The 144,179-nt window shown below is 42.1% G+C and overlaps 4 protein-coding genes, 2 long non-coding RNA genes and 2 pseudogenes across 6 annotated transcripts; 1 reads left to right on the top strand and 7 right to left on the bottom strand.

The window, feature by feature from the left end:
- Positions 1–10,741: 10,741 nt before the first annotated feature.
- LOC116353098 (uncharacterized) lies at positions 10,742–35,741 on the bottom strand. The gene is made up of 3 exons (XR_004202462.1): positions 35,583–35,741; positions 35,294–35,447; positions 10,742–10,791 (listed from the first exon to the last, which is right to left on the bottom strand). It is a non-coding gene; the product is annotated as an uncharacterized LOC116353098 (long non-coding RNA).
- A 2,708-nt stretch (positions 35,742–38,449) lies between these two features.
- On the bottom strand, positions 38,450–64,247 carry LOC109902158 (serine/threonine-protein kinase 40-like). Its single transcript, XM_020498277.2, has 11 exons — positions 64,004–64,247; positions 59,842–59,968; positions 59,391–59,476; positions 58,363–58,506; positions 57,013–57,243; positions 56,315–56,367; positions 47,095–47,210; positions 45,067–45,211; positions 44,457–44,576; positions 44,132–44,216; positions 38,450–42,845 (listed from the first exon to the last, which is right to left on the bottom strand). Exons 2-11 carry the CDS (start codon positions 59,957–59,959, stop codon positions 42,624–42,626), a joined length of 1,320 nt encoding a protein of 439 aa, XP_020353866.1. The 5' UTR covers positions 59,960–59,968; positions 64,004–64,247; the 3' UTR covers positions 38,450–42,623.
- LOC116353097 (uncharacterized) lies at positions 51,125–55,453 on the top strand. The gene is made up of 2 exons (XR_004202461.1): positions 51,125–51,532; positions 55,070–55,453. It is a non-coding gene; the product is annotated as an uncharacterized LOC116353097 (long non-coding RNA).
- Positions 64,248–69,854: 5,607 nt separating the features above from the next.
- LOC109901762 (protein OSCP1-like) lies at positions 69,855–87,312 on the bottom strand (annotated as a pseudogene).
- Positions 87,313–87,544: 232 nt separating this feature from the next.
- On the bottom strand, positions 87,545–89,311 carry LOC109901488 (PLAC8-like protein 1). Its single transcript, XM_020497486.2, has 4 exons — positions 89,185–89,311; positions 88,440–88,580; positions 88,145–88,281; positions 87,545–87,861 (listed from the first exon to the last, which is right to left on the bottom strand). Exons 2-4 carry the CDS (start codon positions 88,549–88,551, stop codon positions 87,763–87,765), a joined length of 348 nt encoding a protein of 115 aa, XP_020353075.1. The 5' UTR covers positions 88,552–88,580; positions 89,185–89,311; the 3' UTR covers positions 87,545–87,762.
- Positions 89,312–89,719: 408 nt separating this feature from the next.
- Positions 89,720–92,396, bottom strand: LOC109901489 (28S ribosomal protein S15, mitochondrial-like). The gene is made up of 6 exons (XM_020497489.2): positions 92,290–92,396; positions 92,131–92,206; positions 91,856–91,904; positions 91,576–91,660; positions 90,517–90,708; positions 89,720–90,247 (listed from the first exon to the last, which is right to left on the bottom strand). The coding sequence occupies exons 4-6, from the start codon at positions 91,606–91,608 to the stop codon at positions 90,137–90,139; spliced, it is 336 nt and encodes a 111-aa protein (XP_020353078.1). The 5' UTR covers positions 91,609–91,660; positions 91,856–91,904; positions 92,131–92,206; positions 92,290–92,396; the 3' UTR covers positions 89,720–90,136.
- Positions 92,397–108,394: 15,998 nt separating this feature from the next.
- On the bottom strand, positions 108,395–115,127 carry LOC109901763 (granulocyte colony-stimulating factor receptor-like; annotated as a pseudogene).
- Positions 115,128–130,142: 15,015 nt separating this feature from the next.
- On the bottom strand, positions 130,143–131,448 carry LOC109901490 (uncharacterized). Its single transcript, XM_020497490.2, has 3 exons — positions 131,316–131,448; positions 131,182–131,240; positions 130,143–131,084 (listed from the first exon to the last, which is right to left on the bottom strand). The coding sequence occupies exons 1-3, from the start codon at positions 131,411–131,413 to the stop codon at positions 130,471–130,473; spliced, it is 771 nt and encodes a 256-aa protein (XP_020353079.2). The 5' UTR covers positions 131,414–131,448; the 3' UTR covers positions 130,143–130,470.
- Positions 131,449–144,179: the final 12,731 nt, after the last annotated feature.

Genomic DNA, 144,179 nt, shown 5'->3' with positions numbered 1-144,179 from the left:
AGTCAACAAATGAGGGTGCCTGGGGACATGCAGGGCCTGGGTTTACCTCCACATCACCCGCGGAACAGAGAAGGAGTAGTATGAGGGTGCGGCTAAAGGCTATCAAAACTGGTCGCCTAGAGCGTTGGGGACAGAGAATAAGAGGAGCAGGTTTCTGGGCATGGTAGAATATATTCTGGGCATAATGCGCAGACAGGGGTATGGTGGGGTGTGGGTACAGCGGAGGTAAGCCCAGGCACTGGGTGATGATGAGAGAGGTTGTATCTCTGGACATGCTGGTAGTAATGGGTGAGGTCACCGCATGTGTGGGAGGTGGGACAAAGGAGTTATCAGGGGTATGAAGAGTGGAACTAGGGGCTCCATTGTGAACTAAAACAATGATAACTAACCTGAACAACAGTATACAAGGCATATTGACATTTGATAGAGACATACAGCGAGGCATACAGTAATCACAGGTGTTGAATTGGGAAAGCTAGCTAAAACAATGGGGAGAACAAGTATTTGATACACTGCCGATTTTGCAGGTTTTCCTACTTATAAAGCATGTAGAGTTCTACAATTTTTATCATAGGTACACTTCAACTGTGAGAGACGGAATCTAAAACAAAAATACAAAAAAATCATTGTATGATTTTTAAGTAATTAATTTGCATCTATTTGCATGACATAAATATTTGATCACCTACCAACCAGTAAGAATTCCGGCTCTCACAGACCTGTTCGTTTTTCTTTAAGAATCCCTCCTGTTCTCCACTCATTACCTGTATTAACTTAACCTGTTTGAACTCGTTACCTGTATAAAATACACCTGTCCACACACTCAGACTCCAACCGCTCCACAATGGCCAAGACTAGCGAGCTGTGTAAGGACATCAGGGATAAAATTGTAGACCTGCACAAGGCTGGGATGGGCCACAGGACAATAGAAAATCAGCTTGGTGAGAAGGCAACAACTGTTGGCTCAATTATTAGAAAATGGAAGAAGTTCAAGATGATGGTCAATCACCCTTGGTCTGGGGCTCCATGCAAGATCTCACCTTGTGGGGCATCAATGATCATGAGGAAGGTGAGGGATCAGCCCAGAACTACACAGCAGGACTTGGTCAATGACCTGAAGAGAGCTGGGACCACAGTCTCAAAGAAAACCATTAGTAACACACTACGCCGTCATGGATTAAAGTCCTGCAGCGCACGCAATGTCCCCCTGCTCAAGCCAGCGCAGGTTCAGGCCCATCTGAAGTTTGCCAATGACAATCTGGATGATCCAGAGGAGGAATGGGAGAAGGTCATGTGGTCTGATCAGACAAAAATAGAGCTTTTTGGTCTGAACTCCACTCCCCGTGTTTGGAGGAAGAAGAAGGATGAGTACAACCCCAAGATCACCATCCCAACCGTGAAGCATGGAGGTGGAAACATCATTCTTTGAGGATGCTTTTCTGCAAAGGGGACAAGACGACTGCACCATATTGAGGGGAGGATGGATGGGGCCATGTATCGCGAGATCTTGGCCAACAACCTCCTTCCCTCAGTAAGAGCATTGAAGATGGGTCGTGGCTGGGTCTTCCAGCATGACAACGACCTGAAACACACAGCCTGGGCAACTAAGGAGTGGCTCCGTAAGAAGCATCTCAAGGTCCTGGAGTGGCCTAGCCAGTCTCCAGACCTGAACCCAATAGAAAATCTTTGGAGGGAGCTGAAAGTCCGTATTGCCCGGCAACAGCCCCGAAACCTGAAGGATCTGAAGAAGGTCTGTATGGAGGAGTGGGCCAAAATCCCTGCTGTGGTGTGCAAACCTGGTCAAGAACTACAGGAAACTTATGATCTCTGTAATTTTTTTATTTATTTTATTTTACCTTTATTTAACCAGGTAGGCAAGTTGAGAACAAGTTCTCATTTACAATTGCGACCTGGCCAAGATAAAGCAAAGCAGTTCGACAGATACAACGACACAGAGTTACACATGGAGTAAAACAAACATACAGTCAATAATGCAGTATAAACAAGTCTATATACAATGTGAGCAAATGAGGTGAGAAGGGAGGTAAAGGCAAAAAAGGCCATGATGGCAAAGTAAATACAATATAGCAAGTAAAATACTGGAATGGTAGTTTTGCAATGGAAGAATGTGCAAAGTAGAAATAAAAATAATGGGGTGCAAAGGAGCAAAATAAATAAATAAATAAAAATTAAATACAGTTGGGAAAGAGGTAGTTGTTTGGGCTAAATTATAGGTGGGCTATGTACAGGTGCAGTAATCTGTGAGCTGCTCTGACAGTTGGTGCTTAAAGCTAGTGAGGGAGATAAGTGTTTCCAGTTTCAGAGATTTTTGTAGTTCGTTCCAGTCATTGGCAGCAGAGAACTGGAAGGAGAGGCGGCCAAAGAAAGAATTGGTTTTGGGGGTGACTAGAGAGATATACCTGCTGGAGCGTGTGCTACAGGTGGGAGATGCTATGGTGACCAGCGAGCTGAGATAAGGGGGGACTTTACCTAGCAGGGTCTTGTAGATGACATGGAGCCAGTGGGTTTGGCGACGAGTATGAAGCGAGGGCCAGCCAACAAGAGCGTACAGGTCGCAATGGTGGGTAGTATATGGGGCTTTGGTGATAAAATGGATTGCACTGTGATAGGCTGCATCCAATTTGTTGAGTAGGGTATTGGAGGCTATTTTGCAATTGCAAATTGCAAACAAAGGTTTCTGTACCAAATATTAAGTTCTGCTTTTCTGATGTATCAAATACTTATGTCATGCAATAAAATGCAAATGAATTACTTCAAAATCATACAATATGATTATCTGGATTCTTGCTTTAGATTCCGTCTCTCATAGTTGAAGTGTACATATGATAAAAATGACAGACCTCTACATGCTTTGTAAGTAGGAAAACCTGCAAAATCGGCAGTGTATCAAATACTTGTTCTCCACACTGTATGTGAGTAACGGTTAAATGTTACTAATTCCCGCGTATTTGTTTTCTGTTTTGTAAATTTCTTCTATCCTGTTTAAGGCTGTTGTGGTGACCGTATTACCGCCACACTGCCGGTCACCAGTCATGAAGGCAGTCAAATTCCACAGGACCGTTTAGTCAATCATGAAGGCTGTCAAATTCCACATCACTGTTTAGTCATGGTAATTAGGCTTCTCCAAGCTCTGATGCTGCTGCTGGTCATTAGTAGCCTATCAAACTTGCTAACTGCCTGGTATTCAGCACTCTATTGTCCCTCTAATCACTCTGACATCAATGCAAATATATTCAAAAATCTAATCAAACACTTCATGAGAGCACATGAGTTCATGTTGCGCAACATTTCTATAGGCTATGCAATTGCGGAAGAAAACAGAGTGATGGCCGTTAATAAAAAGAGGAGGATCCCATCAGCTTTCTATAGGCTAAGGCCTAGGCCTACTATATTTATTCATCAACTTTCCTAATATTAAGCACATTGCTTAATTTACAACAGGAGTATAGCCTACCTGGCTGGCATGAAAATAAACCACGGGGAAAAGCGTCTTCCATTTGCTATTTCAGTGCTTAGATGACATGTACAGTAATTATTTCCTGCTGCCCCTGTTTCGATACAGGTGCATGACAATGGTCCATTCTAAATCAAAACAAATGTCACACATACATTATTTAGTATTTGTTAAGACAAGATTAAATCAAGAATAGTCTGATGGGTGACAATATTAGATTATCACTTGTGAATGATGCCCAGCATAAGAAACAATGCCTTTTTGTGCTCGTTGTCACACACCTCATGTAGCCTAGACCATAGGCCTATATGTTTTAATAAGGTTTGTATCACAACTGAAGTGGCCAAATAATTTCTTAAAATTAAGCACACTAATTAAGTGGTGTAAAGTCTAGCTGACATACAGTATCTAAGCAGCGTGTGAGTTTCAAGTTTGGGGGAATATCATTTTCGCCATAAAAATGCACCTTCATAATATAATCATTAAATGCATAATTGCATTTGCAGTCACTTTTGATAATGGTGGTTTCCGCTAATGGAACATTCCCGCTTATAGCCTACTACCATGTGCGCATTGATGCGAAGAAATAGCCTAATAGTTTATCAACATTTTAAGCTAAACTTGCTGATCTGTTGCGTCAGCCACATTGTTTAAAACATGTTTTTTAATAGTAGTGGTTGTATTAATTTGGGATCTAACGCATCCCACAACTGTCCCAGACGGTTTGGAATATTTATTTATCTCACAGAATAGAATAGGTTGATTTTTGTACAATGGGGAACAGTAGATTGACATAGTGCTTTTGTTGTTTGTTAGGCCTGCTCATCTTGTTAGCAGACAAAAAGTAAATGTGGACAGTTCCTCCAATATCTTCAATATGCACCTTGGAAAGACCTGATCACTTGACGTAGAGCTGTGTGAGTGAGAGACACAATCCCTCAGGGAGAAGGGCACAATGCAGCACTCTGGGCCACAAAAGGCATGGATTATGTTAGGGAGCATTACGGCCACAAAGGGGTTGCCACTGTGAAGTTTGAGGCATTATCAAGTGCTGGTCAAATTGTGAATGAGAGACTATTGGAGTGTGTTCAGCCTGCGCAAAAACACAAAGCAGTGCTCATGCCTTTTAAACAACTTTTTTCAAATCATCAATATGGAGCCTTAAAATGTACAAAAAAAATGTTTGTAGAACAACTAAGGTTACATTAATATTGCGCACGAGGCTATTCTGTGTTGAGCGGTTAACAAAGAAATTGGTACTCCTATAAGCTTATATATTCAGCTTTGTTCAAATGTATTCTTCATGCTATAAAATAATGCCACAGAATTATAAGCAAACCAAGTCTGCTAAACGAATGAGTGTAGCCCACAGCCATTTGGCATAGCCACATCAGGACCAAACATAAGCACAACTTAGAGTATGCTATTATTTTCTTCTGAAATAGACAACATATTCTTCATATCATGCTTCTTTAGACCTTTCTAAAATAAATAATGGGTTTATTGTGAAGGTGTAGGCTATATTACATGGATTTATTAGACTTTTTAAAATGGCTTGTAGGCTAGAGTATGTGGAGATACTAAATGTGTTTATGTTAATTAACGGTCAATTATCGTGAGACAGTTATTTGCTTGATAATTACCGGCTGATGAAATTTAGTGACCGCCACACCCCTAATCCTGTTTGTCATGTTTTATATACATATTTTTCTTTAAACATTGACTGTTCACTACAAAGTCTTTAAACACAATCTTTCTCCACAAGCGGATTCTCGTCTGGCCCAGTAGTCACAGTGCACAGTTCGGAAAGTTCCATATTTAACTCAATGCTACTATTTGTTTTCCGTTGCAAAACATTTGAAACATTTCCACATTATATGATTTATTTATTTTTATTTCACCTTTATTTAACCAGGTAGGCTATTTGAGAACAAGTTCTCATTTGCAACTGCGACTTGGCAAAGATAAAGCAAAGCAGTTCGACACATACAACAACACAAAGTTACACATGAAATAAATAAACATACAGTCAATAATACAGTAGGAAGTCTATATACAGTATGTGCAAATGAGGTAGGATAAGGGAGGTAGGATAAGGGAGGTAAGGCAATAAATAGGCCATGGCGGCAAAGTAATTACAATATAGCAATTAAACACTGGAATGGTAGATGTGCAGAAGATGAATGTGCAAGTAGAGATACTGGGTTGCAAAGGAGCAAGATAAATAAATAAATACAGTATGGGGATGAGGTAGTTGGATGGGCTATTTACAGATGAGCTATGTACAGGTGCAGTGATCTGTGAGCTGCTCTGACAGCTGGTGCTTAATCTTGGTGCACCGATCCCTTTAGCGGGATCATTTTCATCAACATCCGCTGAATTGTAGAGCGCCAAATTCAAATTAAATGACTCAAAATATTTCATTTGAATGAAATCACAAGTGCAATATACCAAAACACAGTTTAGCTTGTTGTTAATCCACATGGCGTGTCAGATTTCAAAAACACTTTACAATGAAAGCAAACCAAGCGTTTATGTGAGGATAGCTCTCAGTAGACAAAACATTACAAACAGCAAAGTAGATTGGTCACGAAAGTCAGAAAAGCAATAAAATTAATCGCTTACCTTTGATGATCTCCGGATGTTTGCACTCACGAGACTCCCAGTTACACAATAAATTTTTGTTTTGTTTGATAAAGATTATTTTTATATCCAAAAACATCCATTTGGTTGGCACGTTTTGTTGAGTAATCCACAGGCTCGTGCAGGTCACGACAGGCAGACGAAAGTTCCAAATAGTATCCGTAAAGTTCGTAGAAACAGTAAAATGTTTTTTATAAACATTCATCAGGTTGTTTTTACAATAATATTTCAACCGGGCGGTAGCCTTTTCAATACAAGAGAGAAAAAAAAGGTCTCGTTCCTGTGTCGCGCGCATGAACAAATCTGGGAACACCTAGCTATCCACAAACGATGTGATTATCCTCACTCATTTTTCAGAATAAAAGCCTGAAACTATGTCTAAAGACTGTTCACACCCTGTGGAAGCCATAGGGAAAGGAATCTGGTTGATATCCCTTTAAATGGAGGATAGGCTTGCAATGGAACAGAGTAGTTTCAGAAAAACAGCACTTCCTGGTTGGATTTTCCTCAGGTTTTCGCCTGCAATTTCAGTTCTGTTATACTCACAGACAATATTTTGACCGTTTTGGAAACTTTAGAGTGTTTTCTATTCTAATCTGCCAATTATATGCATATTCTAGCTTCTGGGCCTGAAAAATAGGCAGTTTACTTTGGGAACGTTTTTTATCCAAACATCAAAATACTGCCTACATGCTTCAAGAGGTTAAAGCTAGTGAGGTAGATAAGAGTCTCCAGCTTCAGTAATTTTTGCAGTTAGTTCCAGTCATTGGCAGCATAGAACTGGAAGGAAAGGCGGTCAAAGGAAGAATTGGCTTTGGGGGTGACCAATGAGATATACCTGCTGGAGCGCGTGCTACGGGTGAGTGCTGCTATGGTGACCAGTGAGCTGAGATAAGATGGGGCTTTACCTAGCAGAGACTTGTAGATGACCTGGAGCCAGTGGGTGTGACGATGAGTACAAAGAGAGGGCCAGCCAAAGAGAGCGTACAGGTCACAGTGGTGGGTAGTATATGGGGCTTTGGTGGCAAAACGGATGGCACTGTGATAGACTGCATCCAATTTGCTGAGTAGAGTGTTGGAGGCTATTTTGTAAATGACATCACCGAAGTCGAGGATCGGTAGGATGGTCAGTTTTACGAGGGTATGTTTGGCAGCATGAGTGAAGGATGCTTTGTGAAATAGGAAGCAGATTCTAGATTTAATTTTGGATTGGAGATGCTTAATACGAGTCTGGAAGGAGAGTTTACAGTTTAACCAGACACTTAGAATATGTGGACAACTACAAATACCTAAGTCAGAACCGTCCGGAGTAGTGATGCTAGACGGGCGGGCAGGTGCGGGCAGCGATCGGTTGAGAGCATGCATTTAGTTTTACTAAGAGCAGTTGGAGGCCACGGAAGGAGAGTATGGCATTGAAGCTTTCTGGAGGTTAGTTAACACAGTGTCCAAAGATGGGCCAGAGGTATACAGAATTGTGTCTTCTGTGTAGAGATGGATAAGAGAATCACCAGCAGCAAGAGCGACATCAGTGATGTATACAGATAAGAGTCGGCCCGAGAATTGAACCCTGTGGTTCCCCCATAGAGACTACCAGAGGTCCGGACAACAGGCCCTCCGATTTGACACACTGAACTCTATCAGAGAATTAGTTGGTGAACCAGGCAAGGCAATCCTTTGAAAAACCAAGGCTGTTGAGTCTGCCGATAAGAATGTGGTGATTGACAGAGTCGAAAGCCTTGGCCAGGTTGATGAATACGGCTGCAGAGTATTGTCTCTTATTGATGGCGGTTATGATATAATTTAGGACCTTGAGCGTGGCTAATGAAAACACCCCTGGTGAACCACACTGAGGGAGTAAACAATTAACTTCCACATTTTTCCTGCAGCACCACTCATTGTAGCCTACAGCTAATAATAAGCTCAAGGCCTATTCAGATCGTGTCTTTTAGTAGAAACAGTAAAACATTCCGAAATCTATGACCTGGACCATTGGTAAGTAAACATCTTCCAACCCTGTTTAGCTGGACTACTTTATGCTCTGTATACAGTATGACACATAAACACAAGTTCATAGCAGTGATTTAGATAAACATGTGAGATAAGATGACAACTGGAACATTGAACTGAACACAATTGACCATTGAAATCCGTTATCGTCAGTTTAGCCATAAATGATCATCAAAGTTAAGTCAAAGAGGCTTTGAAAACAGTCATCGTTACATTGGTCACAGACACACAGATGAAAGAGTATTAGGGTGTTGTTTCTTGGGTGTGTGACACGTGGTCACTCTGTCTGACGTACATCCTCCTTGTTAAACCTTGTGAGATGCCTCTGGGCGGCGTCCATTATACATGGCCCTTTTATATTGAACTCCATATTCTTAAGGTCTTTGACTTGTGTCATCTTGTTTACCACCATAGATATAGAATATAAGCCAGTACGTTTATCTATTTGATATTTATGTGTACCACATAAGAGTGGTCTTTTTACAGTTAACTTTAACCAATACGAAAAGTTCTACCGTGTTATCTTTCGTATTAGATGTAAAAAAAAAAAAATGGAGAATATTAAGCATAACCATGGCCAATAACATTTGTATACCAAATGTATTGTTTGAGGTTAACACAAAAAACGGCAAGCGTGGTGGTTTGGGTTTGAAAAAGCACCAGGCCTGCAAGCTGGAGCCAGTTAACTCTCCTACCCTCCCTCCCCTCCCCCCACCCCACACTGGCGACTGACCTGTGATAATGACATAGTACGTCTGTAGTCACCCCCCAACTAAAACATTATGCTCCTTTGGCCTCAGTCCAACCTCCTCCGCCCCAAACCACCTCCCTGAACTCTCCTACTCGCCACCTCTTCAACCTTGTCTCCTAGATAGCATTGACACTGCAGCTGAGAAATGGACTCCCTCAAAACTCTAGATAGATGCGTTCTTTCCCTTTTAAAAAAGAGGCTACAATGAATCTCTCAAAGGCATACTGTGTTCAACTCACAAGGGAAACAGGGAGAAAGAGGCAGAGAAGGAGACAGAGAGGCAGGGAGGGAGACAGAGAGACAGAGAGGGAGACAGAGAGGGAGACAGTGAGTCAGGGAGGGAGGGAGGGAGGGGGCCTCACATGCCTGTGTTGACCTGTGTTTTGAACTCTGGTGCCTTTAACGAACTCACATTTAACTCACTTAATTTCACAAGACAGGGACATAACAGATCATTAGCCTGGCAATAAAGAATCAAAATAGTCTAGAATCAAAATAGTACAATCTCGAACTGTTCAGACTTTACAAATGTTTTCATGAGAAGACCTATTTCCGGGTTGTCTCCTCGTCCCACAAACTCTGTTGTATGTCAGCTGTTTTCCACCGCAGAATCAAAAATGGCCGACAATGGTGGATGCAGTGGATTGAGACGCAACCCAACCAGAAGTCTCTAGCTTAAAGTCATGGATTTCGATGAATGAAACGTCAATTAATGTATTATGCTAATTTGATTCCTGCGGACATTGAACTCCATATATTGACTTTTTCTATATTCTACTAGTTAAATAATATTAGTGACATGTATACAGGGCCTATAGAAAGTTTACACCCCTTTGAACCTTTTTTTTCACATTTTGCTGTCTTAAAATTACATTTAAAAAGGGATTAAATAAAAACATATCCCATAGATCTACACAACCTTCTCCACATTTTCAAAGTCAAAGAAAGTTATAGAAAATTGTCCAAATTAAGAAAACATAATAAAACTGAAATATCATAATTGGATAAGTCATCACTCCGCTGAGTTAATACTTGGAAGTACCTTTAGCAGCCATTACAGATGTGTTATCATTTTCATTAAGATTCTACCAATTTTGCAACTCTTAGGACAACATATATTCATAGTTTTGGTCAAAATTGTTCAGGGTCAGTAAATTCGGTTGGGAATCATTGATGGATAGTCATATTCTAACTTAGTCTCCGATTTTTAAAGCAGATTTAAGTCAGGGCTGAGACTGGACCACTCGGGATCACTCAACACCACTTGGAAAGCCATTTTGGTGTGTCTTTTGCATAACAATGTGTGTAATTGTCCCACAGAAAAATAAAACCATATGCCAGGGTTAGGTTTTCAGAATACATTTTACCTGGGTTTTGCTTCTTTTATATTTATTTTGATTCTAACAAACTCCCCAGTCTCTGACAGTGACAAGCATACCCATAACATGATGCTGCCACCACAATACTTGAAAATACAAAAGGGATCAACAATATTGCATTCACTCCATATTACTGGCCTGTGTCAGGCGGTGGGTGTAGCTGGTGCATGAAGTCAGGCGCAGGAGAACAGAGATGAGTGAACAACGCACTTTACTTAATAAATAGCACAAGAAACAGTACCAATGTGCGAACAATAACGGTTGCCACAAAACACGGGTGAAAATAGCACTCGGACAAAACCAACCGGAAACGTACCGACCTGAACCATAAACAATCACACACAAAGACATGGGGGAAACAGAGGGTGAAATACATGACCAGTAATTGGGAAATGAAAACCAGGTGTGTGGGAAACAAAGACAAAACCAATGGAAAATGAAAAGTGCATCGGCGATGGCTAGAAGACAGTCGACGTTGACCGCCGAGCGCCGCCCGGACAAGGAGAGGGACCGACTTCGGCAGAAGTCGTGACAGCCTGTATGAAAAAGTGAAAAGAAAGAAACCTGTGTTACATAATCCACTCCAAATCATCCATTACGTTTGCAAAAAGGCTGTTAAGTAATACAAGCAAGACAACACAGCAAATAAATTAACTTTTTGCCATGAATTAAAAAACTACATGGTTGGGTCAATTCCAATAAAACACAGAGTGAAACCCCCTCTATTTAATGGGTTATTATGGTTATGCATGTCATTTCAGGGATTGGGGAGTTTGTCAGGATCAAAATAAATGTGAATGGAGCAAAGCTCAGGTAAAATGTTAGAGGAAAGGGGGGGATCAGTCTTCTGAAAACCAACCCTGAATTTTATTTTTCTGACATTTTAATGCCAAAGACACCAGAATGGCTTTCCAAGTGGTGTTGAGTAGGTTTGAATATGGCTGTGATGCTGTCCATCAATGATTCCCAACCAAATTGAATGAGCTTGAAAAATACCAAACATAAGGAACACCTTCCTAATATTGAGTTGAACAGCCTCAATTCATCACAGCATGAACTCAACCGGGTGTCGAAAGTGTTCCACAGGGATGCTGGTCCATGTTGACTCATATGCATCCCACAGTTGTGTCAAGTTGGCTGGATGTCCTTTGGGTGGTGGACCATTCTTGATACACACAGCAATGTTGCAGTTCTTGACACAAACCGGTGCACCTGGCACCTGCTATCATACCACGTTCAAAGGCACTTCAATCTTTTGTCTTGCCCATTCACCCTATATTCTTAATGTTTTGTATTCTCAGTGTATGTTGCCCTAAGAATTTAGAATATGTTCTATAACTTTCTTTCACTTTGAAAATGTGGAGTAGGCTGTGTAGATCTCTAGGAAAAAATGGTGGAAGTAGTGGATACAGCACCGGGCGAAGTCAACCCCCAAGCCTCCTCCTCTCAGTTGATGTCCTATACGGTATATGAGTCACCAAGTTTGAGTCCCTCTACTCTACTGCTTCCACTCAGACAGGAACCCCAGGAACGGTATGCGGGTGCCTTGTGGCACTCCGGGCTGCAATTTGGTTAACACGTAAACAAGCCTTCCTGCCAACCAAGTCAAAGCATGTTTCGGATTCCCAGTTATTCCTGGTCTATGGCAAAGAAAGAAAAAGGAGGATGTTAAAAAATATTTTTTCCAACTGTCTACTAGTACCCTGTTCAAGGCTACAGTGGGATTATGATTTAAGATCATGAGGCGTTTATACATGATAATCAATGGGTATCATTCATTCAATTGTTTAAAAAAGAATGGCTGTAAATATCAGAGTAGGACTGTGAAACCTTGCGCAATCTTTTAGTTTCGTTCACCTGGGGGCAAACGCCCTTGTTTATCAAAGGAAGATTTCCTTGCTGATAGAGCTCATTTATAACAGGGTGTCTTTTGGTCAAGGAGTTCTCACTACTAAACACGAATGGCTTATGAGGACTAAATGGCTTGGTTATGAGGAAAAATCTAAAAGCCTCAGGAAGAGAGAAGCCCTTGTTTAGCAAGGCCAATAAAAACTTTGCCAATCAAAGAGATACTTTTTCAGTAGAAATGGCCCTGTATTGTCACATTTGTGTTTTTGATTTAATACCCCACCCCAACCAATGAGCACTCCCTTGGGACAAAATCTGCCAATCAGGTGCCAGATAAATCCACATTGTCCCGTCACTAATGTGTCCATGCGCCAATAATAAACTTCCTGGAGCCCCAGCAGGTTTCAAGTCCTCACAACAATCATCCTCTCTATGAAAACACATAACCACCTCACCCGGTCCCATAGACACTGTACTGTATATACACAGACAGACAACTAGACTTACAGACTCACAGCCTGTGGAACTCTGTGAACTGTCTCACAGATGTGAGCTATAATTACAAGCTCTTAATTCTTTCTGAGCTTCTCACATCTGTTGCGGGAAAGAGATGAAGAGGTGAAATGTTAACCAAAGGCAATCATATGCATCGGATGAGGGTTGCATGAATCATAAAGGATGCCGGTTTAGACCATAGACTGTATAAAGGAATACCCCCATTGCAGATTATAAACTGTATAAAGGGATAGACCCATGCCTTGCCAAAGTCACGGAGACAAACCTCACAGGACCAGATCTGTGTTAAAATATTGTTCAAAAACTTTGAGTGTTGGCTTTAGCCTGTACCAGGTAGACGTGTTTGCACATTTGGGACATTTTTATTGGTTCCTTTGCAACAGGCAATATCAATCAAGCACAGGCAAAGTATTTTAAATTATTTTTAAAAAGTATTTGAACCCAGGTCTGGATGGATCACCACAGCCGAGGAGACAAACGATCACAACACAGCCTTCCACATAATGACATGGAAACTAACTGGCAGCAACAATTTGATTCCGATAACAAACAATCTGTTTCCAGTCATCCGCTTCCCACAGTTTAATGCCTGGACTTGTGCATAGTGTATACAGTATGAATACTGAAATAACACAGAATGTGTACTCATTCTAGCATTTATAAGATACATTAATGTAGACTTGTGTGTGTGTGTGTGTGCTGGAGGCAGTTGTTGGGGCATTTGTTGTGTGTGTGCGTGCGCGTCTGTCTATGATGACGTAGTACAGATCCATTAGCACCAGAGCTCTCCCTTTCATTAAGATGGAGCCTACATGAGCGTGCTAGAAAGGAGGAGTATGATCAGGATAATGACAGGGTGACACACATACTGATGATAACCTGGCTCTGGTCTCCATTGCCTAACAGACCAGGCCCACTGCACATTTACTGCAGTTGATCACCAGGTTCACTGCATATTATTCCCCCAGCACAGGACCCAACAAGCCCAGGCTAGGAGAGGGGAGTGAGAAGACATGCCCATCCTGATGTTCCTCAACTTTGTGTTCTGTCTGTATCTCTCACACACACTGTAGTCTACAATAGTTGTATTCCACACATCTACATGCTAGACAGACAATATGTACATTTTTCGGTGTGGTATTTCAATATTCATACTATATAAACAAGTCCAGACATTTGATATTTAACCTGAACTGTCTCCATCTCCATCCCCAAATTATTTGAAACACTCAAGCATTTTTGTTTTCTGAATCACTCAGATTCCCCCTTACTGTTCCTTTCAACTTCAGATGGCTGCTGGCTAACTCAATCCCCATGCAATCCCTCGTCACTGTGACCCTCCCCTTCCTCCCTCTGCCGGTAACTGTTGACTCAGAGTTAATTAAAATAAACAGACTGAGTTAGTGGCATCCTCCTGGGCTGGAGTCATTACTGCATGGTGGCTGCTCGGTGATTTGGCCTCCACCGGTTCAACGACCCAGGAGTGCTGCTCAAAGGACACCAGCACTAATGACAACAGGAAGCACTGCTTTTCATCACAGTCCATCCACAAGGCAAAGATTGACACTCCACATTCATCAGTGGGGTTTAGACATACGGCAAGTGCGAAAGGAGTCTGGCCTCTTAGAAATGGGTGAAGAACATATTCCAATGAGCAACATACTGTAATTCAAATGGGGTTTTAAGGCAAAAGTACTGCAAACAAAGAACCATGGGATTTAGTTACACATGGCTGTAGTAAGGATACGCAAATGTCGTATTTTCCTCTGTTTTATCTATAAACTACGATGGTGACAGTCTAAAATCCTATGGACCAATTGTCTCCTTTTTTTTTTTACATGGAGTTTAGATCAGCTTTAATATTGCAGATAGAACCTACGATCTATCAATTTAATTGTTTACATCATTATTGATCCCAATTTATATTTTCTCTAAATAGTTTTTCCCCCATACCATCCCTACCCTAATTGGACTAAACTAAAGGACAAATCTTCCACTGCTACTTACAGCTATTTCACTCACATCTTCAGTACCTGTAGTTAAATAATTATACATATATTCCTAATTTCCTCTTTCTTCAAGTGCTAGATTATCACCCACAATGGCCAATCCACCATTCATTTGGATTTTTAACTCCAACCCTCCAATGTTCACAGATCAAGAGTTCATTTGGATGTATATGACACTGGCCTGGATGTTAGAAGTGCAGCAAGACATAGACTGTTCTCTCTGCTATCACCTGGCAAGCGGTACCAGAGCACCAAGTCTGTGACCAAAAGGCTCTTGAATAGTTTATACCCCCGAACCATAAGACTGCTGAACAGTTAATCAAATGGTTACTCTGACAATTTCCATTGACCCCTTTATTATTTATTCATCTTAATTGTTTTTGCACTGACTCATAGACACACTTTACATATGCTTCTGCTACTCTGTTTATTCTATATCCTGATTGCCTGGTCACTTTTACCCCTACCCACATATACACACTGTAAAAAAAAAAAAAGGTTCCTGGAGTATCTTTTACGGGTTCTTCAAATTTGAACTGTGGGGGAACCCCTATAAGTTCTTCAAATAACTCCTTTTAATGGATACTCGAAGAACCTTTTGGGGTACTACCCCCGTCCCCTATTATTATTAATAATAATACCCATAACAATAACACAATCATTTAGCTGTCAGTGTTTATTATGATTTTAGTGGCAAAACAGAATAAAGAAATCCAAATATGAGGTAAACTTGTGAGGACAGATGCTGGGAGACGAGAAGCCAGTACAGGGAGTGAACACTTAATAAACAACGGGCACAAAACAGACCACGGACAGCGTGTGGACAGGGAAAACATAAACAACAATAATGCTGACATGGGGATGAATTAGTGGAACAGACAAATATAAAGAAGGCAATCAAAACGTGAAGGAGTACAGGTGAGTTCAATAAAGCGCTGATGCGCGTAACGAAGGGGACCGATGTGCGTAATGATAGGCAGCCTGGCGCCCTCGAGCGCCATTGAGGGGCGAGCAGACGTGACAGAGTGCAGGTGAGTCCAATGAAGCGCTGATGCGCGTAACGAAGGTCACCGGTGTGCGTAATGATGGGCAGCCTGGCGCTCTGGAGCAGGTGTGACAAAACTCCCTGCAGAGCCCCAATGGGTATATCCTCTGGCGTGTTGATGTTAATGTGTTGATGTTCTCTGTATCCATTGCCAGAATTATTTTATAGTGCATGGTGATCGAACAGGTTTCCTGTTATATTCATCACAGATGTAGGGAGGGAATCCAAAGAATAGTTATTATACAGACGTTTAACAAAACATGCACACAACAGTTTCCATTCCTTGATTTTTGTGGTAAATGTGAATTAAAAATAACTGTTTTGATCATGCTTATCATACAGAAACAGTACCTTGTCCCTAATATAGAGGCCTATGGGATTGTCATTGAAGAAGTAAAGGAGGAGGATGGTGCATGTGATCTGCATCACATACCAATAGACATACTTTTGTATTGCCTCCTCATCTGTATACCTGCAGACACAGACACCAAAGTGAGCAGTTCAGTCATCTGCACCCAATGCAGCTAGCCTTCAACATATTCCTTGCCTTGATTGACCAAACCCTCCTTCCTTGCTCCTGGCCTACCTTGCTTGTTCCACTCATCCATTTGTTTTTACGGACAGACAAGAGCAGAAGCTCTGAGCTTTCCAATCAGGCCCATTGTCTAGTCACTCACACTGTTCCTAATGCTGTTAGTCATTATGAATGTAGTTTCCAGGTGAATAAAAATTCCACCTGTTGGTTATCCTAACTCTGGCTGGATTCCAATAGGAATTACACATCACCTTGCAAGGCAGCTTAATGTAACTTGCAAAATTCAGGTAAATTTCCCAGGGTTTCCAGAAATCCCAGTTGAAAGATTCCTGGAAATCCTCCAACCAGGACTTTATTTTTTATTTTTTATTTTTTTTTACATCTGGGAATGTTGTGAAAATTACTGGAATTATGCAACCCTACTTGCAGGCCTGATGTGGCCACTGTATTAGGATAAAGATATGCCTCAAAATAAGTCCTTATGAGATATAATATGTAATGTACTGACATAAGAAGTAATTATAATGATAATATTCACTTTGGAACTCACATGGTGAAGGCCACTAACAAATTCAGTCATGGGTGGACACTCTACAATTCACTCGAAAAATAAATGATATTGGAGGAGAGGCTTTTCAAGCTGATAACTCAAATTTGGCTCCTCTACAGCACAGGTTTCAAACTCATTCCAAGGAGGGCCGAGTGTCTGTGGGTTTCCTCTCTGGATCCCTACAAATCAGCCGGGCTAGACAATCTGGACCCTCTCTTTCTAAAATTATCTGCCGAAATTGTTGCAACCCCTATTACTAGCCTGTTCAACCTCTCTGTCGTATCGTCTTAGATTTCCAAAGATTGGAAAGCTGCCGCGGTCATTCCCCTCTTCGAAGGGGGAGACACTCTAGACCCAAACTGCTATAGACCTATATATATCCTAACTTGCCTTTCTAAGGTCTTCGAAAGAGACATTACTGTGCAGCCGTATTCATCGACCTGGTCAAGGCTTTCGACTCTGTCAATCACCACAGGAGGGCCTGTTGTCCGGACCTCTGGCAGACTCTATGGGGGTGCCACAGTGTTCAATCCTCGGGCAGACTCTTCTGATGTCGCTCTTGCTGCTGGTGATTCTCTGATCCAGCTCTACGCAGACGACACCATTCTGTATACCTCTGGCCCATCTTTGGACACTGATAACTAACCTCCAGGCGAGCTTCAATGCCATACAACTCTCCTTCCGTGGCCTCCAACTGCTCTTAAATGCAAGTAAAACTAAATGCATGCTCTTCAACCAATCACTGCCCGCACCTGTCTGCCCGTCCAGCATCACTACTCTGGACTGTTCTGACTTGTGGTCAATGTGGACAACTACCAATACCTAGGTGTCTGGTTAGACTGTATACTCTCCTTCCAGACTCACATTAAGCATCCCCAATCCAAAATTAAATCTAGAATCAGCTTCTATTTTGCAACAAAGCATCCTTCACTCATGCTGCCAAACATACCCCTGTAAAACTTACCATCCTACCAATCCTTGACTTCGGCTATGTCATTTACAAAAATACAACACTCTACTCAGCAAATTGAATGCAGTCTTCACAGTGCCATCCGTTTTGTCACCAAAGCCCCATATACTACCCACCACTGCGACCTGTACGCTCTCGTTAGCTGGCCCTCGCTTCTTACTTGTAGCCATACCCACTGGCTCCAGGTCATCTACAAGTCTCTGCTAGGTAAAGCCCCGCCTTATCTCAGCTCACTGGTCACCATAGCAGCACCCACTTGTAGCACGCGCTCCAGCAGGTATATCTCACTGGTCACCCCCAAAGCCAATTCTTCCTTTGGCTGCCTTTACTTCCAGTTCTCTGCTGCCAATGACTGGAACAAACTGCAAAAATCACTGAAGCTGGAGACTCATATCTCCCTCACTAGCTTTAAGCACCAGCGGTCAGCTCCTTTGCACCCCAGTATCTCTACTGCACATTCATCTTCTGCACATCTGCCATTCCAGTGTTTAATTGCTATATTGTAATTACTTCACCACAATGGCCTATTTATTGGCTTTCTTCCCTTATCCTACCTCATTTGCACATATTGTATATAGACCTTTTCTACTGTATGTTGGTTTATTCCATGTGTAACTCTGTGTTGTTGTATGTGTCGAACTGCTTTGCTTTATCTTGGCCAGGTCACAGTTGTAAATGAGAACTTGTTCTCAACTAGCCTACCTGGTTAAATAAAGGTGAAACAAAAATAAAATAAAATCCAGGGCTTAATTGAAAGGAAAATCCACAAATCTGCAAACATTAGGCCTTCCACAGAAAGAGTTTGACACCTCTGCCCTACAGGGTCACAGTGACTCTGTAGGGCAGACTACAAAATCACTTTAAGTAACTGTACTCAGATATATTAAGTGCAACGAGCTTCCTCAAAAGTTTTGACAGCACATTGGGGTTGACAGTGCCATGTACACATCACCATCATAGCCACATCTTGTTTGAACCTTTATCATCAATGCATAGACCTCAAAGGATGCATTAATACCAAAATGACTTAATCAGTATCTCCTCTGCTCCACCCACTCATCCCTTTGTGTACAGTTAGCCCATGTGGAAGCATGGCGCCTACTCTAGAATAGTCTCTTCTTCCTGCAGGCACAGCTGAGAATAGACACTGCCTATTCATTACTGTCCATCACATTTACAAGGGATCTCCTTTCCCTCCTCTACCTGGACCCGCCTCCACTGATTACTGTCCAATAAAGGGAAAGGGGGATACCTAGTCAGTTGTCCAACTGAATGTATTCATACGGTGTCCTCATTAGGAGGGAGGGCTGCAATTTAGAGAGTTCAGAGGGTCCATGCAATGATAGTATTGGCCTTATAAGATATTAAGAGGCCTTATTCACAGCCCATGCATGTGGATATCAATTTGAGCACTTTCATCCAAAACCTGGGAATTGAAACCCATCTTTTCAACCCATTATAGAGCCTGGTGCGGCACTTTCCCCCAGGCCCAGACCATCCAGCATTCTTTGCCTAACGACAAATCACTTCATAACAGAAGTAGTACACACAGCCAACTTTTACTGAGATAGATCTCCTTGATCCCCTCCAGGGAATGCACAACTATAATTCCATAACTCAGATAGATATAGGCTTCCCTTGTGCACACAAAATACATCAACTGAGTACCAGTTCGGAGTACAGTACGTGAAGGCCATATTTTCTGCACTGTGTAGGGGTGCATGTGCGCGTGTGTGTGTGGGGGGGATTGGTTTACATTGCATTTCTCAGCTCTCTCGTGACAGTGGAATGCAAAAACACAACTCCCTAGAAGTCCAACCATCTGCTTCACTTGTAATCGGCTTGTGCCGTGTCAGAGTGTTTACAGTGAGACCGAGCAGTTTGAAAAACCTTCACTCCACCATTAATCAATTTCCACACAGGACGTATGAAGACACACACACACAGAGCACACGCACATACAGACACATGCACGCACATACACAAAGACCAATGAAGATACACACATGCGTATGTACAGTGGTGGAAAAAGTACCCAATTGTCATGCTTGAGTAAAATTAAAGATGCCTTCATAGAAAATGACCCAAGTAAAAGTGAAAGTCACCCAGTAAAATACTACTTGAGTGAAAGTCTAAAAGTATTTGGTTTTAAATATACTTAAGTATTGAATGTAAATGTATTGCTGTACTATCAAAAGTAAACGTAAAAGTATAAATCATTTCAAATTCCTTATATTAAGCAAACCAGGCGGCACTATTATCTTTTTTTTTTTCTTTACAGATTGCACAGTCCAACACTCAGACATAATTTACAAACAAACATTTGTGTTTAGTGAGTCCGCCAGATCAGAGGCAGTAGAGATGACCATGGAAGTTCCTCTTGATAAGTGTGTGAATTGGACCATTTTCCTGTCCAGCTAAGCATTCAAAGAGTACTTTTACATTATTTTCTTTAGGAATGTAGTGAAGTAAAAGTAATCAAAAATATAAATCGAAAAGTAACCGATACCCCCGAAAAACGACTTAAGTATAAATATTTTAAGTACTAATTAAGTACTTTACACCACTGCGTATGAAGACACACACACACACGCATGCTGGCAAATAGGTTATTCACCCTAACTATGCTGTGTGTTGCTTATCAGCAATGACTTCATGTTTAGGGTCAAGCCAGAGAGCTCTGCCCAGAAACATGGTGGTGTTAATAGGCACCTCTAACTGCTGTGGAGGGTCAACATACATCAGACTTTAACTGCCAATCCATATCATTTATGGCATCAGATGAAATCTAATAGTGGATAGAAATGTGAACACACATAACCTAAGATATGATTTCATAGAGTGATACATTGTAATTCATTTTTAAAAAGAACAAGAATATAAATGAATTAAATGAAGATAAAATACAAAATTGTTATTTGAGCAATTAGCATGTCACATCTATACTGACCAAAAATATCAACCCAACATGTAAAGTGATGGTCCCATGATTCATGATCAGAAATAAAAGATCCCAGAAATGTTCCATACACACACTTATTTCTCTCAAATGTGCACAATTTTGTTTACATCCTGGTTAGTGAGCATTTCTCCTTTGCCAAGATAATCCATCCACCTGACAGTTGTGGTATATCAAGAAGCAGATTAAACAGCATGACCATTACACAGGTGCACCTTGTGCTGGGGACAATAAAAGGCCACTCTAAAATGTGCAGTTTTGTCACACAACACAATGCTACAAATGTCTCAAGTTTTGAGTGAGCTTGCAACTGGCATGCTGACTGCAGGAATGTCCACCACAGCTGTTACAAGAGAATGCAATGTTCATTTCTCTACCATAAGCCACCTCAAATGTCATTTTAGAGAATTTAGCAATACTTCCAACCGGCCTCACAACCGCAGACCACGTGTAACCGCACACCAGCCCAGGACCTCCACATCAGGCTTCTTCACCTGCTGGATCGTCTGAGATTAGCCACCCGGACAGCTGATGAAACTGAGGAGAATTTCTGTCTGTAATAAAGCCCTTTTGTGTGGAAAAACTTATTCTGATTGGCTGGGCCTGGCTCCCCAGTGGGTAGGCCTAATGGCCTCCTAGGTCCTAAATTAATAAATTAATTTCAATTGACTGATTTCCTTCTATGAACTGTAACTCAGTGAAATCGCTGAAATTGTTACATATTTTTGTTCAGTATAGTTCTATCCTTCTAAAGTTATTTCAAAAGTGAGATGGAGTCTTGAGAGGGCTGTGCATGGGCTATAAAACACCTTGATTCTTTATTATTAAAGAATGCAGAGCCTCCAGGGTGCTTTGTCTGCTCTCTGCATACAGTACAATGAACCCTATGGCATTCATTCAGTCACACAATCCATGGAAATATCCTTTTGCTCCACTGGGTGAAATATAATAAACATCTCTTGTTACAGCACACGCATTCCATCCGTGCAGCTGTAGCCACCATCTACAAAGCAGGCCTGGCTTTAGTGATGCATATGTGCCTCAGTTTCACGAACAGACCTGGGTTCATATACTATTTAAAATCATTTCAAACACTTTAGCTGGGCTTGATTGAGCTTGCCTGGCCCAATGGAACCAATAGAACAGTCATGGAAAGTGCAAACCCCTTCCATCTGCCATCCAAGGCAGGTCAAAGGAAACACTTATTGACTTTGAATCGTTTTTTAACCTAGGTCTGCTCGTAGATGTTTTACCTTCCCGAAATAGCACGTAGCACAAGTCCATATGTCCCCATCACTTAAACACCATATTTCTCGAGGGTGCTATAGGGTGATATTTATATTGGATATAGATCATTAAAGGCCCAGTGCAGTCAAAAATGTGATTTCCTGTGTTTTATATATATTTCCACACAATGAGGTTGTAAAAATACCGTGAAATTGTGGAAATTATGATAATGCCATTTTAATGTAAGAGCTGTTTGAAAAGCCTGAAATTTGTCTGTTTTGCTGGAATGGAGTTTCGGCCTTACATGGTGACATCACCATTAAGTAAATTAGTTAATAGACCAACAAGAAAGAGTTCCAAAACGGCTCTGCCAACAACAACCAATTCTCAGTTTTCCCCTCCCCACTCAGACAGTCCTAGCAAAACTCTTCATTGAGAAATTGCTCTTTGCTACGAAATTTTTGAACATTTGAATTGAAAACAATCACAGTAAGGTATTTAATTGTTCCCCAGACATTTGTTGATAATGAGATAAAAATGGCTGCACTGGTCCTTTAAGTTGGACTAAACCATCAAATGGAAAATTGGATGGAAATGCCAAGATGTGATTTGAGAGTTAGTCCAGGATTAATGCTTGGTAGGTTAAGAATGTATCGTAGTACGGTGAACCTAAGCGGCAAACCAGAGTCCAAACCAAACATCACTCCCGGATTACATTTGTCTATGGAATCTTGATTCTTGATTTAAAGGCCAGCCTACAGCTTGGACACTCAATGACATGATTATATTATATTATTATGAACATTTAAAAAATAATTCAGAGTATTACAGACAGGTCACTGGTCACAGTAGCTTTTATTTCACATGTCTGAGATCAGTAAAGATGGGGATCATTCCCTGGCCAGCTAATGGTTGATTTTTTATGAGGGTGGGGACCACAAAAAATCTAAACTATTCATCAGGGGCCCAGTGGCTTGCAGATAGCTGTCAATTTATGCAAGAAATGGTGGCTTAAAAATATAATATAATATAATAATCATCGTATCGAAGTAAACTTGGATTCAATCGTTGTGTTGTCCTCCCACGACGACTCGGGGAAGCATAAAGTAGATTAGGCTACAGATTACATCAATTATTAAAGTGCACCTTTAATGAGCTTGATGCTCCTTTCCAATAAATACTGAGGATCTTAAATTCTTATTCTGGTGACATGATGATCAATGCTTGGATTCCTTTTGACAAATAAAAAATAATCTCATCATGTAGGAAAACCTACACACACTGTATCTGTTCGCTAGAGTGCATGTACCAAGACCAAAAATATAACAAATATTTGTTGACAAAACCATTAGCAGAGTTGAAAATGCAATGGAAACTCATTTCACTTGTATTTTTTATTGGGTAAATGGGAATTTAACCTGCATTATGTGCATAATGTCATCATGCACATCCTTTTATCCTCAACAAGTCAATTAGATGGAAACATCTCTGGTGGGAAAATGTGCAGATTTTTTAAATATTAAAACTTGTCAGTGATTGACATAAGAGAAACTGCTGATGCACATCCACATTTTGAAATTGCACCTTGTGTATTCTACTATTCTCAACAGTAAATTGAGACCCCACCCCCAAAAATAGTTTTATTACATTATTATTTATATATTTTTTCAGGAAAACAATGTCAGGATCTAAGCCTAGCAGCCCTCCAGTTGCCAGGTCAGATCTGGCACTGTCATTCCCGATAGTCTGGGACTGTCGGTCCCGTGTCTCCTTAATTTAAACTAAGCTTTGCTCATCCTAAAATTATCTGGCCTAGAATTTAAACAAATTAGATTGTCAGACAAACCACCAATATGTTCTGTGGAAATGAGTTCTACAGCATCCATATTTAGAAGTTGTCAGACAAAACTCTGTTTTCAAACCATTCAAAACAGTATCACTGTGTCTCAAAGGGTTTGTCACATTGAAATCATTGTTGTTCTATCTCTAACCAAAAATAAAAGTATGTAAGGTCAGACGCGTAGCCTGGAAATGTGTACATGGTGAGTTCACTCCAGGACACAGACAAAAAGAAAATGGGCTCACAAATAATTCCCTGGAAACTAAAAGCTGTTTGTTGGGGCAATAAGTAAAGCTTCAAGTCTTTCCTCCCCAGGTGGGTTTGCCTGAGTTTTATGCCAGAGCATAAACACAGCTGACACCTGCTCTGGCAGGGTCCACTGTAAACAACCTGAAAATCATCAGGGATGGATGTGCACGAACGCACACACACACACACACACACACACAGGCGTACGAAGAAACACACACACACAGACAGACCTACAAAGAAACACACACACACACAGACAGACCTACAAAGAAACACACACAAACACACACACACACACACACACACAGACAGACCTACGAAGAAACACCCACACACAGACAGACCTACGAAGAAACACCCACACACACAGACCTACGAAGAAACACACACACACACAGACAGACCTACAAAGAAACACACACACACACAGACAGACCTACAAAGAAACACACACACACACAGACAGACCTACAAAGAAACACACACACACACAGACAGACCTACAAAGAAACACACACACACACAGACAGACCTACAAAGAAACACACACACACACAGACAGACCTACAAAGAAACACACACACACACAGACAGACCTACAAAGAAACACACACACAGACAGACCTACAAAGAAACACACACACACAGACAGACCTACAAAGAAACACACACACACACAGACCTACAAAGAAACACACACACACAGACCTACAAAGAAACACACACACACACAGACCTACAACACACACACACACACAGACCTACAAAGAAACACACACACACAGACCTACAAAGAAACACACACACAGACCTACAAAGAAACACACACACACAGACCTACAAAGAAACACACACACACAGACCTACAAAGAAACACACACACAGACCTACAAAGAAACACACACAGACCTACAAAGAAACACACACACACACAGACCTACAAAGAAACACACACACACACAGACCTACAAAGAAACACACACACACACAGACCTATGAAGAAACACACACACACACAGACCTATGAAGAAACACACACACACACACACACACACACACACACACACACACACACACAGACCTACGAAGAAACACACACACACACACACACACACAGACCTACGAAGAAACACACACACACACACACACACACACAGACCTACGAAGAAACACACACACACACACACACACACACACACACACACAGACCTACGAAGAAACACACACACACACGAACAAACACACACACACACAGACCTACGAAGAAACACACACACACACACACACACACACACCTACGAAGAAACACACACACACACACCTACAAAGAAACACACACAGACCTACGAAGAAACACACACACACACAGACCTACGAAGAAACATACACACACCTACGAAGAAACACACACACACACACAGGTATGCTCCACCCTCTTGCAGTAAACCACAGTGCCTCGTTCTCCTCCCCTCTCTCTCCTGCAGAGCCTTCCACGTCATCCATTGTGTGCAGGCCTACTGTGCTGCAATGTTTATCAGCTGGTGTGGATGGACCAGGTGTTTTGAATGAGGGTGTCTACGTAACTTCACGTAATGAGCACACATACACACACCTCAGTGATGGAGGACAGAGGTGACCATGTGGATGATGGAGGGTGATTGGTGGAGGAGCCTAATAAATAACAGAAGCACCCTGCTCTGCCTTTAAAGCTCCATTTTACAATAGAGTTCTCATTTTTCAACAAAAGCACTACAGCACAAAATACAATCTCGCCCCAGTGCCAAGATATCCAAAGCATTTCCACAGACGGAAGATAGATATACTGCCCAGGCGTACAGGCTTATTTTATTACCGTTTGGAGAGATGTGAAGCGCCTCAAATCCTAGGTTTGAGTTTCTTTCATGTGCAGAACTTCAGTCTGTCCTGAGCCCTGTACTTGCATTTCTTCAGGGAATGTGTTAACTAATCGTTTTGCGTACATGGCTAGGCTTACACCATTCTTTGGTTGATCAAATGTCTGATTCGGGTTTTAATTCAGTTCAATCACATTCAAATCAAACAGAGAAAAAACCCATTGGGTTTCATGTTTGCTGAAGCTGAAATACCCTCTTTGGTAGCTGAATTCAATTAACGCAGGAAGATATGTTATTGGCGTAATATTCTGGGCTTTTGACCGAAACAGTTAATTTCTCCTTGTTATTTCAGTGTTTCTTAACATGGAACAGTCTGCGACTGCGTCACCACCCAGAGAAAGTATGAAGTTATGACCTTTCCACCACGTTTTTCAAATGCAAACAAATTATAGACTGTCAGGAATTCAAAAGCGACAGCCTAAAAAAAACTCTATGTAAATTAAAACTCTACTGCTCTTATAATGTCTAAATCAAACTCCAAGGTTTTTATTTTCCAAATCTGACAAAGGTCCGTGGCACACCACCCATGTACTGTGATATACTGCTATCAGGAAGTTGGATCACTTTGCAACTCCTCATTGGATATAGACTGAACATTTACAAATTAATGATCTAAATTAAAACTATTTGGGATTGTATTTGAAAGATTTCATATATATTTCCATAGTTAGACCCTAGGTTATGTGGAAAGCTATGATATATAGAATATAAATGGTATAGTGCCGTTCAGTTCAGCAAAGTAAGACAGCACATATTTTACACTACAGAGACACCATCCTTTACACACGCCTGGAATGAACCCATAAACACACTTCTTTACTTTGGCTAGAGAGGTGATGACACTGTCGAGGAGGCATCCCAGCTAGCAATGAGTAATCGGCCCAGAAGCGCCCCTCTTCCGGGGGGCATGAACTGAATCGACCTGGAATCGGGTGTCAGACTCGGCCCGGAATCAAAATGAATGACTGCCCAGAATCCGCCGAAGTACATCGGGCCATTTCCGTCTACCGGAATTCTTCCGACTTTGCCGGCATCTTACCAGAATCTCCCCAGAAGCGGCCACATGCAAATGTAAATAAATGTAGACAAAATTAGCCGAAATAAGTCATTTTAAATATTACTACTATACATGTTATTACATACAAATTCTACCCATCCACAAAGAAAACATTTTGTGTCAGAGGAAACACCGTACACCTGGTGACCGGTCCGGGTGCATGCGCCTGGCTCGCCACAGGAGTCGCTACAGCGCAATGAGACAAGGACATCCCGGGCGGCCAAACCCTCCCCTAACAATTGTGCGTCGCCTCATGGGTCTCCCAGTCGCGGCCGGCACGTGTCTCAAACCAGCATCTGTAGCAACACAGTTTGCACTACGATGCAGTGTCTTAGACCGCTGTGCCACTCGGGAAGCTCCATCCAAAGTTTTTAATGCTTATCAATTGCCTTGCACAAAGTATCAAAATACAAAAATACTACACACCACTCTTAAATAATTTAAATTAAATGTTAATTGTATTTTTTGATCACAGAAACAAATAATGAAATATGAATGATATAAAGCAGCCTGTGTAATCATCTGCCAGAGTCTAGTAGCCTCAATCGGCCCGAGCCCCAAGTAATATATTTGGGCCAGAAACGCTCACCGGAATCGGCCCAAGCTCAATCCCCGCATCCTAGCCATAAGTAATACTGCCGAAGGCAGCCCAGCCTCGGGCCACATGACTTCAGTCGAGTCTGACTCTCAGCCAGAATCGGCCCAGATCCACTGTGGTAGCTGTTGTAATGATTTCGCCCAGACCGAGCCCCTTCTCCTCAGCCAAATCTTTAAAATGATTGACAGCGACGGCTTGACCTCATAACAGGCCATATACTGCACCAGGTGACCCCCACAACACTGTCTGGATAGTAGTTATTCCAGCCACAGAGCTCCATTGGTTGTTCTTCCCTCACTCCCCTGGTTCTCTCCTCAAAATAAATAAATAAAACAATAATGCTGTTTAAAAAGTAACATATTTTGGAGATTTCGTTTTCATTTAACCTGGAGTGAGTGAGAAAAAGGCAATTCTTGAACATGGGGTGAGACTTTCTCCCTAATTTGTAAATAAAGCCAGTTTGTTATTAGAATGATTTATTTCTGGAGAAACCTAACTTGATTATTTAGCAGACATCACTTGCTTATATTCAGTCAACACATACAGTTGAAATCAGAAGTTTACATACACTTAGGTTGGAGTTATTAAAACTCGTTTTTAAACCACTCCACAAATGTCTTGTTAACAAACTATAGTTTTGGCAACAAGGTTAGGACATCTACTTCGTGCTTGACAAGTAATTTTTCCAACAATTGGTTACAGACAGATTATTTCACTCCAGTGGGTCAGAAGTTTACATACACTAAGTTGACTGTGCCTTTAAACAGCATGGATAATTCCAGAAAATGGCATGGCTTTAGAAGCTTCTGATAGGCTAATTGACATCATTTGAGTCAATTGGAGGTGTACCTGTAGATGTATTTCAAGGCCTACCTTCAAACTCAGTGCCTCTTTGCTTGACATCATGGGAAAATCAAAAGAAATCAGCCAAGACCTCAGAAACAAAAGTGTAAACCTGGTTCTTCCTTGGGAGAAATTTCCAAACGCCTGAAGGTACCATGTTCATCTGTACAAACAATAGTACGCAAGTATAAATACCATGAGACCACGCAGCCGTCATACCGCTCAGGAAGGAGACGCATTCCTGTCTCCTAGAAATGAACGTACTTTGGTGCAAAAAGTGCAAATCAATCCCAGAACAACAGCAAAGGACCTTGTGAAGATGCTGGAGGAAACAGGTACAAAAGTATCTATATCCACAGTAAAACAAGTCCTATATCGACACAACCTGAAAGACCGCTCAGCAAGGAAGAAGCCGCTGCTACAAAACCGCCATAAAAAAGCCAGACTACAGTTTGCAACTTCACATAGGGACAAAGATGGTCATTTTTGTAGAAATGTCCTCTGGTCTGATTAAACAAAAATATAATTGTTTGGCCATAATGACCATCGTTATGTTGGGAGGAAAAAGGGTGAGGCTTGCAAGCCGAAGAACAGCATCACAACCGTTATGCACAGGGTGGCAGCATCATGTTGTGGGGGTGCTTTGCTGCAGGAGGGACTGGTGCACTTCACAAAATAGATGGCAACATGAGGAAGGACAATATATCCACATAATTTAGGCAACATCTCAAAACTTCAGTCAGGAAGTTAAAGCTTGGTCGCAAATGGGTTTTCCAAACGGACAATGACCCCAGGCATACTTCCAAAGTTGTGGCAAAATGGCTCAAGGACAACAAAGTCAAGGTATTGGAGTGGCCTATAGAAAATGTGTGGGCAGAACTGAAAAAGCGTGTGTGAGCAAGAGGCCTACAAACCTGACTCAATTATACCAGCTCTGTCAGGAGGATGGGCCAAAATTCACCCAACTTATTGTGGAAAGCTTGTGGAAGGCTATCCGAAACATTTGATCCAAGTTAAACAATTTAAAGGCAATGCTACCAAATACTAATTGAGTGTATGTAAACTTCTGACCCACTGGGAACATAATGAAAGAAATAAAAGCTGAAATGGATCATTCTACTCCTAATCTGACATTTCACATTGTTAAAATGAAGTAGTGATCCTAACTGACACAAGACAGGGACTCTTACCTAGGATTAAATGTCAGGAATTGTGAAAAACTGAGTTTAAATGTATTGGGCTAAGGTGTATGTAAACTTTCGACTTCAACTGTAATCTTAAGAATATCATTCAACATTTTAGTTTCTCCATGCTTGTCTGAGAGCAGCACGAAACGGAGCTGAAATAGACATCCACGGCGGGAAGGCTATATACTGCATAACGTTTTTTAATTTCATTTTCTTTAAACGACAGTGAGCGATTAAAGGCCAAAATAATAATTTATAAAGGCCAAAATATAGCCCTGCTAATAGCCATGATGATGCTGTACAATGTGATCTGTGTTTGAAAGAGTACTTTCCAGTAAGCAACAATTTGTTTGCCTTCATTAGACAACTTTGTTCCAATATTTTTTGTAATTCTAGTGATAATTATTCCCATAGTAATTCATTATGGATCCATAACTAAATCAACATCTGCATTTTGAAAGAGTATTTTTATCATTATTTTATTAACGAAAGCATAAAGATGCTGATGAAGAAATGCAGTAGTGTACTGTATATGCTTTTATATTAGGATAATAAAGCACTTTGAAGATAAGCCACCTGCATTTGTTTATTAGGCTACTGTGCAGTCTGACAAGTAAACATAGCCTACAATACATACTGTAGTAAACATGGGAAAGTGTAGAATTCTTTACATAAGGGAGAGCAGGCCATGTCCAGACTTTCTCGGTGACCTCAAGTACCCTCAATAATGGCTGTACTAGAGAATGCGGGCACGCGGGAGACCAGGGTTCAATTCCCTGATGGGCGTAAGGAGTAGGCTGTCCTTGAAAATAAGAATTTGCTCTTAACTGACTTGCCTAGTTAAATAAAGGTTACACTAAGAGCATAGTATTTCTACACCCTAATTTTTTTTATTCTAGTCTAACCAATACCCAAACGGAGATGAAATTAAAACAAAAAAATCTCATTGATTTATCAAGACCAGTCCCCATGCTTGTTTCAGAGCAGGGCAAAACGGTGCTAAAATAGTTGTAGGCTATTGCTTCTAACTTCAATATGCTCTTTAAATAAATATGACCTACACCACATTACTCAACACTAGTGAGACTCATGTTGACTACGGTAGGCCTACAGTATAATCGAAAAATATGACGTGACTCTGTCAATAATTACATAGAGGATATTTCTGTAATTTAGTGATATTTATTCCCATAGTAATTATTTATAGATCCATAACTAAATAAACATCGGCATTTTGAAAAGAGAATTTGCGTCATAAAAAAAAAAAATGAAAGCATAAAGATGCCATTATTAGTTACTTTGAAACTAAAACAAAGTGCAGACTGGCACTAAGAACAGAACAGCGGGAACGTTTCCCGAGTCAGCTCCATTATTAGTGCAATCCCCTTTAAATATTTTGGAGATTTATTTTTCAAATAATGTAAAATGAGCGAGAAAAAGGCCATTATTGAACATGGGGTAAGACATCGTTACTATTTTGTAAATAAAGCCAGTTTGTTATTTAGAATGATTTATGTTTTTAGAGGAAGAAAAATCAAAACCCTACAGTCATCGCATGTGTCTCCCAGTCGAGGACGGCACTGGCCAGCACTGAACCAGGATCTGTAGCAACACAGCTTGTGGTGTCTCAGACCATTGCACCACTCAGGCACTGTACAACAACACTGGGTCGGGAGAGGCCTACAGTACTACAGTAAGAGCAAAATAATCATAAAATAAAATAAGAAAAACCTTAGTGTAACAACAGTTTTAGTAAGTAATACTGAAGTCGTGCACAATTATCAGTTTCTATTTAGGTTTATGTCACCCATTCATTGTCAGTTAGAGACACAGTAGGACTCAAAAGCATAATCAGTGCTCTAACTCCCCCCTTGTGCTGGTCTGGAGCAAAGAAGTGGTGACGCAGGGTACCGTACTAAACCACAAATGACCTCTAAGTCCCACGGCATGAGCTTGCAAAGGAGGAACCACTGTAGGTTGATGTATGGTAAATATGTAACTTATTAATAGTCACATTATGTAAGCCAACTGAGTTGCAGTAAAATGTACCTCCCAAAACCATACACATACGCAGCCAGCCGGCCACACACACTAACTCACGTACACAGTCCTGTGCCAAGCTCATCCTATTCTTTAATGAGAGCTAAAGTGGTGGGCTTTAACAGATTAAGCTGGGCTCTGAAGTTTGGGGGCTTTAATTAGAGACTATTTACTGCATGTTACAGGGAGATGTGCTCCTACCACCTTCCACCCACACCAAAGCCTCCTTTTGAAGGGGCAGATTGAGACAGAGGAAGTCCAAGGGCTATTTCCCATCACTAGACAGAGGGGAAGGAAAGAAGGTTGGTTTAAGAGCAGGAGTGGAATTAGGGGGGGGGGGGGGGGGGGGGGGGTTGGAATCCCTCCATGAAACTCCCAAAGCAACATCCTAGGAAAAACACTTTTTATATGTCGTATAACTCTGTCCGTCCAACTCCACCCCTGGTTATGTTTGTACCGACACCATCATCCACAGCCCTGGAAAGCCTCAACAGCACGGTTGGAAAATCCATGCACCTTCAGTTTTCTGCTGCTAATGATATATGTTCATCCCAGTGAAAGTAATAAAGCAACGTATATACTTAAAAGTAAATCACGTGTGATATGAGTCGCCATTCCCCTTTTGTTTCTTAGTCACCGAAGGTGAGAAGGTAACACGGTAGGCTAAGCTACTGTGTGAGCCGCATGCGCCTCAAAGTGCTCAATCTATTCAACAGACCCATATCAGAATTTCCTTAAATTTGGTGCCTGTAAATTAGGTTCATGTGAATAGAACTGTTCTACGACAGAGTATGAAAGTGAAAAGTATGAGCCCCAAGACAAAAAGAGCACTTGCATAAAATAACTAAATAAAAAGGTGTTAAATCTGTTTTAGCAGTCAATTGTTTCAGGCTTTCTGTTGAACAAGCCCAGTACCATTCACGTCAAGCAATGTACAGCCATCACCAAAACAAGACTGGACCAAGCGTAGGCAACCATTGAAGTCATCATTCAAAATGTTGAAGCTCGGCAACATCATGAAAACATCACATATTTCACTGGCGAACGAGGTGAATGTACAGTAATTGAATTGTCCGTGTCATCTAATTTGTGAGCAAGAAGTGAGAGGTTGAGGGAGTATGCTTCTACACATCATTAGGAAGGGAAAGTGTGGAAAGAAAGACAGCCGAGTCTCTTTCCCGCAGCATTCCCAATGCTCCTGGCTGGAACCAAAGTGAAGCACAGCCCGATGTTTCCTCATTCCCTGGGAGCAGTGTGTGTGTGTGTGTGTGTGTGTGTGTGCTGACGGTGTGAATGGGGCCAGCTGTTAGAGTCGTAATCACTGAGTGTACTGAGGCCTTTTCTGAAGCGTCCCAAGACATTCCCCACATTTGGTTGTAGCTAGACCTCTGTGGGATAGGTGAGGGCGTGTGTGTGTGTGTACATGTGACCGTGTGTAAGTATGTGTGTGTGCCTATATCCATTAAGTTGTGCTGCACTTGGGTCTATCATCCAGCGAGACCGCTAGAGTATTTGAGTAAGAGTGATATTGACTAAATGGCACCAAAAAAAAAAAATCTGATGTGATACGATCATATTTCAACATTTGGTATTTGGAAAACATCAACGACCCATTTGTTCAAAACACTTATTTAATGTTCACTTTCTATCGGCTTGGGTGTCTAATTCCAAATGAAAACTCAAGCAAAGTTATTTTCAACTAATACATATTTCAAGTCATCACAAAATGTGCCTCAGTTTGAATTCAGCATAGGGTTAAATATGTGAGTGGGTACAGGTAACTATCCATGAACGTGTGTTTGTAATAAGAAAAGTAGATTTGAATGGTGCTTGCATTTGTGAGGCTTCATACATAACATTACAGTTGGGAACCATCGCCCTGGCTTCCTGTAAGGGCAAGGATAGACATTCCTGAAGTTGAACAGAAAACTTGGTCATATTCAGTAGGCACCGAATAGGATAAAAACAGACCCAAACAGGGAGGGCCCTACCTGAACTTGTCTAATAAAAAACACTTGTTATCGTTTCCCGTTGCATAGCGTTTTGCTACGGTATGCCCCAATAAACACGACCCAGTATGGTAGGAGGAGCAAAAGTGAGACAAGACACCAACGTTATGTAGTACAGTTGTGGATATTAAAAAGGTTCCTTTTCAAAATGTCTGTTGCAGCAACGGTCCATTGTTACTGTGACAAACTCTCTTGCTGGGTGACGCCAAGCAGCAACTTCATCAGCGAACATCTAGCAATAACCTATGCAGTGAAATAAATTTCTGAACTGCAGTGTAGGTTAACTTTAGCATGCCCACACCTGTATGATTAACTTCACCAGTCCTAAGACATACTATTAGTAAAAGTGTAAACACCAACAAAACACCACTCCACAAATGTACACATGAACATGCATACTCTTGTACGTGTTTTGTGCACACATTGCTTGCATGTTCGCACAGGGACACAAACACGCATTTGCACACACCGGCAGGCAGCCAGAGCGTGTGCCCACACAGCCACACACCCCTCCTTGTTCAGCTTGTGGTGGGCCGGTATCCTGCGTTGACAGCGCGGACAAGGACTCCCATTGAAAAGTTCCCTCTTCTCCTCCTCCCCTGGCAGATGTTCACAGTTAGCGGGCAGTTTGACAATGACAGATACGCTCACACGCCATTTTAGATATCCCAAATACCCTGTGACATGGCATGGGCAGAGGGAGAGAGGCAAAGAAGGAAGATAAACCATGCATACCACACATGCTAAATGGATGGGATCGTCTTGTGTGACTCAGTTGGTGGCGCTAGCAATGTTAAGGGTTCAATTCCCACAGGGATCACATAGACATACTAAAAACGTATGCACTCACTAAGTGGCACGTATTAAGTTACCTTACATTGCTGTATGCAGAAATCGACAAGTGAATTGACATCTTTGAATCTCTATGGTACAGAGGAGTGACCGGTAGAATGCACGAGTTACGAAAAATCTACACCCCATCAGAGGACTCTAAATAAAACACGTCTCTTTATTGCCCAAATTCCAATCCTCTCTGGCACAGTGACCAGACTCGATGCGCCATTCTTTGAAGAATCAAACATGTTGTTTATCCTAATTCCTAGAGCGGGCCCAGTTCAGTTGGCTCATCTCTCACCCCAGAGAGTTATGTAAAGAAGTACATTTCTCCACGTGGAGCAGAGTGGAGTCCAGAGAGAAATATGAAAGGAAAGGACATCCATCCCCCATTGCCCTGCAACATGTCAAACACGAACACTGTGTGCCTGTGCTGCACAAAACGGGATGAGAAAGAATCATTAATGCCCACTCCAAACAGACAAGAACAAGTGCCAAGTTGGCCAAAATACAGGGCCGCTGCAATAGCTACACTGCAGTGCGAGAGAGTGAGCGAGAAACAGACAGAAAAATACAAAAGGGAAAGAGAGAGCGCGAGCGCAGGAGGGGGCAGCTGAAAGCAATCATCTGTCCTGGGAAGAGGCCGTTACTGATGTGTTTCAGATGATGATGATGATGACTTAGTGGTTATGTTGCAGGTACACCATGTGTAGGTTTAGTAAAAATTGCCTCTAAAATCCCTAGAGTTCATGAGGGCACACAAAAACAAAACGCTGCAACGGAAAACGAGCATGTTCAAACAGTACCTTGCCGCATCACTCCGTTTCGGACCATTTTCCTTCATTTCGTGCCAGGAATCACAACCCTGGTCTCAGTCAGAGGTGGGTGGGTGGGTGGTGGGGATGATGCTGGACTCATGTGTCAGGAAGAGAAGATCAGCCTGTGATTGGACATGAGCGGCTAAAACAGATCGGAAATTTGGATTGATTACACTCGATATTCTCCTATTTAAATCGTTGTTGTATCACATTACGTCAATTACACAGTTATTGAGACAGTCAGTTGTAATCAGGGGTGGAATAGGTAAAAACTCACTCTAGATACAGACCATGTAAAATCCTAGGAATTCACCTTCAAAACCATTGCCTGACAACTCAAACGGAATTCTTCCTCTGCTCTGTTTGCTACACACTTCATTCGGAGACTGTCATTGTTGAAGTCGTTTGTGGTGACATCAAAATGAGGGGTGTTGTACAAAACAAAGTCATCAGCGATTGGATCATCTCTAACCAGAGTATCAAAGCCAAAATGTTGAATTTTCAAAACGCTGCTTTACCCACGTATGTTCTGGCTCTTACCGAACCCATTGATTTCATGGATCAATCAGAATAGTTCAAATATTCTGTTTGCGTTCTAGAAATCGGTGGGGAGGTACTCAGATCCAAACTCATTGTGGAGAAGGAACTAGCGTGGTGTGATCGGAGCAAGGAGTTTGGGGAGCCAGGCAATAAAATAAAAAAACTTTTACATGTCATGTTTACTTGTCTTGTGCAGAACAAGTCTTCCACTGAGAGCAGTGATGTGTGGTGAACACTGGCCTATGCAGTTGTCTTCATTCATTTCGATTGGACACTCCCCAGATCTACATCCCATAACTGACTCCAATGCCACAAAGTATTTATTTTAGCTGGCACCAGCTTTACAAATGTGTCGAAAGTCAGTAACCATCGTTGGATTTGTCTGTCCCCTTTAATGTGGGGACAGAAATAAGCCCTTGTGGTTTGGATGAGAGACCCAGCTGGATTTATAGGTCCTATTTAATGTGGAATTCAGAACACCATTAGTGGTATCAACTTCAGCAATGATGACTTGATCTGTGTCCATCCATCTAGGTCTGATTAAATCAACAGGAAGATGTCATTCTGTGGCTATAAACTGCATCACTAAACAAATAAAAACTCATTCGTACATAGTCACTCACTCACCGCAGTGACTGTACAACTAAACTCCCCTGTGGACAATGAATCCTTCAGTTTATTGCATCTTAATCCAGTCTTAGATCTTTGGGTTTATTTCCTGTATTTACTAGAGTGAGGCAACAAAAAAATGACAGAAATATATGAAACTAGAGGGATAGTTGTTTGAACAAATGAAGGGCAGGAATCATTTCTCCAAGTGTTTTCCCTGGCCGCTCACATGGAAACCTTATGCACATCCTGAACGAAGAAGAGATGCCTCGAGCAGCAACAGAACCTCCGCAACACAAAGTAGATGCTCAGAGGAAAGTCATCAAAACACTGACGATGAGATGAGTGGGTGACACACAGGACACATCAAAACTGGGATGTAAAACGGAAGAAAAACGTCCTGAAACAGGTTGGGACTACCTGAATCTGTCCAATAACACTTGTTTTCGTTTTCAACGGTTTGCTCTAATCAATAGGACCCTGTAGTCAGTTAAGTCAATCATTCTAATCTAAACTACCTGACTGTTGATTTCCAACCTTGGACACTGAAGTGTTTACAATAGACTTCAACATGATCAGTTGTGGCATCTTTAAGACTCCGCAAAATGAGATCATCTTTGTTGATGTTGGAGTGGCATGAAAGCCAAACCCTTATGAGCTAAATCAGGACATGACAATGGCGAAGCTAAAGCGTAATGCCTTTTGTTCGGGAGCCTGCCAGAGAATGCATCAGCCCAACAGGATCGACAGCTGAAACGCAACCACTTCAATTGAAACGCATCTGCATAGTGAAACATAACAAATTAATTACTAAAATGGAGGGATAAAAGATCTTCATACAACAAATATGGCTGCACCCTCAGAATGTCCGCTTGAACGGGGACGTCCATTCTAGTAATTCTATTAATATGGTTGGCAGCTCGGAGCTATTGAGCCGACCCTCGTGGAGACCCCCCTTCTCCCCCAGCTAAGGAAAAAAGGGTGGGGTACAGCCAAGCCTCCAGTGGCCAAGGCCCAGCCAACCATGACATACTCTAGTTTTAGGGGTCTCTGAGGGATGGGCAAGGCTCTGTAGCGTGTCAAACCCCTCGTCCGTCCACACATACATTGTGCCGTTGCTGAGAGACTGCTAGGTCACGGAGTGATGAGAGGTTTGGCAGGAGCCTCGCATCACAGGAGCCTTAGGTGACCTCTGTTTCAAATCCCTCGGACCTCAGAGCAAGTTGAAAGCAAAGCAGCCTCATGGCGGAGTTCTTGTACATACAGGAACTAAAAAACATAAGCTATCCAATCAGTGTAATAATAATTTACTTTAGTAAAAATCGTGTCACTACTTTAGTAAAAATCTTTTGTCACTGGAGCCTTTGGCCACAGCTTGCGGCCTCTCAGAGAGACCAGCTCAGCCGCAGCTATAAACAAAGATAAAAATAAGGCCCATCCATAACTCTAAATTATCTCACCGGAATCCATGTTACAGGACCGATCAGGAGCTTGTGTGCATTAGCAAATGCAAAGACGTGTAAAGAAATGGAATCCCTCCCTAGGATGTGTGTTTAAAGGGCTGAGGTGAGGCAGCGGAGAAGGGGCACATAACCACGGTGCAGGGGGGCCAGCAGGGGCCTTCCTGTTGGAGCAAATCTACCTTGGCCCATGGTCCAAAACTCCCTCAGAGAGAAAAGACACTGTTTCAACTGCGTATTACACACACACACACACACCTCTCTGCAGGGAGTCGATACACATTCTGTAACGGCATGAGACAGACTGAAGAGTAATAACTACAGGAAGATAACCATTCCTTTCCATTTTGTGAACTGAATACATAGGGTTTCATTGACGATTTAGGATTATCATTACTACACAATATCTGGTGTTCTTGGTTATAGATAGAGCAAATGCATTTCTATTCTTTGAGAAAGTACTCCACCTACTGGCAATGACAGGAAGTATTGTCAACATTCAATGTTTCACATGAAATAAAATGGTAGGAATAGCTTACTTTTCCATATCAAAGTTTATTGCCGACATGCATGTAGAGATTTGATGAAGTACAAAAATATGTCTTTTATACAAACTTTTTTTCCATCTCTGTACAATTAGCCAGGTTTTTGTATTAGATGCTCATATCCAACAAAGCAGCTTACAACAAATCCTGCTGGTTTTCAACCATTTTTTACCATCACATCATACACCATCTATTTTCCAGTTGTAATATTCAGCAAATCAAATACATCGTTAAACTGACAGATTTTTCCCATATTTTTGAATTATAGTAAAAATGAAAACTTAAGATGAATGTTCATTAAATGAAAAATCGGTTGTATTATGAAAAACATTAGGTTTTTCTGTAAGACTCAAATTCCCAATTCTTCCTGGTTGGTTGATTTCAGGCAATTATAATTGTGGGACCACCTTGCAAGTAAAAAATAAAAATCATGCAAAATCACATTTTACAAAGAGCTCAAGATCATGCTTCGTATGGTGCTTTCAGTCCACAGAACATCTATGAAGGGGACAACTTTCATAGACAAATGGGACAAGTCCAACAGCCAAATGTGAACACTATCTTGATAATGCTTCAGATAATACATTACTATCAAGGGTCTTACCTAATAAACCTGCATATTTATATCCAATAGTGGGTTATGGTCACCCTCAAGTAAGACGGGGTCACAAATTTGCCTTCAACTTCAGCAAGGGCTGTGGAGTTCACAAAATACCCCTTTCTCATGAACTACTGACACACTATCAACTACAATACTGCTTTTATACCCAAAATTCACATTGAGGTGGGAAAAAAGCTAACATCACAAAATCTCATTACATGTATTTATTTATTTTTCTCAAAAGGTGGTGGCTAGCATTGCCTCTAATGCATGTCTATATAGAATTTGTGTTGAAGCGGGGCTGTTCAAGAGTGTGCAACGTTACAAAACGTTCAGATGAAGATATGATTTCCTGTCATGTTGAATTTGGACTCATGTCAGTTCTATTCAACACATTTTTATCTGCAACATATCACCTTACTGAATGTACCCCTGATCAGAGCTGGTATCGTTCCACTAGATGGACGCTCTACTGGTGTTGTCCCTGTAATGATGGTATTATATTTACATACTGACCAAAAGTCTGGTATGGGGCGATAAACAGTTGGCCTGGTCCCAGAACTGTTTGTGCTGGTCATTGTCAAGGAAACAGGAGTTGGCAAGTCTGCACAAACAGAACTGGGATCCGGGTAATAAACAGATCACTACCATAAATCATCATAATGCACGATTATTTGTGTAAAAAATAGAACTATGCAGAGTCAGTCTCATTATTAGTGTAGCTTAAATCGACCACGAGTGTGTGGCAATGGTAAAAGAAAATATAAAAAGAGATCTTTAATGAACATGGCTGATAGAGAGAAAAAACTGCAATGGCAGCTCAAGTTTGAATGTTTGGAGAAACAAATGAAACCAGAACACTTCTTGCTTAAAGCTAAAAATGGAAAATAGATTTGATGCCTGAAAATGGACAGTGAATAAATAACAAAATTAACGTACATGAAATTGAGGAAAAAGACAATATACAATGAAAAGGACATAACTGACTCAAGTTTCTACTCGCGATCAATTTGGATATAAATAGGGTGAAGGTCTAAGCAATGCGAATACCCATAAAGATGGGCAAGCTTATGTGAACAGATGACTAATATTGTTCACGAGTTAGTAGCTTAGCAACATTGGCAGCTATTTGACAAACTTTGCTAACAAATGACAACATTGCCATCTGTCTAAAGTAAATTTGCCGACATAATGGCAAACATTTTTCGTACTAAATATCTTCCTACTTTTGCAATGTCGTCGTATTTCAAGGACACTAGTGTACTTTAGACGAGTGTACTGCAGAATGATTGGATTGATCACGACGTTTGGCACCACTACGGCACCGCCAGCAGAGGGAGGCTTGAGAATGTGCATAACGCGACAGACAACCTCACGGTTGAGTTTCTCTATGAAATATTACACTATTCAATTACCACTATCAACACCATAGTAAGTCTTTCATGCTCAGCTACTACAATATAACTTACAAGAGCTAAAAGGGAGAGCTACTATGATCATCACGGTTTTGTTTGATTTTAAACTTGGCTACGCACTAGAGCATTCATGACTAAGACCGGGGCAAAATGAGGGATGCCCATCTTTCATAGCGGACACATGCAGTCCAGCCAGTCTTTAAAAAAAGCCTGTATGTTCTCAGTGTGTGCGAGCAACTGAGGCAGGCAAGATAAACAGATTGGGAAGGATGGTTAGTTTAAGGATCTGCACTGACTCACTAGGCTCCAATAACGTGGCTCTAGTCGGCACCTACCACTGAAAAGGCCCTGGCTTAGTCTCATACACCCCTGGCCCAAATCACACTTATCTACACAATGACAATCATTGGCATTGCCGGTCACTCAAATTCATGCCCAATAACTGTCTCACAATGATGATGTCACAGGATAAAACGGAAGTTGAATACCTGGAAGTTGTTCAGTGGTGAACGAGGGGGAGGTATCATTTCCTTGGCTAACAATCAGTTAAGACGCGCCATGATTTCAAAAATGATAGTGTCCACGTCGTGATTATTAATCCAAAGATGCCAATTAGAAGAGCAATAACGGGAGAGGATCAACATTAAACATCTAATAAACGTCGCCCCATCCAGCTCTTCCAGGTACTTGACACTTAAATGCAAAAAAAAAAATAGGGGTGAGAGCGAAAGCAAGAAAACAATATAATCTGCTAGACTTAGACAGAAGTAGTCGATTTGGCCACCCTTTGATAGTTAGCATTTTCAATGTAGAATAGATAGAAGGTTAAAATGCTACTTATTAGTCATAAGGGAAAAAGCTTATTCATATTCCACATTCCAAACCATTATGCACCAAAACATAGTAATGCTTTCTGTCTACGGTGACAACACTACCCCGACAATTCCTTGTTTTCCGAGAATGGTGGACATGGTTTAAAATGCACACAAAAAAATCAAAGTAAAGATTGAGAGAGGTAGATTTGAAGTCTTCAGCTTAGAGACGGGACTAGTCCAGATAATTTTGGTTATGAGGAAACTAAAGAGAGTGAATTACATCCATGATCAAGTGATCTTAGTTTGGAGAGTTGAGGAGAGGGAGGTTAGAGGAAGGTTGCTACATGGTTCTTCTGGCCCTGTATTGCTCAGGGTTTTCAAGAATAAATGGGGGTAGGTAGGAGGGCGATGGCCAGGTCTCAGCAGAGAGAAACATATGGGGGGGGCATTTCCATGGCCAAACACACACGCGTCTGGTATCCCCCTGGCCTGTACGAGTCCATATGTGCCCATAGCTGGCTGGCTGAGTCCATATGTGCTCATAGCTGGCTGGCTGAGTCCATATGTGCCCATAGCTGGCTGGCTGAGTCCATATGTGCCCATAGCTGGCTGGCTGGCTGAGTCCATATGTGCCCATAGCTGGCTGGCTGGCTGAGTCCATATGTGCCCATAGCTGGCTGGCTGGCTGAGTCCATATGTGCCCATAGCTGGCTGGCTGGCTGAGTCCATATGTGCCCATAGCTGGCTGGCTGGCTGAGTCCATATGTGCCCATAGCTGGCTGGCTGGCTGAGTCCATATGTGCCCATAGCTGGCTGGCTGAGTCCATATGTGCCCATAGCTGGCTGGCTGGCTGAGTCCATATGTGCCCATAGCTGGCTGGCTGGCTGAGTCCATATGTGCCCATAGCTGGCTGGCTGGCTGAGTCCATATGTGCCCATAGCTGGCTGGCTGAGTCCATATGTGCCCATAGCTGGCTGGCTGGCTGAGTCCATATGTGCCCATAGCTGGCTGGCTGAGGGGTGGGTTCAGTGGGAGCCTTTGGTTGAGATCTTCAGATTCTCCAGCCATGTCATTCCTGTGCACACCACCGACACCCAGACTTGAAGTGTGAAAACTATGAGAGGTTGTCAGGTGAGTGATCAGTTCTGCCCCCCCCCCCCCCCATCATCTGTTCCCACTCCACCTGCCTAACTCTCCACAGCTAGGGATCCCTCTACCCAAGGGAGGGTCGGGCTAAGCTCACATAGATACTAGTTTCAGGGTACCTTCCCGACCCAACCATTGTCCCCAACCCCACTTGTCCCCCAGAGGGCAAGGTGATGGGTGAAGGGGCTACTTCCGGAGGAAGCGTTGGGCCAGGATGGCTGCGTCCAGAGGGCTGACGGGTGTGGCATCGTGGCCCAGGCGCCGCACGGGCGGGATGGCGCTGAACTGGCGCTTGACGAGGAAACTGGCCTTGGCCTCGTGAATAGTGTTCTTCTCCTCGGCCAGCAGCAGCTGCTGGCGCATGTAGTTCTCAAACTCGTACTGTGACGACTCCTCCGTCATTTTCACCTGGGATAGAGAGACAAATGCTTATTAGTTACACACTGGGTCGTGTTCATCAAGGCAGTGGTTTTCAAAACTCTTCAGTGACCCCCGGACATTTTACAATTTTGTTATTGATTAGTTTAATCAGGTGTACTAGATCTGGTATAGCTCAAACACATGTAATGGCTGGGTGTCCCTGAGGAGAGGTTTGAAAACCCCTGCATTAGAGGACATGGAAAATGTCTTAAGACATTCCAACAGGTTGGACCAGGTCTACCAAGTCCAGGTAGTCCCTTCCCAGTTTGTTGTCTTCTGTTTGGTGCCCACTGAACACAACCCTGCTGTTACACAGAGATACTGTGACACAATAAACAAAAAGTTAGAGAGCCTGGATAATGATCAAGAGATCAGCATCCTTGTCAAAACAGAGCTGATTAACTTACGCCACCATTCTCATCGACGGGGCTGTAGTGGAGCAGGTTGAGAACTTCCAGTTCCTTGGTGTCCATGTCACCAACAAACTAATTTGGCCCTCTATACCAGGCGGTGTCAGAGGAAGGCCCTAAATTGTCAGACTCCAGCCACCCTAGTCATAGACGGTTCTCTCTGCTACCGCAAGGCAAGCGGTACCGGAGCACTAAGTCTAGGTCCAAGAGGCTTCTAAACATCACCTACCCCCAAGCCATAAGATTTCTTTATTAGAAGATCTAATAAAATAACCCAGACTATTACGCTGCGGCTACTCTGTTATTATCTATGCATAGTCACTTTAACTCTACCTACATGTACATATTACCTCAACTAACCGGTGTCCCCGCACATTGACTCTGCAACGGTGCCAACTGTATATAGCCTCGCTATTGTTATTTTACAACTGCCCTTTTAATTATTTGTTACTTTTATTTATTATTATATATATATATATTTTTTTTAAATGTCTGCATTGTTGGTTAGGACTTGTAAGCATTTCACTGTAAGGTCTATACCTGCTGTATTCAGCACGTGTGACAAATACAATTTGATTGTGATTTGTAAATACAGCTTTATGACTGAGAATGTTTGTCAAGCCAGACTTGTACACACTTTTGTATTTCTTACAACACCTTTAGATTTAAAAAGACTGGATTCAAATGTGATGAAAGTGCTTGCCTCATGGGGGCACTGTGAGAACAAACACCAGTCAGTAAGGGAGGAGCATTTGGCTCTGTTCCCCAGAAGGCTTTGGGTGAGCTGAAGTTCTGAGGATTAGCCATGCACTCATGCTAAAGGCTGAAGGAGGGTCAGGGGGTTGTTGACCACAGGGATCTCACCTCCTGGAGATGCTCTGGGTGGCTGACCTGGTCATCGATGTCCGGTACAACCTGAAGAGGACCGGTCAAAGAGGATATCGACTGCCTACAAAGCACACACACAAAAGACAGTTTATCGACACAGCAAGGGTTGACCGGTGATTCTACTGTGCAGCGTTTAAATTAACCTATTACGCTATGTTTCACCAAGTTAAACATCTTGATGGCATTATAGATGATATTCTCACACCAGATGAGAGTATATTGTTAAGCACTTTTTCAACCACAAACCACTACTGCAAATATTTACAGTTCTCTCCCTGTCCACCAGGAGGCTGTGACTCACCATGAGGCAATAATGCCGCTGAGAGACTCCAGGACCTCGGCAGCGGTCAGCCTCTGCTGGGGGTCTAGCACCAGCAGCTTCCGTATAAGACCCACAGTGTTCTCCGACACACGCCCGTCCCTGAGGGGAGAGGGAGGAAAAGGAAGAAAGAGAGAGGGAGAAAGGGGGAAGGGTTATATTTATGGCCTTCAGTACCAGAAGGAGAAACGGTTGAATAATACATAGGAGGAACCAACAAAAGCATGGTCCTCTGTAGCTCAGTTGGTATAGCATAGCGTTTTCAACACCAGGATAGTGGGTTCCATTTCCCAGGACCAACTGTACGTAAAAATGTCACTTTGGATAAAAGCATCTGCTAAATGGCATATATTACCATTAGTTCAGAACCTCTACGCAAGTCTTCCAAAGTCCTTGAGTAGACCAACTGTCAAAAGCATCATTGTAGAGTCTTCCAATTCACACCAACGCAGTATAAAAAGGGCCTTGAGCAATGCCTGTGTGGCGCTATATGTAGCACGCAACACTGTATGGGGGTGCATGGAACAATATGTGGTTTTGTATGGGATGTGGTACTTCATTGGTGGGTGGGTGGGGTTGTATGTTGACCTACTCTGGGATGGAGTACTCTGCAGCCTTGATCTTGCGGAATAGCTCCTGAGGTATGCTGTCGTAGAAGGGGAACTGGCCGTAGAGCATGGTGAACAGTACCACGCCAAGGGCCCACATGTCACTGGGCTTTCCGTGGTATGGCCGGCCTGCAAAGGAAGACGTTGGATTCATTTCAAATGTTTCACGAGTTCGGTCTCTTTTCAATTGGCGACAGCCTACATGAGATTACTGTTCTGAACAACAAATTGCGCAAGTTTTTATTTGTCAAACGGCAGCCAAGCATCGACAATATTGACGTGAGAATAAGACCCTTGATATTTATTGGAAAGGAGCATCAAGCACATTATGCACTTTCACCATCCTGTGAAGTTAATCATTTATTTCTTCTGTAGCCTAATAAACTGCATGCTTTTGCGTGCAGTCATTGTGGGAAGTCAGTGGGACCAAACAACAACAATTATATTAATGAGCATAAAAGCATTTCAACCAGCATTTCTCACAATTTTTTTTTATTGTATTTTTTGTTTTGTCAACAATTGGAAAGTTGACCGTTTCCATCAGGCCTGTTATCAGACAAAGTGTCACATGTTCTCACATAAAAAGTTTGGATGGAAACCTGGTTAATGTTTGACGTTTTGCAACTGAGAAAATGACACTTCCTTAAAAACATGTTTTGCATATAGGCTTACATATCATGTAACAGTATGGTGCATGTACATACATGCACCAGTACAATCACACTCAAATCTTAATTCAACCACAAACATCGTTTGTTGTTACTCCTCAACCCACTGTCCTCTAAAACCATACGTAATACCCAGAATATCTCATTATAAACCATGTAACGAATGATTAACCAATGGAACACAAGCAGAAGACCATGTGACTACCACTCTCCAACTGCAGGTCTAGGCTTATCTTTCCAAAAAAATTCCCAACCACATCTGGCAATACCATACCGCCATTATGCTTAAACCTATGAAACAGTAAAAGCATGATGAGTCAGAAGCCAGTGATGGTAAGGGAGGAGCAATGAGCATGGTGCTCTGCTTTAAGAGCAGAGGCAAGTGTTGTTATAAAGAGGTGGCGGCAGTTGCTTCCCTCCCTCCGCCCATGGGGCAATAAAGGTAATGCAGTTGACACACACACAGGGGGGAGGGCTTTGGAGTAGTTTCCCTCTCGGTGAGTCATCAGTGTGACTCACTAGGAGGTCAGTTTCATTGTTCTGTTTTCAACTTGTCAATGTTCCGCTCATATATGCCGAGGTATTGTGTTTTAAATGGAGAGAGGGGAAGCAAACACCAGACAAATCTGCTCTTTTCACACATTTCCCGCCAATTGTGTCTAGACCGAAGGGCTGAGAATAACTTTTCAAATGGTTAGAACCTCAGTGTATGCATGACGTTCCTGCACAAACTACCGAGTGATGGAATATTGTGTGCCGTCTCTGCTGCAAGCGATTAAACTAAATAGCTAAATGTAGCACAGTAACATGTTTACAATAAAAACCAAACAAATCAACACATACCATAATACATGGCTTATCACGAGAGAACATCATGCAACAGATGATCAAGTCAATAAATGAAAAAGAGCCATGAGATACTTTCAGCCACTGTCTGCCTGCACTAAATGTTCCAAATTTGCAAAATAGGCGGCGTTGCCTAATAACCGGAAAAACCAACAGTGGACTGCCAAACATTACGCAAGCCTCCTGACTGACTCGCAGATTCCCAGCTCGACCCAGATTAAACTAAACTGACCCTTATTTTCAACAGAACAGTAAAATATAACAGGAGCTTATCAGTCAAACCACATTACAAAAATAACATGTGAATTACCCTTGGAAATCAATAGGCCTACATGATTTCCATCCTCTTGTTACATAAAGTAAGCATGGAGATGTGGAAGTTTCAATTGAACTGTTATGCGATTGTGTTTGGCATCAGTCAGTAGCATTCGTGACAGACTTAGAGAACTTCCTTCTCCTTCACATGCCATCTGTGTGTTTGTGTGTGTGTCCTCTCACCACTCAGTACGTCAGGACTGATGTAGGCTGGACTTCCTCGCTGGTCCTTCAGCAGGTCGTCCTCACTCACCAGGTGCTTGCCCAGGCAGAAGTTGGTGATGGTAATCCGATGAGTTCTAGGGTACAGAGACACCAACACACAGTAGGGTCATATTCAGTAGATTAATTAAACTGAGCAAAAGACCAAAATGCAGCACAGTATGCCCTAATGCAGGTATTCCCAAACAGGTGTACAAGTACCCGCAATGCCGTCAAGGGCACGCCAAATAAAAATGAGATTCATTTTATGTTTTGGTATAACAAATAAATTAAATTCTCTTCACATTTTCAAACAGTCCATTTAAACATTCAAACAGCCTGAATAGCCTCATTTCACTGTCCAAAATAAAACCATCTAGTGTTCAGCGAAATAACAATGTCAAACACATGTAGTCTAGTCAAATAATTAACATCCAATCACATTAAACAGTCACTTTCTCGCGGGAATTCCACTAACTGTCCGTATGTAGTCAAAACGTAGCTGCTGTTCATTCCGTTTGCGCCAAAATTTATAAAACGGCAACAAAAAAAAAGATTTATGGCCCGCGTCTACCACCAGCTCTAATGGTAGTACTGCTACTACAAGCAGTATTACACCTGTCGACGACAAGTTGTTCTGCTTCCATGAGCACATCCAATGCTAGCATCAGTAATTCTACATTTGTTGTTAGCCCAGCTGGCATGGACACCGACAGTTGCGAATCTGATTTAGCCGAGCTGCATCAATTCCTCCACCGAACAGACAGGGACGTTGGACCATTAAAGAGGCGCAAATATGATAACTACATTGGTTTGGGGTTTCACTTATCTTGGGAGTAGTGCCCTTCCTCAGCCACAGTGTGACTGTACAGTATACGCAAAAGTACTCACAACACGAAACATTCACTCGTGCGCAGACATTTAGAAAAAAAAACACCATTTGAAAATTCTCAGCCCTCACTAGCATGAAAACTAAACAGGCACAGACTGTGGAAAATGATTTAAGACAGACTCTCTCCAAAAACCCAATATTGCAGTTATGTGCATCCTTTCAAGCACACCCTTCTCATTAACCTGTGGAGAGTCATTCACAATTTGATGAACAAATAAGGTTTTATATGCAAGATGGCTAAATAAAAAGCTAAATTATATTATTTGTGCCCTGGTCCTATAAAGAGCTCTGTGTCACTTCCCACGAGCCGGGTTGTGACAAAAACTCACTCATTATGTTTAATAAATGTATTGTATTGTGTGTGCGTGTGGCAGGCTTACAATGACGACAAAAAACATTTGAGAGTGCGCTGACCATGGTGCTAGAGGGGGTACGCAGCTGGAGGTTGAATGTTTGAAGGGGTAGAGGACTATAACAAGTTTGGGAACCACCGCCCTAATATGACCCAGGAAACTCCACTTCACTTCCTGATTGTTAAAGTTTGCCTCATCACACAAAAAAATAAGTGTTTGGTAGGCCTGGGAGACAAAGGGTGCTTCATGAAATAATTAAAACAGATGCTGGCTGACGTGGGAGGCATAGTTCACTCACTGCTTAATTTGACCATCACAGTTCTGACCATAGCATTATGGACTCTTTTGCATCATCTTAAAAGAAACCTAAGGAAGTTTAAAAGAAACAAGACAATACGATCACCACCACCAGTTGAAGGGACAACTCCAAACCAGGAGGACAGTGATAACTCCAGACAGTCTGGCGCTCAAGCACTGTTGCTAGGGACATCATATTGGTTTCTGTGGAAACATCATAGGCCTATCAGATGTTTGCATGAGTCATCGTAGATAAAACTGTTTGTGTGTGTGTGTGTGTGGGGGGGGGGGGGGGGGGGGGTTTAATGGTAGGCCTTCATACAGTATCTCTGTCCTTTCCAGAACATGGAGAGAAAGAGGACATTTTAAAAAGGCTACACTGACAAACATGTGAGTCAACCTGTGGTTTGGGATAATTATCTCGATGACTAATCCTGCATGCCATTGGGTTGACGAATGTGTATGCAAAGCACATAAGGAAAAGTGCAAACACTGGCTTAAGTCCACCCACACACGCAAGCACGCACAAGCTACACAATCACAACTGCAATTTAGCACCATGGTCTACTCAAGATCATGGTCTCACCCACATCCCGTTTCTCCAAGGACCGAGGTCAATGCAGCTTCTCCTATTCTCTCTCACTTGCACACTGTATGCAGTTCACATTCTGCTCACACAGACAGAAGGCCACATTTGGGCTAAGGTTAATTGCTGTGAAGAAAATGGCACATTGTAAAAACATTTTTGAAGAGGAAACCTTTGTCTACAGTCTACCATCTGAGGCTGTTCAAAATGATTTGTGAAAATCAGCCGTCTATAATAAATTCACAATGACCGGAGGTGACGCTTGAAGGGCTCTCGATAAAAAGCTACTTTATGAAGGGGGCCTTTCTTTTGCCTGCATGCATCACCTCCATGAATGAGATAGCGTGTTCGCCTCGTGAGAGGGACCCTTAGGACTGGAGGGACCAAAAGAACCACACCGTCTCCACTTTCTGGTCATGTGATCCCAGGAGACAGGAAACCAGAAACCTCCACATCCCCAGTGACTCCCCCCCCATCCTGCCCAAAATAACTTGACTGATGGGAAAGGGGTTGAATATGGCATCCGCTGGCTCCACATGAAGCTCCGCAAATTGCACAAAAAAATTAACTACAAATAAAAATAAGTTCAGCAGCAGTATCCCTCAATTGAAGCATATTTGGGATTTAATTTTCAGAAAAACAGAACAGTTATGAGGTCAAGGACTTCTCTCAAACATTGGAGATTTACCTGTGCATGACTTTTGTCCCATCAAACACAATTTACATTATAAAAAAGTGAACTTCGCTTTCCAGTTTTAAACAGATGGACTTCGAAAATCTACTAAAAGATGTTCCTATTTTTGTAATGTTGCTTTTTTACTTATTTGTGAACCCGGCACCATCAACCAAACCCTTTTAAAAATGTGATTTGCGAAGTTTATTTCCAGCATAAGCAAACTCCTGACAATGATACAGCACACTGAGCTTTGCAAGACGGGGAGAGGTTGGTGGAGGGAAGAAGATTGTACAGGTGTGTAAACTGATCTTCAGCACAGTCAGTGGGAATATATGCAGAGATGTTGATGTCACCGTCAAGTGTCAGCTGTCTGACTGCATGCTGACAAACAAGCACTATTCGCAACTCAGTCTAAAGACTGTGCAGAGAGGGGAGAGAGAGAGCGGGGATGACCTGACAAGTGCAGCCTCTAAATTCTAGTTTGCAATCAACCAAACATCTTACAAGCCTAAAGTACACCCGCAATGTAACAGTTAATTTAAAAATTACTAGCCTACAAAACACCAGCTGGCAAGATGCAATAACAGCCTCATTCCACCCATTTCAAGCAGATGAATTACCTGAACTGCATTTCCTGATGGAAACAGGAAATGCAGGTACATTAAATGTTGGCATGCAATTTGTTTGTTCTTTTTTGTGTCTAAAATTAATTATGCGAGAAATGGCAGCTTTTACACACAAATATTTATATGATAGTAATCATATCGATGTAAACTTGGATTCACATGATGATAAGCTATGTTGTGTCGTCCTACCACTAGGACTGGGGAAAGCATGGCGTTTATTAGGCAACAGCTGAAATAAGTTATTAACTTCACAGGGTGGTAAAAGTGCACAGTGATCTAAGATCAAATACGGGGTGCTTACATTTGTCCTGTTTCACACATGTACAAGTGTCTGGTGTAAAATGGTTTGTTGCATATCCCAAATCTGGGTGAGGCCTTCCTCCATACGTCTCTATCCATCCAGCCCCCATACTGTATGCATGCACACTCAGCGAGGACACGTGAAACACGTAGAGCAAAGGCGAAAGACAAAAAAGGAAGACAATGACAAGGAATGGAAGAAAGGAATCATGAAAAAACTGAAAAAGGAGTAACGAGCAGAGTGTGTGAGAAAAAAAGGCTTCTGACAGAGGGAGGGAAAGTAAATAGAGGGCTGGGTGTGTGTGTGTGTGTGAGAGTGAGTGAAAGACGTGTGTGTCCATGGTGAGTCAGCCCTGCGCTATGGAGGGCCTTTGGCAGGCCTCTCCTTTTGTCTCCAGCTGGGACAGTGTTCCACTCGTTTGCTCCGTTCAGCAGCCTCACCGGCCAGAACAAAACACTTTGTTTCATCACCACTACGGCTGCCGAATGGTGCTCACTAGGGATACACGATTAATATAAAATAAACATCCACATCGCAAGAGGCTGCGATATCATTCTAGATTCACTATAGATGGGTTAGCTGACAACGAAAACGATGTGCACGCCTCCATAGTGCAGAAGTCAGCGTGTTGTTGAAATTCTGGATGGCCAGATTGCTAGAAAGAATAAGAAACGGCCATGTGGGGAATCGTAAGTGGCTTGTTTCATCTTATTGATACAATGTCTTGTTTTGGAGGTGTTTTGACTGATTTCATGTTAATGCTAATATGGTAAAAAAAATATATATAATCACTAGCTAGCTAACCAATAACTAACAATGTATTTGAGAGACAATTGCTCATGGTGCAAATGTTAATACACAGATGAAATATAGCTTACATGTTGTCATTCCTAAGCCAACCCCTTCTATTCCCCCCTCCATAGTTGCACACGCCTTTATTTTGTTGCTAAACAACCAACCAATCTATTCATTCATTGACTGAACAGAAAGCTCAACAGATTTGTCCAAACATGAACGATGTAGCTATTCACTTATATAAAAATCCACATTTTCTATTATTCGTGTAACTTGCTCTCTGCAAAACAAGTTTGTTGGTCTTACCAAGCTGTTGAATTTAGGTAACTCCACTGAGATAAGGCAAATCTTGCTAGCAAACTTTTGCTCTAATACAGCTTGGTACCAGTGGGAGTAGATCAGCATTGGTTGTACAACAGCTTGTTCTTAAAATCAGAGAGGAAAATAATGAATATTAAATTATTTGTGAATGTACCGATTTAAATCTTATTAGAGTCCCATGGGAAACCCTGACCAACACTTTGGTTCCTACTGTCATACCAACTCCTCCCCTTTGCCCATTAGTTGTCATACCAAACAAAACTGCATTCCAAGTGCCCACTGTATTCCAACCACATAAATAGAATGGTCATTCTAAATTGTGTGATGCCAACAGCAGAGCCAAGTGTTTTGATCTATACAGCTAAAATAAAATGGTACAATAATTGCACTTCGATTTTTTTTACAGGGCTCACCATTACAGACACAGGCCGGCTCAGTTCCCAGTGTGTACAGCAGTGTTTCCCAGTCCTGGTCCTGAGGATCCAAAGGGTTGACCACTTTTGTTTTGGCTTAATTCAACAAATCAAGCCTTAAATTGACCCGGATTGGGATGCACTGCTGCACAGTATGGTCGTGTGTAATGGGGGGGAGAAAGAGAAGGAATTGAGGTAGTAAACACTTCCTTGCAGTGGCTAATATGATTTTAGGTGATGTATGGGCACTAGTATTTAGATATGAATGTATATGCATGAATGAAACCCATTCAGACCCATGAATAATTCTCAATTGTTTAAGTCTACACATAGACATACTATGAGCACATGGAGCCAAGAGGAATTGAAAAAGCCTGCACTCTGTTGATCAGTAACAAAACTGTCACTAGCATACTCCTACATTTTCATGGGCTCAGATAAAGATAACAGGTAAAAACAAGAAAAACAATCAAAAGAAAAAAAAGAAACGTGTCTTTAAAAACATACAACAACAAAAATAAAGAAATCCAGCAGGGTTTTGAGAGGCTCTGGGTGCACAATAAGGCTGGGATTTGACAGGGACCTCACAATACGATATTTATGTATTGCGTTTCAATACTGCGATTTTGTGATTCAATGCTCCAAACATATCTGCTACAGAGGGACAAGCGAGAGGATGAGGAAACAAGTTCTGATCAGCCATGGAAATAAGTGCTGAAAACAAATAGTCTCCCTATTCACAAAAAGGATAACTAGCTATGAAGGAAAAATGATTCCCTTTTGGTGCAGGTACAGCAAACTACAAGAAAACAATATTGCGAAGGTCAAAATGATACAATACCGTCAAATAATATTTTGATATGGAAAGGGGGGTTCAACTGAAATGTGTCTTCGATATGCAACTATTGATTTGTTCCCAGATCACTAGTGCACAACCCCCCACCGTCCTCACTAGCATGCACTCCGTTCACACACACACTCCGTGCATATGTGCCCCGATCACACGAGGCATTCAAAAGTTAAAAAAAATATCTTCTACATGCATTTTTGTTGTTGCAGAAATGCCTTTTTGAAAATGTGAACTTTCTTAATAAGAAACTTGTACGTAACCTGTAAATATATATAAAATGTGAAATCACGAAGCGGTTTCGCCCTGGAGAAAATACAGAATATTGCCTAGCCATGATTGGTTGAGATAAAGGGTGTGGGTCATTCCCAAGAAAGAGCAATTCTGTCACTCGAGGCTTCCCTGTCACATGGCACGTCCTCTCTGCTACCGCAGATATTTGTAAACTCCTTTGGAATAACTCATTTTTCTTCAATGACATGCAAAGTGTAGCTACAGCTTTAAATAACAGAGTGGTCCTGAATACAGCTGCTGGTCTCGACACAGCTCTTTCTTATGTGGCAAAAGCAGTCTGCTTTAAAACAGAGTGGGAAGGATATATTTTTTTTTATGTCTGTCATGAATCATATTCTAACAGTTAAGAGCTTACAGTTAAAACCAAGAGTTAGTCTCAACTGTATAAAAAAAAAGTTATTTACATTGTTAGCTAGCTAGACAGTTGCACACAGGTAACACAATAGGAGGCTAGCTAGCTGAGATGGCCAGTTGCATTCTGCAGTTAGTCGATTGCTGATGTGCAAAGCCATGACGATAATATGCATGTAAGTTTATTATGTTTAACTAGCTAGCTACCGAAAATAGCCACTGTTGTGCGAATGCTAATCGACTAGCAAGCTAATCAAACCCCAAGTTAACACATTAAATGGCTAACTAGCTATCTACACATGTTCAACTAGCTTAATTACTAGCCTCGTTTAGAATTCGAGGGTGAAATAGTTACTCGTCTCTAACGTGTAGGCTCAGCATTCCAGAACAGTCCCATTAAAAAGTCAGAATGATGAACAAACTTTATTTCAACTTACTTTACTGGCTGTCCACCGATGTTGTCCTTATGTCAGGTAATTTGATGCAAAATATCCACAGGGAAGTGTTATCAAACCAACCTTTAGTACGCCGTCTGTATTTCCAGTTGTTATTTTCAAAACCGATGCAATTCGCACATGAAACACAAACCCCAAACACATCCAGCTGATTGTGAGGGAACGTGTCAAGAGGACAACATTCCGGGTTACATTTGGTTATTGTTTACATAGTGTATCGCGTCAAGAGAAAATGCAAGTGACAGAAACTACCGGCACAGCAAAAAGTCAGGTAAACATCACTATCCTGCAGATACACCATCTCCACCTCCTATCAACAGCATACACAACCGGTAAAAGTGTAAATATAATTTCATTCAACATTCTGGCTTGTAGAGAATATTGCATTGTTTTTTGGGGCGACTTCAGTCAGACAAAAAAAATACGTGGAGTAACCATGGTAAGTCTGTTTAGGCAAGATGAATACCATATACATCTAGCCTACTGCTAATTGTCTTGTAATGTCTGCAATGCCATTGTTTGGCTGGAAGCCGGTTGTGTGTGTCCAGGGCATTTTAGTAACAAGCAATAGTTTTTTTTTTTACCTATTGTTCTGGAATTTGTCTTTCAGCAGTGTAAGGAGAGGAACAAGCAGCACTTCAGGTATTTTTCTTTGTACTTGAGCTTATTGCTTGGGGTTCAAAGAATGTTATTGCTGGTATGCAAGGTTTTAATGCCTCATCTATTTGTGTCTGCCTTTCTCCTTTACAGCTTAAAATTGTCTGGAGCCTGGTGTTGTGGCCACGGAGCTTTCACTCTGATGGAACTAGGTTGCCGCTGCTGCGCAACAATGATGTCCTTCCTCCCAGAGATGAGCAAGCATCCCCAGGACTGGACACAACCAGGCAAAACATATTTTTGAGAAGATCAGGACTTTTGCAATGAAAAGGCCAGACAATTACACGTCCTGCTCCAAAGAGCAAGAGAGAAATATGTTCAGTTTGTTCATAACTTGAAAAAAAGTCACTCAAACAATGTCATGATAAAAGCCTAGATACTGTTTTACCTAAGCCCTTGTGTTAAGTTCTCTAATTTTAGGCTACTACCTTTAGCACTTGGAAGTTAATAAAGTATTTTAATCTTGAAATATTTTCAGTCGCGTGTTGACGTGAATTCTTGGTTGGGTCTTAAGGCTTTAACGGGTGTAAAACAAAGCAGCACCGTAGTTCAATGTAAAAGTTTTTTTTAAATTACAACAATAGGCAATTTAATACTGTTAATGGTTTGCCTAATCAGGAAACTTGGTGAGATAATGTACAGAGAATTCATTTGGCAATTCGGTGAAAGTGTTCCTTTTCTAAATATACGTTTTTCCAAGGATTAATGTGGAGCACGTGAAAAATGGCAGCTAAATGTTTGAATGCCCTTCTAAACGGGATATGTTTATTTCTCCAACTACAGTGTATGATGTACCATTTTGAATCCCATAGTCTGTACTTTTATTCAATGTAAAACACAACCTCAAATTTTGGAACATAAGACCGAAAGGGCGGGGGGGGGGGGGTTGGTAAGGGGGCTTTATGGATAAGGAGCTGGCTGCATTCTGCAGGGCTTATCAGATCCCGGCAGCACAACACTGTGACCTGATGTGCACTCGAGCCAGAGTTCCAACCATGTGCGGTTCCATCCCCCCTCTCTTCCAGAGAGAACAAAGTAAGAGGGCACGTTCTTCGTACCCTCTTTTTCCTCGCCAGGTTCCCATCACTGCCTTCCAAAACCCGACCACAGGGAATGAGTCACTGACTCGTACGTGAGGGGGGGGGGGGGGAGAGAAAATGTAGAGAGCAAGAGAAAGAAAGAGGGGTGAAGGGGGACTGGGCTGGGATATCTCGCTCTTCCTTGAGGCTGCGAGGACTTGACCCTGCTCGGGTTGAAGGCCAGTTGCACACTGGATACACACTGGATGGGGCATCTCTCATATTTGGTTCAACCATGCAAGCGTGACTGAGTGCTTACCGTTTGTTCAGCACCATGTTTCCAAGCTTCAGGTCTCGGTGCACAATGTTTTTCTGCAGGGCGAAAGAGGTAGAGACGGATCAGATATGTCACTATCAGACTGCTGTTGAATGAAGCACTGGTACAAAAGCAACTCAAGTCAATGATGTTACTGCTCTATAGGAGCGGTTTAGCTTGGATGATGACTCATCGGAGGGGCTACATAACAAAAATGTAACAACATTTTGACTTGTCTGAACATGCCCAAGACTTAAGTTGGAGACCGTAAAGAAAACACACTTACATAATACATCTTTCAAAAACAAATTGTCAAAGCTATGCATCATCTTGGCTCTCGATGACTATACAGTCAAGTCAGTGGCCAATTACTTGATCATGAAGGTCAGCCTGTGAAGGCAATAGGCACTGACCAGATAATCTGATCTACAAATCATTAAACTTCCAAAACAACTGGCCATCAGATAATGAAAAGTCTGGGAAATCTGCAAAGTACATAGCAGACTGAACCCTAGTCAAGGAGCAGATGGAACGTTCAAAACAGTTACATTGTAGTCGGACTGAGTTGAATCACTGATCTACAAATCCCCTCACATTCCAAATAATTAGGCATACGCATTGTGATCATGATTAGCGATTCTGCATCTTCCTCAAACTGATCCCCTCAAACGTGCTGTACGTGTTTTGTTGGTCGGTCTCACCTTGTGCAGGGCCTCCACCACACGCACCACGTCGTAGAAGATGACGATGGCCTCGCGCTCGCTCAGCCGCTTCTCCTTGATGACGTAGTGCTGCAGGTTGATGAGGTCCGCAGTCTTGTCGCTGAAGTCGTGCGCACAGAGGCAGTCCAGCACTAGGCAGATCCGCTTCTTCAGTCGGCGCACCTTGCCATTGTTGGCCTCCGGGTCCTCCACAATCTCGTACGCCCGGTCCTAAAGTGGACAGGGAAGAGAGCGGGTTGGTTAGGGTGATTAGAGAGCAGACTGTATCCTTTAGCTGTGCGTGTTACAATCTGTTGATATGGGTAGTGTTCAGTAAGCACAAAACAAAAAGCCACGAAACAGAATAAAATGTTGTCCAATAAAACATTGGTTTTCTATTGCAAAACATTTTGCTACGGTGTGCCATGAACAATACAACTCTGAGGCATCTCTTTAGAAGCATGTAAGAATTAATATGGATTCTGACAAAAGACATGACAATTGAACCGCATCCAAATCGTATGCGTCATAAGCCATCACCTCTTCCATTGCCGAGTGAAATTCCACTCTGGCTACAATCAGCTATGAGAGCGAGAACAGTGGAGGAGATGACAGGGCTCAGTGATGTGTACAACCATCCCATCTCCAATGTGAATAGAACACAGTCTGGGGGGGGGGGGGGGGGGGGGGTGAAAAACAAAGGTCATTCTTCTCTATTCACCTCAGAGCGAACCACTGTCCCCGTCCCCAATGGTATTGGTTTGTCCAGATTTAGATAGAAAGCCTTTAGAGGCCCAGCTGAGACAAATCATTATTAACTGGTCCGCTTGGAGGCGGAACTATAATAAACCAATCAATACCGTTGTTGAAGCCTTGAATGAATCACGCCGCATCCTCACGGCTCAATGTAGCTATTTTAGGAAGAGCGTGTCGAGGAGGAATAGGGTTGTGAAAGAGAGGCGACAGATGGAACAATAACAAAGTTAAAGATATGGGAAGGGCGGGAGGGCTGAGTCACTGTGAGAGTGGATGGCTGGGAAAGTGAATGCTAGGGGGAAAAAAAGGTGCTTCAATATCTCTACAGAAGTATCTCTAAGCTCCACTGGACTTGGATCGTGCAGTGCGGTTGGTAGGGAGGGGGTGTGACTAGAATGTTTTTCCGTGAAGGGGTGTCTTTGGGTCGTTGGTAGAAAACTATGCAAGTCTCTCATCAGAAAGAATAATGTACAATCACAGTAATTCAGTACAGGTCTGTGAAGTTCTCAACATTGAAAGACATTACAATTGGCTGCAGCACCAAGCGATGTACCTGAAAGTCTGTGGTGCACCAAGTAAACTCTTGCTATTTACCTGGAACAGGCCATGGTGGTGCACCACTCCATCCTGGTTATGGAGCAGCGAGAGGAGGGAGTACTCTGTGTGCAGCAGCATCTTCCCCTGCCTCTCCTCCTGGGTCTCCCCGGTCGCGTCTCCCCGCTCCTCCAGCGTCAGGATCTACAACAGAAAGCAGCAGCAAGGTCGTGTTCATTAGGAACTAAAAGGAAGAAAACTGACTGAAACAGGGAGGGCCTGCCTAGATTTGTCCAATAAGAAACACTTGGTTTTTGGTTTCCCATTGCAAAACATCTTACTACTGTGTCCCCTAATGAATTTGACCCCGAGGTCACGAGCACAGACGCTCTGGGACTGTGGAGAAATCCCTGAACAATGAACCACATGAAGTCGTCACCCCACAACAATGCCTAAAGAAGTACCATAACAGCTGACCCCAGCAGCTGATCTAGGCCTTGGGAAAGAACTTAGGAAGAGGGGGTTGAGAGCCAGAGGGGACAAAACAGGCCTGCATATTTGGCACATCAAATCAAATTTTATTTGTCACATGTGCCGAATACAACAGGTGTTCCACCTTACAGTGAAACTCTTACTAACAAGCCCTTAAACAATGCAGTTAAGAAAACCTTTTAAAAAATAATTAAGTATTTACTAAAATAAACGAGTGTTTTTTCATGCTGGTTTCATTTTATCCAGCGCAAAAACACGTCCCTACATACTACGGTCAACACACTCAGGAGGCAGGCCACTTTTTCACTCCTCCTCCTAAAACACCTTGTGTGTAAAACAGATTATTGGATTGCCCCAATAAACAAATTGCCTCTACAGTTTGTCTTCCGCCCAAGCACGAGCAGGCTGCTGCACTCAAATAGGGCCGTAAAGAAATAACTGAACACTAACAAAGATGTCTGTTTAGGAAGGTCAAAGTTTCAAAAGGCTATTGGGACACTGTAGCTAACTAGCTATTGTTTGAAGACACTAACTCATCTCCATCAAACAGTGAAAATAAATCATTCAAAAGAAACAGTCTGAGTGTGTCCACTCACCTTTAGCTGGTAGAAGTCATCCGTCCCATCCTTCCTGGCCAGACACTGCACTATGCTTGGCACGGGCGAGTTCCCCAAACGAGGCCCTGTAAGGAAGAAGTGGCAACAGCTGCATCACCAAAAGGTAAGGAGTGTGTGTGTGGTGCAAACCATTAGGAGTCATGCAAACTTCAACCCCCTTAACATAACGTTATTTTACACGTCATCTAGCAGACAGCAGGAGAACTTATGCTAACGTTTAACAAAGTTAAGTTTACATTTTCTGAAAAGATTGAAGAAACAGCAACTTTGTTTAATAGATTGAGCCATCTACCCAATGTTAAAAATTCTTCACATTCTTGCCTCAAGCTAACTGAATCCCCCCCCCACCTCTTTCCTAATTTCCTGCGCACACAGTTGTAAGAGGCCAACCGTTCCCCTTTTCTGCCCCTGCGTAAACCCCATCTCTTACCCAGGACAAAGGGACCTGCCCTCTTGGCGTTGCTTCCAGCTATTCCAGGACAGAGGAGCTTGCTGGCCCTGCCTGAGGTCTCTCCGGCCCCCCTCTCCAATGAGCGCCGCTTAGACATGCTGGAGCTCTGCAGGAAGAACACAGAGACAAAAAGCTAATCAGATAACATCAGATCAAGGTAGGCACATTAAGTGGTGTTGGGACAGAAATGTGACCATAGGGAAGCAAAACTCTCAAACTGATACGGTCTTGATGTTCTTCCAGGCCACTAGAAAAAAATACATCTTGAGTTGCATAATTCCGACACTAAGACTCTGACCAAAATGTGTCATACAGTAGAAAATACATTAGTTCTCAATCATCCCTGAAACTGCATGACTATACCTGGGTCTCTCCAGAAGTTCTCTATTGACTTGGCTAATGCAGCAGACGGTCTTGTGGTATGAGAGAGGAGGGTTTAATCCCGCCCAACCACGTTAGAAAACCGCTCCCACAAGTTTACTAACACAGTGTGAATGGCTAGCCATTATAGGTTCATTCAGATGTCGTCTCTGGTGAGAGAGATGGCACCTCAGCTGTAAATCCTCACAATGTGGCAAGCAAACAAAACATCCATGTACTGACATTGAATGACAAATGCCTCTGCAAAATGCAGTAGGATTACTGCAACATCAAATCCAGCAAGGGTGGAATTCTGGTGAAATGCTAAAGATGGCAAAACATGCAATGGGGCTAGGCTGAACGCTATTTTGCGCATACATGCTTTTTCATTTTATCCTTTGCAATTACTTTCTGAAAATCTTGCTGCAGCTCTTTCACACAGGCGGTGTGAAAGGAAGGCACGGAAAATTGTTAGACTCCAGCCACCCAAGCTATAGATTGTTCTCTCTGCTTCCACACAGCAAGTGGTACCGGTGCATCAAGTCTGACACCAAAAGGATCCTGAACAGCTTCTATACCCAAGCCATAAGACTGCTAAATAGCTAACAGAATGGCTACGAGGACTGACTGGGTTAACCCTTTTATTTTTGCACTGTCTATACACACACACACACACACACTCACAGGACTCTCCAACATACATATTTATACTGACACCACACACACATGCACTCAGCATTTATGCTGCTGCTACTCTGTTACTGATATATCCTGATCGGAACAGACTCTATATAGCTTCTCTCTATGACATTTTTAGTACTACATTGATAACTGCATTGTTGGTTTGGAGCTTGCAAGAAAGGCATTTCACTATACTAGTGCACGTGACATTAAAACTTGAAACTTAATCTGCGCTGGTTTGCGGTTCTCTAAATCTGTGGCCTAGGCTATGTGGTGAGTTATAACCATTGACAGTAAAGGATACGACTTCCTCTCAGAAGACAGTTTCCCATAAAAGGTTGGGCTCATGGCTTTTTTCATGACAGAAAAATAAATACCAACCCTACCATTTCCGATAAGGAACTGAAGGCACATGCCAGGGGAACCTGTGTGTGACACATCGTGACATCTATTTACAGTAACATACCTACCTCTATAGGACCCACGGTATTCTATCTTTGAGAGGCATTTGCTCTTTTGCTGCCTGTTGATAATGAGTTCCTAAGTGATGAAACGCACTCTGTTTCCCATAACAGGAAAGTAATGCTCAGAACCAACTTGGGGGGGGGGGGGGGTTATCACTCCGTTCAGTCACCCCAGGGTTATTATAGAGTAGGTTTTGTCAAAAACGCTAAAATGTCAGAGGAATGACACCAATAAGAGTGCAAACTGACACATGTCCTAGAGTGTAAAAAGGAGGCATCGTTTCAGAGTGAAAACAATGTGCGACTTCCTGTAGTGAAACTGCAGCACAAAGGTGATAGGTCAATGTGTCTAAAGACAGGATTGTGGGGACAGTAGATCTTTAGTGGACACATGCCAGTACAAGTTCAATCCGACTACAGATGTTCCAGACGGAGAAGATTCGGTCTGATAAAAGTGGGAGCATAGAGGGCAATAACAATTCATTTGAATTACCTGCATGAGTAGACATTGGAAACTGACACACACCCAAAAAACTCAATGCATTACTGGCAACACTAGTCAAAATGCTCACACATTAGCCAACACAGCGAAGCCACGGAAAACAAGGCATCTTTCCATTTTGAAACTGTTCCACCATGGGCCACAGTTTGGCTCCGGTGAGGACAGGACAGTTTGCAGCAGTCAAAGTGGGCCTACACAAATTCTCACTTCTATGAGGATTTTTTTCAGATACCAAAGAGCAGACTGTGTCGTAATCATGTCTTTCACCATATCAACCAGTCATCAATCACCCAGGGAGGCTTAAGAACAGTGCTTTTCATGACTCCCAGTCACATGTGCAACTGTAGGAGAGCAGCATATTCTATCAATCAACATACCATTTATTTACACGAGTCGGCTAAACTAAATGTTAGCCATTGCAATTTGCAAAGATGGAATGGTACACAGGGTATGCTGCTAAAATGACTGTCCAACCAGAACTATTATTAACTGAATCAGAGCCGACAGGTTGTGATGTGCATTTCTACAAGAGCACTGTACTGCCCTAAAACCATTTGACAAAACAATTACCTTACTGTAACGCATGCACCTTAGGCTTGCCTGAAATGGGCAGCTCACTACATGACTTCAAATTAGTTTGGCATTTGAAGAATGTAAGCCAACTACCAATAGTTCAAGAACCAAAAAGGTCAAACCACCCGAGGAAAGCACAATGCATTGGCAAGAATAACTTCAGCGCAATGGCAAGCTAAGATGCAGTTTTATCTGATGCTGACTGTACTGAGAGAGAGTAGGAACATAGCCTACTGAATCATATCAGACACAAGGCACCAGAGAGAATCTCCCACGCTGAACATGCGCTCTTTAAATAGCTAGAGAGAGCACACACGGCCACCATAGATGACTGGAGATCCACTCACGTCCTATTATAGCAGCATGAATCAAGCATTTCACACCGTGCTCTGTTGCAAAACAAAATAATTAGCTAAAGCACTAGCTAAAGGAGCCGTCTCTAAATACATCTAATAGAACCAAATATCAGTTTTTACAAGTTCATACCTGGAACCTAGGCTATATTCTGATAAATAATTGAAAAATAATAGTCCAAGCTATCACAATGTTGTCAGAGGAGATGATTCATACAAATCACGTGTGGTCGATATTGAACAAAGGATTTCTTGACTTGAGGTTGCACAAGTCAATCACCCTCTATATCGGAGATCATGATAAATATACCTAGCTAGCTCGTAATGGGCATGTTGATGTACCTGGATGAAACCTCAACTGCCTTCTGCGCTCTTATGGTTACCTACCATAATGCAGCTGGCTGCCTATTGCTACATTTTGAATGCACTTGGCCATACAAGGTCACCAAAAAATAACTAGGGACATAGGAACGACGACAGCATGTTGCAAGGGGGTGTCAGTTGCAACATTGTATCAGGCGATCATTTGAAACGAATGAAAAGGAGCACGCATCGCAGGGATGCAATCCCCCAAGTGTAGTGTACACGACCCCCTTTTGACTCCTACAACGGACACGAGTGGCAACAATCACCATTTGCCCACAAGCCATTGAGTCATCCTGATCTTGTGTCATGACATGAGTAAAATCTAACTAGGTACCATTTATAGTACCGACTGACCGACAACCCACGAGCGTTTACAAACGAACCCCACGCCCGAACGCAATGTTGTAGCAAAATAAGTTCTCAAACGAATACAAATGAGTAAAACACAGCGCATATACAGTGCATGGGAACAGTGGTTATGTTAATTACAAAATAATGTACGATACTCGGCGTCAGCGAAACTATGTTAGGTAGCCTAACTAACGTTAGCTAAATCTGCTAAATTCCATTCGGCACGAGCAACCCAAAGCTAGCCCGAATTACAACAATGCACACCGTTCACACATCGGAACGACCCCAATGACAAATGTGCATGTATGTGTGTTAATTAATATTTTCGGTTTTCAATTTACCCATTGTCTGCTAAACAAAATACACATTGTGCAGAACGGGGAGTCCATTTAAACAAAGTACATGCTAGCTACTACTAACGTTACTACCGCTAGAGCAAGCTCGTTCGCCACCTCGCTCACTCAGGTCTTTTTTTTTCTTTAACAACTTACCTCGAGCTGAAAACGCCGAGGAAAGTCTGCGTTGTAATGCTACAGCATGGACATTTCTTTAAAAGTATTTGTTCGGTGCATACGCAGTTTGTTGCCCCCAACCAAAGGAGACCGTATATGGAGGGTTGATATCGCGCAATGTTTGTTTTAGCCACTATTACCGAAATGACCACTCGGGAACAGCTTCCATTCGTCAGCTTTCTGATCGCATCTTTCCATAGCAGCGCCACCTGACAACGGATATGACGCAAATTGCATGACTGACAGACTTGCCCGGCCAATAAAAATTAAAACATAATTTGATTTAGTAGTGTTGTCTAGCAGATGCAGCTGATTGATTGAGCGTCTGATGAAATGTGTTTGATAATATTACTAGGAATGACATGACGTAGAGCAGTGGTTCAGTGTTCAAGTATGTGTCAAATTCAAATTCGATATAGTTTAAAAATGCACACATGGTTTCACAACTTTGTTTTACACAAATGAAAAAGTAAATTGTGAGCTAGGAGGCAAATATTGTATCCATTCATAACTAATCAGTGGCAACAAAAAAGCCCAGCATTTACACTCCATTCACATGCTGTGATATCTTGGTGCCTTAGTGAAATTCTAACCTTATATCCTTGATTGCTGACAATTCCTCCATTCACGAGAAAGGATCTAGCAAGGGAGAGGAATGTCCCTTGAGAATGGAATAGGCTTCAATAACTTTATACTCCTTTCATTATCCTCATCTCTACTCAGATGGATAGCATGCTTTTGGTTTAACTCCCAAACATATCTACACCTTCATTGTAATCCATGCCTATAGTACGTATCGTACATATTGTTCGAGATCATTTGAGTATTACACAATTATACATACAGTACATGTATTTGATTGATTAGCAATCTTAGAAGCATAAATGATAGGTGTAGATCCACTCTGAAAAAATAATAGTTCCATGTGTCTGAAATGTGCTCCCTTTCCTCCCTGACCTGTTATGCTAACATTTCCTTTGGCACCCAAAAAAATGAATCCTTCTACAAGCAGATCCTCCCATGCTGATCCACATTTAGTATCCCTCTTTTGGAACAATAATCCCTCCCCCACCTACTAGTTTCAATACAGTGGGTAGGTACAGGGGGATATAAAGGGCACAAAGTGATTTGGGTTGCACTAGTCTTCCTGTGTTGACTCAGCACAGCGTATGCCCCTGGCGACATGAAACACTTGTCAGCCTGTGTGGTTAACAGTGTCCAGCTCACAGCTTTTGATGAGGAAACTGTGAATCATACCTTAGGTGAGCTTAGAGGTAGAGAGGGACATACCATGTCATTCTAGTGTTCTATTGAATTCTGTGGGAAGTCACCCAGCCTTGTAAGAGTCTGCAATTTGCATCCATGGATATTGCACATTCTCTTTTTACATGCTTTAATTAAAACATGAAACATAATGAATGATTGGTTTAGGAATATAATGTATATTTTTCTTGGTTTGGTGTTATTTAACCCTTGTTTAAGAAAATAATCAGACTGAGAACACAGGAACAACCTGGAGATGAGTAGCAGAGGAGAGGGAGTGCTTCAGTGACTTTGTTTTCCAAAAAACCATGCCCTTGGGTAAGGCGCTGGTCTGACGTCTCTCTCTCTCGCCAGCAGACTGTTAGTAAGTTCTCACCTGAATCCCCCACCCTCAGGTCCATTCAGCACAGCCATGTCTCAGCATGTTTTGACTGCTTGGTATGCACTGATCTTGTGTCGCTCTCTCTGTATGTATGTGTGTGTGTGTGTGAGTGAGTGATTGAAAGAGAGAATGTGTGGGTGAGTAGTTGACTGAGGGAGAGGGTTCTTCAGAGACATGCCCAGACTATCCGTTTCTCTTTGACTTGATTTGTGGAGGCACTCAAATAACCCAAACCCATGCAGGTACAGCATTGTGCTGTTTCTATTGCAATCTTAATTGTAGGTGCAGACAAGGAGGGAGTTGAAGCCAAATTTGGTATAGGTGAGATTTGGACAGTGTTTGTTTTGGACAATATTAGGTTTATATGTTATGATGGCTAATCCCATGTTCCATATAATCCTGTGGTGTTTTTATAGATACGAGTTGACTACAGTCTTTCGTGACAGATTTGTTTCTGGGTGCCAGTATTATGAGTTGACTGACTTTAGATGGGCAATGTGGGTGTCTTTATGCAAAGGTAAATGAGTGATAAAGTAACAAACCAGGGAGTGGGAGGAGACTTGTCACCCCTGTAACGAGAACAACTTTTTCAGTATTGCTCGATTCAAAACAAATTAAAAACTAAATGTATCAGCAGTGTGTGGGCAAGGAGGTCACATTGTGGGCGAGAATAAACTAGATGACAAGAAATGAGGAGCAATATTATCCTCTCTCTTGCCTTGAAAATTACATGGAGGGATTGAATGAATGTGCTGAATCATGATTTTGCCTCAAGGCAAACTGTTTGTACTCTGAAGGTAACGAAAACTCCTGAAAAAAAAGACTTTCTGCACTCGCATACTGCTAGTCAAGCAGTATAGACATGACTAAATGCAAAAAGTTATAAAGCAACAGCTCCCTCTAGCGACAGGACTCCTCTACTACAACAACAACAAATGTAACCTTTATTTAACTAATTCTTATTTACAATGACGGCCAAACACGGACGACCCTGGGCCAATTGTGCGTCGCCAATAGCGGCCGATATGATACAGCCTGGATTTGAGCCAGGGTGTCTGTAGTGACCGCTCTAGTACTGAGATGCAGTGCTTTACACCGCTGCGCTACTCGGGAGCTCCATTAGTACCCAATCAGCTGTAGAGAAGCACTCTATTGCATCATCAAGGGCACATAAAAGGGCCAATCCACAATTGAAACAATAACAAAGCAGACACCCCACCTGCTTTGGTAAAAAGCTCAGGATTGGGCCAGGAGAAATGTAGAATCAATTGGTAAATATAATGAATGTATAAGTCCAACACACGATGTATCAACTGCCGATTTTCCCTTTAAATATAAATGAACACAGTACATAAATTAAACAAAGCTAATGAGAGTTTCATATTTATTTACTTTTCAATCTATTTATTATGAAATTTCTCGCTCATATATATATTTTAATAACATACAGTTGAAGTCGGAAGATTACATACACCTTAGACAAATAAATTTTCACAGGTGCTGACATTTATTCATAGTAAAAATGCCCTGTCTTAGGTTAGGATCACCACTTTATTTTAAGAATGTGAAATGTCAGAATAGTAGAGAGAATTATTTATTTAAGCTTTTATATCATCACATTCCCAGGGGGTCAGAAGTTTACATACACTCAATTAGTATTTGGTAGCATTGCTTTTAAATGGTTTAACTTGGTTCACATGTTTCAGGTAGCTTTCCACAAGCTTCCCACAATAAGTTGAGTGAATTTTGGCCCATTCCTCCTGACAGAGCTGGCGTAACTGAGTCAGGTTTGTAGGCCTCCTAGCTCACACACGCTTTTTCAGTTCTGCTCAAAAATTTTTTATAGGATTGAGGTCAAGGCTTTGTGATGGCCACTCCAACACCTTGACTTTGTTGTCCTTAAACCATTTTGCCACAACTTTGGAAGTATGCTTGGGGTCTTGTCCATTTGGAAGACCCATTTGCCACCAAGCTTTAACTTCCAGACTGATGTCTGGAGATGTTGCTTCAATCGATCCACATAATTTCCCTCCCTCATGATGCCATCTATTTTGTGAAGTGCACCAGTCCCTCCTGCAGCAAAGCACGCACACAACATGATGCTGCCACCCCCATGGGATGGTGTTCTTCGGCTTGCAAGCTTCCCCCTTTCTCCTTCAAACATAACGATGGTCATTATGGCCAAACAGATCTATTTTTTTTTTCATCAGACCAGAGAACATTTCTCCAAAAAGTACAATCTTTGTCCCCATGTGCAATTGCAAACCGTAGTCTGGCTTTTTTATGGAGGGTTTGGAGCAGTGGCTTCTTCCTTGATGAGCGGCCTTTCAGATTATGTCGATATAGGACTCGTTTTACTGTGGATATAGATACGTTTGTACCATTTTCCTCCAGCATCTTCACAAGGTCCTTTGCTGTTGTTCTGGGATTGATTTGCACTTTTTGCACCAAAGTACGTTCATCTCTAGGAGGCGCCTCCTTCCTGAGCGATATGACGGCTGCGTGGTCCCATGGTGTTTATACTTGCGTACTATTGTTTGTACAGATGAACGTGCTACATTCAGGTGTTTCAAAATTGCTCCCAAGGAAGAACCAGACTTGGGGATGTCTACAATTTTTTTTCTGAGGTCTTTGCTGATTTCTTTTGATTTTCTCATGATGTCAAGCAATGAGGCACTGAGTTTGAAGGTAGGCCTTGAAATACATCCACAGGTACACCTCCAATTGACTCAAATTATGTCAATTAGCCTATCAGAATCTTCTAAAGCATTTTCTGGAATTTTCCAAGCTGTTTAAAGGCACAGTCAACTTAGTGGATGTGAACTTCTAACCCACTGGAATTGTGATACAGTGAATTATAAGTGAAATAATCTGTCTGTAAACAATTGTTGGAAAAATTACTTGTGTCATGCACAAAGTAGATGTCCTAACCAACTTGCCAAAACTATAGTTTGTTAACAAGAAATTTGTGGAGTGGTTGAAAAACGAGTCTTAATGACTCCAAACTAAGTGTATGTAAACTGAATTCAACTGTATATATCTTTTTTTAAATTTTATATTTAATATTTCACCTAAAAAAAAAATACAAAAGTACACCCCATGATAAATAAGTAAATAATTCCATAAATATACATCTTGGTCCATCTGTCATACTGCATTAAAGAATCAGCTGTTTCGATACATTGTGGTTACATTAGTGTTGTGTCACACTTACTCCTTTAACCTATAGCATCCCATTTGATGGTGACATATTGTAATAATTCACATACAATATATTTACAAATGATTTGTCTTCCGTTATTTGAAGACACTAAAGGTCACCCTAAACATACTGTATATATTTATCCCATACAAAAGTAGAACACAGTACAGTAGAACTTTCTCAAAATATGTTTTGGGATCCATGGTTTTGAATTACAATGACAAGTGCACGGGTTTCTTTCAGTTCTACCAGTCTCAGGGTTGTCAAACTAAATCCCTGGAAGGTCGTGTGTTTGCTGTTTTTTGTCATTTTCTTTCAATGTGTGTCAAATTAAGGCCTAGAGAACTAGATGAGAGGAGTGAAAACCCGCAGATACAAGGTGGTCCAGGAATTGAGTTTGACACCCTCTAGTTTAGGTCGTGTTCATTATTTAATTACTCAGTCAGACAGAGTAAATCAGATTAGCAAAATTGTAAATACTGTATTACAGCAGATATGTGATGGAGAAAACAGCATTATATTAACATGAGGTGATAAATTAAATGTATTTTTTATTTAACTAGCAAGTCAGTTAAGAAAAATTCTTATTTACAATGACTGCCTAGGAACAGTGGGTTAACTGCCTTGTTCAGGGGCAGAACGACAGATGTTTACCTTGTCAGCTCTGGGATGCGATCTAGCAACCTTTCCATTACTGGCCCAACACTCTAACCACTAGGCTACCTGCCACCCCAAAGAGAAAGTTGCCATTTATCTGGGAGGAAGAGTAACAAGAAATATTGTTTAACGTGACATCCACGGAATGTCAACTTTAAATACATTGATTGAAGCAGGATCAGCAGAGCCAAAACTTTTGATTGAATTGGAACAAATATGTCCCAACGACTCCATTTGATGTTTCAGTGTGACCAAATACAACAGTTCTGTACTATCTGTAACTTAAAAAACAACAACTTGAGATTACCACCATAAAAGCACAAAATACACATCGGCCAGTTTATTAGGTACACCACCCAGTTCACAAAAAAATGGATCGCTCTTACAGACAGTGAGTCTGATGGCCTGCTATATAAAGCAGACAGACAGGCATCAGGTTACTGTTCGATTGAACGTTAGAATGGGCAAAACGGGTGACCTAAGCGACTTTGAGCGTAGTATGATCATTAGTGCCAGGTGTGCCGTATCCAGGATCTCAGAAACGCCCGCCCTCCTGGGCTTTTCATGTGCGACAATGTCTAGGGTTTACCAAGAATGGTGCAACAAACTAAAAACAGCAGTCCTGCGGGTGAAAAACAGCTCGCTGATGAGAGGGGTCAAAGGAGAATGGAAAGAATTGTTCAAGGTAACAGGAGTGGCCACAAACAGACATATAACAGAGCAGTACAACAGTTACGTGGCGAAGGGCATCTCTGAACGCCGAACGACATCTCTGTGCACAACATGTCGATCCTTGTCAGGGATGGGCTATTGCAGCAGACGACACCGGGTTCCACTCCTATAAGCTGAAAACAAAATTGGCAGGCCCCAGTGGGCACGCGATCACCAACACTGGACAACCGAGGAGTTGGAAAAACATTGGCTGGTCCGACGAATTGCGTTTCCTGTTGCGTCATACTGATGGCAGAGTCAGGATTTGGCATAAGCAGCATGAGTCCATGGCCCCATCCTGCCTGGTGTCAACGGTGCAGGGTGGTGGCGGTGGTGTAATGGTGTGGGTAATATTTTCCTGGCACAAGTTGGCACAAGTTAGGTCACTTGATACCAGTTGATCAACATTTGAATGCCAGAGCATATCTAAACATTGTTGCTAAACAGGTGCATCACTTCATGGCTACTGAGGGGTCCAACCCGGTACAAGATGGGTGTACCTAAAAAAAAACTGTCCACTGAGTGTATTTTCAAGCTTATGAAGTTTCCCCACTCTCTCTTTTGGAAAATGCACAGTCTTGCAGACAGTTTACAGTTGGTCCTTGCTGAACAAATTAAGTGACCTGCTCACGTCACATTAGCATCGAAAAGCTCGACAGACAAACAAAGATGAGGTTTGTGTTGTGTGTGCTTTTGTTGGACAGCTGCCATATTTGCAGAGTGAGACAGACGGCACAGCACAGCACAGCAGAGCAGACAGTAGAACACACCGTTCCTAACCAACTCAGCCTTGAGCCCTGCCCTCGGATTCTGGTCACCATGGTAACTATCACAGCCCATCCATCATGGCCAGAAGGTCATCCCCTTTACTGCTGGCACTCAATGGGCACGGTTCGCCAGCCTCCTCCGTGAAGTCCCCCATGATCTTGACCAGCTCTGCATTGGCTTGATGTTTCTGAAAGAGAAGGCAAGCCACCAATGGCAGATCTGAAAGGTCTCGTTTGGGGAGGGGCTTATGTTCGATTACGGTACATCTTGTTTGACTGGCCCATCATGATCCTAGTGCATGTCAGATAACTTACCATCCTTAGCCTGTCAATTACAGAAGCTATTCAAACTGGGCAGCAGGTCTGATCATGGGTTGTTCGTAAGTGCTAAGAGATGACCGCACGGAGGGAGTAAGTCTCCTGTGACAGGTTTTCATGGGGGACCATTTTGACAGTTACACCACAGCATGTACAGTAGGACAGTCTCAATCTATGAAATGCTTCCATATCATCCCTTCAAGTTACATAAAGGCATGTTATATGGTTGAATATTTATCTAGCCTCTGTGACCAGACCATTATTCCCCCTTCACCAAACTTTACAGTTGGCACTATGCATTGGGGCAGGTAGCATTCTCCTGGCATCCGCCAAACCCAAATTCGTCCTTCAGACTGCCAGATTGTGAAGCATGACTCATCAGTAAGGAACGCGTTTCCACTGCTTCAGAGTCCAATGGCGGCGAGCTTTGAACCACTCCAGCTTACACTTGGCATCGCGCATGGTGAAATTAGGTTTGTGTGCGGCTGCTCGGCCAAGGAAACCCATTTCATGAAGCTCCCGAAGAACAGTTCTTGTGCTGACGTCGCTTCCAGAAGCAGTTTGGATCTCGGTATTGAGTGTTGCGACTGAGGACAAACTATTTTTAAGCACTAAGCGCTTTAGCACTTGGCGGTGCTGTTCTGTGAGATTGTGTACGTGGCAGAATCGTTGCTGCTCCTAGATATTTCCACTTCACAATAACAGCACTTACAGTTGACGGGGCAGCTTTAGCAGGGCAGAAATTTGACGAACTGAGTTGTTGGAAAGGTGGCATCCTATGATGGTGCCACTTTAAAAGTCACTGAGCTCTTCAGTAAGGCCATTCTATTGCCAATGTTTGTCTATGGAGATTTCATGGCTGTGTGCTCGATTTTGTACTCTTGTCAGCAACGGGTGTGGCTGAAATAGCCGAATCCACTTATTTGAAGGGCGTCCACATACATTTGTATACATTTCTAAAGTAATATTGTAAAAATTACAATAATGTCCTTTTACTGGCAGAGTCATTTGAAAAGACTGGCTGAAATATCAGCCTGTTTTGGTGGGATAGAGTTTTGGATTGCCTGGTGACATCACCAACCGTAAATTAGTTAATAGACCAATAAGAAAGACAGTTCATAACCTCTCTGCCTGTCATGAGTCCGACCGAGGGTGGTTTCCCTTCCCGGTCGGGTGGCACTCGGCGGTCGTCGTCACCGGCCTATTAGCTGCCACTGATTGTCTTTCCTCCCCCTCCTTGTATGTTTATTGGTAGCACCTGTTGGTGAATGATTAGTTTGTCTTTATTAGACAGCCGGCCCGCCTGGTTGTTGTGCGGGATTAATGATTGTAACCTTCGGCTCTAATATAGAGGAATGTGTTTGTTCCTGGTCGTGAAATTTCAGTTGTACCTTTCTCATTCCCCGTGTTTGGGGCCGTTATTATTGTGAGCACCCTGTGGTGCGTTGGTGCATTTTAAAGAGCACAGCCTTGCACTCTCTGTCTCCTGCGTCTGATTCCACATCCACGACACCCGGAGCATTACACTGCCAATAATAGCTAGTTTTCAGACCACTCCCAGATAGTCCTAGCACAATTCTAGGTTGAGAATTTGCTCTGCTAAGAAGCTAGTTTTGTTTCTTTTTGACTATTTTTATTGGAAACACTCACAGTAAAGTACTTAATTGTAAGCCAGAAACAATTTGATATTGAGATGAAAATGGCTACACTGGACCTTTAACACTGATACTGATTCTTAACAATGACAGTGATTTTTAACACTAGTCTAACTTATCATAATTCAAAAATCAGGTTCAGTTCGTTTCATCATGTTGTGAGGAGTACTGTTGTAATTCCTTTTTGAATGTTTTATTTATTTACCCCTTCCCCCCTAATTTCATGACACCCAATTGGTAGTTACAGTCTTGTCCCATTGCTGCAACTCCGATACGGAATTGGGAGAGGCGAAGATCGAGAGCCATGCGTCCTCCGAAATAACAACTCACCAAGCCGCACTGCTTCTTGACACACTGCTCGCTTAACCTGGAAGCGATGGGACAAGGACAACCCGGACGGTCAAACCCTCCCCAAACGATGCTGGGCCAATTGTGCACAGCCTGATGGGTCTCCCGGTCGTGGCCGGCTGCGACACAGCCCGGTATCGAACCCGGATCTGTAGTGACGCCGCTAGCACTGCAATGCAGTGTCTTAGACCACTGCATCACTTGGGAGGCCCGATACTGCTGTAATTCCATATTTAAATTGATCCACAATGAAGCATAAATACAAAAAAACAATGCTCATAACATAAGAGGACTTACTCTTCTTCCTCATCTGTGGCAAAGAGGTTGACTCGAAAGCCACTGTCTGCATTTCCTGGTTTCTGGACATCCATACCCCCCATTAACCTGGCCAACATGTTCAGCTCCTCTTTGGCCAGGGGGTTTGGAGCTGTGTTGATCTGTATACACAGTGAAGGTGCACATAATCATTAACATAACACATGAATTGCATGATTTAGCTGTTTAGGGCATTTCCCATTGAATTTAAGGCTGGTTTCCATTACAATTAAGGCTTAATTACAGATGAAGCTTAGTCTGACTTGGACAAATTGTCCTTACTGTAGCCTAATCAATGATGAAATAACACAGATATCAATACTATTTTGACCCTTTGACAAAATATTATATTGTAGGACATAAAGTAAAATTACATTTATGAGCAAAAATGCAAGGCCTTGCAGGATAAATGCCTGTAAGAAAATAAATACAGCATAGTGATTAAGCATAATTCCAACTCACCGACTTTTGTTGTGCAGAGTTTTTGGACGTCCCTGACATGTGTGTTTCTACCGGACGGCTTACACTGTACCTGTGGGTAAACAGAAGCCAAGCACTTGACAAGCTGAAATACAATGTAGCATCACGGGGGAGGCAAATAAACCTGTCACTGTGTAAATTATTCACAAAACAATTTGCAGTGACTTTGAGCTACCATGTTGATTTAGGCCTACAGTATTTGACCATTGACCACAGTAGAGGAAATAGTGGAGAATTTAGTAGTCTCCGTGGGGGTAAGTCCAGGAACGTCAATGGTTGTCACTAAAGTGTGGAGCAGCACATACATATTAGTGCCCAGCTTGATGACCCTCTCTCCAAACATCTCAAAGGAGCCCTCGCGGAGAACACTGGTGTAGTTCCCACCGTTACGGACCTGCAGTCTCTTCACCTCTTCGCCATTGCAGCTGAACATTCTGATGGTAGCAAAAAAATACAGATGTGCAAAATATTCTGCAAAAATATTTTTAACATCATGAGGCAACTGATCATTTCCTAAAGATAATTTCCCAGAAGATACGTCTAAAAATGTGTCTACTGTTCAAGATGGAACTTGTCTCAGATGTTTAGCTAAGCGGTTGCAATGTACTTGTAACAGAGTGGTCACTAGTCTGACTGTCATGCCCTGGCCTTAGTATTTTGTGTTTTCTTTATTATTTTGGTCAGGCCAGGGTGTGACATGGGTATTTCTGTGGTGTGTTTTGTCTAGGGGTTTTTTGTAGGTTATGGGATTGTGGTTAGTGAAGTAGTCTAGGAAAGTCTATGGTTGCCTGGAGGGGTTCTCAATCAGAGGCAGGTGTTTATCGTTGTCTCTGATTGGGAACCATATTTAGGCAGCCATATTCTTTAAGTATTTTGTGGGTGATTGTTCCTGTCTCAGTGTTTGTTGTCACCAGATAGGCTCAGTCACTTAGTTTTTTTCTTTTTTCCTTGTTTTGGAAGAGAAGAGAACGAGCGCCATTCTCCTTGCGGAGATGGTGCTAAATCCATCAACACGGTCGGTCCCTGGGATTGGGCTGGCCAACACGATTCGGTTTGCTTGGAAGGAAAAGGAGTTGGAGCCTTTAGGACGGGAAACTTTTGGAAGGATAATATTGATGGGGATTCTAAAGCTGACGGTGAAGGACGTGTTTTGTTTCCAAGGCAACTCGTTGGAGGGAGCATACGATGTGGCACTATATACAGAGGAGAAACACGATGATATCCTGAGAAGGGCAAGAGCAGTGGGAGGTGAGAGGCCGATGAGCCACTATGAAATAACAAGCCTGGCGAAGAACAACTTCAGGGTTGTAACTGTCAACATTTACAACCCATACGTTAAGGACGAAGAGGTGAGGGCCTTTCTGGTGAGATACATGGATAACGTCTCCTCAGCAAGGCACCTCAAAGACTCCCTTGGGTTTTGGAATGGGAGGAGAGGCTTCCAGGCCCTCCTCAGGGAGGACCCAAAGGGACATGGTGGCTACCTCCATCCTCCTGCTATGTTCTCTCTAGGGGCTGACAGGGGGACGTTGTTTTATGCACGTCAGCCCCCATTTTGCAGGTGCTGTATGGCCTACGGCCACATATTCGCCTCGTGCAGCACAAGAAAATGCAGATTTTGTGGATCTGAGGAACACGAGGCGAGGGATTGTGACAAGCCTAAGGCGTGCCACGGGTGTGGCTCATCAGCACACCTGTGGCGGGGGTGCCCGGCTCGTCAGAGGTCATATGCGTCTGCTGCTGGGGGGGGAGCAGGAGCAGGGGATGGGGGAAGAAGAGGAGGGGAAGGAAGCACGCCTCATGACCAGAGTACAGGTCCAGAGGGGAAGGCCGCAAGGAAGGAGGAGGAGCAAGAAGCGGCGGATGGAAGAGAGAAGGAAACGGAAGGCACGGGAGTAGGTGAACCAGGAAAAGCGGCGGAAGAAGGCAACCGAGTGGAGGAGCATGAGAGAGAAGAAAGCGAGGGAGGAGTGTTGGAGAAGGAGACGGTGGAAGAGCAAGTGGACTGGGGGGAAAGTGCCCTGGTGGAAGAGATGAGGGGTATGGTGGAGGAGCTGGCGGGTGGGGAGGGTGGTATCTCTCCACTGCCGCCATCACCAAAGAAGAGAATGAAGAGGAGGGTGCGATTGGCCGACAGTGAGAGGGAGGGGATGGCCAAGAGAGTGATGGGGGTGGGAGAAACCTCTGGGTTGCTGCTGGTTTCCCCAGGCCCTCAACTTCTGTTGGGTGGGGACACACCTAACAAGACTCAGGACTGGGTACAGGAGGAGGTGGGGAGTTTTTTGTTTGGGGACTCAGCCTCCCCGATTTTTTTCCAAACCAGCTGCAGCACTGGGGAGGGGGAGGAGTGTGGGGGTAGACCCAGGGTGCAGGGCACCCCGGAGCCAAACACTATTCCTGCATCCTGGGTTGGTGAGATGGAGGAAGAGGGGGGGATGTCGGGAGTACGGATGGTGTTTTCACCGGTAGATATGGAGCAGGGGAGCATCGGGTGAGTCTCCTGTTTTAGTTTTTTTTCTGTCTGGGTTTAGAATTTGAGTGTATTACATGTTTTTATTTCATTCTTTCATGGGGTCTAATTTCACTTTTGTTAGTTTAAATGTAAGGGGTTTAAGGGATTTTGTTAAGAGGAGGGCGGTTTTTAGTTATTTGGAGGGTGTGGGGTTTGATTTTGTTTTTTACAGGAGGTTCACCTGAGGGATGGAGGGGATTTAGTAGGTTTAAGAGGGAGTGGGACAAGGGGGAGTCGGTTTGGGGTATTGGGGGGGTGCACTCATCGGGGGTAGGGATTTTGTGTGGGCACAGGGAGGTAAAAGTGGAGGATTCTTTTGTGGTAATGCAGGGGAGGGTTATAGGGGTGGATGTCACGATAAGGGATTGTAAATTTAGATTAGTGGTGGTGTATGGGCCACAGGTGGTGGCAGACAGGAGGGAGATGGTGGACTGTCTGACACCCCTGTGTGTCACAAATAGGAAATTAGTGATAGGGGGGATTTTAATACAGATTTAGGAATAGGGGGGATAGCAGTGCAGGCGCCATTACCGGGCTAATGGCTTGCCATAGTCTGGTTGACTATGGCAACTCCAGGGGGGTAGAGCGGAGGGTCGACTATATTTTTGTACCCAGGTCTTTGGGTAAGTTGTCTGGGCGGTTGTTGCCTGTTTTCTTTTCGGATCACGACGGGGTGTTCCTGCAGGTGGGGTCACCAGTCTGCCTCTTTGGTAGGGGGTACTGGAAGTTAGATCGGGATGTGCTGGAGGAGCAGGCTTTTGTTGACGGGTTTTATGGTTTCTTTTTGGAGGCTTGAAGGCCTCCGGTCCATGTGCGAGGGGGTGTTAGAGTGGTGGGAATTAGTTAAGGTGAGGATTAGGGCTTTTATAATAGGGTATTGCAAGAGGAAAAAAAGGGAGGAGAGGAGGGAAGTGGATCGTATCCAAAGGTTAATTGAACTCGAGTACGAGGCAGGCAAACTCAGCGGGTCGTTTGACTGGGAGAGATCCGCAACCCTAAAGGCGCAGCTCAGGGAGTTGCAGGAGCGGAAGGCTCAAGCTTTCCTGGGGCGTGCGCATAGTGGCTTTCTAGAACACAATGAGACTTGTTCTGCTATGTTCTTTAAGTCGGTTAGGGCCAGACAGAGTAGGAAGGTAATGCATGGCGTTAGGGAAGAAAATGGTAGTATAGTTAGAGAACCAGAGGATATGGTCAGGGTGACAACTGATCATTTCCAAGGTTTATTTAAGGAAAGGGAAATAGATGTAGAGCAGGGAAATGTGTTTTTAGAACACTTGTCCAGGCGGTTTCCGGAGGACATTAGAGAAGTGATGGAGGCCCAGATCTCACTAGAAGAGGTTGAGAGCGCTCTTAGGAGGATGGGAAAAGGGAAGGTGCCTGGGATGGATGGGCTGCCGGCTGAGTTTTATCTCAAGTTTTGGGGTATACTTGGACCAGTGGTCCTCGAAGTCTTGAAGGCCATCCTTGAGACGGGGGTCCCGGGGGGATCAATGGCTGTTGGTGTGCTGTCACTTTTATATACGAAGGGGGAAGTAACAGACCTTGGCAACTGGCGGCCGTTGACCATGCTGTGTGTAGATTACAAGCTACTTGCAAAGGTTTTAGCAGACCGGTTGCGCACAGCCCTTCCCTATGTCGTCCATGAGGATCAGACGTGCGGGGTAGAGGGCCGCTCTATTAGATGGAACCTACAGTTAATCAGGGACTCCATCACTTGGGTTGAAGATAGAGGACTGCCTTTAATGGTAGCAGCGCTAGATCAGGCGAAAGCCTTTGATCATATGAATAGATCCTTTTTATTCAGAGTGTTAGGTCGATTAGGATTTGGGGAGAAGTTCATAGGATGGATTCGTACATTATATGTCGGAGCGGGGTGCCGAATTAGTGTAAATAGTCACTTGGGTGACGTTTTTGACCTCTCGTCTGGGGTCAGGCAGGGGTGCCCACTCTCGGCTCTCCTCTTCGTTCTGTACATGGAGCCTCTGGGGGCTGCCATTAAGGCAGACACAGGGGTGGAAGGCTTGTTGATCCCTGGAAGTGGTGGGCTGCGTGTTAAGATGACGCAGTACGCCGACGACACTTCCTTGCTACTGTGCAAGGACTCGTGCCTGACAAGGTCCCTTGCCATCTTTGGGGATTTCACCCGAGCGTCGGGAGCGGTTCTGAACCATGCAAAGTCTTCCGTCAAGTTTTTCAGAAGATGGCGCGGTAGAACGTATGTGCCTGGATGGTTATCTCTCTGTGAGGGGGCCCTGAGGATTCTCTGGGTCCATTTTGAGACCTCCGGCTCAGCGACACTAAACTGGAACATGCGTATCGCAGTGGTACAGAGGAAGCTAGCAATGTGGAAGGCTAGGTATTTGTCTTTTTTGGGCAAAGTCCTGGTCCTAAAGGTGGATGTGTTGCCGTCTCTTTTGTATTTGGCGTACATCTACCCATTGCCGGGTTGTCTGAGGAGGCCTCTAGTGAGGCTTGTGTTTCAGTTCATGTGGAGTGGCAGGTGCGAGTGGGTCGCCAGTGCACGCATGATCTGTCCCATCGGGGAGGGAGGTAGGGGGGTACCACATTTCCCCCTCAAGCTGGAAACAATTTTTGTTTCTTTCTTGTTAACGGAGCTTGCTCATCCAGTGATACACCCGTCCGGTTACCTCCTTCGGGTGTTCTTCTCGTATCAGGCGATAAGCGTAATGGTGTGGTCTAACACGGGTCCTCGGGCGGAACAGCTGCCGTGGCACTTTGGTCATGCGGCCAAGTGGCTGCGTGCGCACCCTGAGGTTGAAGTTCCCCCAGTAGGTTTAGATCACAGGCACCTGTACGAGGAGGTCAGAAAGGCAGGGAGTCCGGCGCCTGTAGTGGGCATCTTGGAAGTGGTCTGGGAGGGAGTGAAGGCGCGGGGTCTGGACAACAGGCTCAAGGACCTGAATTGGTTGAGCCTCCATAAGTGCTTGCCGGTACGTTCCATCATGTACCGGTATAGTTTGGTGCAATCCCCCACCTGTCCAAGATCCTCTTGTGGCAGGGAGGAGACTGTGCGCCATGTCTTTTGGGACTGTGCCTTTGCCGGAGTAGTATGGGCTAGGGCACGGGTGTTGTTAGGTTTGGTAAGGGGGGATTTTGTATTGACATGGGCCAGGTTAGAGAGAGGTGTAGGGAGAGCGAGAGGGACGGATAGGGACAGGTTTCTGTTCTGGCTTCTCATGAGTCTCTTTAAACGGGGGCTGTGGGAAGCCAGGCAGAACATGGTGAAGACAGGGAGAGATTGGGGGGTGGAAGGGATAGTGAGGAGGGTGGAAGGAGATTTGAGGGGGAGGATGAAGAGGGAGGAGAGGAAGTGGGGGCAGCATGCTGCTCGGGAGAGGTGGAAGGGGGGTAGCATGCTGCTCGGGAGAGGTGGAAGGGGGGTTTAGGGCTGGGTGTAATTTAGATTTGTAAGGGGATAGATTAGGGACGGGGAGATAGGGAAAGGTAGTTTGTAGGGTGACGGGGAGGGAAGATGCTCCCCTGAGGTTTTGTTTGGAGTTTTTGTTTAGTTTAATTAGTTAAATTAAAATACCATTATTTGAGTATGTATGAAAATTATGAGTTGTAAAGTATGAATGGTATTAAAGATAATAATAAAAAAATTATAAAAACAAACATTTTCGGTATTTTCGGTTTTTCATGTTTCTTTGTACAAGTGTATTGTTCACGTTATCATCTTTATTAAAGATGTTTATAAATAACCACGCTGCGTTTTGGTCCACCTCTCCCTCACCAGAAGAAAACCGTAACACTGACATCATCTGTCTATACTTTCACATTGTTCAATCTCGAAATTCGCCACATGAGCTTAACTCATTGATTGTGTTTTATGTGTTTTAGAAACTTAAGCACAGCTGCACTCAATCCCTTGGCAAATAGAGCTGTGCTAAAAGCAAGCTTTTCTAAATTTAGACAGCTGCTCGTTCAACACCCTCAGTAATGCAATTAGCTGCAGATATGCAGGTCTAAATTAAGCCGACAACGTCTGCGAAAGGAAAGCAAATAGTACTTCCGGCGCCGACAGAGATGGCCGCCTCGCTTCGCGTTCCTAGGAAACTATGCAGTTTTTCGTTTTTTTACGTGTTATTTCTTACATTAGTACCTCAGGTCATCTTAGGTTTCATTACATACAGTCGAGAAGAACTACTGAATATAAGATCAGCGTCAACTCACCATCAGTACGACCAAGAATATGTTTTTCGCGACGCGGATCCTGTGTTCTGCCTTACAAACAGGACAACGGAGTGGATTCCATGCAGCGACCCAAAAAAACGACTCCGAAAAAGAGGGAAACGAGGCGGTCTTCTGGTCAGACTCCGGAGACGGGCACACCGTGCACCACTCCCTAGCATTCTTCTTGCCAATGTCCAGTCTCTTGACAACAAGGTTGATGAAATCCGAGCAAGGGTAGCATTCCAGAGGGACATCAGAGACTGCAACGTTCTTTGCTTCACGGAAACATGGCTCACTGTAGAGACGCTATCCGAGGCGGTGCAGCCAACGGGTTTCTCCACGCATCGCGCCGACAGAAACAAACATCTTTCTGGTAAGAAGAGGGGCGGGGGCGTATGGCTAACGTGACATGGTGTGATGAAAGAAACATACAGGAACTCAAATCCTTCTGTTCACCTGATTTAGAATTCCTCACAATCAAATGTAGACCGCATTATCTACCAAGAGAATTCTATTCGATTATAATCACAGCCGTATATTCCCCCCTCCAAGCAGACACATCGATGGCTCTGAATGAACTTTATTTAACTCTCTGCAAACTGGAAACGATTTATCCGGAGGCTGCATTCATTGTAGCTGGGGATTTTAACAAGGCTAATCTGAAAACAAGACTCCCTAAATTTTATCAGCATATCGATTGCGCAACCAGGGGTGGAAAGACCTTGGATCATTTTACTCTAACTTCCGCGACGCATATAAGGCCCTGCCCCGCCCCCCTTTCGGAAAAGCTGACCACGACTCCATTTTGTTGATCCCTGCCTACAGACAGAAACTAAAACAAGAGGCTCCCACGCTGAGGTCTGTCCAACGCTGGTCCGACCAAGCTGACTCCACACTCCAAGACTGCTTCCATCACGTGGACTGGGACATGTTTCGTATTGCGTCAGATAACAATATTGACGAATACGCTGATTCGGTGTGCGAGTTCATTAGAACGTGCGTTGAAGATGTCGTTCCCATAGCAACGATTTAAACATTCCCTAACCAGAAACCGTGGATTGATGGCAGCATTCGTGTGGAACTGAAAGCGCGAACCACTGCTTTTAATCAGGGCAAGGTGTCTGGTAACATGACCGAATACAACCAGTGCAGCTATTCCCTCCGCAAGGCTATCAAACAAGCTAAGCGTCAGTACAGAGACAAAGTAGAATCTCAATTCAACGGCTCAGACACAAGAGGCATGTGGCAGGGTCTACAGTCAATCACGGACTACAGGAAGAAATCCAGCCCAGTCACGGACCAGGATGTCCTGCTCCCAGGCAGACTAAATAACTTTTTTGCCCGCTTTGAGGACAATACAGTGCCACTGACACGGCCTGCAACGAAAACATGCGGTCTCTCCTTGTGAGTAAGACATTTAAACGTGTTAACCCTCGCAAGGCTGCAGGCCCAGACGGCATCCCCAGCCGCGCCCTCAGAGCATGCGCAGACCAGATGGCCGGTGTGTTTACGGACATATTCAATCAATCCCTATACCAGTCTGCTGTTCCCACATGCTTCAAGAGGGCCACCATTGTTCCTGTTCCCAAGAAAGCTAAGGTAACTGAGCTAAACGACTACCGCCCCGTAGCACTCACATCCGTCATCATGAAGTGCTTTGAGAGACTAGTCAAGGACCATATCACCTCCACCCTACCTGACACCCTAGACCCACTCCAATTTTCTTACCGCCCAAATAGGTCCACAGACGATGCAATCTCAACCACACTGCACACTGCCCTAACCCATCTGGACAAGAGGAATACCTATGTGAGAATGCTGTTCATCGACTACAGCTCGGCATTCAACACCATAGTACCCTCCAAGCTCGTCATCAAGCTCTGGGTCTCGACCACGCCCTGTGCAACTGGGTACTGGACTTCCTGACGGGCCGCCCCCAGGTGGTGAGGGTAGGCAACAACATCTCCTCCCCGCTGATCCTCAACACTGGGGCCCCACAAGGGTGTGTTCTGAGCCCTCTCCTGTACTCCCTGTTCACCCACGACTGCGTGGCCACGCACGCCTCCAACTCAATCATCAAGTTTGCGGACGACACAACAGTGGTAGGCTTGATTACCAACAACGACGTGACGGCCTACAGGGAGGAGGTGAGGGCCCTCGGAGTGTGGTGTCAGGAAAATAACCTCACACTCAACGTCAACAAAACTAAGGAGATGATTGTGGACTTCAGGAAACAGCAGAGGGAACACCCCCCTATCCACATCGATGGAACAGTAGTGGAGAGGGTAGCAAGTTTTTAGTTCCTCGGCATACACATCACAGACAAACTGAATTGGTCCACTCACACAGACAGCATCGTGAAGAAGGCGCAGCAGCGCCTCTTCAACCTCAGGAGGCTGAAGAAATTCGGCTTGTCACCAAAAGCACTCACAAACTTCTACAGATGCACAATCGAGAGCATCCTGGCGGGCTGTATCACCACCTGGTACGGCAACTGCTCCGCCCTCAACCGTAAGGCTCTCCAGAGGGTAGTGAGGTCTGCACAGCTCATCACCGGGGGCAAACTACCTGCCCTCCAGGACACCTACACCTCCCGATGTTACAGGAAGGCCATAAAGATCATCAAGAACATCAACCACCCGAGCCACTGCCTGTTCACCCCGCTATCATCCAGAAGGCGAGGTCAGTACAGGTGCATCAAAGCTGGGACCGAGAGACTGAAAAACAGCTTCTATCTCAAGGCCAACAGACTGTTAAACAGCCACCACTAACATTGAGTGGCTGCTGCCGACACACTGACAATGACACTGACTCAACTCCAGCCACTTTAATAATGGGAATTGATGGGAAATTATGTAAATATATCACTAGCCACTTTAAACAATGCTACCTTATATAATGTTACTTACCCTACATTATTCATCTCATATGCATACGTATATACTGTACTCTATATCATCGACTGCATCCTTATGTAATACATGTATCACTAGCCACTTTAACTATGCCACTCTGTTTACATACTCATCTCATATGTATATACTGTACTCGATATCATCTACTGCCTATGCTGCTCTGTACCATCACTCATTCATATATCCTTATGTACATATTCTTTATCCCCTTACACTGTGTATAAGACAGTAGTTTTGGAATTGTTAGTTAGATTACTTGTTGGTTATTACTGCATTGTCGGAACTAGAAGCACAAGCATTTCGCTACACTCGCATTAACATCTGCTAACCATTTGTATGTGACAAATAAAATTTGATTTGATTGGATTTGAAATAGATGCCACCAAAAAGCACAAAACACAGTAAAAAACAACAACAATGGATACAGACATATTCAATGCATCTAATAAAATTGAGATTTTGCTCTATTGCAACAAACTTGGCATTGTTGGATTCCATGTCATTTGGGTGTGGACAATTATAGCTGTGGTACCTGATAAGTCCTGGGATGTGTGTTCCATGGGGCACAGGACCTGAGATCGGGAGGACAAAACGTCCGTTGGAATTCTGCACTTTGTCTTTGAGGAAGATGGACACCTGCATTTGGTGAGCAAAACATAGTGATAATCTTTGTATAATCTCTCATGGACAGACTACTAAAACATAAATGATACCATAGTTCTGTCCTGATACAACGGGTTGTGTGAGATAACGAGCAGCATTAGTTCGGGTGCTTTTGACAAATCAAGATTTCGCAGGTGTTAGGATCTGACCAATTACGCAAGAATTTAGTTCAGGGTTAACCGAGATTACACTGTGTATAAGTCATTATGATGGGGTTATAATGCATTTTAAAGGGATAGTTCACCCAAATTACAAAATGAAATACTGGTTTCCTTACTTTGTAAGCAGTCTATAGACAACTTATTACAGCAATTCATTATTTGGTTTAGCTTCCTGGTTTAGCACTGTTTTCAAATGCAAACATCTTAGCAGTTGACACAAAATCATGGTACAATTAAAAAATGTCATCTCTGAAACCCATCAAAAGATTCCACACTCCCCCCTTCCCAACACACTCATCCTCTGTTGAAAAAGTTTGACAAACTTCTGCGAGATCATGAACTCACCCTTATGTGCATGTCTTGAAAGAAGATGAGGAGCGTTTGCCGGAGGAGCTGAAATTCACCACTAGACAAGGTAGTGTACATATATAAATAAGAACACAAAACATGCATAATGAATAAGAGATCATACTGAACACTCAGCGGAGGTTTGAGCAATCGAAGGGACGTTTATTGTACCTCTATGAGCTATCTGTATGTCTCGTCAACCTGGCTGAGAACGCTTGGGGTGTCCTTCACAAAATCCTTGATGGTTGAAGGACACAAGGAGGATATCTTTGGCCCGCGGGCAGAGGAGCACCTGGTACTTGAAGGCCATGGTCATCAAGTCATACAGCTGTGTGCATGAACAACAGTCATATGGATGATGATGGGTTACTGTTATGCTCCAAAATATCTGCTGCCAGTTTATAATGTACACCAGATGGAGCCCTCAGCATACTTGAACAAACTAGGATCATGCTCTGCAGGTGGATTTATGCAACATTTAGGCTTATAACCAGCATTAATACTTCAAAATGCTGAAGATATTCTGTTTGATAGCCTATATAAAACTTTGTAAACAACAGATAGAACTCTTCAAAATAGTCAAGCAATGATGGTGCAATAAAGGATGAAAGCTTAAAAAAAATACAGGTCTACATGGGGTTTTAAGTGACTTGGGCAATTTCCCCAAGTACCTAGAAGTAAGACAATTAAAGCATCACTGGGTACAGAGGAAGTGATTCTGAGAATGTAATGATAAAAATGATAATGTCGTCATGACAGCTACTCAGCTGACTTCAAAATGAGGTGAATGATAGTTAGATGTTGTTAGATAAATCCCTTTCTCAGAAAGGGGATAACAACTCGATGGCCTTTCACTTCCGATAAAGGGTCCTTTTAATCAGGGATGAATTGGACGAAAACAGACTGAAACACAGACAGATTACACATCCTTGTCCAATAAGGAACACCTATTTTTGTTTTCTATTGTAAAACCTTTTGAAATGTTTTGCTACAGCGTGTCCTGAACATGAACCAGGTGACACGATTCCATCCATACCTTGTCCATGCTGGCCTGGTTGAGTCTCATGATGGAGGCATGGGCCAGTCAGTCAAACACGGTCTTGAGGGTCTTCTTGGAGTACAGCTCCTGTGGCTTGAACAGCTCCTCCAAAAACGTTTTATTGAACATGGTGGTGATGATGGCTCTTCCTAGCGTAGGCGTGCAAATTGGAAAGAGCCCATGATATAACACAGTCTTGATATAACTGGGTCCATGTTCAACAAGTGTCTCTGAGTAAGAGTACTGATCTAGGATTAGGTCACCCTGTCCATTAGTTATAATCTAAAAGGCAAAACGGATCCTGGATCAGCACTCCTACTCAGATGTATTATGAATCCGAGCCCTGGTTTTAACTGTTGATGTTTGTAGATGTGAAGTCGCCCCCTTGTTTATGATTATGACAACTGGGGTGTATTCAATACGGAAACCGTTAAAGAACCAAACAGAAGCAAACTGAGCAAACAGAATGGAACGGGGAGGGACCTACCTGAATTTGTCCAACAGGTGACCAACAGGTGAATCACTGACCTTGTCATGTTCACAAACTGTTGTTCACAAACTGGTTGCCATTCTTTGGAGTACATTCATTTGTCTCCCTGCCTGTGTTTTAACCTGCAAATTCTTCATTGTACTTGTAGCTTGTATCTCTCGTTTGCGTTTTCTGTTAGGAGTAAGCGGTTTCTGTTGCAAAACGTTTTGCAACAGAATCGGCGTAATGATTACACACCTGGCAGAGTCTACCTTTAAAATCAATAAGTCCTGTGCTCAAAGGAGTCTACCTTTAAGCAAGCAGATGTGCATTCTATAGGCAAGGTTTAACGTCCACCTATTCCCAATTGGCCGAAGAAAGCAATAGCCTTTTAAACCATCAGCAGCTTGCAAAGTTAGTTGATTGGGAGATAGAAACCGGATTTCTCTTTAATAAAGCCCACGGCTGAACTCTCTACAATCTTGGGGGCAGAGGGAATTCATATCTCTGGGCAAAGATTTCGTCCAGATTGTTCTACCAATGCAATACTCTGTTGGTTTCCTTGAAGGCCTCAAAGCAGAGCATGTATGCCTAGAGATGCATTGCATGTGAAACATCAAAATACCTCTCCTTCTGTCATTCTCTATCTAATCAGCTACAGTTTGTGAACATGACAAAGTCAGTGATTCCCTGTTGGTCACCTGTTGGTCAGGTACAACCAGACAGCTAAACTAGCTAACTATAATGTTACCTTTCTTGGCTTTGTCAGCTGGAATATTCTGAGCTCTTAGGCGTTGATCCAAGATGTAGAGCATTTCTCCACCGAGATTAATAAAAAGCAGGGGTAGCGTCCTCGAAGACATATTTGTCGTATTGTGCTGGATAGCTAGCTAGCGAAATATCCCCATTCTGTCTTGTTTAAGCATATGTAAGCTTCCACTTGGTTGCCAGGTCATGAAGAAAAAGGACCAATCAGGTAGAATGTAAGCTAACGTGCAAATATTTGATATGTTGTTTTTTCACAGAAATTGAGACGTAACCGTTCATGATAATTTAAACCTCAGTGTTATGAACGTCCCTGATACATCAGCCTGTAAATGATCCTGAAAAGGACAACATGCCATTGGAAACAAGAAAAAACGGAACTTTATTGTACATCTTAGGTTCATACATGGTGCTATGAATTCTTTGCGCAGTACTGTTTGAGGGTAGGGGGTCAAATTTAATCAATACAAAAGTTAAAATGTACATAGTATAACAATGACGATTTGTATCAACAATATGTGACATGAGGTTCATTTAACTTCCACTTGAAAATGTCTTCAATTGACTGTACAAGTCAAACTTCGCCATTCCTGATGCGAATTTCACGGGCCATCCTGCACATCTCAAAGAATCCACAGCAACAGGTCATCAACGCATCGTTGCATATCGTCCCCTGTAAGAAAATATGACAATCAAATGTGATGAGAATGAATCAACCAAATATTTGACAGTTCAAGTTCCTCAAGCTAGGGAAAACCACTAGACTAATTTGTCAATATGTGTACTGATGAAATGGTCCCTTCCTGTCTTTCATAATAAAAGGGTTAGACTGGCTGGGACCGAAATGAGTTGCATTTCTCTCTAGTGATCATTAAAATGACATTTAAAAAATGACATGCTGAATGCATGAATGCCTCACCATTCCTAATTTCTTTAGGCTCCTAATGGTAACATACCTGAATCCCATAGGTCAATCTCATGTGTGTCCTCATGGCTGTCATGCCTCCTGGAACACAGGCCAGGCATGCGTTCTCACCATACTTGTTAGCTGTGTAGCAACTCAATGCTAGTGGGCAGATGAAGCCCAAGGCACCTGTATGACGACAACATTTTACCTTATTGTAAAATCCCCAAAACAGGAAACACTTTTTTACTTGAAACACTTGACAACCATTAAACCCTATGGTATGGAACCAGGTATGCCTACTTAGTGATGATATTTAAGGTCTTATTATTTGTCTCGATACTCACAGACTAGGATGTCACTGCAGCAGGAGCACAGCCCAGTGCTCCACTCGCCAGTCTGCACATTTGTCCCATAAGAGCCTGCTCCTGGCTGGTGGGTGATGACTGGGTTCGACATGTCAATCAAATGGGGTCAGCTTCAGTCACCTAAAAATGAACCACGTTCAACAGTGAGCACAGTGGTTGAAGTTTGATCATTTCCCCAGTACAGCAATAAAACAAAACTATATGTATGTAAACTGTTGTGGGATGGGAAATGTTCATTGGTGTTTTTTCCTTCCTTCGAGATAATTGCATATAGGAAAGTTCACATAAAAGTTCCATACACTGGTACACAAGTTATAATTTTTTTGGTACTCAAGTTAATACACAGGTCCATTCATACTCTGAACCACCATCTTACTTCATATACTGCAACCCTCTCATGTATTGCAATAGGTTTTAATATAATTGCATATGTAAAATGAGACATTGTTGTATTGGCATTTCATTAAAGACTAATAATAACTGTTATATAACTGTTATGTATCATCAAAATTGTACAAGGACAAGACGTTAAGACTCTGAGAAACGACTTCAAATACTTTGTATACTCTGGTGTACAAATATGCCAAATGTTGTAGATGATCAATTTGTACTTTTTCGCAGAAAGATGTAAACCTGAACATTTTATGTAGTTTATTGATAAGTAGTTACTCTATTGTAGCTTTTTCTACATACTTGAGAGCAGAGGAAAGAGCATGTCACTCACCTATCTTGTCTGCAGCTGAGCTTCTCCAGATCTGAGTCGAAAGACTTTAACAGGAAGTTGTGATACTAAAGCTGTGAACAAGCGCTGGTTACACACTCCTACTATGTTTCTCAAGACAACTCTCAACAGTAGTGCAAACACAAAAATTCACAGTAGAACAGTTAAGCTGTTTAATAACCTCACCATTCCTCAGAATGATAGGTTTCAAGGTCAATTCACTGGTGACAGATTGTGAATATAACCTTGGTTTAACATATGAGGTCGATAAACACCCAATATCTGATATTCTTTCAGTTCTCGTAAACACGATTGCAAGCTATGTTCAGGGAAGTCATCATATGATTAATCTTGCACTTCAGTTTCAACCACAGGGCGTAATGTTCTTATTTCTCATATGTTTCATTAGTATTTTAATCAGCATCAAGTAGTGTTTTATCTCTTTCAATTGGGGTAGTTACACTTCACCATACAAGTGACTACACTTGTGAAACACGCAAGAAACAAAAAAAGAGAGCAAACAAATGTATTGTATAATCTATTTTATTAAATTCAATGATTAATTGTGGGTTTATTTGATCGTCTCAGATCACATATGCTGAGCACATAGATATTGCCCACACCAAAACCACATATCTGCGTCACTGCATTTATTGGGCCAAATGTGGTTTGATGATGCATCAACATGCATTGGGGACAGGAAGAATGAAGACTTAGTGTACTACAAACAATACGTTATTAATGTTTCTTATTACAGTATAGCAATACATGGGAAAATGTATTTTACATGGCCTGGTGGCATTGGTGGGTGGAGATTTCTCCTTAGGACAAATGGAATAGTCAAAAAGGAACAAATGCCACCCACCTGAGACACTGTGCCATGCAAAACTAATTTGCCCATTGAGTGCAATACTGAATGCATCGGAGTAAGACAGACATTGGATACTGTAGTAGTTTATTGGGTTCCTGTAGCTGCTGTTTTGGCTGGTTCTGCCAGTTTGGGGGGAGGGGTCTGCTTAATTTTCTTCCTTTGCTCCAGTTTATGTTTCTGCACCTCTTTGAATACCTAAGAAAGGACACAGTCATATAAACCTACATCAAGAAGCCCAACAACAATGACAACAACTTTGCCTTGACTTTTACATTAAGTCATGCATTAGACTATTGGTAAAAGCCATGGTTCAACACCCTGCATACAGCAGAAAGATTAACAAGACAATTGCTAGTCTGGTCCCAGATCTGTTTGTGCCGTCTTGCCAACCATACAGTACAAACTACTCTGGGACCAAGCTCGAAAATTGCACTAAGTAAAGTGAATGGAGGTTTGTTCTGTACCTTTATGCACAGGGCCTTCTTGGCCAGCCAGCGTAGGGTGGCATGTCTGTAGTACTCCGGGGGGAAAGTGTAGGTGATGCCCAGCTGCTGGCAGACATGTTCAAAGGCGTCATAGCACGTCACCCTTAGGTGCTTGAGCAGCTTTTTTCTGCGGTCAATGGCCATGAGCATCCATCGCTTGTTCGCTTTGTCCTGATACAAAGATGGGGGGGCCGAAACACAGTCAGAGGTCAAATGGAGAGAAAAAAATATGCGTAAAGCGAAAACAATATTTAAGGCTTGATTCAAACCGTGGGGCTGAAGAGCTGCACTGTAGCGCGATTGAAATGTAAAGGTAATTTCCGATTGAGCTGACTAATGCAGTGTTCACTGTGAATGAAGTCTCTGCGAAGATGGGAACATTGCCTTTACATTTCTATTGTGCTGTAACGCAGCTCTTCAGGACTACAGATTGAATCTAACCCCTAGTCTGGGAACATGTATTTTACATAATAGAGGAGTTGCTTTTCTTATTAAAAATAGCAGTGATTTTGAGACTGTCAAATCCAAACGGTCTAAAAGTGAGATACAGTATAGTGACAGACTGCCAAACCTTGGCTTCAACATTTTAGCTGTGCTAAAGGATAGTTATATTTTGCAATATGTCTGCAAAAATGTTGGATACAATGTTAGGTGTATACGTTGTGACAGTACATTCCCAGCATGCAGCAGCACCACTACTACTCTGTCAAATGTCATACGCACTACACAGTGGGTGTACGCACTACACAGGAAATCCTGTTGACAAACCTCACACCAGACAGGGAGGGGATCGGAAATTAAACGTGTGAAAATAATATGCATTCACGTCATGGTTACTATAGGGACTTAAAATGACACAGTCTTGCATTTAGCCTTCAACCATACCCACCTTAGTATGTTTGTGCAGGTGCTCCTGGTAGTTTCGGATTTTGGAGGTCAAAATGAAATGGGTTAAGAAGTGAACAAATGATTGCTGAAATAAGGTGGTTCCTCAGAGGAAAAGCACGGTTGTTCACTAGGTCCAAAACGGGAACCTACCCTTGACTTCTGTAGAGCTGCGGTCAGCTTCATCCCTCCAGACTTTTGCAATCAGCTGCTCTGTTTTCAATTTCAACTTTTCGCTCTGGTGACACGAAACATGGTGGTTTGATAATGCAATATCCAGCATAGGTGTAGAAAAATGGTCTTATCGTAATGTGAACTATAGCAACCAACAGAGGTATACACAAACTGTAGTTACTCTTATGTAGTTATTCTTATGAGCACAATGAGAAAGACTAGATGAATAGAATATAGTAACAAGGTGAAAAGAACATACATGGCTTGCTAGTTCCAGTGTCAGAAGTCTTTTGATCAGGTCATCAGCTCTGTAAACACATGATAACAGAAGAGATGTACTGTATAGTAGAGGTATAGTACAACCGCTGAGTATGCCTATATATTGTACAAATAAAGACATAGAATAACTATTTTAAACAGCGTAAATCTCATTGCTGTAGTTGTTTGGACATGGGAGAGTTGAACATACATGAGCCATGTCTGCATGACATAAAATACACTTCGTTTAAGTCTGGACAAATGAAATGTACATACGTTTGAGCGAGTGGAACAGCGGCATATTCCATTTTCAGCATTGTCGGAGGAAGATCACTCAACTGACTTTGCATCACTGATGGAAAAAAACTTAGACAGTAAATATCAAACATCCAAGTGGTCAAATAGTTGGTATAGTTGGTATTAGGTACTCCATACCTGGCTTCTTCTTTATTATGGCACGGGTATAGTTTCCCACAGGCTGAATGGTGAAACTCCCAATACCTGGTAAGAATTAAACAAATTATCAAACAATACATAATGACTCTTAGTCCATTGCTCTATGAACCATAGGACAGTGCCAGATTTATGCCTGCAACTACACTGAGCGCACAAAACATTAAGAACACCTGCTCTTTCCATGGCATAGACTGACAAGGTGAACGCTACGATCCCTTATTGATGTCACTTGTTAAATTCAATTCAATCAGTGTAGATGAAGGGGAGGAGACAGGTTAAAACATTTTTTTTGTAAGCCTTGAAACGACTGAGACATGGACTGTGTATGTGTACCATTCAGAGGGTGAATGGGCAAGACAAAATATTTGAGTGCCTTTGAACGGGGTATGGTAGTATGTGCTAGGTGCAACGGTTTGTGTCAAGAACTGCAATGCTGCTGGGTTTTTCATGCTCAACAGTTTTCTGTGTGTAGAACGGTCCACCACCCCTAGAACATCCAGACAACTTGACACAACTGTGGGAAGCATTGGACTCAACATGGACCAGCATTCCTGTGGAACGCTTTTCGACACAGTCTATGCCCCCAAACCAATTGAGGCTATTCTGAGGGCAAAAGGGGCAGGGGTAGTGCAGCTCAATATTAGGACGATGTTCTTAATGTTTTGTACATTCGGTGTATGTGCCTGCATGAGAAAGTGTCTGTAAGCATGTTCAGCAGCAACATGGTTTGCAGTAAGAGTTAGGATGTCTTACTGTAGTAGTACTTGTTTTGATGTAGGCCTACATTTTGTGAACTGTCGTGCAGAGATCATAGAAACAAGAGTGGAGTGTCATGTTCTGTATACATGATCAAGAGTGGTGGAGTGAGAAAAGTTGCTGCACACATTGCAGGGGGCCTGTGGGGAAAATAACTCTGGTTCCCACATCCTCTTCATAAAAACCACTTACTAGCAGACTGACTGATTACATGATGAGAAATGGATTAGTCATATGTCTGGGTTAAAATGGCATTAGCTTCGCACCAGTCTGGTTACAAATTATTCCTTTCATTTCAGCTGTTTAGACAGGTAGCTACTAGCTAAAGTTATCACTACATTAGTATACAATAATGATCTATTTTTATGTAATCTATTTTTATGAAACCATATATTTAGCCTAGTTAGTATACACAGGATGATAAGGACAATGGAGTAGTGCTTGATGTCCCTATGCAAAGCCCGTGTCACTGTGTACGCAAAGAGAATAACTCTTGTGTACCTGTCTATAAATGTTGTTGTTGTTGTTGTGATTAGCTATCTGTACACTAGATATCCTAGATAATTGCTGCAGTGCCCTCTCCTGGCCTACCCAAGGAAGTACTCGTTACTTGACTATTGAAAAAATAATTTTTTTACAAGGTGTTATGATGATGATAAGTGGGTTTTCACGCAAAATCTACCTATTCTGTCTTTTTCAGTAACGGTTAATTGATTCTTGCTGGGCATGTGCAGCTAGCTAGTTGATATGCATGCGAGCAAGTGCAGAAAATGAACAGGTGCGCACATCGACAAGCCGTTTCATTCGGGTATGTATATATATAATATATATATATACACCTGTCAATACAGTCTCATTGTTGCTGTGTGAAGGCCCTGTGATGACAGAGGTTGACGTCCCATATTTCAACGTGAGAGAAGCACATGTTCCTTTCTTCCTGGATAAAACACCACATTCTCGCAGAACGACAGATGTTGATTTAAGAGCACTTCTTAAGAGCCATACTTTAAGAGCCATACTTGATAACATGGCTGATTCAGAGATTATTTGATATGTATGTCAGGTATCAATGGTCAAAATGTAATGAGTAAACAGTATTCGTCCCCTACATGAGGATCGCCATTTTGATTAGACAGAACTAATCAGACGGAGAAGTCGATTCGGGAAATGAGAAGGATGCTTGAATAATCTTTTGAGGTCCTGCACACTCACCGTATTTCCCTAGTAAAAATAGCATTTGAATGACCAAAACATCACCCACAATATTTTCATGCTATTAAAATGCTCCAAATTGAAGAAATGTTACATTTTCTCTCATCTCAAACTATCAGGAAGCCTGAAAGAACAGTCTGAGTGAGCAGGGTTGCCATGTCTGCAGTTTTCCCAAAATTGGGCAACTTTGAAAACTGATGCGGGTGAAAATGTATTGGTCGCGGGTTGCAGGTTTTGGGCTACTTCTAAATTTCACCGTGGCCACCATGGCATCTCTTTACATTTTTGATTTTATTAATTTCACACTGCTACCCTCTACCCTTTGGAGAGCCTTACGGACCCAGGGTCTCGAGCTTGATGACGAGTTTGGAGGGTAGTATGGTGTTAAATGCTGAGCTGTAGTCGATGAACAGCATTCTCACATAGGTATTCCTCTTGTCCAAATGGGTTAGGCCAGTGTGCAGTGTGGTTGCAATTGCGTCGTCTGTGGACCTATTGGGGCGGTAAGCAAATTGGAGTGGGTCTAGGGTGTCAGGTAGAGGAAATAATGTGTTGAAAGTTTACACTCTTAGGGTGCGTTTGTAAATTCACTCTGGTTATCTACTCTGATTTCAGAGCACTCTCATCTGAGTTTGCCAGAGTGCAGAATAACTGATGAATTTACGAACGCATAACACCCGTTGAATATGACCGTTATCAGTAAACGTAGTAAAAAAAACACAATTCATTTGTTGCCAGCAGCTCAGTTAGTCACCAACACTCTACATAACATGAAAATAGACCAACCAGCTCTGCTAGGGGGAGTAAAATGGTCAGAGTGAGGTGTTCTCTCATTTGTGTATCGAAGTAGCTAGCGAGGTAGCAAACTTTAGCCAGTTAGCTTGGGTGCTTGACGACCTATGTGAGGTCAGAACACTTGGATTAACCCTATTGTACTCATAGCTTCCAGTGTACAGTCGTGGCCAAAAGTTTTGAGAATGACACAAATATTAATTTCCACAAAGTTTGCTGCGTCAATGTCTTTAGATATTTCTGTCAGATGTTACTATGGAATACTGAAGTATAATTACAAGCCTTTCATAAGTGTCAAAGGCTTTTATTGACTATTACATGAAGTTGATGCAAAGAGTCAATTGACCCTTCTTTTTCAAGATCTCTGCAATCCACCCTGGCATGCTGCCAATTGACTTCTGGGCCACATCCTGACTGATGGCAGCCCATTCTTGCATAATCAATGCTTGGAGTTTGTCAGAATTTGTGGGGTTTTGTTTGTCCACCCTCCTCTTGAGGATTGACCACAAGTTCTCAATGGGATTAAGGTCTGGGGAGTTTCCTGGCCATGGACCCAAAATATTGATGTTTTGTTCCCCGAGCCACTTTATTATCACTTTTGCCTTATGGCAAGGTGCTCCATCATGCTGGAAAAGGCATTGTTCGTCACCAAACTGTTCCTGGATGGTTGGGAGAAGTTTCTCTCAGAGGATGTGTTGGTACCATTCTTTATTCATGGCTGTATTCTTAGGCAAAATTGTGAGTGAGCCCACTCCCTTGGCTGAGAAGCAACCCCACACATGAATGGTCTCAGGATGCCTTACTGTTGGCATGACACAGGACTGATGGTAGTGCTCACCTAGTCTTCTCTGGACAAGCTTTTTCCCGGATGCCCCAAACAATCGGAAAGGGGATTCATCAGAGAAAATGATTTTACCCCAGTCCTCAGCAGATCAATCCCTGTACCTTTTGCAGAATATCAGTCTGTCCCTGTTGTTTTTCCTGGATAGAAGTGGCTTCTTTGCTGCCCTTCTTGACACCAGGCCATCCTCCAAAAGTCTTCGCCTCACTGTGCGTGCAGATGCACTCACACCTGCCATTCCTGAGCAAGCTCTGTACTGGTGGTGCCCCGATCCCGCAGCTGAATCAACTTTAGGAGACAGTCCTGGCACTTGCTGAACTTTCTTGGGCACCTTGAAGCCTTCTTCACAACAATTGAACCGCTCTCCTTGAAGTTCTTGATGATCCGATAAATGTTTGATTTAGGTACAATCTTACTGGCAGCAATATTCTTGCCTGTGAAGCCATTTTTGTGCAAAGCAATGATGATGGCACATGTTTCCTTGCAGGTAACCATGTTTGACAGAGGAAGAACAATGATTCCAAGCACCACCCTCCTTTTGAAGCTTCCAGTCTGTTATTCGAACTCATTCAGCATTAAAGAGTGATCTCCAGCCTTGTCCTCGTCAACACTCACACCTGTGTTAACGAGAGAATCTCTGACATGATGTCAGCTTGTCCTTTTGTGGTAGGGCTGAAATGCAGTGGACATGTTTTTGGGGGATTCAGTTCATTTGCTTGGCAAAGAGGGACTTTGCAATTAATTGCAATTCATCTGATCACTCTTTATAACATTCTGGAGTATATGAAAATTGCCATCATACCAACCCCAGTTGACCTAGCAGCAGACTTTGTGAAAATGCATATTTGTGTCGTTCTCAAAACTTTTGGCCACGACTGTACACTCCGAGAGAGCAAAATGCTCAGAATTGAACAGACAATCAAATCAAATCAGATTTTATTTGTCACATGCGTCGAATACAACAGGTGTACAACAGCGGCATTGTTGGTTAAGGACTTGTAAGTAAGCATTACAGTGAAACACTTACTTACGAGCCCTTAACCAACAATGCAGTTTTAAGAAAATACCAAAAAAAGAAGAGATAAGAACAACAAATGATTAAAGAGCAGCAGTAAATAACAATAGCGGGACTACAGGGGGTACCGGTACAGAGTCAATGCGCGGGGGCACCGGTGTCGAGGTAATTGAGGTAGTATGTACATGCAGGTACAGTTATTAAAGTGACTATGCATAGATAATAACAGAGAGTAGCAGCAGTGTAAAATAGGGGGGGGGCGATGCAGATAGTCTGAGTAGACATTTAATTAGCTGTTCAGGAGACTTATGTATGTCTTGAGGGTAGAAGCTATTTAGGAGCCTCTTGGACCTAGACTTGGCGCTCTGGTACTGCTTGCCGTGCAGTAGCAGAGAGAACAGTCTATGACCAGGGTGGCTGGAGTCTTTGACAATTTTTAGGGCCTTCCTCTGACACACCTTGGTATAGAGGTTCTGGATGGCTTGGCCCCTGTGATGTACTGGGCTGTACGCACTACCCTCTGTAGTGCCTTGCAGTTGGACGCTGAGCAGTTGCCATACCAGTGTCGTGTCTTTGGCTATGCCGGATTAAGTGATATGACATGCTATTCTATAAAATAATTTATCCGTAATTAATATTACCTGATTGAGCAAATCATGTAAATGTAATTAACTAGAGAGTCAGGGCACTACGAAAGAAAATGTATAGAGCTGTTAACTTCCGAATAAACTGTTAAAGACCTAGTAATATTTTACAGCAATAGCAGTCAATATTAATCTTCACCTTAATGCAGTCTCATCTGAAAGTAAATTCTTGGTTATCTTCACGAACCCTGGCTAACAAGTTGAATCAGCAATACAAAATTGGGTTTAATTATTTATTTACTAAATTCCTAACTAATCACACAGTGCTTCTACACCTGCATTGCTTGCTGTTTGGGGTTTTAGGCTGGGTTTCTGTACAGCACTTTGAGATATCAGCTGATGTACGAAGGGCTATATAAATACATTTGATTTGATTTGATTTGAATTACACATACACATAATTAATCATAACTTGATTACAAATTACGTCATAAAGGAAAACGTCCCTAGCTTGCGGTTAAGATATGACAGCTTGTTACACAAAAGAAAAGGGGCTGGGTTTGAGTGAAAGAGCGGGAAGACTGAGTAACAAAGGAAGAAGCTGTGCTATCGTAGATACAGTATCCTATGCATTCTAAATTACCGCCCATTTGGAAAAGGAAAATGCAATAAATATTTACTCTGAGCTGCGCTTCAGTAGGTTGGTGGTAGATGGAAGGCCGTGTTGCCAAACAGAGTCCTTTGTCCTTTCAAGAATGTCTCTTGTGGTCAATTGGATACGCTGTAGTAACGTCGTTGTGTGATAGACGAGATACTCTGTCTGTTCCTTCCTAACCCTCATTTTCAGCTGCTGTTGCTAACTCAACGGCTAGGAGGTGTCACTTCTGTAGTGAATAAGAGTCCAAAGTTCATACCATTCGCAACCAAAGCTCACGCTGATGTTGGCTTCGTTCTGTAGTTATTATCTGAACCATTCTGACATCGGACCATCGTCCTCACATCCTCGGAGCTGGAGGTTATATTGTTGTCAACGCTTTATATAGGAAGGGAGAGGAGGGCGTGTTTGAAAAGTTTTATAGCCCATGTCCCTTCACAGGGGCGGTCCACTGACTGAGCAGAGCCCTAACCTTATGAAAACCCAAATCTCACATTTTAGAAGCTAAAATCACATTTCATCCCATCACAAATAATTTAATATTCAAACATTTAAATTGAACAACAATTCCATGTGAATCCGATAACTCCGATGTGTAGACTTTCCACTGTAGAGTTTGTGTCATCTTATCATTGATGAGAATGTCTCAGATGACAACCGAACTGACATCATATTCATTAAATACCACTGCATATGTTCAATTGGTCGGATTACCAGAATATATTTCATTTCCCCCCACCTTCTGATGTTCCCAGAATCTCTATGTTAACCAAGGGGTTTGCAGATGTAACATCAGTAGGTTAGAGAGAGGAAAAAGGGGGGAAGAGGTATTTATGACTGTCATAAACCTACCCCCAGGCCAACGTCATGACAGTCCCCCCATGTTGGGTTCAATCTTGCGATTAACCTGCATGTTGCAAACCAACATAAAAATGACCGTGGGTTGTCCTGGTTGTGGACCATCGTTGTGGTCCCCATCTGGTGGTCGACCCGGGTAGGGTTTCTGCGAATGAAGTCTGTTCCATTGCTGGACAGCAGATGTCCAGTTGGTGATCGCTGTTGCAGTCCCCCCTCTCTGGTGTGGTCGACCCGGGTAGGGTGTCTGCAAATGAAGAAGTCCGCTCCATGGCTCGGCAGCGAGCCAGTGGATGTGGATGTCCGGATTGGGATCGCCGTTCCGGACCCGTCGTCTGGTCGTCCAGACTGGAAGATCTGGGCAGTAACTTAGGCAGATGTTAACAACGCACACACACACACTCATGAAATATATCATTACATTTCCTCCCAAATGAGCGGCATTGTGGCACTAACTGATGGTTGTATGGGGAAGTTGTTTATGGCTCTATCACTTTCTACATACTGAAGAAAATTAAACAAAATGAATGAAAGCATAAACAAAACAAAATATAGTTATGCCGCCTTAATCATCGAATTGGACTGTATTCTATCTACGTCCATGGTCTTGGCAAAATTACCCTATCATGGCATTGTCTAATGTCATATCTAGGGCTTTCCTAATTTGCGGGGTGTTGCTTAGGGTACTATCCTAAGTTGATAACTATATGATAAGTCTACAGCTGTAAGGCACTAGTTTTGGGCAGTCTACAGGGATGACTTATGGACTTCTGAGAAGAAAACTGGTGAGTGCTGTAACTGAGTTAAAGGCCTCAAAATAAATGTTCAACTTTACTAAGGCTGGTATTTTGCTCGGACCTTTAAGTGATCCTAGCATAAATCCTAAATGGATGTTCCGTTGTGCATGTGAGTTTATGCTTACGCAAGCACACATGTCAAGGGAAGGAAACCAAGTATCCTGGCAGATTACAACTTGTTCAGAATGAGTCTGATGTAGTCAGGTAATTTTCAGGTCAATGCCTGGATGTCAGTCAGAATTAGTGTCGAGGGAGTCTGTAATAGTTTTACTACCAGTCACAGTCTTCCACTATTGTAGTGGCGGTAGGTATGAAGAAGTCTACTTCATAGCTATGTTATCCACAGATGAGCTAACCTCATGACGGAAGTACTCTAAGTAGTAGACCAGTCGTACGTGGTGTGATCGTGGTTCATGACTCTAATAACTTTTCTCCTGAATGGAGGGTTCTATTTATTAGTGTCATGTGTAACCATTGGAAGAGTGCAATGGCGATTCCCTTGCACTCTGAGTAACTCCTATGTCACTGTTATCAAAAGCAATTTAACTTGTGAGGTTACTAATCCTCTTACTGAGTGTTGCTGGACTGACTGTAGTATTGGTACTGGTACTCAAGGGGTCCAGTTGTCCTACCGATTTATTCTGAAATGTTATCCTACAGGAATACATGATTAGAGCATTTTACTAGTTGTCTTGTAGTGACTACTACACATGGCAAGGAATGATTATTGTTGCCATTTGTTTTGGAGGTGGACAAGTCCACTGGACTTCCTTTACGACCAGTGTGGTACACCTCAGTACTATCTTAGATGTGTTCTAAGATAATCCCCATCTAGGGGCCTGTCTGCTCCTCACTGTTCTCAAAGGGGAGTTTACAACTAGATTTGATTTATGCTCTGGCGGCCTCGTACGGTGTTGTCCATAGTCTCGACCCCCCCACCGACCTCGATAAGGCTCATCATGGGTCTGGGCCCCCTTTGTGTCTCGGGACCCCCCCACCAGCGTGGGGTGTTGGTATACGAGGCGCAAACGAAAAGTTTGGATCCTATGTACAAGTTGTCAGTGGCCGTGTTATTATGAGAGTGGCTGTAACCTTTCAACCAAATCTCCTGGTGTTTGTGCTTCAACACCCTCAGTGGCTGTCGAGGTCTGTCAGTCACCACCGCGTCCGCGTGTGGCAACCTCTTCAGTACCTGCAAACTGAGACGAGGATATCGGTCTGTGATATCGCAAAGTGTTTCACCAATGGGAGTCATCGGGTCAGTTGCTGGACTGACGCCATTAGTGTCATTGTAAGGGTTGATAGTCCACCACAAAGCGGAAGGTGTGTCATCGGAAGCAGAGTATACTCTGCGCATCAATGTTTTTCTTGCTGAGACGGCCGCAGTGTTTGCGGAAGTGTCCGAAGGGCAAGAGAAGTTCATCTCAACTACCGTATTGCACGACTGCAAGGAGGAGGGAAGTTGCACATTTACAGAGACAGCTGGCTCGAAATCATGAAAATAATTGTCAATCAGATTGGCTGATCGAATGTGTCGAGATATCGTAATCTCCTTGGATCGGATTCTGCACCAAGTGTTTTCGAAACGTCTTTTTCCCAAGGGGTGTTTTCGACAGATACCACTCGTGGTATGACTGCGTTGCAGCTAGCGTTAGGGGAGAACAGTGTGGTCGGTGGAGAAGGCACTGTAGCCTGTGACCATACCTGGTTGGTTTTCCAATCCATCAATGGGAGTAACCGATCCATCAAGTTTGCTCCAAGTAGCAGGGGTACAGTTTCGAGGCTGGTAACATACACAGGGTGGACGAGCGATACGTCATGGAAGTGTAGTTTCAGCTTGACTCTCAATGTGAGAGGCGAGGTAGTCTGAGTGACCCCTCGAAGTATAGTGTTGCATCGTTCCACCTTTGACCAACGTTTAGTTGGCTTCAAAGCCCTTTTAGATCATCAAACAATGTTTGAGAGATGAGTGATATTGTCGCACCCAAATCATTTAGCGCATGACAAGTTAAGCAGTCCTCCAGGACTGTTTCCAGGTATGGGCATTTCAATTCGTGTTTAGTGGACATATTCCCCACAAGGTGGAGTGGTCGTTCGCAACGACGTGATGTGTCAATTCTGTTCAAGGTGGAAGCAGATCAACTTTTCCGATTTTGAGAGGGCTTGGCTTTAATGAAGCGCTTGACCTTTTTCTTCGCAACCTTTGTATCAGAGTCTATAGACAAAGCCCGTGGGCTTTGTTTCTTGATCAAGCGGGCCCTGGATAGGGTCTTGAGTGAGAAATGAATTTTAACGTCCTTGCTATGGGTGTTATTTCCTGCAGACCTGGTGTCCGGTAATTCCCTGTCTAGTCCTTGTGACTTATCTTTTACCCTTTTCTCAAATGTTTCTCGCTTTAGTTCTTCATGTAGTGGAAATTTGGTCTACGTTTTTATCATCCTTCAACCCTTTGTTACCCTTGTGCTCTGACACTTTGTGTGGGTTGGGTGCAGGAACGTAATGAACAGGTCGATTGTAGCGGTAGTCGTTTTGATGGCGATGTACTTTACAGTTATTTCGACCGCAGAGGTTATTGGAATCATAGTTGTTGTGCGTCATGTCTTAACGCTCCAATACCTGATAATGCACCCTCTAACTGGAGTGAGTGCTCCTGGTCAAACTTCAAAACCGAGTGGTCAGGGCTCTTAGTGTTGCGAGCTTTTGATGCCTCAAAAGCTGTGCTCTCTGAGTTGTAAGATAGGCAAGCCAATGTGGGCTGCAGGGCCCACGTAGGTAATGAAGGTAGTATACATGTTTGACAGGAACATTTGTTTAAATGGTAACAGGACTTCCAGGCCTGTTTCAGTGAGTAGGCCAAAGTAAGCTGAACAAAGCCTATGATAGTAAGCTTGTGGGTGTTCGTTCCAAGCTTGTTTGACCATGTTAGCCAGTGAGCTATCGTGTTTGCGAGTCGCAGAACCACTGAATTCTAATTTCAAAGCTGTGGCAAGTTTAGCGTAGTCATTTAGCACGTAGGCGAATTAACCTTGTCACGTGTCTATTCGACATTCTCTTCAACAGGTAAACCCTGTCAGAACCCGTAGCATTCGGGTAGCCATCCAACACGTCATCTATGTCAGCTAGTAATGTCTCAGTATCGTTTGGCTGACCTGGAACGGGGTCAAAGGTGGGGAAATTCTTGACGAGTTTGTCAAGGTATTCCGCGTCAAGCGGGCGGAGAGGGTTGGCTTCATCCTGTGGGGAAAGTGGGGACGAAAGGCCAAGAGGAGAAGCCAAGCTTTGGCTTTGTTGGCCAAGAGGTGCAATATTATTCAGTGCCGAATGGCCAAGAGGAGAAGACTGAGGGACACTTAATGGAGGCATTGTCTGAAACCTATCATCTTCACTCCTTTGAGTGCAGGGCTCCTGTTGCTTGGATGGGTAGTCACGCTGTGGAGCGTGACCATTTTGGATTTCCTCCAGTTGGTACCTAAGGGTGGTATTCTGCTGCATTGCAGAGTCCACTTGAGTGCTTAGAGGACTGATTTTGGACACGTGAGTGTCACACTTGCTCCATTCAGTCTCAAACTTATCTGTCATGGTTTGCAGATAGAGGTCTTGAGTACGGAGCGAAAGATTCAGTGATGAGATTTCTTCCTCTTGCTTAGAAATCTAGATTTCCATCTTCATCACCCGAGTTCTAGCATCATTCATTTGGTCAGCGACTTCAATGAGTTCTGCTGATTTGTCATCCAACTTAGTCATTGTGTTCACTAATTGATTGTCTTCGGTCTGCAGAATTTTGAATAGAACCGTGTTACTCTGAGTAACGTTCAACAAAACTGCCTGCATGTTATCAAATTGCACTCTCCTATTTTTAGATAACTCAACAGATTTATCTAGTTTGGAGTGGACTACCTCGTATTTAGTTTTGGCTAAATCGAGTTGTTCCTGGAGACAACGATTTTGTTGAAGAGTTTGTGCTCGTTCATCGTCATAAGTATTTGCAATTACTTTCAATTGTTCAGATTTCAAACGCAGTTCCTCGACTAGCAGAATGTTTTCATTTCCTGCTTTTGTCAGAAGTTGCTCAGTTCTCTCCACCTGTCCCCTCATGTTAGCCATGTCTGGCACATGCTTCAGCTGTGCACTGTGGTATTGGACCGATGCCACATTTTTATGGCGATACATCAGTGCAAAATTGGGGAGAACCGTCACAAAGCCTGTGTTTGATGGTTGATTTTGGAGAGCGTTCGCAATTTCTGCTGTTTTTTGGCTTATGGCATAATTAAGGTTGGTATGGCTGCTGAGGTCAGATATCAATCCTTTCATGGGTGGAGGTTCACTAATTAACGGAGGAGTGAAAGTAACCAGTTAATTTTTGGGTGCAACGTTCAGACGTTCACTGAAGTAGCAGTAGTATAACACAATCATCCAAACCGGAAAATGTAGGCTACGTTAGTCCTAGAGATAACTGAGCAAAGATTGACAAGCGGTCATATTTAGCTAACTCTCAGCTGACAGAAACAACAATATGAATGATCTAATAGCAATTACTATTTACAATTCATCACATCATGGGTGAGCTCACCATTTATCAAAATAATTGAATAAAACACATTCTAAAAATTGTAGTAATCTGCAGATGTGTAGTTGGTGCTAGCCACTATGTTTTTTTTTCTTAGAGTCAACCAAAGATAATAAGAGGAGACAAGACGAGTTTGGTCTGTTTTCCATATGCATGTTGAAGGGGGTGTGTCGTCTATGATCATTCACTTCCCTTCATTCACTTCCGGGAAGTTTACTTGAAAGATGAGTGAACCATTCCTTCACTTCATTATATCATTTTTGGTCTGACAGATTTTTTTTTCACCTTTATTTAACCAGGTATGCAAGTTGAGAACAAGTTCTGGAATGGTAGATTTGCAGTGGAAGAATGTGCAAAGTAGAAATAAAAATAATGGGGTGCAAAGGAGCAAAATAAATAAATATGATGTTTACTGTCACTCCCTCTCCTGCTTCCTCCCTCCCTCCTGCACTCGACATCGTCGGCCTACTAACCACCTGTCCTGGCAACTGTTATTACGCACACCTGTTCCCCATCATTATGCACACCTGGTAATTTTGTCCGAGATTACTTCCCCTTTATATGGCCTTCAGTTGACATCAGTCAATAAGTAGTATTGTTTTCTCTCACATTCTGTACGCTTATCATGTTGGGTCATCGGTATCATTTCTTTATTAAACTCACCTTCTGCACCTGGTTCCTGACTCCCAGCGTATATGTTACATGACACCCAGAATGCATTGTATAATGTCAACAAACATGGCGCCGCTGGCAAATAGCTTAGCATTAGCTCATCATAATCAGTGCAACCTTCAAAAAAGTATTATACACACATCATAGGTGTCCATTACAATCTATGCAATAATCAGAATGCATTATTTGTCACCAGTACTTGAAAACATGAAAAAACCTCTAAATACATTATGCTCCATACATATATACAGTATGCTAGAGTAGTAACAACACGATATACAGAAAATAAGGTACTTACTTTGATAGGAATGCACACATATCCAAAGTTATTATTTGTAAGGAAAACATCAAACAATGCGAGCGCCAGACAGAGAATATGCCACAGGGAAAAAGTTAGTGCAAGACTGCGCAAATGTCTGCATGCTTGATCTGCAGAAACACTGGGAAAGTGCTTGGCCTTGGGCTCTCCTGAAGAGAGAAGTTTGTCCGGCTCAGTAAAGCCTCAAACATAAATTGCCTGCAACAGTGAAATGGGCTACTTCTATGTGAGGTACTAAGGAGGTGGAACACACCTCAATTCATACTGTTGTTCAGAAAATACAACTTGTTAGAAAATCATTTGAAATTCACAAGTTGAAACAGCCTATAAATAATTAGCAGGCAGCGCGGGATAATTGCCCTGTGCGTAACTATCACATTTTGGAACAGTGACTGCATTCTGACATCACGTGCACAAAACAACTCACGCTGGAGCGACCGTTAGAAATATTTGGAACTCACACATGAAAAGGTTACGTGATGAATAAGACTGAATGAGATCAAAGGTAATTCAATAATAAATATTGTGCTGCACCTTTAACCAATAGCCTAACAAATGAACAAATCTTGAAAAAATACAATAAATGTTATCCTCTATATCAAATTTCAACCAGCCAGCCCGAGCAGCCTGTCTAGTCAACAACATCAACTCTCTCCCAACACAATTTCCTTCACAGTTCACTCCTTACATTTTTTTTCATTCCCAAGGGAAAGGTTTGGAAAAAAACACATACCTCAACTATACATTCAAACACATAATCAGCAAATCCTCCATATAATTCATCTCATAGGACTAATGGTACTGAATAACAATTTTTACTTGCACACAATATAGCTGGGTCGCCCCATCCTGTCCCTAAGGGTCCACTGCCCTGCAGCGCCCCAACACAACACACCCCACTCAGCTTTAGAATCTTAGTGAAACATTCATTATTGCGTTTCTTCGCCGCTATAAATGCTTGGTTGCACAGTTCCTTCAGATAACAGTTTGCAGAATCAACATTTCCAAGCAAACAAAAACAAGGACAAATGACAATCTGTAGACATGCTGAGATAAAATAACATACTCTTTGCCAGAATTCAGCCAGCCTTCACAAGACTTTTGCATCAGAATCAACATTTCCAAGCAAACAAAAACAAGAAGGGACAATCTGTAGACACGCTGAGATAAAATAACATACTCTTTGCCAGAATGCAGCCAGCCTTGTTACTTCCATCAATGTAATTGTCTGCATCATTTCCAATCCCCCATATATTTTTGTGGTAAATAGATATATCCATATACATACACATATGCATACATATACACATATATACATACACATACCTATATAGAAGGCTGGTTGAATATGTCACCATTTGTGTTATACACCTCCAGCAGAGGAATTACATTTCTTAAAGCATGTAAATCAGTTCCACCGACGTACAGTAAATTAGTTAACCGCAGCAATTTATGTCTGAGATGATACGGACATGATTGGGCATTCAAACATATCTGTATCCATTCATCATCATCAATAGCTTCTACCAGGTTTTCTTCACATCTTTGTTTTACATGTTTTGTGTCATTGAGAAAAGCCTCTATCAACCCTTGATACAGTTTGGAAATCAACGTTGGAGGTTTGTTAGACTGCCTTAAAATAGCATCTGGCTTGTCCAGTGTTTGTTGCACAGAGGGAATAAAGTGTTGTATCTGCAAAAATGTACCTCACCTCTGTCACATACTGGTATTCCCTGGCTGCCTGACCCTGCTGAGTCCACTGTCACCATCTGATCTTCTTAAAATGAGGCATGACAAACAATGACCTTGGTGTACATTTATGCATGATATTATCCAAGAATAGAATCAATGGTTCAATAATTGAAATTACCAGATCCCAGAGTGTAGCTTTAAGCTTGAAATGCTGTTCTGTAGCTACTGTAGGTCTACCCATCAATTCCAGATGGAACTTTGTATCATTCACTGATATTGTTAATATGCTGCAAAATTCTCCTGAGCTCCGTAGACGGGTCTTCCCTGGCTGTCTGATCCTGCTTAGATATGATGAGGTTAGTGTTGTGTACTGACTGCACTAGAGGGCTACATCCCACGGGAACTGCGGTCCCAACAGAGATCATTGCGGCGCGGTCAGCATTTTTCATGCTGCGGACAGGAGCGGGAGGTCAGACAGATGACTTTGGGATGAAATGATTGTTGTTCTCCCAAAGCTTATTTGGAAACGTTAGTCTACCTACTGTATTAAAAGGACATCTTTTTTGCATTACTCACACACTCAAAATTCGCTGCTTCAACTTCAGTAGCCTGCCTCTTCTAGTTGGGCATGAGAGTTCAAGTGTGCTTCGTATGTGTGGTCTAACTGAATTAGAATATGCTGCCTACATGGCCGGAGAATCACGTGGCAGTTAACTTGAATATGAAATTTACTTACATCCAATTAGACTGTAGTCTACTACGGTGTCTGTAAATAAATATTGCTAATGGAACGGTGTGGAGGGCGCTCAACCAATGTGAGTCGAAGTACAATAACAACAAAGTAATCATCATTGAAAAGGAAAGAGCACAAGGTGCATATAGGTTAGGCTAGTATGGGGAGCGAGCTTTGTGCCTTTTCATTTTCAATAAATATTCATTACCCATTTATTTGTCTTTGCCTGCAAATTGGCCTCCTAAAACATAGGCAATTTCCAATAGACCTATGCAAAACGTAGCAAGTGTTGCTGTCAGTCATTCTTGCTGCTTTCAGTTCAGTAGCCATACCTGCGAGATCAGGTGCGCGTTTGGTCTCAAAAAGAGTAGGCTATAGCCTATGCATGAGGGGACATGCACAGAGCAGTTTTCTTTCCAAGGAAATGTACCTCCTAAATAGGCCTATGAATAGGCTATAGTTTACTACATTTCCTAGAAATAGGCCTAAATATTTATTTCCCATATTTCTTTGCCTGAAAATCTTCCCACTCCTAAAAGGTAGGCTTTATAAATAGCTCAAAAAAAAGTGTAAGTCTCTCCAACTCTGCTCTCTTCACACCTCATCTAGCATATTGGCTGATATAGCCCTGTAATACAATATAAGGGCCATGTGAGAACTTCTGTTAATTTAACCTTCAACTTAAGTTATTTTTGCTCATTTGATATTGCCTATAGGTCGCAAAATTGCTGAGACCATGGCTGGGTTTGGGACCAGTTCTTCTGGTAGGGGGTGGGAGTTGGACAGAAAGCCAGCAGGTACAGGTGGGAGTGGGATGACGAGATCGTTCCCACAGACCTCTACTGTGCACCATGGCAATGAAGCATTTAAAGCATAAGCTGTTTGTTACTGTGTCAGTGTGAAAAGTAGATAATTAGCTAGGGAAACTGACAGCTCAGTGACGTTTCCTTGCCAAACAAAAAAAAACTCACATTGCACTGAAAAAAACTTGTCAACTGCTCAGAGGAATCCGCATGGTCCTAAAGTCCACCGCGGCCATTCTTTTGTATCACATTGCAATGATAGAATTGGGGGGGACAAAAATGATATTTCAGAATGTGGGGGGGACATGACCCTCCTGTCCCCAGTGAAAGTTGCACCCCTGTGCATGGGAATACTTGGGAAAAGATTTCCAAATTAAAATCACATGGAGCTGATGTTCTGGTGTATTTACAGTCTTATGCCAACAATGAAAATGCAAAAAAATGTATGTATTATTTTTTAGCTCAGAAGCTTAGACATAATATAATAATATTTTTTTTTTTTTGCATTTTCATTGTTGGACATAAGATTGTAAAAACACCAGAACATCAGCTCCATGTGGATCTTGGGCCAAAAGCACATTTTCAGCCTTCAGCTGGGAACAGAAACTTGTATTGTTTTTAAATAGCACAAACACACAAGTATTTACTGACATGAAGTCAATGTTGAGTTCTCACCGTTCATGTGTTGAGAAGCAGGCCAGAACTGAGATAATGATGAGCAATGACAGCTCACCACCAGAGGAAATAACTATCAAGATGATAGCAAAGGCATCTGAAAATATATGCATTTAGATTTAGGACATATGTTTCAGACAATTTCCTGATACAGTATCTGACCTCACATAGGGTGGAGTGCCATGAGTTTGGCAAGCGAGACTAGTCCTCAAATAACACTGCATATGACTTGTATTTAAAAGCACTTTACTCTTATTGACAAAATTCTAATTCCAACCCATTGGTTCAGCTTTGAGGGTAACCTCTGACCCGTTCAGACTCCCACCACCTGTGCCAACCATAATAAAGGCTTTGTATGAGGAGGAAGGGTTGAGCTCTCTTAGAACCACCCTCCTCTTTCCCAGCTCAGCAGTCACAACTGTAAAAGAGGGACACAGCAACTGCAGTTTGAGGTTACATGTTTATTTATTTAACCAGGCGAGTCAGTTGGGAATAAACACTGGAAACAATTTATTTGGATAGTCCATCTGTAGATGCTCCACTAACTATCTAACCTCAACCCTAGCTCTAACACTAACCTTAACCATTATCCTAACCCTAAACTTAACCCTTACCCTAACCCTTCTTCTAAACCTAACCACAACCTTAGAAAGCAGTTGCTTATCAACAGCACGTTTGTTGATCGTTTGACCATCTGTAGAGCGTCTAGACTATCCATATACAGTGTGACCTAAATACTTATTTACAATGACAGCCTGGCAAAATAAGGCTTTTGCATGAACTGTCAGTCATCTATAGCTGTATCATCAACAGCATCGCAATAAGCATCTTTCCACCTTTGGTGTTTCCCTGCTCATCCCAGTAGAAGACCTGGTAGCTCCGCACGATCCCATTCCTCTGGCATAGCGGAGTTTCCTCCCAGGTAAGCTCAATACGAGAATGTCTCCCGCACCCTCAGATTTGGGGAGGCAGACGGGGCTGCCAGAAACAATAGAGAACATTCAGGACTATATGGATTAAATGGCAATAAAGAAAGTGGCGATTACCATATCAATTATATAATGTCATAAACCTAATAGTGTTCTGATTTGTTGGTATTGTCATGCTGACAAAGAGCTATAATGTAGGTGTTTGATATAAATAGAATAGATTAAGCTTATAGTAAATGGTGGAAGCAGTATGCGGAGGTGTAATGTGCTCTATGTCTCCAATAGAGGGAAGCATTGTACCACCTTTCATCAGTATGTTTTGCAGCTGATTCGCACCTCATTGACTCAAAGGAAGCCTGCAACACCTCCTTTGATATTGTAAAGATCTTACAAAATCCAAGGTGTAAGGGTTAGTGTTTACCGACTCACCCTTTTGTCTAGAGTACGCCTCGACGGTTTGAGGAAGGCCAATTCCGTCCTTATACCTAGGATATACAGAGATCCCATAGGGATTGTATGGCTCAATGCTCTCTGTAGACAAGAAGAAAGAGATAAGAGTGGATCCAAGTCCTTAAGCTCATAGCATGTGGACAAATCCTGCAAAGAAAAAGTCTGCACAAATCACCCCAGACAACAAACTAGAGAACACACTCACAAGCTGATACCGTAGATGCAATTCAATTAAAACGTCATTGTCCCTGCAGGTAAATTAATTGTGCAGCCAGGAGAATTGCATATAAAAGAAGTACATAGTCCTCCAACAAACTTCTAACACAGAACTAGAGACATGACAGGTGAATGAAACCACAGTATGTATGAATACCTTATAACTGACATAAACCATACCTGATAAAAGAGTGCTGGATTGATTCCTGTCAATGTGGTCAAACAAGATAGGGTGTTTGGGATGCTGACATAACACACAGAACACCTTCTGCTTATACATCAATTCTGATTTCTGAATTGACCCCTAGCCTAGATCAGATGATTGCATAGGTGGACGAAATATGGTGACATTTCCACCCAGCCAATCAGATGAAGCTATTACCATAATGCTGATATATATGCAATCCTCTCAAATCTCTCAGAGTGCCTAGGGTGTAGGGGTTGATTTGGAATTTAGCAACAGGGATATTTAGTTTTCGCTCTGTACTGAAAGTGCTCTATCTTGAAAAATGTACTACTGACATACTATTGGGATTTTACAGTGGACAGTGGACTAAGATTGTGTATAATAAAGAGATATTTTACTCAATCTAACTAATAATAAACACCTCCACCTCAGTAGGGGCTGGATGTCCCTGCAGTGTTCCCAGCACTAAGGAACACTTCCCTTGCCCCCCTGGCAAGCTGGAAAACACAGTGGCTATCCAATGTGACGCACAACTGTCCCTTTGTCATGGGTTGTCTCTGGCGCGAGACAACACAGGACAGGATCTTGCCATTGGCATGGAACTGCTTCGATGGCTACAAAAGGAAGAAAGGAGATGAAGGAGGAAAGGCAAGTTGTGTACCACTATCACAGGAAATATTCAAGTTTGTGACGTGTCAAGTTTGAGTGTGTTCTGTGTGTTGTTCTTACCTTCCAAAACAAGTATACACCGAGATGCTTTTGCCTCTGCTCCCTAGATACCTTCATCCAAGAGTCGAGTGGTCCGGTGGGAGCCGAAAAGAAGCAGAAGTGGCCATTTAGAAACTCATCAAATGTCTGTGCCTCTCAGTTGTGTGAGGAGAAGAGGAGAATTCTTCCAGACTCGACAGGTGTAGGCTAGAAATTCACTACCAAAGAGCTAGTAAAATACATAGTCAATACATACATTCTACCAGAGCTGTAAAAAGTGGGCTAGAAAATGTGGGACATTTCATTAGCATAGAGTGAAAAGCAAGCCCAATGAATGGAAGAATAAGAAATAGATTAAAAGATTTGTACCATGGGAGTGATAAATGACATTACACTAAACAGAACTGATGCAGGACGTACCCCTCTCAAGCGTGACTGCAGTATTGCTGTTACTCCATTCGCTCCATGGACTCTGGTGATACCCGACCCATATCTGGATGTGGTACTCTGTCCCGTGGAGCAGACGACACACCTCCATGGGTCTCTGGCACATTAAGCGAGGCACTGGGACCTAGCACACATGCACACACACACACACACACACAGACACACACACACACACACACACACACACACACACACACACACACACACACACACACACACACACACACACACACACACACACACACACAGTAATGTAATCATTTTTATGGTTACCTAGTACAGTTGGTATGATCATTTATTGTTAATGTTGTTTGATCCAAATCATTTTTGTTCAAACGGTTGCAGTATGTGGACACTTAGGAAATGGACATTCTCTTACTGGTTCTTCACTCCACTGCTTGCTGTTTGCTGTTTTCAGTCGCACCTCCAAGGTCACAATGGTCACCCACACTTGCTGTTCAGAGAGACCCCAGCTGAGCCTTAGGCAGCCATATCTTTTTGGCTCTGCTTGGACCTTCGGAACTTTTGGAGGGTCAACCTTGGCTGCAATATGAGAGTTATATTAAAACTCCTATGATGTGAATAGCTTCATCTCAATACAATGCCACAAAGTACTTGTACATAAGGTTCTGTCTTTTAGGTTTAATACAGTGAGCTTCAGAATAACTGTCTCTACAGTGTCTGTATTAAGACAGCTTCAGAGTCACAAGTGACACCAAGTCCGTGTGACTGAGGCTGTCCTAATATGGACACCATATCCTGTAAATCACAGTACAAATCACTACTTCCTTACCTGACTCCATTGGCTCCAGAAGCAAAGGTGTTGAGGTAGCTTGACCCAAGGCATTCACCACCTTGACATATATTTCCTATCTCTGAGAAGAGAACAAAACCAGTACGTGGTATACTTTAGTGATGTACCCCTGGCGGCATCACGTACGTGTCGCTCTCTGGTAAATCCATGTTTAGATTAAGAAATAATACAACTTCTTGAGCAAATAACAGTTATGCATCTTCCACTTTAAGTTCTTTGGATAACCTCCACACCTATGCATAGTGATATTAGTAGGTTGCCACAGAAAGTATCTTTGATATCTTTGAACAGGTTCTCTTTGGATAACCACCAAACACATGCAGGCATTTATAGTACAGTGGCCCTAAGGGGCAAAGTAGCTAGATTGTCCAAGAAAGCATTTAATAAATAGCATCGTAATTACAATATACATTTGACATGTAAATGTATATTTAAAAAATACAACATATTCACTTGTTCTCCACCAATAGCCACTTGTTACCTGATCTCAGTGTAAAGAGGGTACTGTGTGGGCAGGTGGGTGTCCTGTCCTGGGTCCCATTGGCATGAGAGGGTTTCCAGTTTTGTAAGGTTAGTCAGGCAGCTAAGGTTTTATGGTGCTGGGGGTGGAACTATAGAAATAACAATTATTGGGGTGAGCATAACAATGTTAAAGTTAGTTAGCGCTCACCCCTCAGAGCCTGGGGGGTTCCTGCCTTTTTAGGGAGCTTTTCTTAGCCACCGTGCTTCTACATCTTATTGCATGCTGTTTTGGGGTTTTAGAATGGGTTTCTGTATAAGCACTTTGTGACATCTGCTGATGTAAAAAGAGCTTTAAAATTACATTTAATTTGATTTTGGAACAGTAAATGATAAAATCTTCAGAACTACATTACAGAACTGTTTTTATCAGTTCAGGTGTTTATTATTTAGGTGAAGCGTATGTTTAAAACATGTAAAGGTAGACTCAGCGACATGAAGTAGATGCAGAAAGTAAACAGCATTGTGGGTCAATTTCTGCAATAACTAAGAGGCTCAACTTCACGGCTGTTTTGGTCCTGTGGCTACCACGCTGTAACAGCGTGAGGCAAACCCGTGCACATGCGCAGATACTGTGTGTGACTGTGTTAGAGCGAAGTCTTGCATCTCAATATCCGCTGAGTCTTTATTTATTCTTATTTTATGTTCAGTATACTTAGATTTCTAAGGGAGGAGTGGATTTCTCAGGAAGGTGTGGCACTGCAAGACAGACCTGCATTTTTTCATTCCAACATTTACATTTTTTTTTTATAAAATAAAGAAATGTAATTCTTTACCATGGGCCCCATCTGTAATCTTTTTATGTGGGGTAAGGAATATCCCTTACTATGAATGATAATGGAGTTATGGTAGACTATACATACAGCACACCACTGAACAGGGATAAACAAAGAAAGAAACAAAGAAAGAAACACAGCACGTGAGATATCCACTGGTGTCCGTGAAGCTAGGTATAAACACTTGAGTTCCAGCCACTGATTGGCCACAGAATATAAAACTGTGGAGATCCGGCCGCTGCAATGTTTCTACCACTCTCATTGGCTGCTGCAGAACTGCTGGGAATAAGGAGTTGGTTGAGGTGCCAGACAATGTGAACGGCTTGTCCCTTTATGAGGGGGCAGTCATCTCTGATGACGCAAGAGGCAGTCACCGGTGACCCCAAGGCCACCACAGGGGTGGAAGTGTGTACCCGCACAGATGGAGATGTGTGAACCTCTGTCAGGAAAGGAAAGAGAGCCAAGAGCAGATCAATTCATCAGCAACATTGAGGGAGGTGGAAAAAGGGCTCTTTAAGCCACCAAATAAATGACTTATTGTGAGATACAGCTCCATATTTCTTGCCTATATTCCCATGTCTCAGTGAACTCAAATGACATTGATATTTTCAAGATTTACATTTCAAAACAACATTTTTAATACATTGGGATGTGAAGTGTCTATTCTATTGTCTTTGCTGCTGCTGGCAAGGTGTTGCCATTTAGAGAAGGTTATTTATTACAAAGACGGCACACACATCTTTCGCTCCATTCACAAATGCCAGCAGCAGCGTGGCAAACATTGTAATCCAGGCTGATGCCATGGTGATACAAACCTGTGAGAGGGGAAGATGTGAAATGACTGATTTTGAAGAAGGGTGAAAGTACATTGCATTCAATGGAATCAAAACAACATTTGAAATTCTGGGGCTGTTATTGATGGACAACAGTGTATAAATAGCAATGGAAACGATAATGACTATATTTTTTCTAACCTGAACATACTGTTGAACATACTGTTTGACACTACATGCTGACATGAGAGAAGTTGCATCATACACAACTGACACGAGGGGAAAAAAAGATTAGACAGCTGTCTATAACAAATAAGCAAACAAACACTGGGATACTCACAATTCCACAGTCATAGGAAATGTGTTAATTACTTAAAGACTTTGATTCTAAAGTCTAAAGATGAGTGCACCAGTCACCAATGGCAAGGTGGCCATCAGCTGATTCCCTCAGGTCATGCTTGTGTATGTTCTTACATATGTTCTGTGAGGAAAAAGAGAGGATGGTTATTTCCTGTCTGTCATGTGGGACTGTCCCCTTCTGGGAGTTGACTGGGGGCTGCTGGGTTGTAATTCAGGTACACTCTACATTTGGGACGCACCCTATGTAGTGGATGCATGATGCGAGGCCACGGAAATCTTCTTCTATTTACTGCTTATCAGCTGTCTGCATAAAGGCCTCCACTTCGCTCTTCCTCCTTTGCAGTATTTCGCCTAATTATTATTGCAGGGCGCTAATTGCCTTCGGCTCCTAAATGTGCCTTGCTGCCTTGAGAGAAAGAGAAAGTGACAGAGAGAGAGAGTGACAGACAGAGAGTGTGGGAGAACGAGAGACCTAGAGCAAGATGGACAGAAAAAAAGTTATTACATTTGAACGCAAATGAGAATGCCAATTTCCTATTTTCCATTAAAGGAAAGCAGGGTTATGATATATTTTCCATCTATAGGCTAACTTATCAGTGTAATACAAATGTCAGAATGTTCAATAAACAAGCTTCATGTATGTAAATGTTTGAGTACCTTTAGATGCCATGGTTATTCTATGGAATGCCTATAACCATGGATTTTGGATTTGATTGGATTTTGGATTTTATAATGTCATTTATGGTGTGGACTTTTGTGACCTAAAAGGTTGTTTCCCAAACTACCTATACTGGCACATTATTCTCACAAAAGCATCTTACTGTTTCGGAGTGATTTTGACACCCTTTGTTGTGTAATGGATGTGTGATAAAGATAGAATAGAGTCAAGAACAACATCTCAACATGTTCTATACCTCGTTCCTCTGTCTCTCCTTAAACTTCTTCTCTTAAGCCATTGTGGTAAATGTTAGAACAGTCCCTCTTTCTCAATTAGGCAATAACCTCTAACAGGGTAACAAAGTTAAAGCTATGACTATTTCTCTGCAAATCTTCAATTGTACTTTTAGTTAATGTGGTGAACAGATCAGAGATATGTACAAATCCTTATTTGACAATCTGTCCTATAATTTTCCATTAGAGGTATATTCTCTGCTGGAACGTGACCTGAGACAGTAGACCTCACAATCAGTAATAATTTGTCATAAAAACAAAAGGTCAGAAAGAGGAAAATAATCTCTTTCACAATCGTCTTTAGCGTATATTCACAGCACATAAAAATGTTATACCTATCCCAGAATGAGAGATATAGTTTTTTCCCATTAATATTCCAAAAGAGTATAAGTAGTATGAGGGCAGATCAGCTTGTAGTGCCAAAATTGTTGTATAATTGTTACATTAAAACTGAAGAGGTCATGGCATCATGTTGGATTCAAAACATTTCAAATTAGATACAAATAATCATGATATAATTCACTAAATCATATTCAATTACCAATAAGTAAATAATTTGACATATCCACACAGTTGAACAGGGAGATTAAATTTCCTAATTGGAGCTTCTCAAATTCACTAACAGATATTGTGATATATTCCCCCCTCTCTTCTGTTAGATGCAGGTGAATCAGAAGGAAAGGCTTGGTAGGTAGAGTGATTCAGAGATAAAGACAATCAATTAGAGAGCAGCACCCCTCACCACACATCCCCAGCACCCAGAAAGACTTTCATCCGACTCTGGTGTAGACAGGATCAGATGGAACAGTGGCGGAATGGAGCTCAGGTTCCAGGGCCACATCCTTATTTTGAATTCATCATATACTGGAAAGATAACATGACGTGGGGTGGTGGGGCCCATAACAGTAGAGATAGGGAAGTCAAGTTAAACGTCTTGAGATTGCTCATTAAGTTATCTTGGAAACCCAGAAGGAAAATCTCACGTAATTTAGTCAGATGCTTGATGTTCCGTGCGTTTGTCCACAAGAGATTAATACATTTCTCAAACTATTTGAAATAAAGATTATTATTATATTTGAAGTATTTCACATTTGGAGGATCATAGGTGTCAATTGTCACTGTTCTCTTCAAAGAAGGACAAGCTAATCCAACTCTTGTGGAGGACAACATTTGCATTTTAGAGCTGGAAAGTAAAGACTGTCAAATTGATATTATTGATTATTATGTTATCTATAGATATCCATGCATTACTTGAGAATGGTTTTGTTTTGAGCTCTTTCATAGAACATTCTGTAAAATGTAGGCATGTAAAAGCACCTCTTAAAGATTTCTCTGAAGGCAGCCATTTTGGGGACCATGCAGTCTTTTTGAAGAAATGTTTGGGGTGTGGTCGAGTGTTGTGAGAAGGTATGTTTCTTCTTCTATATCAATGTTTGTTTATCTAAGTTTGACAATATTCCAAAATATTTGCTTTATTAAGTTATGCCACTTCAATAATGTATTTTGTTTGCAGTATATTCTGAGTGTTTGGAGAGATGTTGTTCAGGCTCCAAGCATCATATTGAACCTGTCTTCCTAAGCCTAAAGTGATTGTTTTCCGTTGTGTATTCAAATGACAAAACTATGTGCTTGATTAAATGCAGTGGCGGACTGAGAACAGAATCGTCCCCGGCATTTCTAACACACCAGATCAATTTTATTGAACATTTGTATGTCTAGCTTGAGCCTAAGAAATATCTCGTTCTAATTAATTCTGCCAAGTTATCTGAAAACCAGGGATTGTCCCTTCCACTTATTCTACATTTCTTCACAGGGGCATGCTTATTACAAATCAACACAAATTTCATGTAAATATTGTCCCAGGCAGTGTCAACATCGGGAATCAGACTTACTCTGTCAATATTATGGTACAGATCATGTAAGAACGCTTGCTCATCAAACTGTCTAAAATGTTTGTTTTTAAATATAACTGGGCTTGGCTTTGGTCATTTTTGTATTTCTAACAGAAGCAATTGCACAGTGATCACTGACATCATTACAGAATATCCCAATCGATGTGTATTTGTGAGGGGTATTCGTTAGAATAATGTCCAATAGCGTTGATTTGTTAGGTGCTCTGCTATTCAGTCTTGTAGGCTCATTAATTAATTGAATGAGATTCAGAGAGTCACTCAGTTCTTTAAAAGAGTCCGATACAGATGTAAGCCTGTCCCAGTTCAAATATCCAAAAATAATGAATTCACAGTCATTTAGCTTGTGGAGGACATCAGAAAGAGCGTTAAGTGCTTCTCCCGAAGCCGAGGGCGGTATGTAGCAGCCGACTATAGTGATGCAGGGGTCCTTATACATGTTCACTTTAACCGCAAGCAATTGAAAATGTTTGGCAATCCAGAGAATTTCAGAGGAGTTCAACTCGGATTTCACATAAATTGCAACTCCCCCTCATTTACTCATGCGATCCGTTCTAAAAAAAACATGTACCCATCAATATAAAGCAAGTTATTTGACACAGTTTTCTTCAGCCACGTTTCTGATAAAACCATTAGGTCTGCATTTGTCGCTTTGGCCCATATTCTAATCATGTCTTTTTTTGGAAGTAGACTTCTGACATTAACATGATAGAGGCCAAAACCAGCTTTGTTTTTTAAGGAGAAGTCTATCTTTAATACTGTGAATAACACTTGTGTCTTTTATCGATGTTTATTATTGTAACGGCTTTCTTTAGGTGAAGTAGAGGCGGACCAAAATGCAGCGTGATTATATTGATTCATGTTTAATAAACAACGATAAACACGAACACTACAAAACAATAAACGTGCGAAAACCTAAAACAGTCCTATCTGGTGCAAAACACAGAGACAGGAACAATCACCCACAAACACACAGTGAAACCCAGGCTACCTAAATATGGTTCCCAATCAGAGACAATGACTAACACCTGCCTCTGATTGAGAACCATATCAGGCCAGACATAGAAATAGACAAACAAGACATCCAACATAGAATGCCCACTCAGATCACATCCTGACCAACCAAAACATAGAAACATACAAAACAAACTATGGTCAGGGTGTGACAATTATGAGTATTTCTGGGATTTGATGTGGCAATCTGCAAAATCACCGGATGTTTTGGAATAAAAACATTACTGCACATAACGCGCCAATGTAAACTGAGATTTTTGGATATAAATATGCACATTATCGAAGAAAACATACATGTATTGTGTAACATGATGTCCTATGATCATCTGATGTAGATCATCAAAGGTTAGTGATTCATTTTATCTATATTTCAGCTTTTTTTTTTTTACCTAACATAATCATATGTTGTGCTTTCGCTGTAAAGCCTTTTTGAAATCGGACACGATGGGTAGATTAACAAAAAGTGTATCTTTCATTTGCTGTATTGGACTTGTTAATGTGTGAAAGTTACATATTTCAAAATAATATTTTCGAATTTTGCGCGCTGCCTTTTCAGCGGAATGTTGTCGAGAGGTTCCGCTAGTGGAATGCCTGCGCAGGAATTAAATCATAGGGAGTCGGTAGAGATTGCATGGTATCTACTGGCCCAGGGTTTGGTTGCACATTACCAGAGATCAACAATAAAAGCATAACAATATATCTGCTGGCCAATGCGTGAGGACTTAGTGGAACTAGCACCATTGTCAATAAAAATAAAAGTGTCTTTCAACACAAAAAAGTTATTCAATAGTTAGATATTTTGGAAGTATGCCAAAGATAATTCACTCACCCATTGATCATTCAGCCTATTTAATCCAGGATGGTATTGAGTAAAGAGCAGATACTGTAACAGATACCTCTAAAAACCGGCATTACGTATTTCAGCACAGCTGTGCAACGACCAGTAGAAGTTGTGTAGAACAAGGTAGATTTTCACACCGCCCACGGTGCATCAGGTTTTCCAATCCGATAACCGCTTCTCCGCTCCTAACCTTCAGTGGGCACCTGCGCTCCTGACACTGCGAGCTCCAACTCCAGAAAGTTCTAGAAAAAAAATAAAGGCCTTCTCAATCCGAAATATTTGTACATTTCGTAAAATAGCGACAGATCTAAAAATAATAGTTGTTATATACAGCATCCACCTTCACATAAGTATTTGCTTCTGTCGTTCTGCCCCTGAACAAGGCACTGTTCCTAGGCAGTCATTGAAAATAAGAATTTGTTCTTAACTGACTTGCCTAGTTAAATAAATGGTAAAAAATGAAATACAAAATTAATAAAAATGTCCACGTGCGCACACACAGGCATGGCCTAGAAGGTGAGATCAGATGGGAACATTCTAGCCAATGATCTTTTGTAGAAACATATACACTCGAAACAACATAAGCATTACGAAACTTATATTTGATCAAATAAGCCTCACCTATCAAAATAGTAATTCATTTTTAACTTTATATCACGACTTCCGCCGAAGTCGGGCGACGTCACCGGCTTTCTAGCCATCGCCGCTCCATTTATCATTTATCCATTTGCTTTGTCTTGTTCCCTGCACACCTGGTTTTCAATACACTACATGTATTTATTCTTCTGTTCCCCCTCATGTATTTGTGTGAGATTGTTTTGTGCTACGTGTCTATATTGACGCGCTATACTGGTATGCGTTTATTTCATGTTTTATTTGTTTGTACGTTTGCACTTTTGCCAATTGGATGGAGGTTTCAACGCAGTGGCGTCCGTCTGTTGGTTTCTCCTGCCTAAATAAAGTGTGCGCCTGTTCACAACTCTCTGCTCTCCTGCATCTGACTCCGCTCCCAGTATGCACATCATTGACACTTTACCAAATTTGACACTCTCTCATTGCCCCCCATACAATAACTTCTCAATTGGTCTTCTTAACGCTACAGTATAAGCCTCCTCTCGCTTTGCCTCTTCCTCTCTTGTATGGCCTTGACAAAGGCTGCTATATTTGCTCCCAAAGAGAAACGCGGTATAAGAACTGTAACGGTTTTCTTCCTGGGAAGGAGAGGAGGACCAAAATGCAGCGTGGTTATTTATAAACATCTTTAATGAAAGATGAAACCGTGGAAAAACCGAAACAGTCCTAACTGGTGCAAAACACAGAGACAGGAACAATCACCCACAAGAGACCTAAAGAATACAGCTGCCTAAATATGGTTCCCAATCAGAGACAACGATAAACACCTGCCTCTGATTGAGAACCACTCCAGGCAACCATAGACTTACCTAGAACTCAACTGAACACAACCCCATAGACTACAAAACCCCTAGACAAAACAAGACACATAAATCACCCATGTCACACCCTGGCCTAACCAACATAATAAAGAAAACACAGAATACTAAGGCCAGGGCGTGACAAGAACTATTGACTGGCCATTAAAGGCATTGTCACATTAAAAACAATATTTTTCATAAAGAAACATGGCTTCAGATTCCAGTAATATTGTACAGAACACAAATCTCAACTCTGACAGAAACCTAAACATTTTTAAATCCGATCATATGCAAAGTTTTATTGGAAACCAAAAAACACATTTTCCATATTTAACTATTTAGCAAAAACATTCAAATGGAACATATAGTGCATGAGACTATGTTGCATATCTACAGTTCCCTTATCTAGGAACAACATAAGAGTTTAATATGAACTCCTATTCTTGAGTTTCCTCCATTAAGTGTCAAATACACCACTGTCTTCTCCAATGTGTATTGGCCCCTCTCTATCTGTCTAACCTTTTGTTGCTTTGTTAATAGAAACAGCTCTTAAATATGATTGTAAACTGTGCCTTGACCCTCATGGGCAGTCGGAGCAAGTCACTGTGTCATGTTTATTAGCTTATTAAATTGTACAATTATTTTGTTTCGGTGGCCTCGGTTTCAAATATAGAGGCTTACCCACTCAACTTTTCATCTAACTACCATATCCCCACTCTCCCGCTCTCCTGCGTCCTCACAAACCATAATGAATCCTAACTGATAATCAGAGGGTGCCAGAGAGAGAATTGCAGGAATGCATAACCAAGTCATTGGGTGAAAATCAACAGAGAAAAGAGAAGTAGACACTAATTAAAAATGCATTACCTGATTATCGTGCAGTTGACATATTTTGCTTGATCATTTCCTTTAATCAGCGTTAATGAACAGAGTGCTCTCAATCTATTGGGTATTACATGTTACATCTCAGTGAGCAGTAAAATTAGCTTGGGGCCCCGAGTGAACACAGGCTGAGGATGAACCGTCCTCGCTTGATTGGGGGTTCCTGTGTATGTACTGTATTTTACTGCTCACTGACTGTCTCTCCCCTTTAGCGTCTTATGCAAATGAACAAATTAGACATTGCAGGGGAAATATTCGGCACCGTATATTTTCCAGGACCCTTTTCTGGTGAAATACATGGAGTGTACAACACATCCCCGTGTAATGCTTTTGACACCTTGTAGAGTCCATGCCCCAATGAATTGAGGCTGTTCTGAGGGCAGAAGGGGGTCCAACTCAATATTAGGACAGTGTTCCTAATGTTTTGTACACTCAGTGTATATTCGTTTTCATTTATTTGTATTTATTTATTTAACCTTTACTTAACTAGGCAAGTCAGTTAAGAAAAAAATCTTATTTAAAATGACAACCTACCCCCGGGGCAATTGTGTGCCGCCTTATGGTACTCCCGATCGGATGTGATACAGCCTGGATACAAACCAGGGACTGCAGTGATACCTCTTGCACTGAGATGCAGTGCCTTAGACCGCTGCGCCACTCAGGAGCCCAAATAGATACATGTACATCAAAGCTCTTATTGCAACAGATAATGAACCCATAATGTATTCAAGGTAAACCCATACACATGTGAAGCTCCCCTCATGGATTTATCTATACATTTTTACTATACAACAACTACAATATATGATTCACTTGTTTGACATCAAAACATATTTTGTCCCCCCGCCCCCTGCTGCTTGGCTGGCATAGTGTTTTTGAACTGGCAGTAGTTAGAGGAAACAGGACTTTGGCTGCATGCACTTCATAGGGGAGGGTGAGAGAGAGGGAGGGAGGGTCAGACAGGCTCAGACTCACGGTCCTGCTCCTTACATGCATCCAATCCACTCGTATCTAGTACCTGTCAAACGCTGGCCGCAAAATGGAATTGACTATTGATTTCCCTCTTACCACAGGTCAGTGGCGCTGGCAGCCTAGTGGGCTCACAGAGAGAGGCTGCTGTGGGAGGGAGGACAAGAGGAGGAAAGAGGGGATGAGGGAGGTAGGGAGTGAGGGATGGATCAGGGATAGAGGGGATAACCACAGTCTTATTAACCACACTGTGCCTCCTGGGATTGCGTGTTAAGAAGATAATTACATTTGAAGAGGTGTTTGAGGGTTTGTCGACATGTTCGAGGAAAGACAAGGTGCATTCAAAGAGTCAACTATGTTAGAGAATGTTGCCCAAAAGCAGAGCAACAATGACTGATTACAATGCAAAACTGACTTAAAATGTTCAGATAAAAAACATGGAAATATAGAAACAGGCCAAATTGTATTTTTGCTGTATAGAGGAGGAGGGTGAAGAAACTAGGGGTGAACCAGATTTATACTGGGTGTTGCACATCACACCTCCATCTCATTGTTTCAGCATTTCTCCATCTCACAGTCTGACCTTGGCTCCCAGTTGTGTACCTATAGGTGAACAAAAAGCCTGATATAGACCACCTTGCGAAAGTATTCGGCCCCCTTGAACTTTGCGACCTTTTGCCACATTTCAGGCTTCAAACATAAAGATATAAAACTGTATTATTTTGTGAAGAATCAACAACAAGTGGGACACAATCATAAAGTGGAACGACATTTATTGGATATTTCAAACTTTTTAACAATTCAAAAACTGAAAAATTGGGCGTACAAAATTATTCAGCCCCTTTACTTTCAGTGCAGCAAACTCTCTCCAGAAGTTCAGTGAGGATCTCTGAATGATCCAATGTTGACCTAAATGACTAATGATGATAAATAAAATCCACCTGTGTGTAATCAAGTCTCCGTATAAATGCACCTGCACTGTGATAGTCTCAGAGGTCCGTTAAAAGCGCAGAGAGCATCATGAAGAACAAGGAACACACCAGGCAGGTCCGAGATACTGTTGTGAAGACGTTTAAAGCCGGATTTGGATACAAAAAGATTTCCCAAGCTTCAAACATCCCAAGGAGCACTGTGCAAGCGATAATATTGAAATGGAAGGAGTATCAGACCACTGCAAATCTACCAAGACCTGGCCGTCCCTCTAAACTTTCAGCTCATACAAGGAGAAGACTGATCAGAGATGCAGCCAAGAGGCCCATGATCACTCTGGATGAACTGCAGAGATCTACAGCTGAGGTGGGAGACTCTGTCCATAGGACAACAATCAGTCGTATATTGCACAAATCTGGCCTTTATGGAAGAGTGGCAAGAAGAAAGCCATTTCTTAAAGATATCCATAAAAAGTGTCGTTTAAAGTTTGCCACAAGCCACCTGGGAGACACACCAAACATGTGGAAGAAGGTGCTCTGGTCAGATGAAACCAAAATTGAACTTTTTGGCAACAATGCAAAACGTTATGTTTGGCGTAAAAGCAACACAGCTCATCACCCTGAACACACCATCCCCACTGTCAAACATGGTGGTGGCAGCATCATGGTTTGGGCCTGCTTTTCTTCAGCAGGGACAGGGAAGATGGTTAAAATTGATGGGAAGATGGATGGAGCCAAATACAGGACCATTCTGGAAGAAAACCTGATGGAGTCTGCAAAAGACCTGAGACTGGGATGGAGATTTGTCTTCCAACAAGACAATGATCCAAAACATAAAGCAAAATCTACAATGGAATGGTTCAAAAATAAACATATCCAGGTGTTAGAATGGCCAAGTCAAAGTCCAGACCTGAATCCAATAGAGAATCTGTGGAAAGAACTGAAAACTGCTGTTCACAAATGTTCTCCATCCAACCTCACTGAGCTCGAGCTGTTTTGCAAGGATGAATGGGAAAAAATGTCAGTCTCTCGATGTGCAAAACTGATAGAGACATACCCCAAGCGACTTACAGCTGTAATCACAGCAAAAGGTGGCGCTACAAAGTATTAACTTAAGGGGGCTGAATCATTTTGCACGCCCAATTTTTCAGTTTTTGATTTGTTAAAAAAGTTTGAAATATCCAATAAATGTCATTCCACTTCATGATTGTGTCCCACTTGTTGTTGATTCTTCATAAAATATACAGTTTTATATCTTTATGTTTGAAGCCTGAAATGTGGCAAACGGTCGCAAAGTTCAAGGGGGCCGAATACTTTCGCAAGGCACTGTACTGTATAAAGTAATGCTTGCAAGCACACAGGGATGGATGGTTGGACACACACACACACACACACTTGAGCTTTCACCTCTAGATGAGTACACCAATGCTGACAATGTGCCAGACCTGAACTTCACTTTTCCAGCTTCAAACTGGACTGCTCTCTTCAAAATGATGAGGAGAGACTGGAAGCTGGAGGGTAGCTGGAATATAATTAAATACTGAGTATACAAAATATTAAGAACACCTGCTCTTTCCATGACAGACTGAGCAGGTGAATCCAGGTGAAAGCTATTTTCCCTTATTGATGTCACTTGTTAAATCCACTTCAATCAGTGTAGATGAAGGAGACAGGTTAAAGAAGGATTTTTAAGCCTTGAGACAATTGAGACATGGATTGTATATGTGTGCCATTAAGAGGGTGAATGGGCTGGACATAAAATGTAAGTGCATTTGAATGGGGTATGGTAGTAGGTGCCAGGTGCACCAGTGTGTGTCAAGAACTGCAATGCTGCTGAGTTTTTCACTCTCAACAGTTTCACGTGTGTATCAAGAATGGTCCACCACCTAAACGACATCCAGCCAAGTTGACACAACTGTGGAAAGCGTTAGAGTCAAAATGAGCCATTATCCCTGTGCAATGCTTTCGACACCTTGTAGAGTCCATGCCCCGGGGAATTGAGGCTGTTCTGAGGGCAAAAGGGGGAGATGTGAGTGGGGGAGGGGCTGCAACTCAATATTAGGAAGGTGTTCCTAGTGTTTGGTATACTCAGTGTATATGGCCCATATAAATTCCGCCAGCGTCCAAATGGCACCTGATTTTTGATATAACGCAGTACTTTTGACCAGGGCCCATGAGGCTCTGGTCAAAAGTATTTCACTTCATAAGGAAGAGGATACCATTTGGGACGCAGCCTTCATCTCTCAGGCTATGTCCACTCGTGTGCCTCCCAGAGTAAATAAACAACGTCCTTTACATAATAAGCTCCATCTATAATGTTGTCCTTTCCTTTCCCTAGTTATGGGGATGAGAGGTGCTCCACTGGAGGGCTTGGAGAGCCTGCTACCTCTCTGGAAATACATACACACCTTGAAGCGAGTGCGCACGCACACACACACACACACACACACACACACACACACACACACACACACACACACACACACACACACACACACACACACACACACACGCACACACACACACACACACACACACAGAGGGCTCCCCTGAAGCATTAGTCACATGGTGTTTGAGAGTGAGTCACAGTACTAATAAAAGAGTGTTTGTCGTGTTTGTGAAACAAGTGTGCTTAATTAGCCTCACTCAGGTTAGAAAGAGGTTGGCTCCAACAGCCGCAATGTAGTCTCTCGCTGTGCTGTACGAGGGAACCGGGTCATTAATTCATTGATTGAGAAGAAACAGAAGCATACTGGTGGTGTCATATAGTAGATACTGTGTGGCACTAATTTCGCTGTGAGATTAGACAATTAGTAGTTGACGATTCATTTTCTTAGAGGAAGTGAAGTCTACGAACCCACATGTATGATAGGTTAAGATTACATCAAAGGTACAGGTACAGAAGTTTGGTGAGATAATATTGTGAGTGACAACAAAATTACCCATCTAAATATTGTCGGTATAATTAAGAACATAGTCTCCCATGAGAGCCTTAACATGGAGTAACTGGCCAGCTCACAAAATATTTGGCTCTGGGTGCAGAGATGATAAAGGATGTAAGTATGCTCTCTCTAATTCTCTCTTTCTCTCTCTCTGAGGACCTGAGCCCTAGGACCATGCCTCAGGACTACCTGGCATGATGACTCCTTGCTGTCCCCAGTCCACCTGGCCGTGCTGCTGCTCCAGTTTCAACTGTTCTGCCTGCGGCTATGTTACCCTGACCTGTTCACCGGACGTGCTACCTGTCCCAGACCTGCTGTTTTCAACTCTCTAGAGACAGCAGGAGTAGTAGAGATACTCTTAATGATCGGCTATGAAAAGCCAACTTACATTTACTCCTGAGGTGCTGACTTGCTGCACCCTAGACAACTACTGTGATTATTATTATTCTACCATGCTGGTCATTTATGAACATTTGAACATCTTGGCCATGTTCTGTTATAATCTCCAGCTGGCACAGCCAGAAGAGGACTGGCCACCCCTCATAGCCTGGTTCCTCTCTAGTTTTCTTCCTAGGTGTTTGGCCTTTCTAGGGAGTTTTTCCTAGCCACTGTGCTTCTACACCTGCATTACTTGCTATTTGGGGTTTTAGGCTGGGTTTCTGTACAGCACTTTGAGATATCAGCTGATGTAAGAAGGGCTATACAAATACATTATATTTGATAACTCCAAGCCAGGTGAACCTTCACCAGGTGTTTTTCACTTAGTCATCCCACCTAGTGGATGACAGGTCCCTCACCCCTTCACACCTGCCCACACACCACCCATTTGACAAATGATGTATGACCACACTCTCCTGCCCACCCCTCCTTTAAAAACCCAGTTAATTGCTTCACTTTGTTCTGTCACTTACTTTCCTATTTGCGTTCTGGACGAGTGTTCATAGCTGGCTCTCTTTGCGCGCCTGAGATTGATTTATGGCGCGTTCAGTATAACCTTATCTGTCTCTCCTTCTTTGCACTCCTCAAACTGCTTTTCAGGGAGAGATGAAAGCTGGGAGTGATGTGTGAGGTCCTTTCACTGAAGGCAAAGGGAATGGAAGCCTTGCTTTAATTAATCACACCAATGGCAAATTCAATTGTGTTTCTCATGCCTGCTCTCCATTCAAAAAGCCAGAAAGAAATGTTCATACTGTATACTGTCCTGGATCTACTAAACATATGGCCAGTGGGAAGTGGACTTATATTAACAGAAGTACAAATTTAAGGTCTGAAAAAAAGTGGCAAAGTTTGATTTTGGAGTGTCATGTCCCTTTAACATCTTGTAAAATGCCTATGCAGTGAATCCGAACGTCTTGAAATCCCATACGATATTTCTCAAGAACTGCAAATGAATGTAAGCCTTTGTTCAAATGTTAAAAGTCAGAAAACAAACCTTGAGCCTTTGAAAGATCAAGTCTACTTGGTGAAATTAACGTCACAATCCTGTTGGTAAAGCAAGAGACTGACATTATGGTATTTGCCAAGGGTAATATGTTTGATTCACAGTACTGGTTGGACAGCAGTGTAATCCAATATGACACCAGCTTGCTTGCACCAATAGATGGCACTCTGGTAGCATCGAGCATTCTGAGATCAGTAAGGTTGGACACATTTAACAGTAGATGTGAGTCCTACAGCAAATACATTTGAGGTTAATGAAGTGTAGGCAGAGAGGAAGAGGCTAAGAGAGAGGATGTACTCTGCTCAAATTCTGCCCACATTAAGCAGATCATTAATTATTAAGCAAGTGAGGAGATTTTGTATGGGGGGCAATGAGAGTTGAATTTAGTCAAGATAAAAATATTGCTATTTTGATAAGTGTCACTTATTTGATCTAATAGAAGTTTTGTACTGCTTGGCTTGTTACGAGTGTACAGATATACTGTGATGCACATGATATCCTGGCAACTTTGGGGACAATAAGTAGACCAGAGCCAGCTGTTCCCTCGCTCATGTGAGCATGCCAGATATAGAGTAGTACAGTATGAGTCACATTAACCATAAAACCTAGCGGTCAAATAGGGAAATGGTTCCAATCGTTTTTCCAACATTCAATTTTCCCATAGGGGATTTTAGAAACACTTAAAATAAAAGCTGTGTTTAGTGTAGGCTTACCCTGGCCGTGACATTTTGATAACCATGTAAATCTCTCTAGGTTTAGGACAAGGTGACTTTTAGCAATGTATTCACCTGCGTTTATCCCCCCAAAGAAAATGCTAATTAGCTGCTAATACGCTATCAGAAAGAACTACAAATGCAATGATGATTTACACGAGACTGCCAAATCGAGGAAAAGGTAAGAATCTCTGGATTAACTATCTAATCAGTGGAAAAAGTACCCAGTTGCCATACTTGAGTAAAAGTAAAGATACCTTCATAGAAAATGACTCAAGTAAAAGTCACCCAGTAAAATACTACTTGAGTAAGAATTCCTTATATTAAGCAGACAACACAATTTTAGATTGAAAAAAAATGTATGGATAGCCAGGGGCACTCTAACACACTTCAACACAATTTACAAATGAAGCATGTGTATAGTGAGTCGACCAGATTAGAGGAAAAAGTGCATGAATTGGACCTTTTTTCCAGCCCTGCTAAGCATTCAAAATCTGAGTACTTTTGGATGTCAGGGAAAATGTATGGAGTAAAAAGTACATTATTTTGTTCAGGAATGTAATAAAATAAAATAAGTAAACCAAAATTCTATAAATGTAGCAAATTGTTAGTCTTTACTTGGTCTAGCAGTTTAATTTTTCCTAGTAATAAAAAACCCGATCTCAAAACATAATGGACATTTATTTGAAGGATAAACACTGGACAGTGGGGGGGGCATAACCAAATAGTAATTCAGAACAGTGATGTCATGGATAAGTAAATGTACTGGATTACAAACACAACTTACATGTTTTGCCCTTAAAAAGTGCATAAAGTCACCGATTTGCTCACCAATGGTATGGTTGGCTCCTCAGACAAAGGTAGTTTGCAAAGGAAAGTTTGTCCGTTAGGATCTTAACCAACCGGATCCCTGTTTTTTCTGACACTTAATCAAACTGCTTCATATTTCAGCTCTTTGATCACAGAATGACAGCACCATGCCCTGGGATCAGAATTGTCTTAGCTCGGGGGCTGATGAGTCCACTCTGGGATGGTGGAGCGGATTTAGAGGAAAAGTCTGTGGCCATGACCACAGGATACTTTTTCCATAGGGTACAGCACCTCTGCTCTGGTGTCGTGAAACCACACTCTGGGCTGTTCTACGTCTGCTGGCGACAGGCTGAACTACAACAGGCTTATAGTAGCCTCGATTGTCCACTTTCTCTGAGTACTCAAACTGACTAGGGGCTACCATTACATTTGGTCGAGGCACAGAATTCTTGACCTGCTCAAAGTTGGGCTTGTGGCTGCTAACAAATTGTCCCTTGGGAGTGTAGACAGAGGAGTCAGCCAAACTGAGATCAGAACCGTGATGGTTCAGTGTAGATGGTTTGGGTTGAAAGCCTCTGGGGAAGACTTGTCCATAGGCCCAGTCATTTGGATATCCAGCCCCTTGAATTTCACCATTGTGCGGAAGGATAGGATCAAACTCAGCCTCTTTGGGACCATAATTATTTTCATAGTGGGTTTTTATGGGATCAAAACTTCTATGGCGTGTTGGTCGAAGATGGTAAGGGACAAACTGGGTCCTAGGGAGATCCAAACCCAGGGAAGCTGCTCGGGCTAAAGTGAAAAGACAGCAACAAAACAGAAATGTTAGTGTATGTATCTTAAGCCAAAATATGGCATTAAGCGACAACATTTAGGACACGCAGAGTACCTCTTGCCGTGTTGGCACACCAGGAACCTCCAGCAAAGACAGAGCTAATCAAAAAGACACTGCAAGAGAAAGAAATTCAATAGAAATACATGATCTAATAAGATTTTAAAAAATTCAAGAGCCACAAGTTTTACCTTAGATATATGGGCAGAGCTCGATGCATTGTTTCTGTGGTATGGACACAAACTACCTGATGACCAAATGATTCAAGTACCTTACACCCACTTGACATATGTAGCCACTCTGAGCCTCAAACCTTGTCTGTCTTGATTAACTAATTACCGAAAGCTGGTTGCCATGGAAACCAAACCCAAACATTTAATTTACTCAACCATTAGGCAAATTGCTTTATTACACGAGCTGATTAGATAGAAATGTCTGCTCAGCGGCAGCATTGTGGTGGTTTAACCCATCAATATTAAACAGTGTTCTATATATGTGATTTAACCGTCCATTTTTGTTGCATGCAAGTAAGCTGTAAAATATGAATTCAATAGATCTTTAGGTAGATGGGAAAAAATGATACAAATAATCCGATAAAAAATTATCATTATTACAGACTATGGCTGTGTTTACACAGGTAGCCCAATTCTGATATTTTTTCCACTAATTGGTCTTTTGACCAATCACATCAGCTCTTTTCCCATGAGATCTTTTTCAGAGCTTATCTGATTGGACAAAATAACAATTCGTGGAACAAAATATAAGAATTGGGCTGCCTGTCTAAACACAGCCAAAGCGTCTCAGCTGAACTAGGATCAGTTTGGCTTTTTATTTCATAATGAATAATGTGAATACGGGGCCTGACTTTCATATTAAAATTGAAAAGAATGAGGTAAAAAAGCTGAGTAATCATAGGTGCGCACAATAATTCCCAAATATACACAATTTCTCCCATTTCTTTTGTTACCAAGGCACTGCTTTCCTATGGTAGTATGCAGTAATTGCATTTTTTCAATTAAATGGACAGAAAATCATGATAACAATCTGCAATTTGGAAATATTAGACTTAAAAATCCATAATTGCCTCAGATGAAATGAACGACAGATGCCCCCCCCCTTCTTGCAAGATATATTTGGTAACAGCATGCCAGTAAAAATACAAATAGGAGTCAATGTAAAGCCTTGTTTTGGGGTTACTTCAGTCTTTGGAAGACTATCAGGCTAGTGTGAGAAAAAAACAACATGATTAATAATTTTGCTTCATTAAAGGGAAAAAATACTTTGCTTTGACTCGTGCAGTGTGGGGATGTCTGACGTTAAAGTTAAGGAGACCAGCAGAAGCATTTAATAATTCACCCAAATTATTTCTGACAGGACTGACAAGCTAAATGGCAGCTTGATTTAATTCGGTAATTGCACTTTCACCTTTACCCTGGACCCATACTTTGGTAATTAATTATTTTTATTTGACCTTTATTTAACTAGGCAAGTCAGTTAAGAACCAATTCTTATTTTCAATGACAGCCTAGGAACAGTGGGTTAACTGCCTGTTCAGGGGCAGAACGACAGATTTGTACCTTGTCAGCTCGGGGTTTTCAACTTGCAACCTCCAGGTTGCTAGTCCAACGCTCTAACCAACAGGCTACCCTGCCACCATTTTTGTCAATTTTTGTTGCATGCAAGTAAGCTATAAAGTATGAATTGAATAGGTATTTTGAATGTGGAAGGTTACAATCTTTAGGTAGACTTGAAATAGTAATACCATTATTTGAAAGTGGCACCGCAGGTAATGGTATTCAAATTGAAGGTGATGTGAAACCAAGGATGTGAACACTTACTAAGCCAAGGAGCTCACATTTCTCCTGGCCGGGGTGTCACTGGGGAAGTACTGTAGCCAAATGTAATGGTGCAACCTTTGGAGGGACCAAGGACAGCCTACACTATTGTTCCTTTATAATCAGAAAGCATATTTATATTGTCATAGGTTAGATCGACTGTACCTACATTACTCTGTGTTAATAAGCACATGTTCTTCAACAGATAGTTCAGGATTTTGGCAAGAAAGCCCTTTATCTACTTCCCCAGTCAGATGCAAATTTTTATGTCTCGGCGAGCAGTTTAAGGAAGTTTCTTACTAGTGTTTGCACAATCGCAAACTAGCATTAGCACATTGACTGGAAGTCTATAGTAACTGATAGCATGCAAGTAGATACCATAAACGTCCAACTATTGTGCTAACGCTAGTTAGCATTGGCTTGCCAAACTACCTCTAATTTCCTTCATGCTGGATGCAGAGACATAGAAATGGTATCCATGAGTTCATCTGACGCTAGGGAAGTAGATAGATAAAGAATTTAATTGCCAAAATCCTGAAGTATCCCTTTAATTGGCTTGTTCTTAATGAACTTGCCTGGTTAAATAAAGGATATATAAATGTGTGTCCAAAAGTATAGCCCAAACTGACTTCTAATGTAATTATCTTTGTGAAGGAGAAGAAAAAAAAGAAAGTAAAAGAGTTAAATTGTTTTACCTTCAGACTGCTTTCCCTTATTTCCCTCAAGCCTGTGATTGGTGGACTGTGTTAACACAATTCATATCCCAAGTGGAGGTATAGCTAGGGGGCTTATTTCACCGACATTCCTGCCTGAGCTTGGCTGAGCCCTTCGGGGATACAGTGTCAGCCGTGGAGGGTCGAAGCTGGTCCCCTCACTCTGGCCCCCCTGGCCTCTGTCTCGCCTCTGGGGACCAATTTGTAGCTAGCCGGGGGTATTCGATGTCACCTCCACAGGATTGGCCCTGGAAGACACTTAGACCCACACTTCTCTGGTTAACCACCAGTCCACAACCAACCACATCTATTATGGAAATAAAAAAATAAAGGACTGTAACTGGGTTGTACAGTGCACCAAGTAAAACCTTAAACTCACAATTAGACAAATAATTACAACTCTCTACCAGAGGTTTGTTTTTGGCTAATTTTCCTAAACACATGCTAATATGTATGAAAATCAGTTAGGCCTTATAATATGCTGTCCTCCGAGGTTTGAAACACATCAAAGCCCATATGCACACAATCCAATTATGAGTGTTTACTGTGTAGATTGAAATGCTGAACATTGCCCTCCTTTAAGCCCAAATCCCCAAATCAGTAAACAATATTTGCCCAGGCGTGTCTTTTGCAGTGGATTTGTGTGTGTGTGTTTGTGTGTGTGTAAATTGTTTTGCCTTGCTCACTCCATCGCTGCCCACTGAGGTAGAAGGTCTGAGGCGGTATTGGAGTTTTAACATTGCCTAGCCTAGTACCCTTACTACCCTTGGCAACTCCACGTAACCACTGGCCTTCTGGCAGATGACTCATTATTACCTTCTTGTTTCAGAGGCAGGGTAGCCTGAATCTTGAACTTGTATTCACATCTTCGCCCCATCCTCATCCTGTTCATCCTCCTCCCCCCTCCTCTTCCTCTTCATCCCACTGCCCGAGGTGCCTGCCGGTGTGGTCACCATCTTTATTTCAGAGGCAGGATAGCCTCTCTTGAACTCGTCTTCACATTTCCCCCCCCCTCCTCCTCCCACTACCTTTGCTGCCTGACGGTATGGTCACCAGACACCAGGCTCTTAGAGGCTCTAGGGCTGAAGCTAGCCCACAGCATGAATTTCAATCAGCAGAAGGAGGGAGGGGAGAAGAGAGGGAGGGGAAGATGAATAGAGATAGAATAAAATAGAAATAGATGGTATTGGAGAGAGGAATGGTGGTAAAGTAAGAGAGAGCGAGAGAGAGTGTGTGTGGGTGGGTGAGTTTGAGAGAGAATAATCTATTTAGTCTTTGCACTACCACATTACCAAGTCATCCAATTCATCCTGTGCTCAAACAACATTCATTAAAGTGAAAAGCAAGATATCGGGCCAGCAGAGTCTCGCACAACAATTCATTTGGAAATCTTATTTTCTACCCTTCTCTAAACCGACTGAACAATGACTGTCGGGACACAATCTGTCGTCATCCCTGTACTGGCGAAGAACGGTGTTGAGACACGGCATAGCGACAACACACAGTGATAATTAACAGTGACAATGTGATGGCTCCTTTATATTCTGTCCCAATTAGGGAAGAAAACTTGTCGTCAAATATCGACAATGATATCCCAAAACAAATACCCCGCCAATGAGCCAGGGTGCAGCAGGGATGCAGTCACCTGTCAGGCCAAATTTAGATGCTGTGAATTCCACATCTGCAATGTCCTACCTTCCCCCATCCTCCTCCACCCTCCCTCAGCATAACTTTGCATTCAGGGACTAATTAGTTATGGCTGGTCCATACAGAGGGCATGAGACTCAAGCAAGAGGCATATAAACAAATAATCATTCATGAACAACGTTGTCTTATGTTCTTTGCTGTATTACTGCCGTCTAAGAAAATATCAGGATAATTCTCTAGATGCACGGCTACAGCATGCTACTAAATATTGGTAAATGCTATGAGGTTATGTAACAACTCAAATGAACTCATCATCTGTCAAAATTATGTTCAATCTATTACCTTAAAAAGTCCAGGTTAGATCATTTGGGGATATTTTTGTTCTGTGTAACATTTATTATATTTGATTTATTTAACCCTTATATTACCAGGTAAGTTGACTGAGAAGACATTCTCATTTACAGCAACGACCCGGAGAATAGTTACAGGGGAGAGGAGGGGGATGAATGAGACAATTGTTAACTGGAGATGATTAGGTGGCCATGATGGTATGAATGCCAGATTGGGTTTTTAGCCAGGACACATGGATTCTTTCAAAATGTTAAAGACCATGTTTCCCACATATGCTGACCACTTGTTGGCTGCTTTTCCTTCAGTCTGTGGTCCAACTCATCCCAAACCATCTCAATTGGGTTGAGATCAGGTAATTATGGAGGCCAGGTCATCTGACGCAGCACTCCATCACTCTACATCTTGGTCAAATAGCCCTTACACAACCTGGAGGTGCATTGGGTTATTGTCCTGTTGAAAAACAAATATCCCACTAAGCGCAAACCAGATGGGATGGCGTATCGCTGCAGAATGCTGTGGTAGCCATGTTGGTTAAGGGTGCCTTGAATTCTAAATAAATCACAGACAGTGTCACCAGCAAAGCATCCCCACACCATCACACCTCCTCCTCCATGCTTCATGGTGGGAACCACCGGTGGAAATCTGTCCTTTGGTCTGATGAGTCCAAATTTGAGATTTTTGGTTCCAACCGTCATGTCTTTGTGAGACACAGAGTAGGTGAACAATATCACCTACTCTGCGTCTCACAAAGTCATGACGGTTGGAACCAAAAACCTCAAATTTGGACTCATCAGAGAAAAGGACAGATTTCCACCGGTCTAATGTCCACTGATTGTGTTTCTTAGTCAAAGCAAGTGTCTTCTTCTCATTGGTGTTCTTTAGTAGTGGTTTCTTTGCAGCAATTTGACCATGAAGGCCTGAAATAAAAAATAAAAGGAATTCACGCAGTCTCCTCTGAACACTTGATGCTGAGATGTGTCTGCTGAGATGTGTCTGTTACTTAAACTCATTTATTTGGGCTGCATTTTCTGAGGCTGGTAACTCTGATGAACTTATCCTCTGCGGCAGAGTCAACTCTGGGTCTTCCTTCCCTGTGGCGGTCCTAATGAGAGCCAGTTTCATCATAGATGGTTTTCGTGACTGCACTTGAATAAAATATTGAAAGTTCTTGAAATCTTCCTGAATGACTGACCTTCATGATTTAAAGTAATGATGGACTGTTGTTTCTCTTTGCTTGCTTGAGCTGTTCTTGGCATAATATGGACTTGGTCTTTTACCAAATAGGGCTGTCTTCTGTATACCACCGCTACCTTGTCACAACACAGCTGATTTGCTCAAACGGATTAAGATGAAAAGAAATTCCACAAATTAACTTTTAAAATGAAATGCCCTACAGTTGACTACCTCATGAAGCTGGTTGAAATAATTACAAAGGTGTGCAAAGCTGTCATCAAGGCAAAGGGTGGCTACTTTGAAGAATCTCAAATATAAAATATATTTTGATTTATTTCTTACTTTTTTGGTTACCACATGATTCCATGTGTTATATCATATATTTGATGACTTCACTATTATTCTACAATGTAGAAAATAGCAAAAATAAATAAAACCCTTGAATGAGTAGGTGTGTCCATTCTTTTGACTGGTACTGTAGATTGAAGACTGTTGAACGTTGAGTCATTTGACTGCCTGGCTGCACCGGATGACTGTGTGCAAGCATGTTTCTTTTGACAATGTCAATGAAGCACCGGACTAAAGCCATATATTTGAACCTAGAAGAAGACAGAGAGACAGGAGTAGGCAAGAAGGAGTAGGCTGAGATTGGTGTGAAGTATGTCAAGTTGGTCAGAAAAGCATGATAAGCTACAGAGTGAGTATCTTCAAAACTGCCTATTTGGTTAGCTAGCTAGCTATTACCTACAGATGTAACTTGGAGGTGAAGCATACTTTCTAATATAATTAAGAGGGTTATCATTTACCTAGCTTGCTAGCTAGTTGAATTTTACACTTAGCTTGCTAGCTAGCTAGATAACTAGATAATGAACTAAACTGCAATCATCATAAACCATTATTATCTAGCTAGCTACGGTAGCTACATATCTGTCAGACGTAAAGAAAGCATGATCTTGGCATGTGTCAGAAACAATGCATGTTGGCTGGCTAGCTCATGTTTGCTCGATCAGATTAACTAGCTAGCTAGCTATCTATTGCCTAAAGATGTAACTTGGAGGTGAAGCATCCTTTTTTTTACTGTATTTTTTCTCCATAATTTCTCGTGTCTCATTGCTGCCCTCACGAAAAAGCACTATAGGATTACCTATAAAAGAGTATTATACAAATATCACTAAATTCTGACATACTATAGAACAACTATAGCAGTCTTATAGTAAAATTATAGCAATACCTATAGCATTATTTTAGTGATACTATAAGATTACTATAGAAACTTTTTTAAATTTCTATAATATTCTTGTGGTAAACTCAGACATACTATAGAATGACTATAGTAATCTTAAAGGAATACTATAACATATTCTTATAGTTATACTATAACAATAAGTAATATAGATACGAAGACATCGTTTTTGAAAAAATATCAATTTAATACATTTTCACTTACTTAACAAATCAAAAAGTTAGGCCTTAGCCTCCAAGTTACTCCCTTTAAGTAAAAAATAGCAGTTTTAAACCTAAATCTTGGACTTCTTAAGCAATTTCGACTCATTGTTGAGCTTTGATCTAATTGTTTTTAAGACAACCTTCTCCTCCATCTGGTTTCGCCTAATTAAAAAGGCTGTGGAGAAAAAGTAAAGAGTGTTTTAACAAATTTGTTTTGAGTACAGAATAGCCTGCCTAACCCAAATTAATCAACAGTCTTGGCACAAACTAATAGACCTGAGATCAGGTTACACACACACATTCACACTCTTGTAATAAATAATAAAATAAACTACAAAACCCCTTTTTGGCCATTTGCAGTACTAGTAGTTCTGCTGTATTTTTGAAGTAAAAGTCTTTCATAATTCTACATGTACAGTATTTATAGTAAAAAATAACTAAGCAACTTACTTCGAATGGCAGACACTTTGGTTGGGCACAGCTGTTTCTTTACCTCCTGGTCCCGGAATGGGTTTTTTCCTGTCAATGAAGAGATGGCCACCACCTCTCTGGGAAAAAGAGCTGTTTTGAGCTCAGAAATGCACTTTGTGTCAAGCCCTGACTTTAGAGAGCTTTTTATGTCTCTATTTTTGGTTTGGTCAGGGTGTGATTAGGGTGAGCATTCTATGTTCTTTTTTCTATGTTTTTGTATTTCTTTGTTTTGGCCGGGTATGGTTCTCAATCAGGGACAGCTGTCTATCGTTGTCTTTGATTGGGAACCATACTTCAATAGCTTTTTCCCACATGGTTTTTGTGTGTAGTTCTTTTTAGTGTTTTGCACCTGACAGGACTGTTTCGGTTTTCGGTTAGTCACTTTGTAATTTTTGTTTAGTGTTCCGTTTCAATAAAAAGTCATGAACACTTACCCCGCTGATTCCTCTTCATCCGACGACGACACCCGTTACACTTTGATGGTTCTTTGCTCAGTCGAGTGATAATGTTCGCCTGGAGTTTAACACCATCTGCCAGTTGCACCTGTAAAACATCATAAAACAATCATTTTAATAAAAGACAGAAAAAAATAAACATCTTACACATGATTTTGGGCCTTTAGAAGCTGCGGTCAACATTTTTGTCTTTGTACAATGCTGTAGTAGTTATCAACAATGTATTCATTCTTTCCTTTGTGATGGACAGAAACTTTGTTTTTGTATGATATTGTAATATTTTTAAAATGTTTATTCGAAATCAATACAGTATTTTAATATTAGGATTTGCTCTGACGTCCAGTTTGTGTGCACCGGTTCTAAAAAAACCTTGCCTTGTTAGTATGTCTTTAATAGGGATGTGCTGGGTATTCGGGACAAAACCATAATTGTTACCGATATTAGGACTTTACAGAACACAAATATGAATAGATTATTAACATCATTATCCGTGATTGTAAAAAGTTTCTGAAAACAGAATTTCTCGAGTCGACTACAAATTTAACAAAACATTGTTTTTGACATTGTCTTATCATCGCCATTGATGATGGATGTAGCCCTATCCCCCAGCACTAGTGGTAACTATACAACTCTTATCTCCTTCTTTCTCTCTCTGTCTCCCTCACTGTGTCACTCTCCCCTTCTATCTTTCTCCCCCAATTCTAAGTACAGTATATAAGATATGAGTTTTGGACTTAGTCAAGTATATGTTCTCTGCCTACCTCTCAGATTCATATTTAGATAAATGCTTTGTTCGTAAAATATTATCTTGAAATGTTAATGGTTGTATTACCTTGTTTAATGTTTTCATCAACTATGTAAAGGGGTAGTTCATAAAAAAATATGTTTTTCTCACTAGAACATTTTCCTAGGCATTAGCCTTCCCCAGAGACCGGTTGGTTGGATAAATATTTAGTCTCGCTCACTATTGAGATTAGCTCTCCCATAGAAACCCCATTTAATGTCAAGGTTTATCATAAATACCTCCGAAAGACACCACCGGTGCCTCCAATCACTGCAATGGCCCTTGTAGTTAAAATCTCGATAAGATTACTTTGCGTCAAATATTTACCTAGCCTTATATTTCCCAATGATATCAGTAATGTTTTCATTCAAATCCAGGAAGTAATTTTAGATTAATCCGCGCTGAGCCATGACTTGGGTCAGAGTCAGAATTTACTTACAAATTTTTGAACCAAGAGGAAGAGTATCAACCAGATGACACAAACGGAAGAAAACATAGCTCTAGTAGGTTGATTTCTGTAACATGTTTTAAAGCAAAACAGATTGTTTTTGGGCAATACAATGACGAGACAACATTTGTTGCATAAAGTGAGGATAAATACATACTGTTTTTCATACATTCTAGATAAATATCGTAAATGTCGCATTCAGAAGTCTAAATACTGATCCAACTATAATCAAATAACTGTCTCTGGTAAAGGCTAATGCCTAGGCAAATGTTCTAATGAGGTTGAAAGTATTTTCGATGAACCACCACTTTTAGTAAGTAAATGTATTTCAATTATAAAACCATTCTCGTAGTCCTTTCTGCCATGACTCAAGTTGTTTGCTTGCTGTACTCCTATAGATAGTTTTAGTAGTCAACAATAAATAGTTTTGTGAATAAAATAGTTTCGTGAATATGTTTTGCATAGTCCTATATGGCGCTCTATAAGTTAAAACACGTATAAAACAAATTATCATTGTACTACAATATGCATTAAAACATATTTACGTTAAATTAAGCAAAACTGCACATGCATACATTATTTTTCTGCTTGCTGTATTGTTACAATGTTAATACACCTGCTTTTGTATTCAAATTGTGACTAGTTTGCATCCCCGCTTTACAGCTCAAGGTTTGAAGTCACCCTACCACGTTGTCTGGTAGGATTGTGACGGCTATGTCTTGGGGTGCTGCTTTTGGGGGTTGTGGGAAGGGTGTGGATTCACCAGCCATGATGTCTGGGAACACAGTATGACAGACAGTTAGAGAAAGTGAATACAGATTCATTCAACCACCTCCTTCCAATTTCTAATCCTATTTCTTACTCTCAATCTCTACTCCTCATATTCTGATAATCATGCTTAAAAACCTCTCTAGGCTAGATGGGACTCTACCGTCCCACCTGACCAACATCCAGTGAAAGTGCAGGGCGCCAAATTCAAACTACAGAATTGTAAATATTTAACATTCTTGAAAATACACATGCAATATACACTGGTCATTAGTTTCCGCCTGATGGTTTTTTTTCAGACTCGGACCTCTTCTTTTTCTGTGATACACTCTGGTAGAGCAACATAGCTACAGTCAGGAAATTACAGGTTTTGCACAGAGATATAGCTAGTCCCTGAGCAATTGGGTCCTGGACTTTCTGATGGGCCGCTCCCAGGTGGTGAAGGTAGGAAACAACATCTCCACTTCGCTGACCCTCAACACTGGGGCCCCACAAGGGTGTGTGCTCAGCCCTCTCCTGTACTCCCTGTTCACCCACGACTGCGTGGCCATGCACGCCTCCAACTCAATCATGAAGTATGCAGACGACACAACAGTGGTGGGCTTGATCATCAACAACAACATCCTACAGGGAGGAGGTGAGGTCACTCAAACTTCCGACTTCAATCACTGGACACTAACAAATGGATCGCTAGCCACTTTACACAATGCCACTTTAAATAATTGCACTATAATAATGTTTACATATCTTACATTACTCACATGTATATAATGCATTTCATATCATCTACTGCACCATGCCTATGTTGCTCGGCCATCGCTCATCCATATACTTACAGTTAAAGTCAGAAGTTTACATACACCTTAGCCAAATACATTTAAACTCAGTTTTTCACAATTCCTGACATTTAATCCTAGTAAAAAGTCCCTGTCTTAGGTCAGTTAGGAATGAAGAATGTGAAATGTCAGAATAATAGTAGAGAGAATGATTTATTTCATCACATTCCCAGTGGGTCAGAAGTTTACATACACTCAATTAGTATTTGGTAGCATTGCCTTTAAAATGTTTCACTTGGGTCAAACGCTTCAGGTAGCCTTCCACAAGCTTCCCACAATAGGTTGGTGAATTTTGGCCCATTCCTCCTGACAGAGCTGGTGTAACTGAGTCAGGTGTGTAGACCTCCTTGCTCACACACACTTTTTCAGTTCTGCCCACAAATTATCTATTGGATTGAGGTCAGGGCTTTGTGATGGCCACTCCAATACCTTGACTTAGTTGTCCTTAAGCCATTTTCCAAAACTTTGGAGGTATGCTTGGGGACATTGTCCATTTGGAAGACCCATTTGCGACCAAGCTTTAACTTGTCTGGAGATGTTGCTTTGATATATCCACATAATTTTCCTGCCTCATTATGCCATCTATTTTGTGAAGTGCACCAGTCACTCCTGCAGCAAAGCACCCCCACAACATTATGCTGCCACCCTCATGCATCAAGGTTGGGATGGTGTTCTTCGGATTGCAAGCCTCCCCATTTTTCCTCCAAACATAATAATGGTCATTATGGCCAAACAGTTCTATTTTTGTTTCATCAGACCAGAGGACATTTCTCCAAAAAGTACAATCTTTGTCCCCATATGCAGTTGCAAACCGTAGTCTGGCTTTTTTATGCCGGTTTTGGAGCAGTGGCTTCTTCCTTGCTGAGCGGACTTTCAGGTTACTGTATGTCGATATAGGACTCATTTTACTTTGGAAAAATATACTTTTGTACCTTATTCCTCCAGTTTCTTCACAAGGTCCTTTGCTGTTGTTCTTGGATTGATTTGCACTTTTCACACCAAAGTACGTTCATCTCTAGGAGACAGAACACGTCTCCTTTCTGAGCTGTATGATGGCTGCGTGGTCCCGTGGTGTTTATACTTGCGTACTATTGTTTGTACAGATGAACGTGGTACCTTCAGGCGTTTGGACGGTTGGACATTACATAATTTTCTGGAATTTTCCAATGTGTTTAAAGGCACAGTCAACTTAGTGTATGTAAACTTCTGACCCACTGGAATTGTGATACAGTGAATTATAAGTGAAATAATCTGTCTATAAACAATTGTTGGAAAAATTGTGTCATGCACAAAATAGATATCCTAACCGACTTGCCAAAACTATAGTTTGTTAACAAGACATTTGTGGAGTGGTTGAAAAACAAGTTTTCATGACTCCAACCTAAGTGTATGTAAACCTCTGACTTCAACTGTACATATTCTCATTCACCCCTTTAGATTTGTGTGTATTAGGTCATTTTTGGGGAATTGTTAAATTACTTGTTAGATATTACTGCACTGTTGGAACTAGAAGCACAAGCATTTCGCTACACTCACATTAACATCTGCTAACCATGTGTATGTGACCAATACAATACAATTTTATTTTATTTTATTTAGTACGTGTTAGGTAGCTTTCGTTGCTAACCAGCAGCTAGGTAGCTGGTGGATCGGCCTGCTGAACAGATAACTAGCCAGTGCTACCTACACATACTTGTGAAGTGAAAGTGATATAACTAGCTCCTTAGCTAGCTAACGTTAGCCACATTAGTTGTTATTGTTTTATAGGTAGGATATCTGTTCCCCATGTGCTGCCAATTAACAGTACATTTTTTCAAATTGTTGCACGTCCCATCTAACTCTTCAATGTTTTAATCTGGAACAATTTACAGATGTCCTTCCTTAACAAAAAATCTGCACGTGCATACATGTTTGGTGATATTTTGCTTGTGCTGCGAAGTGCAAACTGAGAGTAAACTGTTATTTTATTTTCTCACACAGTTTTTTAAGTTTCGCCCATGCACTCAATTTAGTTACGTAGAGCTTGGCGCCTTTTATGCTTTGCCGCAAGTTTTTTTTTATAGATAGCTATGGAATCAGTTACATTAGCAGTTGACATGATGCGAGCAGTTTTCAACAATTAGCTCAT

This window comes from Oncorhynchus kisutch, linkage group LG13 (genome assembly GCF_002021735.2).
Source record: "Oncorhynchus kisutch isolate 150728-3 linkage group LG13, Okis_V2, whole genome shotgun sequence".
Taxonomy (NCBI): Eukaryota; Metazoa; Chordata; class Actinopteri; order Salmoniformes; family Salmonidae; genus Oncorhynchus; species Oncorhynchus kisutch.
This window is presented reverse-complemented; position numbering and strand designations above follow the sequence as displayed.

What these genes read in the sequence shown, in the direction of transcription:
- LOC109901488 (XM_020497486.2), bottom strand. Translation starts at nt 88,551, where the DNA reads ATGTCGAACCCAGTCATCACCCACCAGCCAGGAGCAGGCTCTTATGGG. An exon ending in CTGCAGTGACATCCTAGTCT is followed by an intron (nt 88,282 to 88,439) that starts GTGAGTATCGAG and finishes GTCGTCATACAG; the next exon opens with GTGCCTTGGGCTTCATCTGC. An exon ending in GATTGACCTATGGGATTCAG is followed by an intron (nt 87,862 to 88,144) that starts GTATGTTACCAT and finishes ATTTTCTTACAG; the next exon opens with GGGACGATATGCAACGATGC.
- LOC109902158 (XM_020498277.2), bottom strand. Translation starts at nt 59,959, where the DNA reads ATGTCTAAGCGGCGCTCATTGGAGAGGGGGGCCGGAGAGACCTCAGGC. An exon ending in ATGACTTCTACCAGCTAAAG is followed by an intron (nt 58,507 to 59,390) that starts GTGAGTGGACAC and finishes TTTCTGTTGTAG; the next exon opens with ATCCTGACGCTGGAGGAGCG. An exon ending in CAGTCCTGACGTACTGAGTG is followed by an intron (nt 45,212 to 47,094) that starts GTGAGAGGACAC and finishes CTTCCTTTGCAG; the next exon opens with GCCGGCCATACCACGGAAAG.
- LOC109901490 (XM_020497490.2), bottom strand. Translation starts at nt 131,413, where the DNA reads ATGTCAAGTGGGTGTAAGGTACTTGAATCATTTGGTCATCAGGTAGTT. An exon ending in GCTCTGCCCATATATCTAAG is followed by an intron (nt 131,241 to 131,315) that starts GTAAAACTTGTG and finishes TTTCTCTTGCAG; the next exon opens with TGTCTTTTTGATTAGCTCTG. An exon ending in GTGTGCCAACACGGCAAGAG is followed by an intron (nt 131,085 to 131,181) that starts GTACTCTGCGTG and finishes TTTTCACTTTAG; the next exon opens with CCCGAGCAGCTTCCCTGGGT.
- LOC109901489 (XM_020497489.2), bottom strand. Translation starts at nt 91,608, where the DNA reads ATGAAGCTGACCGCAGCTCTACAGAAGTCAAGG. An exon ending in CAGCTCTACAGAAGTCAAGG is followed by an intron (nt 90,709 to 91,575) that starts GTAGGTTCCCGT and finishes TCTTTGTATCAG; the next exon opens with GACAAAGCGAACAAGCGATG. An exon ending in AGAAGGCCCTGTGCATAAAG is followed by an intron (nt 90,248 to 90,516) that starts GTACAGAACAAA and finishes GTCCTTTCTTAG; the next exon opens with GTATTCAAAGAGGTGCAGAA.